General features: G+C 44.6%; 1 protein-coding gene across 4 annotated transcripts; it reads left to right on the top strand.

Annotated features, from left to right (window-relative positions):
- The first annotated feature begins 58,798 nt into the window (after nt 1-58,798).
- On the top strand, nt 58,799-117,259 carry LOC119972817 (sal-like protein 3). 4 transcript variants are annotated; one of them, XM_038810252.1, is made up of 5 exons: nt 59,073-59,197; nt 86,588-86,801; nt 99,853-102,786; nt 103,003-103,343; nt 116,486-117,259. In XM_038810252.1, exons 2-5 carry the CDS (start codon nt 86,711-86,713, stop codon nt 116,915-116,917), a joined length of 3,798 nt encoding a protein of 1,265 aa, XP_038666180.1. In that variant the 5' UTR covers nt 59,073-59,197; nt 86,588-86,710; the 3' UTR covers nt 116,918-117,259. The 4 variants fall into 4 exon arrangements, with proteins under 4 accessions (XP_038666181.1, XP_038666180.1, XP_038666182.1 ...); XM_038810254.1 differs by lacking the exon at nt 116,486-117,259 and adding an exon at nt 116,240-116,375; XM_038810253.1 differs by lacking the exon at nt 86,588-86,801 and having other exon boundaries at nt 58,799-59,197.
- Nucleotides 117,260-144,179: the final 26,920 nt, after the last annotated feature.

Here is a 144,179-nt window from a genome sequence, read left to right as displayed (position 1 = left end):
TACACTTGGTAGTGCATTAAAGATTAAGCAATCCGTTTAATCCATATTTATCACAGTGAATGTAAACAGGTTTATACAATTAAAGGAGCCTCTGTGATTCTTATTTCTTGATTTGTGTTCCTTTGGAGCAAGAATTCTCAAGTTTTATATTAGTACTGATTGCTATTAATGCACAGCTAACTAAATGTTCATATGAGTTATAAAACACAAGTGTCTGGAGGTCTGGAAATTCAAGTGTTTAGTGCATGTTCAAAGTCATATTAAATACGACTCAACTCACTTGTAAATGTTACAGAAATATCTGGACAGGCACTAGCCCAACTGAATAAAACTAGGCTGCGCTACGCTGTAATATTTCAGTCAATGTTTCAATGATACAGTGTTTCACCATAAAAGTTATTCTGCAATGTTTCGAAAGACCAATTTTTGTTCCTGGTTAGCCGCATCCTGCCAAAGCTGCAATGTCAGATGAACCTTCTGTTTTCCCTCAGATTGACGAACATTTACAGCATCTACTCAAGCATTGTATAGTATTAGTTGCCACTGGATGTGTCTCCTTATTTTCAGAACTACTGAACAAAGTATTTGCTTTTGCCTTGCATGTACCCTCTTCCTGGAAGCGGAGCACTACTCGAAAACAAGCACTGCAAATCTTACCAAAATTGCACTGTGCCTAATTGCAAAAAGGACAAAAATAGGCAGCGGTAATTTATAAATGTACTGAAACCAAACTCAAAGGATTGCAGACTTAAAGCATCCCTGTGCCAAACCTACAAAAATAGCATTTTTAATTATTCTGCCTCTTATTGAATTTATTTGAACCTAATTATCAATGGATTTCATAAAAATTATTCTTTCATTCTATTAATAATTATATTTTAGAGCAAATGCAAAACAAAAATGCACATACTTTGCAGAACGATTGAATTTTTCTGAGAATCATTTCTCAATTAGCACTATTTTAAAATATATTTAGAGTACCCAATTATTTTTTTCCAATTGAAAAACCCACGTAGACACAGGGAGACTGTGCGAACTCCACACAGACAGTGACCCAGGGCCGGGATCGAACCCAGGTCCACAGTGCCGTGAGGCAGCAGCGCTAACCATTGCGTCACCGTGCCCCCCACTCAATTAGCACTTTCATCCCATGAATGGTTTTCAACATTTACTCATTAACTATTGTGTTTTTGTTTCCCCTCATCGATAAATTATGACTTTGCAAACATAAATGTACTTATTACACATCAAACAGATAACTGAGTTGCATCATAGTTTTAAAATGTTAATTAAATGCTCTTTCCCAATGCATCAAAATAACCTCAGCCTGAACTAGCATTTCACTTTATTTGCCAAAAGTTCTCCCAAAACTATATTTCAAAAATTAATTGTTTCCTACTAAAACTAAATTTTGCTTGCATTGCGACTTGCTAGCAATCATTAGCTTCTCAAATCATTAAAAACTACTCAAGCAAATGTCTTACGTGAGATACTTAAAATATCCCAAAATATCTATTTAAAAAAATGTTATTAACATTTTTGTAGCACCTTCAAGTGTTTCACAGAGGCATAAAGTGTGTGTGTGTGTGCGTGTGTGTGGAGGGGGCGTTTAATGGTTGCCAATCAAGACAAAGAAAGAGATGTAGAGTTGACCAACAGCTTGGTCCAGGAGGTAGGTCTTAAGATGTTCATTGACCAGGCATTTATCGATGGAATTCCAGAGCAGAGGGCCAGAAGGCAAAGCTGCCAGTTGTGGAGGTAAAGAGGTTGAGGAAAGAGGTTGAGGAATGGACAGACAGAGTGGCATGGTGGCACAGTGGTTAGCACTGCTGCCTAACGGCGCTGAGGACCCAGGTTCGATTCCGGCCCCGGGTCACTGCCATGTGGAGTTTGCACATTCTCCCAGTGTCTGCATGGGCCTCATCCCCACACCCAAAAATATGTGCTGGTTAGGTGGATTGGCCAAAGCTAAATTGCCCCTTAATTGGGAAAAAAAAGAATTGGGTATTCTAAATTTTAAAAAAAGGGAATGGACAGACAGTCAGACTCAAGGGGAGTGAGAGCCTGAGAAGCGTTTTCGTTCTGCAGAAGGTTAGATATACAGGGAGACGTGAAACCACTTGGGAGCATAAGCACAAAGGTGAGAATTTTAGATTTTTACTTTGAAGGAGCAGGCAACAATCCAGCTTGGCGGGTGCTGGGGTGAGGTGTGGGATAGAATATGGGCGGCGGCGTTCTGTTTGAGCTGAAATTTACGGATGTTCAGACATTGGAGGCAGGTGGTGACAAGAGTGTGGGTGAGGGTTACTGCAGCTGGTAGGTTGAGGTAAGTGATGTTACGGATGTGGCAACAGGTCATTTATGATGGGGATGATAAGGAAGTTGGAGGTTCGACTCAGGATTATTAATAATAATAATAATAATAATAATCGGATATTGTCACAAGTAGGCCTCAATGAAGTTACTGTTAAAAGCCCCGGGTCGCTGCATTCCGGTGCCTGTTCGGGGAGGCCGGTACGGGATTGAATGGAGTGCTGGGTTTGCGGACAACCTGAAACAGTGGCCTGGGAAAAGGATGGAAATGGTAGCAAGGTTACGGAATATGTACGGAATCAGCAAAAGGAAATGAATTCAGTCTTCCCAGCGTTTAACTGGAGGATTAGTAGAGATGTTCTGGCTACAATCCGATAAAGATGGAACCCAGTGAGGCAATCCCATTCAGCTGGACCATGGAGGAGAACCATCACAGAATGGTGTGGTCAACCACATCAAACAACGCAGAATGGTCCTATTTGGAAACAGATTACTACAATATCCGTTACTTTGCCATCTTGATATTGACCTGCTTAGGGCAAAAATGGACGTTGTTTCAAGTCAGGGTTGCATATAAAAATGTTTCTGCTCATAAATAGAGTGCACACTCAGAGAATTATATATTTATATGCTGCTCTGCCTTAATTTTTACTCGGTTTTCTGAATTTGAAAGGAACGTATCCAGATATGGTTATATTTTGTAGCAAATATACAATCGCAATAATTTGTATTTATACAGAGCCTTTAAGGTAATGGAACATGCCAAAGGCACTTTGGATGTAGTTCATGTAATCTGAACAGTTTAATTATCTGCTCCTACTATATGTTGAACTGTCTAAATTCAGCATTCAAAAGAAAGGATTTTAATTTGCTTCTAGCTGTCTCTTTTTAGGCCTTGCACAATTTATTATATCACGCTTACCGTCCTGTTTTGTCTGGTAAGGAAGGAAAAAAGTATTTAATCCTTTCCTTCACTTCCTATTAAGGAATGTTCGCCCTTTTATATTCCTGAAGTTTTTGTCTGCGTGCTTTAAATTTGCAGAATATGTATAAAAATTACTTGTAACCTATAACGATTTAAATTAAATGAAAGCTTGGCATTGACTCCATTTACAAACAGTTTCAGTGACTATGGTCTACAAAATAGCGGCTTTGAATTCAATGCTGTAGAAACTCCTTGAATGCGGCGTTGCTCTAAAAGAAACATACTGCCAACATGGCTTGCTGCAAAAGCTAAGAGCTATGCGCTAGCTACGTCCAGTACTGTGAGCCAGAAAACCCACTGTGGTTTCATAGAAACTGACTTGGACCGTATTTAGAAACAACTTTGTCTTTCCACGAGATTAATTACATGCAATAGGCAGCAACGGAGTGGGCCATTCAGCCCAACATGTCGATGCTTGCTTTGATACTTTGCGTGGTTCTCCGCCCATTCCATCTACCCTGTCCCAGCCTTTCAGCACAGTTATGATGCATGTACAGCTCCGTGCCTCAATTGTTGACATCTTTTATGGGTCATTGGTTAACTATTTGAGTGATGCTGTTACGTTACATCCTCTGGAAAGCTTACGCACTTTTTGCTCCACTCTCCTGCAGCAGATGCACCAATACGCAATGGGTAAATGCCCCATCCCATGTTCCACTGCGCCATTAAGCCCAGGAAAGATTTGATCCTTGGGTCTGTGCCCAAAACCTGGGATACTACAACTGGCTTTGGTGAGGGAAGCCAACAGTCTAGATTTACCTTTGTGTCTCAAGCAAATGAAGATTAATCACCCGGCCACAGCTGAGAATTACATAGGGACAAATATCATTTTTAAAATTCACTTATTAGATGTGAACCTTTTTGACTTGGCCAGCATCTACTGCCCATCCCATCACATGTTGGCCAGACCAAGTGATGATGGCAGATTTCCTTTGCTAAAGGGGATTAGTGAACCAGGTGAACCTTTATGACAATCAACCATGGTTTCATGATCATTAAACCTTTAATTCTAAGGGCGTGATTCTCCGACCTCCCGCCGGGTCGGAGAATCCCCGGGGGGGGCGCCGCAAATCCTGCCCCGCCGCCCGGACGCCAGCTGCCGAATTCTCCGGCACCGTTTGTCAGGAGCCGTTGGCAGCGGTCCCCCCCGGTGATTCTCTGGGCCCTGATGGGCCGAGCGGACGTCCATTTTTGGCCAGTCCCGCCGGCGTGAATCACTCAACTCACGCACCGGCGGGACCTGCCAGGTGAGTATGCATGGGCGGTCCTCGGAGTGTCGCGGGGTGATCCGACACGGAAGGGGGGGGCCCTACGGTGGCCTGGCCTGCGATCGGGGCCCACCGATCTGTGGGTGGGCTTGTTCCGTGGGAACACTTCTTTCTTCCGTGCCGGCCCTGCAGGGCTCCGCCATGGCCACTACGGAGAAGAGAATCCCCCACACATGCGCCAAAATACTCCAGCCGTTCTGCGCATGCGCGAGATCACACCGCCTCTTTGGCACATGCGTGAACTCGTGCCGTCCCTTCGGCGCCGGCTGGAGCGCCGCCAACCCCTCCGGCGTCCACTTAGCCCCTGAAAATGCTGAGAATACCGCACTTTCTGGGGCTGTTGACGCAGGAGTGGTTGGTGCCAGTTTTCCCGCTGCCGTGGGGACTTAGTCCCCAGAAGGGAAAATCCTGGCCCAGATCTTTATTGAATTCAAATGTCACCATCTGCCGTGGTGGGATTTGAACCTGGGTCCCCACAGAATTGCCCTGGGTTGATGAATTACTAGCCCAGTGACAATACCACTACGTCTCCCCGGAACTTTTCTTTTCCATTTTCTTGCAACACCTTCTTTTCCTAGATCACAAATATTGGCAAAGGGAGACAAGGCAGTCAAATTAATCCTATAGGCTGTGACAGTGTTCCCTTTCCGTGTTCTTGAATGGGCCAATGGCGTGAACCATAGCTTGAGGAGGGAGGTCACATGATACAGCCTCCAGGAATATATCCACCCAAGTGTTGCCAACCCAAAGCATCAGGGAAGCAGCAGTGGAAGCCAGTCAGACAGTCATCACCACAATTAATTCCTCGGCCACTGTGGTGCATGGCAGAGTGAGAGGTTACTGGGGAACAGGCTGACGTCTTATAAAGAGGCCTTCAGTCATTACAAAGAATTAGTAATGCCTTCAACACTCATCTATCTGTTTCTACCTGCTAGATCTTTGAGGGTGGCAGGTGAATATTATTTAAAGCAATTACTGCGAGCCATGGGGCCTGATATTGAGCTGCAGAGACCAAGGAGATGCCAAGTCCAATCTGTCACCTGGCCAGATGATTCATTTTCCAGGTCAGGGACATACAGCAAACAGCCTCAGAGTGCTGAGGCGAAAGAATGCGGTTTTCACTGCCGGTGGAAAGCGGTCATCCGCGAATTCTGGGTGACAAAATGATCCACCGCATTTATAGAGCCTCCTGACCTGCTGACCTGGCCTCACAGACGAAGCACGGCCACTTGAGCAAGATAGGAGAGGACTGCCACATTTGCAAGAGCCAAGAGACACCAAGGTTGAACACTTCCCAGACAGCATGGGAGGAAATTTGGTTGAAAAGTAAACCGAAGTAAAAATCAAATAGAAATATATAAAACATTTCTGGGTCAATCTGTGGCTTGCACTATCAACCTGCGAGCACACGTGGTTTGTTATTAGATTTTTTTCCCGCCATTTTTTCATTTTATAAATTTAGATTGCCCAATTCACTTTTTCCAATCAAGGGGCAATTTAGCGTGGCCAATCCACCTACCCTGAACATCTTTGCATTGTGGGGATGAAACCCACGCACACACGGGGAGAATGTGCAAACCCCACACGAACAGTGACCCGGAGCCGGGATCGAACCTGGGACCTCAGCACCTTCAGACTGCAGTGCTAACCACTGCGCTGCCCGACCACCATTTTTGTTTCATTAGAAGATAAACTTTTACAAACCCCTTGAACTGTTTCATAACGTAAGGCAGTACAACCTGAGCTTGTAGGTTGATGGTCGGATTTTACATGAGTTAAATTTGTATTATACTCCACTTCAATGCAGTAATGGGAAAACAAGAGTGATTTATCTTTAAAACTCACCCGAAAATAGCTTAATTGTATCTGACTGGTTTGGCTTCGCTGGGTTATTAGTGACAAACAGGGACCTATTTGTTCAAAGTTTTCTCTCCCTCAGACCTGAAGTGTGCGTCTGACCCAAAATCTCATTAGATATATCACCACAGGTCCTCGCATTCTTTACGGGCGATTTAGAACTTGCGCGAGCCATCTGCGGGACTGTCGGCGAGGGCAGAAAATCCAGAGAGAATCGGGGAATGCGCTAATGATGCCGTTGGGGGGGGGGGGGGGGCAGGGAGCACCAGCGATATCTCTCTGGGGATGAGGGGGGTGCGGGTGCGGGGAGTTGATCTTCAGTTCTGCTGCTGGAGCTGTACCTCCTCTATCAGGCCCCAGCCCACCAGAGCCACAGCGCAAACCACCCCCCCCCCCCCCCCACCCGATTTTTTTTTTGACTGATTGTCAGAAGATCTGGTCCGAAAACCTGGCTCTTCTGGACAAAAATAGACCAGATTTCAGTCAGAATCTGACACTTTGCCATTTTGGGGGGAAAAGTCTGCCCCTGCAATCAAAACTGGTCGGTGCAGCTGGAGAGCGTCACGTCGATCTTCAGTCTGAGCTTGGCACTTTGAAGAAATATGGTTAAATTCTGACCTATTATAATTTTTTTCAAATGCAAGTTTGTATATCAGCTATCGGGCTCACGAGGTTTACCGGCCTCGTCACGCCCTGCGAGGTCAAACGAGATCTCGCTCGGCGTCGCCATCTGGATCCCACCCATTGAGGGCGTGATCCAGATTTGCATATTCAAGTGAGTAGTTAGTCACTAGTTAGGGGACAGTTTATCACTGGTTTCCACAAATGTGGATCAACATAGTGGCACTTGGGGATCTCCCTGACAACCTAGAGCCCCTGGGCGGTCGAGCTCTGGGCAGGGTGGCACCCTGGCACCCCGATGCCACCCGGGCACTGTGGCACTGCCAGCCTGCCACTGTAGCAGTGCCACCCTGCCAATTCCAGGGTACTGGGTGGCACTGGCAGGAGCACTGCCAGGCTGGCAGTACCCAGTTGCCATCTTTCCTGTGCTGGTGATTGGGTCACTGGTGCCCTGCCCTTACTGGTGCCCTGCCCTTATGAGGTGGGGTGCGGGAGGACTCGATGATCTCCTAGCTGGGGCGTTGGGGGTCCGGAGGCTGTGGTGGGGAGGGGGGGGGGGGGTCTAGGGATTGGGGCATCATTTAAAAATGGCGCCCCGATGCCTTCCTGTACTGGCAAGTGGAGCTCGCTAGTGCAGGAATTGAACCAGCGGAGCATTCCTCGCTGAGGGCCAGAAATGAAGCAGCATCCCGTTTCGCAGCGGGGCCATTCTCCCCGCTAAATGCGCCCAAAAAGCGACTTCGTTTTATTTTCAATTAAATCGCGCCCAAATTCTCACAACTTGCTGAATGCTAGAAGTTGTCAAAACCGTGATATTTTAAACAATAGCAATCGATATTCCACAAAAAAAAACAAAATAATAGCAACATTACTTACCGTCATTTGTAACATTTTGGTAATTTAGAACACCAATTGACGGTAAAAAGCATTTACAACTTTAGCAAAAACGAAGACCGGTATTCGACTGTGAAAATGTGAAAGATGAATTGTATATACCAGGTGATTTCAACCAGCTAATGATGTTATTTGTGTAACAGTTTTCCATGGTTAGGTAGAATTATTAAATTCAGTTGTTCTAAAAAATAAATTTAATATTCGGCTTCTTTATGAGCAAGATTCAATTTTGTTCACATCTGCCTGTTAGACAGTTGATTGCATTTGTTTTGCATTTCATGCTTTATGTTGGAATAGCATTTAGATAAAACTCATCTACCAGGTTTAGTGTTTTTTGTTTTATTTGTAAATTTAAGTATTAAGTGTAGCGGATTACCTTGAGTGAAATGCATTGTTACAAGCTTTAACAAATATACACCTAGAAACATTCTCACTATTTAAGCAGTTTAATCTAATCCACTGTGTCAGAACAGACCATTTGCAATACTTTGAATAATTAGCTTTTAAGCTGTTAAAGACTTTGGTCTAATTATATGGTTCAAAGTGAAAAACAGAAGCAAAATATAGCAAACAGCATATCTTACATTTTACTGAGAACCAACATTTCTCATTACAAATTAAGGTTCCAGTGACTTACAAAGATAATTTTCAGTTTTTGATTCTCACATCAGGTTCCCTTCTTTTCAACCCCCCCCCCCCCCCCCCCCCCCCCCCCAGCCCCGACTTTTTTTTTTCTACTTTCTTCCCTTGCCTATTTTTTTTTCAATCTTTCTCTTCCAGCATTTTCTATTGCTATTCACCCTATTTCCTGCTTGAAGTAATCCTGACATACTGGACATCATCTGAAACTACAAACGACAGGATGCAATAAGCTAGAGAATAGCAGTAATCTGAGGAAAGTTCTTCATTCACTCTTCCTACTAACTCTCTGTCTTCTTATCCTACATAGAAAATAAAAAAATCAATACTGCCTCACAAGCCTTGATAAAAGTGGTGGACAAGTAGAGAAGGCATGCTGGATATAGTAAATTAAAGTGATCAAAATTTTCCAGTTGACTCAGCCTACAGCCTACATAAACTAACAACCCTGTCTCCCGACTGCCTGTCATGCTACAAGCTTTTTATAAAAAAGAAATCTATGTCTGAATCCTTCATTCTGATTTCATGATGTCTAAGGATAAAACAATAAATGAATAGGCATCAGCAAACACACATTATTAACTGCATTCTTTTTGAAAAAAAAATTAGCCAGTACTTTTATTTAAATACATCAGAGTTGAGAAGACACCTTACTGACTTTTTTTTTGGTGGGGGTTGTGGGGTGCATGAAGGACAAAATACCCCCTGGAAAATATGGCCAAAAACAAATTTTCTGTTGGATTATTTTTCATAGGCCAGAACGGCGAACTTGCCTCGAGTTTATTGAGCTAATTATTTGATGGTCACTGACCATTTGATTGCCTGTCTTCAACCTAGGACTTTGTTGCTGACAAAGTGTAGTTTGCGATGGCCGAAGATGTGTGCCTTTTAACAAAGCTTTATTTTTATTAAAATATATATATATAGTGTTAGATATGCTAAGGAGTTAACAGGAATTTTATTATGTTCCCATTCTTTGAAAGAAAATATTTCAAACACATGTGTTTCTTAGTCTGTCATTCTCCAGACACCCACTTTTGAATGCCATTCACCTTTTAAAATGTAAATTGTTTTTGCGCGATATTTATATTCTTTTATATTTTTTCATTTTTAGCCAATAAAATTGAAAACAAACTCCGGATCCGCATAAATGGCTTTTTGGTTCTCTCTAATTATTGAATAATGACAAGTTGCCTTCAGATTTTCAGATGCTTATCAAATCTAAGTCGACGAGTTTTTATTTCAAAAGTTTGGACAGGACCAGTTCTCCAGCAGTTAAATTTTACATTATCCTTACTGGCGAAATGTCCCAAAAATCCAAGGATTCACATGCCATCTAACCGGAGTAAAATCTCAGGTACAGCCTTACCTTGGTAAAAAAAAATCTAGGGATGTTTTACTGAAGATCCTTGGCAAAAGTTCTGCTTGGCCACCTCTGGTTAGTTTTCTTTCTGTTGAGCGACAGACCAATGGTCCACGTGCATAAAATAATTAGTAAAATAAATATATTTTCGGAAACAAAAATTATTAAAAATGTCCCAAAAAAAAATACTGTGAAGAAAATAAGAACTGATATTCTTTGCCGAAGGTTATTTTAAGACAACGATTGGTTCGTACCCCATAAATTTTAGTTATCTCTTTATATATATATTTTTAACTCTCGAAAATCTCGGTGGAAGTTTATTTTAAACAAAGCCATCATCAGTGGCTGTGTTTTTAAATTCGAAGCCCATCAGCATTCTATGGAGACAGAACCAATAATAAAAAACAAGGAATTGCAGGTATCATAATTTATGTCAAGACTGACCTCTTGAGCTTTGGGCTGTGGCTCAAGAAAACCATGACACAAAAAAACCTTTATACTCCAGGTAGTGCAGAATTCTGCTGCTTCTTCGCAAAGACAGACTTTTCTTTCCTTTTCAGAAGACGTGTGAATATGTTTGATATGTATTTGTTTATGTTGCCCAGAGCATCTAACCTGACGGATTCTGTAATACGATTTACGAAGAGCCGGCAAAAGCTGCAGTATTTTGTTCCAAACCATTTGACCCCCTTCCTTGTTGTCCACTGCTATCTAACTGCAAACTCTTTCTGCTCCTCCGTTCCTAGTTTTACATCTTAATATTTTTCGATGAATCGCTTCATGACCAACATTTCTTCACTCTCTCATTTTTTATTTTGAAAGAAAGTCTTTTTCAGCCCGTGAAGCTGAAAATTTGCCATTTTTCTTGGGGCTGAGTTGATGTCAAACGCTCGAAACCAGATGGATTTAGGTGCGGAGAGTTTCCTGTGCAGGATTACTGGAGATGAATTCGCCCAGTCTCCTAGGCAGACTGTGTTGTCTGAGGCGCGCACCAGCTCAATCTGTTTATACTCTTTCCTGATATTTTCAAAGGGGTTTTTAATCAGAGTGGCGGCTTATTGATCAATGACAGATACGGACAACAACTTTTGTATGCTGCTGCTGCCGGATTTTTTATCTGAGATAATATTTCTCTCTTAAAAGGCATCTTGTCTGCTATGTATTAATTAAAATCTAAATACTAAATATTGATTGATGCGTTATCAGGCCATAGCAGTTGGACTCTGTCACATTGATTTCTGTCGTGATTTATTATCATATTTAAGAAAAATCATTTTCTGTGATTATACAGGGGAAATAGACTTTAGAGAGGGTGTAATTCTTTTGTATCACTTTTGTTGTGTGTAAGACGGGCCAATTTCTCAATTGCGACTGAGATCACTGATATCCCCCCACTATTTCTTCTCCTTTACTCAGAACAGCTAATGCTTTAAGCTTGCACGGCCAAAGGATCATGGGCTTGTCATTAGGAATAATGGGTTTTAGGATTACTTGTTTAATCAGGACATGGATTAGCAGATGGTATGACACCGACATCTTAAAAAAAGATTCTCTGTAGTTATTAGCAAAATATTGGTTTAAATAATGTCATAAAGCTGAAGGAATTGTGCAATTTCTTCCGGCTCCTTAGCTGTGAGTACCTTCCATTATGACTGCATCGTATACACGTTCAGACAGCTCAGGCCATACGTTGCAGCTTGGTTCAATGCGGTTTTCTTTTATTGTTATCGACACGGTGGCACAGTGGTTAGCACTGCTGCCTCACAGCGCCGGGTACCCGGGTTCAATTCCGGCTTTGGGTCACTGCTGTGCGGAGTTTGCACGTTCTCCCCGTGTCTGCGTGGGTTTCCTCCGGGTGCTCCGGTTTCCACCCACAGTCCAAAGATGTGCAGGTCAGGTGGATTGGCCGTGATAAATTGCCATTTAGTGTCCAAAAAAAAAAGATGTGTCGATTAGGTCAAGGGGTTATTGGAATAGGGCAGGGGACTAAGATTGGGTGGAATTCAGAAAGTCAGTGCAGACTTGATGGGCTGAATGGCCTCCTTCTGCACTGTAGGGATTCTATGATTCCATGAACAGTTTTATGAGTAACAAAATAAGAAAGAAAGAATTACAAAGATTTCAGTTTGGTTGGCATCTTAGCTCCTGCATTGAAGAGCTACCTTGGGAGAAATGAAGTGACACTGAGAGTATTTTTTTAAACTGCCCAAAATTGTTTGCTAAGGCTGCGATTGGTTTTCCAGGATGATTCAGTCAGTGATAGCTCACACAAGGCAGCAAAGTGTCAGGTTTGGAACCATGATTTGGACGGACGCGGAGTGAGGCCGTGCAGAGTGAGATGTTAAGCACAACCTTCCGTTCCCAGTCAATGTCTCACCTGCTGCTTGAAAAAGCTTCTGCCCATCAGGCAGTTAGGTGACAGCGCTGGTCATTCCTACAGGCTGAGGACCCCGGAAAGTGACTTCCAGCCCACCTCAAGCTGCCGGTCAATCAGAGCCCCTCGGCTCTTGCACTCGGCAGTGCCACGGAGGAGCCTGTGGCAGCTGGTGGAACTGCATCCCCCAGAGTCCCAGGATTGCAGGAAATATATCTTATATCTATGCCCTCAATCATGCACAGATTAATGCAGGTTGAGTGACAACCCCTTCCCTCTAGATTTACCAGTCACGCAGACCACATGTGGACCGACCTGACTGGAGCTGGGAAGGTTTCGGAAGAGGTGGGAAAAGGCCCTTAAGTGGTCGTTGATTGGCCACTTAAGGGGCTCAAGTCCAGGCAGGTGGGAAGGCCGACCATGATCTACCCGCCCAGAACTCACTTCCAGTGGAGGCGGGACAACACTCCAAAATCTCAGGTCTGCTCGCCTCCGTCCTCATCTCCTGAGGGAGAAGAAGATCCTAACATGGAGACCCTATACCTGGAATCCCTATATCTGGAGACAGAACCCTTGTGTTCCTGAGGGCAACTCCTTCCGCAGAGTGAACCTGTGAAACTATTTGGTGAGAGCAGCTGGGATTGGGCTGTTAAAAATCAACTTGTCTGCTGCTGCCCATCTTCACTTACTCTTCCAATCAACTGACAGCTTCAACCACCTGTGATTGGCAGGAATTTTTTCTTTATATTGGGATCTGTTGGCATAATTGGGTCCCAGCTGCAATTTTAACTGTGACCTAAGTGGGGAAGCCACCATCACTATGTCAGGTGAGGATTATAGAAGGGAGCATTTGAGATATGTTCGCACCATGAGAGGCAAAAGGAACCTGATGGGTCTTTTGGCCACACAGAAAAATGTGCATCTAGAACAGCCAACAATCATCACAATTCTTTTTTTACTCAATCATGGGTTTTGTGGATGCCACTGACGAGGTCCACGTTCATCGCTCTTTTCCTAAGGAGAAGGTGGTGGTGAGCCGCCTTCGTGAACCGCTGCAGTCTATGTGATGTAGGTACACCCACAGTGCTGTTAGGGAGGGAGCTCCAGATTTTTGACCCAGCGACAGAGAAGGAACGGCCAATATATTTCCGAGTCGGGATGGTGAGTGGCTCGGAGGGAAATTTGCAGTTGGTGGAGTTCCCGTGCACCTGCTGGCTTTGTCTTTCTAGGTGGGTAGAGGCGACGGGTTTGGCAAGGGCAGAGGAGCCGGTCCACCTGAGGGCAGCCAATTCCTATCCCCCCTTTCAACCGTTCTGGGCTGAGAACTTTCAAATGAGACCTGAAGGGATCACTCCATCGGCAAATAATCTTTCAAATATTCCCTGTCAATGGCCACAAATGAAGAAGGCCACTTGGCTCAGTGCGTGATGTCTGGAGGTACATGCCACAGGATGGATGTTGTTCAGGGAATGGTGATAAGTAAACAATAGAACAAGATTAACAGGAGGAGCACAGCACTGAGAACCCAGGTTCAATCCCAGCCTGTGGAGTTTGCACATTCTCCCCGTGTCTGCGTGGGTCTCACCCCCACTATGTGCAGGATAGGTGGATTGGCCATGCTAAATTGCCCCTTAATTGGAAAAAATTAATTGGATACTCTAAATTTTTTGTAGGAGGATGAAAAACCTGCAAATTATAAAAATATGGCACGTATAAGTGAGATAACAGATCATTTTCAAAGGGCAATGTTGACTAATTAAGAAAGTACATTATTGTCACTATGAAGCCTAAGTTGCTGAAACTGAAATAATTTTGCTTTGTGTGTCCTCTGTGTGCATTTCTGAGCAAAAAACACTTCTGCAGCCCAGCCTGGACCAAAGTATCAGCATCACATTGATAGTAAAGGTCCCCTGGCACCCACGTTCTGACAAACAATGTCACTCACAGTGGTTAGTATCTCTCCAAGGTCAGCTCAGACAAGGAATCCTAATGAGATTAAACCTCATTGCTGAGGTTTTAGTCTATTTTACTCATTGTCCTGGAGTGGAGAAATGGTATTATTAGTGTGACAAATCTTCCCAGCCCAATCTCTGAGTTTAATCTACAGCCAGCTGACATTTCCCCACTCAGTTCCTTTATATTTGTGTGTAAAATTTAAAATTTACCTGGCAAAAATGCATTCATTTCAGGCGAGTTTTTGTTCATTGCAAACAGAAAAACAGACTTTGTCTGTTGCGTTTATGCTGTATATTGCACGAATGTTGAAGTTATAGGAAATGCTGCTCTTGCGCACAAAGGTTTTATTTTTATTTCTCAGGATTGTAGGGAAGGTTCCTTTTCGGAAAGAAATATTACAGCCTGACCCTATTAATTTTTATTTTCCAGTTCATCCTTTGCCCTTCAGTGTTACCTCCTCACTGTCTAATTCAGCCAAGAGGCACCTGATATTTCCACAAATGCCAACAGCGTTACTCCTCAATCCATTTGAGAACAATGTATTTTTCACTCTTTTAGAGACTCACTGCTGTGTTCTGCCACAAGCATGGACAATCTTTTATTTTGATGGCTCCTCATTAAAGCCCTCTTCCTCCATCAGGTCCCTTGAGGCCAGACTTTGCGGATCCGTCACGGGGCCACACCGAGGCGGAACGCCAAAATAGAATGGCCGGTGGAATAAAGCAGCGGGCGCGAGTGCCGCCTCCAATTCCACTGGTGGCCAATCCACGGGGCTCGGGAAAGAACAAAGAACAAAGAAAATTACAAAACAGGAACAGACTCTTCGGCCCTCCCAGCCTGTGCCGATCCAGATCCTTTATCTAAACCTGTTGCCTATTTTCCAAGGTCTACTTCTCTCTGTTCCCCACCCGTTTATATATCTCTCCAGATGCATCTTAAATTATGCTATCGTACCCCCCTCTACCACCTCCGCTGGCAAAGCATTCCAGGCACCCACCACCCTCTGCGTAAAAAACTTTCCACGCACATCTCCCTTAAACTTTTCCCCTCTCACACCTTGAAATCGTGACCCCTTGTAATTGACACCCCCACTCTTGGAAAAAGCTTGTTGCTATCCACCCTGTCCATACATCTCATAATTTTGTAGACCTAAATCAGGTCTCCCCTCAACCTCCGTCTTTCCAATGAAAACAATCCTAATCTACTCAACCTTTCTTCATAGCTAGCACCCTCCATACCAGGCACTATCCTGGTGAACCTCCTCTGCACCCTCTCTAAAGCATCCACATCCTTCTGGTAATGTGGCGACCAGAACTGCACGCAGTATTCCAAATGTGGCCTAACCAAAGTCCGATACAACTGTAACATTTTTTTTTTAAATTTAGATTACCCAATTATTTTTTCCAATTAAGTGGCAATTTAGCATGGCCAATCCACCTACTCTGCACATTTTTGGGTTGTGGGGGCGAAACCCACGCAGACACGGGGAGAATGTGCAAACTCCACACGGACAGTGATCCAGAGCCGGGATTGAACCTGGGACCTCAGCACCGTGAGGCGGTTGTGCTAACCACTAGACCACCGTGCTGCCCTATACAACTGTAACATGACCTGCCAACTCTTGTACTCAATACCCCGTCCGATGAAGGCAAGCATGCTGTATGCCTTCTTGACCACTCTATCGACCTGCACAGCCACCTTCAGGGTACAATGGACCTGAACTCCCAAATCTCTCTGTACATCAATTTTCCCCAGGAGTCTTCCATTGACCATATAGTCTGCTCTTGAGTTAGATCTTCCAAAATGCATCACCTCGCATTTGCCTGGTTTGAACTCCATCTGCCATTTCTCTGCCCAACTCTCCAATCAATCTATATTTTGCTGTATTCTCTGACAGTCCGCCTCGCTATCTGCAACTCCACCAATCTTATTATCATCTGCAAATTTGCTCATCAGACCACTTATACCTTCGTCCAGATCATTTATGTATATCACAGAAAGGGTGCCGGATGACCGCCAAAAGGTCAGACCTCTTAGGATTTTCGCTGGGGCCGGCGGGCCTCGGAGGCCCACCCCAACCCCGCCAAGTAGGAGCCAGGAACTTCCATGGAGACAGCAGAGGTGAGTTAGAGGAATTCCGGGGTTTATGATTGGCACTGGAGGCAAGTTAATGTGAAGGGAGGTCAGTAAGGGTTGAGGCAGCGGACAATTCCATGCAAGGGCCAAATTACGAGCAGGCATTGATTTTGAATGGGCCCTCTTTCGACATCTACGAGGCTCATTTCTGGATTGCTTAGCACTGGCAACTGAAACTCAGGTCTGTTGCTGGCTGATTAGACCATCAATTCACGCGACACGTGGTTAGAAGTGAACAGTGGTTTTAATCATCTTACAACAGAGCCTGCCTGTGACAAGATGAACTCCAGATGAACTGGCAGGCAGGCTCTCAGCATCAACCTTTATACTTCCGGTTAGGGGGAGGAGCCGTGGGTGGAGCCAAGGGTGGAGCCCAGTACAAACTCCCGTACACTCCCAGTGCATCTCCCCCTAGTGGAGAGCAGCGCAACTGCCTGTGTGCTGAGCTTACAGAGACATAGTACAACATGTGTAATACAGTGTGAATTACGCTATTGTGATTCACCACACTGGCAACTATAAGGAATCAGCTCTGCTGGTGGGCCCGCCTCCTGGTTCCTGCCTCCGACATGAAGACCTGGCCCTTGGTCCCACTGTCTCCTCCCGTCTTACTACTCTTCTGTTGTTGCTAAAACTGCCGCCAAAATCGAGGCTTCCTCGTTCAAGCAGGAATCTTCTCCCCACCACCACAACCCTCAAGAACACATGGCTCAAGGGTAACTACAATGTGCGGCTTGCATTTAAGTAGTGCTCTTAATGTAGTAAAGCCTCCCAAAGCACTCCACGCAAGCATTTTGAAGCAAATTTGGCGGAATGTGGAGATCTTCAGAAACAGTCACAGGTCAGGAACGGGCAAGGCACAGAGTCATTACAGCACAGAACGAGTCCATGCCAGCTCCTTGTGGAGCAAGCCTGTCAGCCCTATTCTCCCATTCTATCCCCTTGGCCTGCAAGTTTATTTCCCATCCAATTTCCTTTTGAAACCATTCACCGTCTCTGCTACCACCAACTCCATAGGCAGCTGGTCATAACCACTTGTTGCAGAAGAAGGTTTTTCCTGGCATTGCATTCCCGACCCCCCAACCCCCCCCCCCCCCCCCCCCCCCCCAATAGCCCCGACGCAAAATCTTCAATCTGTGTCCTCTAGAACTGAGCGCCAACTTGTCAGAACAGCTGCTTCCGACTGTGACCAATCACTCAGATGTCACTGCCAGCCTTTCAAATTACCATTGGCCCAACACGTATCAGGATGAAGCGCCAGCAAGTCATGCTTCATGCAGATGTACAGCGCACTGCAGGACAGCTGAGGCAGGGCTGGGGGGGAAACCTTTACGCAGGTGACCCCCATCCACCTGGCCCCACATCCAGATGACCAGGGACGGTGGGGGTGAAGCACTGATCGCCGCTTTCGGTGGAAAATAGGACGTTTAAAAGGGGAGGGTCAAAAAACAAAATGCTGTCAACATTTTTCTGCTTCTGTTTCTCTATTTCTCGTTTTAATCTTTAGGCTTTAATTTTTCATATTTGCACACCCGACATTGAGTCCCAACTGTGAAGAGAATATATCAGGAATTTAGAGGGGGGAGTTTCAGGACCCCGCAGGATTATTCTCACATTCAAGTCTGTAAAATGTGGGGAGGCACTGGGGCGCAGTGGTTAGCACTGATGCCCCACGGCGCCGAGGACCAGGGTTCGATCCTGGCCCCGGGTCACTGTCCGTGTGGTGCTTGCACATTCTCCCCGTGTCTGCGTGGGTCTCACCCCCACAACCCAAAGATGCGCTGGGTAGGTGGATTGGCCGCGCCACATTTCTCCTTCATTGGGCAGAAAAAGAATTGGTACTTTAAATTTTAAACAAAAAATACTTTTTTTAAAGTCTGTACAATGTACCTTATTAGCGGAGAAGAAATGTAGCCATAATTTTCATCGCCCATGAAGAAAATGCAACAATTCTCCCAAAGGATTATTTTGTCCTAATTTTCATGGGTGGGAACACCACTGGCCACCATAAGTAAGGAACAGAAAGTGTTCAGCAGGCCTGGCTCACATCTGTGTAAAGAGAACCCACGTTCACCTTTAAAGTCAAATATGAATCTTCTCCAGAGCCACCTACTGTTATTGCCAGCTGGATAAGAATACAATGAAACGAGCTGATTATCCTTCTGTTCTCCACGATTGGGATTGAAAAATGTTTTATAGCTTTATTTCTATCAGGTTTATGGGGAGACGGTGACGTAATGGTAATGTCACTGAGCCAGTAACCCAGAGGCCCAGGCTCAGGCTCTGGGGACACAGGTTCAAATCCCAGCGCGGCAGCTGGGTGGAATTTAAATTCATGGAATAAATCAGGAATTGCAAGCTGATCTCAGTGACAGTGACTGTGACAATCAAGCCCCATTGGGCTCACTAAAGTCCTTTAGGGAAGGAAATCAGCCGTCCTTACCGGGTCTGGCCTACATGTTGTGGTGATATGCATCACTGTAAATACACAAGGGGTTAATGTAAATACACGTAGACTAGCTAGACACTAGAGGGAGCACCAGAGACATGACACACAGACATTCAACCAATAGGCCAGTAAGATAGGACATGACCAATGGGCATCCACGATACACACAGAGGTGACACTACCACAGGAGGGCATTACACCAATCAGCACACATGATCTTCCTCTTTCCAGTGGAGACACTTTGTGAGTACACAGGGTTGATTTGAAACACATCACACCCACCCCCTGGATTGTAGCAGACTGGTTAGATAGTCTGAGCCGCCATAGCAGGATTAACAGGAGAGTTGAATCCAAGTAGGAGAATCGTTAACAGTTTAATAAATGTGTTAAAGCTATCTCCAAGTTTGAACCTTCCTTTGTCAGAGTGCATATCAAGAAAGCAGTTTATGTTACATCAAGTGGAGCATAACAAAACACATGTGACTATAGCCCCCCAGCAATGTGGTTGACTCTTAACTGCCCCTCTTGAAATGGCCCAGCAAGCCAATCAGTTTGAGGGAATTAGGGATGACCAACAAATGCTGGCCAATCCAGTGACACCCAATCCAGTCATGATGTGGAGATGCCGGCGTTGGACTGGGGTGAGCACAGTAAGAAGTCTTACAACACCAGGTTAAAGTCCAACAGGTTTGTTTCAAACACGAGCTTTCGGAGCACGGCTCCTTCTTCAGGACCTGAAGAAGGAGCCGTGCTCCGAAAGCTCGTGTTTGAAACAAACCTGTTGGACTTTAACCTGGTGTTGTAAGACTTCTTACTGTACCCAATCCAGTGACATCCAATCCAGTGACACCCACATCCCATGAAAGAATATTTAAAAAGTCAGAAGACTAATGTTGTTCCAGAGTCCCAAGTGGCAAATGAAAGCATCAGTAACTTTGGGCCTTGCATTTCTCCATTGGCGCCGAGATTTCAGCACAGTCCTGCTGTCTATAACTTACTTCTTATTTTATTACTGACAACGATTATTGGATTAAACCATTCACATTTCGATTTTTAAGGATGTGGTAAAGAGAGGGGGGAAGCAGGGTCCTGGAAATCGGCAGAGGTACCAACATGTGCCCTTGACCCTGACAAGGTTTGCGGATTCACAGCGGGTACCATACGCAGCAGGGCCTTTAGCAGGCTGATGGTACAGCTGCAGCAGCTACCCAACCTGGTCCCTCAGCCCACCCCGCCCAGGATAAAGAACAGCCCCTACTAACTCACTAAGGGCAGCATGGTAGCATAGTGGTTAGCACAATTGCTTCACCATTCCAGGGTCCCAGGTTCGATTCCCGGCTTGGGTCACTGTCTGTGCGGAGTCTGCACGTTCACCCCGTGTCTGCGTGGGTTTCCTCCGGGTGCTCCGGTTTCCTCCCACAGTTGAAAGATGTGCGGGTTAGGTGGATTGGCCATGATTAAATTGCCTCTTAGTGTCCAAAATTGCCCTTAGTGTTGGGTTACAGGGTTATGGGGATAGGGTGGAGGTGTGGGCTTGGGTAGGGTGCTCTCTCCAAGAGGCGGTGCACACTCGATGGGCTGAATGGCCTCCTTCTGCACTGTGAATTCTATGATTCTATGATTCTATGATAACCCTTTATATAATGGGGACTGCTTGTGATGTAAAGGATGATGTTCCCCTCTGGTCCTTGGGAATCCAGGACCCAGTGCGAGCTTAGGAACCTATGTGGGCTCCACATTTGTTTGGAGAGAGACACAGGGGGCAGGGCGGAGATTTTGAGCCCCTATTAACCGTCAGCAAGAATGGCAATGCAGGCAGAAGATTCAGTGAGAATCGGGAAATACAATTCTCGCCGGTGAGGTCGCATTTTCCGATTTTCCAGGCCCCTCCCCAGTGACATGATGGGAAACACCGCGGAAGGTCGGGAACCGTGAGGGGCGGGATTCTCAGACCCTCCACCAGGCTGGAGAATTGCCGGGGGATTTGCAGTAAGAACTCAGGCAACACTGTGAAGGAAAGAGCTATATGGAAGCTCAAGGCCATTGGTTATGGAAGCCAGGCTGTCAGGGATTAGTATCTGGGTGGCTGGCTGTTCAAGGTGGAAGGCTCATTTAATCCACAGCCCTTCAGAGCCGGGGGAATGCGGATGCCCAGTAAGGATGAAGTTGACATGCTAATTGCAGTCTTGACATCATCAGCTGACCTCGTCTGACACAAGGGGAAGCCAGTTGCCTAATCAACTCTCTGACCCTTCCTTGACAAGTCAGTTCATCGTCAGTTGTGCCAATTTGGTCAGCATTGAAATGCATGAGTGCGCCACTGATTGGCACCCAATTTGTAACCCTTTGGAAGACTGTCTACCCCCCTACCACAGCTACATTTGCGGCCAAGTGCCTCAGGAAAGGGAGCAGGCGGTGTCCACTGGCACCCTCGAGACTTTCTTCTTTTTTTAGAAAATATATTATTGAGGCATTTATAATTTTAACATTTTTACATTCTAAACAACACAGAGGTCCAGCACACACAAAAACCCAACAGTAACATACCCAACTTCCCCCCGCCCTAACCCTCGAGACCTTCCATGCCTATTGGGCTCGGCTGGGGTGAGGTTTGATGTATTTCCCCATGAGGTTCCAATGCAGATTAATTGAATGCACTCAACTACCCTCACTCTCACCCATTGGAGGAATTACGCCAAACACTGAGACACTCAAGGATCGAAGTATTTCATTCAGCTGGATTTGAGATGGTCAACAGTGGGGAAGTGTGACAGGGAAGGGAATGAGGCTTAGTGGAAAGGCGCTCACCTGGAGGGTGCACGTGGGTGGATGTCCCGGATCCTGAGAGGTCTGAGGGTCAGGTCGTTGCCAGGGCTCCTCACCGCTCACTTTGATCTTCTCTTCCTTTCAGTTTTTGATTCGGGAGAATCAAGGAGCCAGTCGAGCTGGCAATTCCTTTGATTGCAATCGAGCAGCAGCAGCGACATCGACATGTCGCTGCACACAGCCAGGGCCAGCGCCCTGCAGCGGAGGAGGATGCAAGGCCCGTTGATCATCTGGGAGCAGGAGCACAGATGACGCAGCCTCGGAGGAGACACTACCAGCCACTGATGTTCCGCCGTAGAACTTCCTACCTCCGGATGGCAGAGGTCCAGTGCTAGAGGAGACTGTGTCTGAGCCGGAGGACTGTGGACCACCTGTGCCAGGTGATGCAAAAGTTGGCACCACATGGACTGGGTGGTCACCCATTGCCTGTGGCCCTGAAAATCACTGCAGCTTTGAAATTCTATGCCAGCATCTCGTTTCAGGGCTGCACAGGTGACATGTGCAGCATCTCCCAGTCACACATGCATAAGGGAGGTCACAGATGCCCTATTTGTGAAGGGCCACATGAATATTAACTTAGACCACGACCAGGCAAGCCAGGATGCTGGGCTCATTGGCTTCGCCCACACAGCAGGTGCAGAGTGTCATTGACTGCACCCACATAGCTCTGCATTTTCCAACCATAAGGGATTCCACTCCCTCAATGTCCAGTTGTTTGTGACCACGCGATGTGCATCATGCAGGTGTATGCCATTTCCCGGCGACCATCAATGACGATTACATCCTGGGGCACTCGCAGATCCCAGCCGTTTTTGAGGCAGAACAACGGCTGGAGGGATGGCCTCAGGGTCAAAGGGTACCCGCTCAGGAGGTGGCTGATGACACCAGTGTGGAGGTAACAGACATCCGCTGACACTCAACGTAATGAGGCTCATGCGTCAATGCGTCCGGTTGTTGAACAGGCGATTGGACGGCTCAAGATGCAGTTCAGGTGAGGAGGATGTTGAGGAGGGCAGCAAGTGGCAACCCGCGGAGGAGGAAGGACCTCGGGTGATGGCCAAGGCCCGCCTGGTGCACAGGGTTAGGGTCACCCTCGTTGACCCTTGATTTGGCAACTAGGTTGTGAAGACCTTTCCACCATAGAGTCTGACATTCAGTCACTACTGAGGTGCCTGCGGGAGATCATCGTGATGGTGGTGACGTGATGGCAGCACGGTAGCATGGTGGTTAGCATAAATGCTTCACAGCTCCAGGGTCCCAGGTTCGATTCCCGGCTGGGTCACTGTCTGTGCGGAGTCTGCACGTCCTCCCTGTGTGTGCGTGGGTTTCCTCCGGGTGCTCCGGTTTCCTCCCACAGTCCAAAGATGTGCAGGTTAGGTGGATTGGCCATGCTAAATTGCCCGTAGTGTCCTAAAAAGTAAGGTTAAGGGGGGGGGTTGTTGGGTTACGGGTATAGGGTGGATACGTGGGTTTGAGTAGGGTGATCATTGCTCGGCACAACATCGAGGGCCGAAGGGCCTGTTCTGTGCTGTACTGTTCTATGTTCTATGTTCTATGTTTGTGTGCAGGGAGCTAAAGCTCACTAGGCACATGTTGCAGGAGAATGATGATGACTTGCAATGAGGACAGAGCCATCCTCGTCTCATCCTTAGTGATATGTCTGACTCTTGTATGACACAGAGCTGAATGCCACCCGCTAATGAACAGGGTTATCATAGATCCCAGAGTCGCTGGATGAACCAAGGAGCGTGCACCCCAGGAGTGCACGTCCTGTGCCAAAGTGTGACAGAGGCTAAATATTCAGGGGGGTTTCCCACCGGGGGGTTATTCCCGGTTTTCTCACTGGAACCGACACTTTGAAAACAATCTGGTAAGATTCCGCCCTCAGTCTCACACTGATGATCCTCTCTCAACTGTTCTTCCTTTGTTTTATTTCCTTACTTTCCTATGTGTCAAATGTTGGAAATTATTCAATACAAATCTAGCTGCATGGGACATACACTGTGCTGGTATCCAAAAACCCGCACTACTTTAAAAACTGACAACAGTCACATACCTGGCCAAACCATATGTGGCTGATTCTTTAGAAACCCGCAGTAGACCAGGTTTAGAGCTGCGGAATTCTGCTCACCTGATGTCAGAAAATATGTCAACGTGACTGAGGCCAATGTGTCACCAACTCACTCTAAAGACCCTGGCACACTTACCTGGCATTCACCACAGAGTAGATCAGAAACTGCAGCATCTACTGCAAGGGTGCCTGCACCAACTATACAGAATATGCCCCGCATATGCATTGCACAGTGATGGGCAGCCGTTGCTCGAAACTTGGTTTCATTTCCTTGGGTACAAACTGCAACGCTGACCAATGGGGAAGGCGCAATGGAGAGTTTAAATGTTCATCATGTTTACACCTTCCTCTTGTAGCAACATCTCCCTTTGATTAAACAGGAAGCTAGGTGCTAGGCTGCTCCGCCACTTACCTGCACCTTGGCTTTTCTTCATCTTCCCTTTTGTTAGCCTTCTGCCCTTCATCCCTGATGCATTCTTTTCTCAGCATTTTTTTAATGTTTCCTAATTTTTTGTCGCCCAGTTGTGTACCAGCTTTGCTTCTGTGTGCCAGTCCTTGTGCCTTGGAATTAAAAGGTTTAATCACCAAGCTGAAAACTTGGGCATGTAATCTCAATGAAGTTCAGTGCCGTACCGCAGCAGTTCCACAACATTCGAGATGCCATCTTTCAGGTGAGACATTAAATGGAGGCCCTTTATACCTCACATGAATCCACAGAATCCCTACAAAGAATCCCAGAAAATAGGAGCAGGAGCAGGAGCAGGCCATTCGGCCCATCGAGCCTGCTCCACCATTCATTATGATCATGACTGATCATCCAACTCAATAGCCTAACCCCGCTTTCCCCCTATATCATTTGATCCTCTTCACCCTAAATGCTATATCTAACTGCTTCTTGAAAACATGCAATATTTTGCCTCAACTACTTCCTGTGGTAAGGAATTCCGCAGGCCTTCCACTCTCTGGGTGAAGACATTTCTCCTCATATTTGTCCTAAATGGTCTACCCCCATATCCTACAGTGCAGATGGAAGCCATTCAGCCCATCAAGTCTGCACTGACTCTCTGAAAGAGCACCTAACCTAGGCCCACTCCCCCACACTATCCCTGTAACCCTGTAACCCCATCTAACCTGTACATCTTTCGACATTAAGGGGCAATTTATCATGGCCAATCTACCTAATCTGCACATCTTTGGACTGTGGGAGGAAACCAGAGCACCGGGAGAAAACAAACGCAGTCACAGGGAGAACGCGCAAACTCCCACAGAGAGTCATTCAAGGCTGGAATCGAACCCAGGTCCCTGGCACTTGTGAGGCAGGAGTGTTAACCACTGTGCCATCATGCCACCCTCCTCATTGGGTAAAGTGATGTGGGCTTTTGGGCATCAGAATATGTCCCATGCAGTTTGAACCCATTGCGCTTGTCAAAGAAGTAGATGAGAGGTGACCTAGTTAACCTTCATCCCTCAGGCACCAACACCAAAACATTCACTTATTCCATTCCACACGTATGGCATTTTTCTGCAAGCAAATGGCTGCCAAATATATTAGCACATTTCAAAAATACTTTGGCAAATTTTCATTATGAAGAAAGGTCGACATAAATGTAAGAGACTTATACTTTCCTTCACCTCTTTAAAACCCTTGAAATTTCCTTACCACGCATTTTTCCACATCCCCTTCTAGTGTGCTTTCTCTCAACCCATTTAAGTATCCACCTGAAGTTAGGGGTTGACCTTGGAGAACTGATAGCAAACAGCACATTTGCGTTTGTCCAAAACCCTCGCATTGCTATGCAAGTCAAAACTGCAGCAGTAAGAAGACTATGGTGTGGGGCAAGTCTCCATCCTACCTGTACATTATAGCACAATCACTGTGGAAGTGGGAAATATTGGGGGAATTAGCATTTTATTGAAAACAATAGGATCCACCATGGAACAAAATATCAATTCCATTTCTCTTCCCACACCTCGTGTTGCAATATGGCAGACGTTCGTCTGTTTCCATAGCTAGTAATTCCGGAATAGGCTACTCTGTCGTCAGGGGCTTATAATGTTGGTGGTGCAATACACCCCATCAATATGGGGCAGGTGAGGAGGCATGTCCCAAGTCAACCTCAGAAAGAGCCAGCATTGAGCCTGTGCTGTTGGCATAATTCCGAACCACAAATTAGCCACCTAGCCAAACAAGCTGACTGCAGCTCACAAGCTCCCCCACCTTGCCCAGCACCCCCCCCCCCAACCATCCCTCCTAACCCACATACCCCCCACCACCCTATATAATACTTCTGCTAGGATGCAGTGTCACCAGTCTCCACTTTACCCCCAGCCCCCCCCCCCCCCGTGTAATACTTCTGCTGGGATGCAATATCCCTTCACCGCTTTCTTTAAAACCTTCCTTAAAGGGGCAGCACGGTGGTGCAGTGGTTAGCACTGCTGCCTCACAGCGCCGGGGTCCCAGGTTCAATCCCGGCTCTGGATCACTGCCCGTGTGGAGTTTGCACATTCTCCCCATGTTTCGCCCCCACAACCCAAAAGATGTGCAGGGTAGGTGGATTGAACACGCTAAATTGCCCCTGAATTGGAAAAAATGAATTGGGTACTCTAAATTTATTTTTAAAAACCTTCCTTAAAACCTACCTATTTTGTCCAAAGCTTTTGATCGTCCGTCCTAATATCTCCTTAATGTGGCTTGATGCCAAACTGTTGTTTTATATCACTCCTCAGGACATTTTAATTTACATTAAAGACGCGATACAAATGCAACCTCCTGCCGTTGGTGAACGTGTTGCAGGCCTCAATTACCTCTCAAGCAAAGCCCCTCAATTTACTGTGCTCCCAATTTTGGATTATTGCTTTTCCTATATTCCCTGAACCTCCTGGCTGGCGTGGCTGTGGCAGGGTATTTCCTGTGCCAAGTTATCTTTCTCTATTTTTTAACAAAATAAATGATTGGACTCCTCTTGGCGTGCGGATCTGCGGTGCCAACATGGATAAGCTGCCCATGTGACAGAGCAATCCCTCTGAATCACCAGCCTACCAATGCCATTGGGTGCTGGCTTGGTTAACTTGTCCTTCCTAATTTCATGCCACAATATTATTTCATAATTTACTGCTTCGCAAAAGTAAGTCCTGGAAAATGCATGAATTGTTGATCTTTGGTTTTATGCCACAATGCATCTATTATTTATGGCAGGTCATTGTGACAGCAGAATCTCTGGGTTTAAATTCACACTGTGAAATATCAGTGACAAAATGCCTCAATGGATTAGCATAACGTTTCTTGCTTGCTAGTTGAACAAAATCTGTTAATGTGCTTAAAGTAAACAGCCTCGATCCCTTTGGACATGTAACAATCTTTTATACAGTACTTGTGGGCCTATAGAATGGACTTTAATTCATCCCATAAGAACCAATGCAACGGCACGCAAATGTCAAACACGTTAAAATAATGTTGTCAATATTATTGCGGTCAAACCCCGAACGCGCCAAAATCATCATGATGACGGCTTCAAAGCATGCAGAATCCTGCATTCAAATTTAGCACGGTAGCATTGTGGTTAGCATAATTGCTTCACAGCTCCAGGGTCCTAGGTTCGATTCCGACTTGGGTCACTGTCTGTGCGGAGTCTGCACATCCTCCCCGTGTGTGTGTGGGTTTCCTCCGGGTGCTCTGGTTTCCTCCCACAGTCCAAAGATGTGCAGGTTAGGTGGATTGGCCATGATAAATTGCCCTTAGTGTCCAAAATTGCCCTTAGTGTTGGGTGGGGTTACTGGGTTATGGCGATAGGGTGGAGGTATTGACCTTGGGTAGGGTGCTCTTTCCAAGAGCTGGTGCAGACTCGATGGGCTGAATGGTCTCCTTCTGCACTGTAAATTTTATGAAATTCTATGAAATTGCACACACAACAGAAATTAATGGTTTCTGGACAGTAAAACTGATTATGCAGCTGACCTATCTTTCTCATTTCTTTGTGCCTTTTTCCACAAAAAACAGACTCTCCAAGTCTTTGCGTGGGAGAGGCGGTGGCGTAGTGGTATTGTCGGTTGACTAGTAATCCAGAAACCCAGGGTAATGCTCTGGGATCCAGGTTCGAATCCTGGTCGAATAGCCTTTGCTGAATAAAATATGGAATTAAAAAAGTCAAATGATGACCATGAAACCATTGTCGTAAAAGCCTATCTGGTTCAGTAATGTCCTTTAGGGGAGGAAATCTGCCGTCCTTACCCGGTCTGGCCTACATGTGCCTCCAGACCCACAGCAATGTGGTTGACTCTTAAAAGAAAATGCCACTCAATTTGAGGGTAATTAGGGATGGGCAATAAATGCTGGCCTTGCCTGCAACACCCACATCCCATAAAAGAATAAAGAAGAAAAAAAATGTTTCCGCACAGCTACATTGAAAAGTGCAAATGTTTCCATTGATTGAGTTTCAAGTTATTTTCATGCTCATTTAGTGACTAACTATTGACCTGTGTACACCTCTGTTGGGTCACTTGCAACACGCGATTCCATTCACATTGTGCGTGATGTGATTAGACCGCAGGCTTATAAAACATGATTTTGATAGATCAAAGAAAATGTTTCTTTCAGATATTCACTTGCTTCACAGGAGGATTGAACAATATGGAACCAGCCCATTACATTCCATTTCAAATATATAATGCACCAGAACTTTAAACAAACACTGTAGCTCAGCTCTTAGAGATAAAAGGATGAAGGGAAATGGGGGGGAAAACGGGATCAGCCATTTGATGATCAGCCATGATCATCATGAATGGCGGAACAGGCTCGAAGGGCCGAATGGCCTCCTACTGCTTCTATTTTCAATGTTTCCATGTTACATGTGTGTAGGAAACCCCTTGAATTTATATGGGGTCTTATCATGTTCTCAGGCCACCTCCCTCAAAACAAATCCAGACATTAAGCATAATCACTAGATACTTAACTGGCAGGGGTGAAACCATGATCAAGAAGGTGGTTCGCCAGGGCGGCACGGTGGCGCAGTGGGTTAGCACCGCGGCCTCATGGCGCTGAGGTCCCAGGTTCGGTCCCGGCTCTGGGTCACTGTCCGTGTGGAGTTTGCACGTTCTCCCCGTGTTTGCGTGGGTTTCGCCCCCACAACCCAAAGATGTGCAGGGTAGGTGGATTGAACATGCTAAGTTGCCCCTTAATTGGAAAAAATGAATTGGGTACTCTAAATTTATTTTTTAAAAAGCACAATCACTAGGGTTGCAAACTCTCCAGGATTATAGTGGGGTCTCCAGGAATTAAAGATTAACTTCATGAACACTGCTGTGAGCAACACAAGAGAATAGGGATATTCAACAAAAAAGAACAGCTCCCTCACTGCGTCTGAAGGATGGCACTTCCAGCAGTACTGGGATGGAAAGTCAGCTTAAATATGTACCCAAATCCTGGGGAGGGGACTGAATCCACAATCTTCGAACTCAGAGCCAGAGAAAGCTCCAAGTACAACAGTACAAAGGTGCCGAGGGTTTTGCTACCAGAGGTGGAGCGGATGAGGAGAATGCAAAGGAGAGCAGAATCAGAAAAGCTGCACACAAGCAGGTAGGTTTCAAGGAGAAAATAAACATAGAAAGATGTGCATTTATATAGCAGCTTCCAGGACCACAGGACATCCAGAAGTACTTTGCAGCCAACAAAGTTCTTTTGAAGTGTGATATTTGTTATAATGTTGCAAATGTGTGCACAGCAAGCTGTCACAAACAACAATGCAATAGCATTCAAATAATGTGATGTTGATTAACATAGGCCAGGACAGGAGAGGGATAACTCTGCTGCAAGTGCAGCTTTGAAATAGTGCCATGGCATCCTGTACATCCACCCAAAAGCATCTCAATTTAGTTTCTCATCCCAGGAAAGTGCTCCATCAGTATTGCACTGGAGTACAAGCATTGGTTGTTGAGCTTCAATCGCTGTGGTGGGACTTGAACCCACAATCTGCTGATTTAGAGGTAAGAGGGCTGCGACTGAGCCCTGCGAGCCCTGAACACTGCGACCGAAGTGTAATAGGCGAGAAGGTGGCAGAGATCTGTGGCGGCCGGGCAGAACTGTAGGCGAGGGTGAAGATTTGGCATTTGGTGCGTCATTGAATGCGAAGCCTATCATTCCAGGCCCCTCCTGCCAGGAGGGCCTTCCAATCCTGCCGAAGGCAACTCCCCGCGATGGGCCGGGCGAGCCAGGCCAAACGCCACAGACATCGGCGGGACCGGAAGACCCACTGGGTGCCAATGGCGAGATTCCTCTGCCTCCGGAAAGCACGCCACGGGGGGAGGGGAAAATCCCACCTACTCAAGGCAGACAAGGTCACATCTGGGAAGGAAACAGGTCTTCACGTGGGACAGAAAAATATGGATGACTTGAGTAAAATCTCAGCACTGGCAGCTGAAGTCATGGAGGGAAGGCAACAGAAGTGTGAGTAATTTAGTCCAGTTAATTTTGTAATATTAACTGTCCACAAAGGAATTGTACTAATATGAAAACCTCTCTGGCCGTGGTATTTTTACCAGTGTGTTACTGGTACTTTGCCAGTATTGCATGCATAACATGACATTATAGTCAGCATTTTATTTCTCTGCATGTCTCCCAAAGGGTGCCAGCATGATGGCTTAACATAATTGGTGTCTTCTCCTATGAATCTGTGTTATTGAATTCAAGAGATCTTAAGGTCTCTGGCTGCGTAAAGACTGCAGACGTATGACTGCCACCTGCAGTGAGTCTGTTGTAGTAATTCCAGGTACTTATGTAAACAGTGCAGATGGGGAGTATAAAAGATTCAGTCTTAGTGCCAAATGAAACAGACCCAAGGATCAGGGACCGATACGCAGAGTAAGCAATATATTTACACTAGAGGTACCAGTGTAAACAAGATATTAATTTGCACTGCAGAAATTACACTGGTGAAATATCTATGGTATCTTTGGACATGCTAATACACTGTTGAGTATTTCCGGACATTTTTGCACTGTCGAAGTTCCTTGGATTAATTCCAGGCCTTGGTACGATTCTCACCCATGCTAAATATTTCTTAGTTAGAAGTACTCCCCCCGCCCACCCACTTGGCCAGAATTGTGGGTTCATGGTCCCATTCCAGAAACCGAGCGCATAATCCACATCGGCACTACGGTGCAGTACTGGGGGAATGCTAAGCACTCAGTGCCGCCCCATCCCCTCTCTCACTCTTCTGTTACCAGCTCGCACTCCCAGCAGCTTGGCATGCGCTAAATATTTTAAACTTTAAAGGCGCAAATGTGCAAGCACAAGTGTAACTGGTCCAAAATTGTGCGGGTTAGGTGGATTGGCCATGCTAAATTGCCCGTAGTGTCCTAATAAAAGTAAGGTTAAGGGAGGGGTTGTTGGGTTACGGGTATAGGGTGGATACGTGGGTTTGAGTAGGGTGATCATGGCTCGGCACAACATTGAGGGCTGAAGGGCCTGTTCTGTGCTGTACTGTTCTATGTTCTATGTTCTATGGTGGCAGGTGTTGGTTGCCCTGTCAAATTCTGACCCTATGACTTTGGCCGAGAAGCCATCACATGGTCGTCTCTTCTCAATCAAGTAATGGCATGGCTTCACAGGAAGGTAAAATCCTGCACTGATTCATTATGGTGGGAAAGAAATAATATATATGTAAATGTCACATTTCCACACTGATGCTACACGAACGGGTCACAATAATCTCTGCCAACAGCTCTGTTTTATCATTTAGCTACAAATAGGAGGCTACTTGGATCATATTGATCCTACTCAATCAATTGATGTGAATTGCTAGTTTGTGTACAGAGTATGATGGTAATGCACCCTTCCTCAATGATATTACTGATATACGAAGGCAATGCAGTAGCGGCTTGTGCTAAGAGGCCAAATGTCTTTTGTGGAACATGAGAGGTACCTTTTTTCTGGCAAGTACAGTGCACACTAATACAGACTTCCACAGAGTATTGTTTGTGTTTCGTTCTACAGTGAACTTCAGACAACCAAAATAACAGAAGCGAGTGCCACATTTCACGGGGAAAGGAGCACATGGGCACTCGCCAACAGCCAGCAAAATAAAGAAGAGGGCAGTCTCAGAACCTCAAACATCTGAGTGTTGAAAAAACTGGGTCCAAGCTCGTCCGCAAAATAAACGAAACCCCGCCATATTATCGAAGATGTTGATGAATGAAAGGGACAAGCTGAATAATCTCAAAGGATTGACTGTTTAAAAATGATCCACAGAATGCTGCAAATGGACGATCAGAAAGGTGGAGGCCTGACACCCAGACAGAAATAATTGCAATTAATTGCAGAACAGAGATCTCAACTAATTTTTAATGTTTTGAGGGAACCTTGAGATTAAAACTGCTGAATCCTTTAGATTAGTTCATAGCACTTGGTGTATGTAAATTATATCTCTTCATAAAGTACACAAACTCAATGTGAATCATATTATATAGTAGAGTTCACACATAATATTCATCACCCTTTTGTTCGGGAATCCTTGAAAGGTTTATTTTTAAATCATAAGGTTTAAAGTTTTTTGCAGTAGCCTTTCCAAAGTAAAACTCCACAGACTGCCCATTTCATAATTACTGCATTCAACTCAACGGCTGAATTTGTAAACCAATCGATGGCTGAATCTTCAGTGAAAGAAGTTCTGCAGGTAAATGTATGTCTTCAATTTATAGAATCCATAGAATCCCTACAGTGGTCTTGGCTTTCTCCTCCTTGGTAGCCCGGAGACGGCTCTTGTTAATGTGGAGGGACGCGAAACCTCCGCGTGTGGAGACTTGGGTGAGTGACATGGCTGGGTTTCTAAGTTTGGAGAGGATAAAGTTTGCCTTGCTGGAGTTCTCCAGGCAGCAAACCAGAGGGGGGGGGGGGGGGGGCTGGTACGGGTTGCGGATAGATTTCACTTGTAATGAAAAATGAAATGAAAATCGCTTATTGTCATGAGTAGGCTTCAATGAAGTTACTGTGAAAAGCCCCTAGTCGCCACATTCCGGCGCCTGTCCGGGAATCGAACCGTGCTGCTGGCCTGCTTGGTCTGCTTTAAAGGCCAGCGATTTAGCCCAGTGAGCTAAACCAGCAAAGGGTAGATACCCCACCTTGGTTTGTTAAGTTGTTAATTCGCTTTTTTTTTCATTATTACGTTTTTTGTTGTCTTCTTTTTGTAGTGGTTTTGTAAAAATATTGTTAAATTTTGAATAAAAACAAATTTTTATAAAAAACGAGGGCAGCACGGTGGCGCAAGTTGCGAATGTTCCGGGAGGGCAGCACAGTGGTGCAGTGGTTAGCATTGCTGCCTCACGGCGCCGAGATCCCAGGTTCGATCCCGGCTCTGGGTCACTGTCTGTGTGGAATTTGCACATTCTCCCTGTGTTTGCGTGGGTTTCGCCCCCACAACCCAAAGATGTGCAGGGTAGGTGGATTGAACATGCTAAATTGCCCCTTAATTGAAAAAAAATGAATTGGGTACTCTAAATTTAAAAAAGAAAAATCCCTACAGTGCAGAAGGAGGCCATTCAGCCCATCGAATCTGCACCGACCCTCTGAAAGAGCACCCTACCTCGGCCCACTCCCCCGCCCTGTTCCTGTAACCCCTTAACCTAACCGGCACATGTTTGGACTGCAGCAATGGGCAGCAATGTGACAGAGCACCATGACCACACCTCAGAGACTCTGTTCGGGAGGCACAGGCTCGATAACGGGTGGATCATTTGCTCTGCAGGTTGAAGGTTTTGGCTCCTCGTCGGGATACAGATGAAGTGCGTATACGCGCTTGATTGTGTATGTGTGTCCTTGTGTGTGTGCGTGTGTATGTTTGTGTGTTTGTGCATACGTGTGTGTGTCCTTTGCATATGTGTGTGCGTGTGTCTGTCCTTGTGCATATTTGTGTGTTTGTATGTTCTTGTGCATATGCGTGTGTGTGTGTCCTTGTGTGTGTGTATGTGGCCTCTCGGACAGTGTCAGGCATAGTCTAATCCTGTCCCTTATACACAGATGCACACCTCCAGTGGTGGCACTGGACAGTGATCATGAGCAGGAAATCTGGGTGGGTTTTTCCCCTCTGTACCTCAATGGTGCTTGCACCAATACGAGTGCCTCAGCTGCCACAAGTGTTTGTAATTCTATTGTAACCCCAGGATTCAGTCTTGATTATCCCATGAGTTCCAGATGATGATTGGGTATGTTGCCTAACTATAAGATGGCATCTCAGTTTCCATCCCTTTTACAGAGGCTCAGGAAATTCCAGATTAAAACTCTGCATTTGAGACAACACGGGAACTTTCACGATTTTTCCAATGTCAGGGTGGTTGGGGGGGAGGGATGGAGTGGTGCGGAAGGAGGAACAGGCATCGCAGTCTATTTGGTCCAGCTCCAGGACACTGTGGGACAATCGTAGAATCACTACAGTGCAGAAGGAGGCAATTCGCCCCATCGAGTCTGCACCGAGCCACTGAAAGAGCAGCCTACCTGGAACCCACTCCGCCATCCTATCCCCATAACCCCGTAACCCCACCTAACCTGCACATCTTTTGGACACAGGTATAAGATTTTGCCAGGATTTATCTTGATTTCAGCGTGCGACCGAAGGACTATTTCAAATATCTTCCTATCCGTTAGAGTGTGGCTGATGCTCACGATTCCCAGTAATGTTTATTCCCACAGAGGCTGAACTTCAATTGAGAGCTAAAAACATCTTATTTTAATTTACTCCCTTGTTTTTTTCCTCCGTTAAAAACTGCCTCCAAGATTTTGCGCTGAGTCAGTGATATTCTGCAGGATTTTCAACGTTGACATTTTTACTCAAGCTTCGAACACGCAAGATTCACCTTCAGCAAGCCGAGTGCTGACAAAAAGTGAACATACAGCATAGGTACTGACCGTTTGGCCCAACTGGTCCATTCTGCCGTTTATGCAGTAGGTAAACCTTCTCCCACCAATATTCCCTGTAACTTGTTTCCGAGTGTGGGCGTGATTTCTTAAAATGTGCTGTCCCTTTCAATTTTAGGCGAGGCCATGCAAACATAGCAATTTAAATAGACCTGCATGAGGGCTTCCGGGTTGCTGGGCAGCCAAATGATTATTGTCTATACCTCACCTCAGCAACTCTTATCATCACTTACCTTCTAATCCCATCAATATCGTGGCTTGGAATGTCTACTTAAATAACATGTTATATTATTTTGATTCAGTCGAGTTCACTTTTCAAACAAAATTAGACTGAAGTGAAGGTCATACTTTCTTTAATTCATTCTTGGGATGTGTGTTCAGCTAGTTAGGCCAGCCTTTATTGCCCCTCCCTAATTGCCCTTGAGAAGGTGGTGGTGAGCCACCTTCTTGAACCGCTGAAGTCCATGTGGTGTAGTTACACCCACAGTGCTGTTGGGGAAGGAGTTCCAGGATATTGGCCCAGTGACAATGAAGGAACGGTGATATAGTTCCATGTCAGGATTGTGTGTGGCTTGGAGGGGACGCTGCATTTGGTGGTCTTCCTGTGCATCTGCTGCCCTTGTCCTTCACAGTGTTGCAGGTTATGCGTTTGGAAGGTGCTGTCAAAGACGCTTTGGTGACTTGCTGCAGTGCATCTTGTATATGGTATGCATTACTGCCACTCTGCACTAGTGGTGGAGGGTGTTAAACCTTGAATTCACGCATGGAATGCTGATTAAACAGTTGGTTTGTCCTGAATTGTGTAGTGTTGTTGGAGCTGCACTCATCCAGGCAAGTGGTTAGCGTTCCATCATCCTCCCAACCTGTGCCTTGTGCATGGTGGAAAGCTCCAGGGAATCAGGCAGTGAGTTAGACAGCTCAGAATTCCCAACCTCTGACCTTCTCTTGTGGCAAGAGTATTTATATATGACTGGACCAATTAAGTTCTCGGTCAATGGTGACACTACTCCCAGGATGTTGATGGTCTGGCATTCAGCGATGACAATGCTGTTGAATGTCAGGGAGAGGTGGTTAATGCTGGAGATGGTCATTGTCGTGAATGTTCCTTGCCACCTATCAGCCCAGGCCTAAATGTTGTCCAGGTCTTGCGCATGCAACCACAGACTCTTGCTTTTATAAGGAGTTATAAATGGTGTTGAACACAGTGCAATCACAAGCAAACATCCCCACCACTGACCTTCGGAAGGAGAGGAGGTATAGATGAAGCAGCTGAAGCGGGTTGGATCCTGGATACTTCGCTGAGGAACTCCTTTCACAATGTTCTGGAGTTCAGACGTTTGGCTTTCCCATTTCAGGAGCGTTTGGCAGGGTGTCTTTCGGAACCAGCAGCGCCAGGAGTCATCCTACTATTCAACGGTACATTGATTCTTTTTGGGCTTGGTGGGGAATGCCCTTCTGAGCACTTACATCATCTCCTGCACTCACAAACTCAACTCACCAATGCAAGAAGACCACACATGGATCGGGGCGCCATTTTTAAAGGTCGTCCCGATCCTCGACCCTCCTCAGGGATCTATCTCATTGCAGCCTCCGGACTGCCCCACTGCATCCAACGTACCTCTTCTGGGGTCCTCAGGCCCCACCTCACCCACTTCTTATGGGCAAGGTGCCCTGGGCCAACCCTTCAACCCCAACTGGGCAACCTGGCACCAAGGCACCTTGCCACTTTCAGCCTGGCACCGTGGCAGTGCCCCTGCCAACTGGGAAGTGCCAACCAGGCACCCCAGGATGGCACGACAAAGGTGACAGTGTCAATGTGCCAGGTGGCAGTGCCAAGGTGCCAGGGTGACAGCAGGAGTGGCGGAGTGCCACCATGCCCAGAGCCCGACCATCCAGGAGTCTCTCATGGCCTGGGAGACCCCCCCAGGTGCTGTTGCACCAGGTCCATGTTTATGTTCACCAACGCCACACGGCGGCCTGCTGAGTTCTCCCAGGCACGGCCATTAGGTGCCCTGCATCGAGAGAATCCAGCACAAAGATATTTAAATGAGCCAAATGACTCAGTTAAATACGCTAATCTGTATCATGCCCAGTGAGGGCAAGATAGCCAGGAGGGAACTGAAGAAAGGGATTAGGAGAGCTAAGAGAGGGCATGAAAAATCTTTGGCAGGTAGGATCAAGGAAAACCCCAAGGCCTTTTACACATATGTGAGAAATATGAGAATGGTTAGAGCGAGGGTGGGTCCGATCAAGGACAGTAGCGGGAGATTGTGTATTGAGTCTGAAGAGGTAGGAGAGGTCTTGAACAAGTATTTTTCTTCAGTATTTACAAACGAGAGGGGCCATATTGTTGGAGAGGACAGTGTGAAACAGACTGATAAGCTCGAGGAGATACTTGTCAGGAAGGAAGATGTGTTGCGCGTTTTGAAAAACTTGAGGATTGACAAGTCCCCCGGGCCTGACGGGATATATCCAAGGATTCTATGAAAAGCAAGAAATGAAATTACAGAGCCGTTGGCAATGATCTTTTCGTCCTCGCTGTCAACAGGGGTGGTACCAGAGGATTGGAGAGTGGCGAATGTCGTGCCCCTGTTCAAAAAAGGGAATAGGGATAACCCTGGGAATTACAGGCCAGTTAGTCTTACCTCGGTGGTAGGCAAAGTAATGGAAAGGGTACTGAGGGATAGGATTTCTGAGCATCTGGAAAGGCACTGCTTGATTAGGGATAGTCAGCACGGATTTGTGAGGGGTAGGTCTTGCCTTACAAGTCTTATTGACTTATTTGAGGAGGTGACCAAGCATGTGGATGAAGGTAAAGCAGTGGATGTAGTGTACATGGATTTTAGTAAGGCATTTGATAAGGTTCCCCATTGTAGGCTTGTGCAGAAAGTAAGGAGGCATGGGATAGTGGGAAATTTGGCCAGTTGGATAACAAACTGGCTAACCGATAGAAGACAGAGAGTGGTGGTGGATGACAAATATTCAGCCTGGAGCCTAGTTATCAGTGGCGTACCGCAGGGATCAGTTCTGGGTCCTCTGCTGTTTGTGATTTTCATTAATGACTTGGATGAGGGAGTTGAAGGGTGGGTCAGTAAATTTACAGACGATACGAAGATTGGTGGAGTTGTGGATAGTGAGGAGGGCTATTGTCGGCTTCAAAGAGACATAGATAGAATGCAGAGCTGGGCTGAGAAGTGGCAGATGGAGTTTAACCCTGACAAGTGTGAGGTTGTTAATTTTGGAAGGACAAATATGAATACGGAATACAGGGTTAACGGTAGGGTTCTTGGCAATGTGGAGGAGCAGAGAGATCTTGGGGTCTATGTTCATAGATCTTTGAAAGTTGCCACTCAAGTGGATAGAGCTGTGAAGAAGGCCTATGTTGTGCTAGCGTTCATTAGCCGAGGGATTGAATTTAAGAGCTGTGAGGTGATGATGCAGCTGTACAAAACCTTGGTCAGGCCACATTTGGAGTACTGTGTGCAGTTCTGGTCGCCTCATTTTAGGAAGGATGTGGAAGCTTTGGAAAAGGCGCAAAGGAGATTTACCAGGATGTTGCCTGGAATGGAGAGTAGGTCATACGAGGAAAGGTTGAGGGTGCTAGGCCTTTTCTCATTAGAACGGAGAAGGATGAGGGGCGACTGGATAGAGGTTTATAAGATGATTAGGGGAATAGATAGAGTAGACAGTCAGATACTTTTTCCCCGGGTGGAACACACCATTACAAGGGGACATAAATTTAAGATAAATGGTGGAAGATATAGAGGGATGTCAAAGGTAGGTTCTTTACCCAGAGAGTAGTGAGGGCATGGAATGCACTGTCTGTGGAAGTAGTTGAGTCAGAAACGTTAGGGACCTTCATGCGGCTATTGGATAGGTACATGGATTAGGGTAGAATAATGGAGTGTAGGTTAACTTCTTAAGGGCAGCACGGTAGCATTGTGGATAGCACAATTGCTTCACAGCTCCAGGGTCCCAAGTTCGATTTTGACTTGGGTCACTGTCTGTGTGGAGTCTGCACATCCTCCCCGTGACTGCGTGGGTTTCCTCCGGGTACTCCGGTTTCCTCCCACAGTCCAAAGATGTGCAGGTTGGGTGGACGGGCCATGAAAAATTGTCCAAAATTCTATGATTAACCTAGGACAAAAGTTTGGTGCAACATCGTGGGCCGAAGGGCCTGTTCTGTGCTGTATTTCTCTATCTATCTATCATGACGCCTCGCGAGATTTTGTTGATCCTCGCGAGACGGTTCGAGCATCGCAAATCTCGCGAGAGGCCTCTCATGGGATTCAAAAGCCTCGTCGCATCACCAAGTTAGGCGCAATGAAGCCACTAAATTGCATCCAAGATAAAGCAGAGGGCAGAATTCTTGTCCCAGAACTCTTTTGGTGCGGACAGAGAAATCCATCTCCTCGTTGCCTGTTTTAGCAGTAATAGCAAGAGAATTGCTGGGCACAGTGCAATCTAACAGAAATTAGTGTCAGTTGAACCCATCTACTTCAGAAAATATTGATATTTCATTCATGAACTAGAGATTTTAAACATACGCAAGTTTTGAGAGCCATGGTAGAGAATTCCTCGAGTCAGCAGCGCAAACAAGACACAGGAGAGAGAAAACGAGCAACAGGCAGGACACAGGGGGCACAGATGTTCAACACAAACACAGCAAACATGTGCCTTGTGCCACAACCTCATCTCCCTTAAAGCATTGGTGGAGAATATCATCAGCAGTTATCCAAGGTTAAGTGAACTGGTCGTATTCCTAGTATTCCTTCACTGCCATTGGCATTAGGGCAGCGCGGTAGCACAAGTGATTAGCACTGTGGCTTCACAGCGCCAGGGTCCCAGGTTCGATTCCCCGCTGGTTCACTGTCTGTGCTGAGTCTGCACGTTCTCCCCGTGTCTGCATGGGTTTCCTCCGGGTGCTCCGGTTTCCTCCCACAGTCCAAAGACGTGCGGGTTAGGTGAATTGGCCATGATAAATTGCCCTTAGTAACCAAAAAAAAAGGTTAAGAGGGGTTATTGGGTTACGTGGATAGGGTGGAAGTGAGGGCTTAAGTGGGTCGGGGCAGACTCAATGGGCCGAATGGCCTCCCTCTGCATTGTATGTCTATTGCATGTTCTATGTCTATTGCGTCAAATTCCGGGACCTCCTTGCCTACCAGCAATACACCACATGGACTGCAGCAACTCAGCGAGGCGACTCACCATAACCTTCCCAAGAGCAATTAGGGATTGGCAATAAATGTTGGCCTTGCCTGCTATTATCAACACCCCAAGATTAAATAAAGAAGAACAGCCATGAGCCTTTCCCCGTTTACTCTGTACCATCTATTCATGGAGCCGCAGTGGAGGGGAAAGATGGAAATGAGGAATTGGGTTGCATTTGAATTTGGATGTGATTCCAACACAACACCAATGAAAACAGCTGGCTACAGGCCACATTTCTCTGCCAACCTCATTAGGATAATACCAACAAACTAAAGAGTATCCCATTGTTTTCCGACACAACCTTGAAATGTTCTCCATAATATGGAGGCAGATGCCGAAATTGGTAACTCACTCGCCATGTGTAAATAAATAATTCAGGGTCAATTGAGCTTGTTTACGAGCTAATTGACCCCAATATTATGCTGCCGTAACATGGTGAGCATGGGCAGGCAGGCACGAGTGGGCAGCCCATTCTTTCAAAAAAGATTGTAAAAGGACGGGAAGGAATGGGAGGGCAGGGCATCTCCCCCGACCCCCGGAGATAGTATCCTCCCTTCTTCCTCCCCATCTGAACTGCAGAATCCACACCCTATCTCATCTCCACCCCACCTTGCCTGCCCCACACTGCCACTCCAAGATGCCTGGTTCTTCCTCACCCACCTCTTATGGGCAAGGCGCCCTGGGCCTACCCCTGACTTACCTTAGTCCGAGATTCAGCCACCTTCATCCTGGGCCCACTTGCAGTCCCAGCAGCGCTCACCGCTGAGTTCTGATGCTTCAAAAACTGCCAGCCAATCAGATTGGCTGGCAACTCCTGGGGGTGGGACTTCCACCCAGGGGTGGGACCTCTACCCAGTGAGGGGCAAAGTCCCACACTTTCCCATTTCCAGCCACCCACTGTTTGTTATTGCTACAGGACGAACTTTTCTTTCATTGGTCAGTTTCCAGCTGACCTTTCAGCTGCTGGATGACAGGATGTATGTACATCCCTACCCCACCCCCCTCCCCAACCCTGTAAAATGCAGCTCAGTGAGTGACAACCTCTATGGACCACTGGTTTACCTGTTATGTGTCTGGGAACACTGACTGCTGTGATAGTGACATGTGCGCCACACAAGTGCCAGGCAATGACCATCTCCAACGAGAGAGAATCTAACCACCTTCCCTTCCCATTCAACTGCATCATTATTGAGGGATCTCCCAGCATCAATATCCTGGGGTTACCATTGACCAGAAGGTGAACTGTGCCGAGCATATGAGCACTAGGACTACAAGTGCAGGTCAGAGGCTGGACATTCTGCAGTGAGTAACTCACATCCTGACTCCCCAAAGCCTGCCCCCATTGACAACGTTCAAGTCGGGAGTGTGATGGAATGCACTCCACTGGCTTAGATGAGTGCAAGTCCAACAGTACCCAGGAAGCTCAGCACAACGCGGGGCAAGCAGTCCGCTTAATTGGCACCCCATCCACCACCTTCAACATTCACTTCCTCCACCACCAATGTACAGTGGCAGTAGTGTGTACCATCTACAAGATGCACTGCAGGAACTCACCAAGGACCCTTCAACAGAATCTTCCAAACAACCTCAACCACCTGGAAGGACAAGGGCAACAGGTGCATGGGAACATCACCACCTGCAAGTTCCCCTTAAGCCACTCACCACCCTGAGATCACCGTTTCACCCCCGTCAATGTGTCAAAATCCTGGAACTACCTCCCTAACAGCACTGTGGATGCACGTACACAATATGAACTTCAGCAGTTCAAGAAGGCAGCTCACTACTACCTTAGCAAGGGCAATTAGGGGTGGGCAATAAATGATGGCCTTGCCAGCGACGCCCACATCCATGAACGAAAATGAAGGACACATACTGTAGGCAGTCAGGAGGAAGTGTTACGAAGGAGTATGATACTGGCATCATCATTAGGCCCAATGCCAATGTCAAGTGGGTGCCCTCAATGATTGCAGTTTCCCTTGACCAATATGGCAGGTAGTACTGTCCCAGTGTGGAATCAGCACACCTGTGGCACAGGCCATATTGGGTCTTACTGCACCCGTTCTTTACTCGAAAACAAGTGCTACACAATTGAATTTCTGGGCCATTAACTCTGACATGCCACAAATCTATGGCTGTCAGAGAAACAGGATTGCCTGTCATACTTTAACTAATTAAAGGGCCCTTTGCACAGAATCAGATTAAGTGAGTAAGTTAGTATTGTTAGTAGCAGGATTGGCGACTCTGCCATCAGTATGCATAATGTAGGAAGGATGGTCACTTTAAACATCAACATGTTTCACTTCAATTTCAAAGCTATGCATGGAGGATGTGTGGATGCCTTTTGATTAATTGCAATGCAATACATCAATCTAAGCTGCAGTAATGTAATAAACCTGGACAACTCCAGTACATAGGCTTGTTAACTGAGTTCTGAAGTTAGATTAGCTTGAAATTTGACACATAAATTTTTGGAAAGGTAGGTGATAATTTTCTTTGGCAATTTGTTTCTTACAGTTGTGTCCACGATGTCAGCTGTCACAAGCCCTGACAGAATATCAATTTAATAATGTAGCATCGAAAGGAATATTGAATTTGAAAAGTAGATCCTGAAGGTATATTGAATTTCTTATCAAACGCAAGCAATATCACCAACTCGTTTTTCTGCTGAATCACAGGAATATTCAAAGCCAGATCACACGTACTATGTCTCAATGGTGAGTATATACAGCCTCGAAGAATTTCCAAAGCCCTGGGCTGGATTCTCCTGCGAGGCCGTCCCATTACCGCTGCTAGCAAGCACGTAAAATTTGGAGCGCCATTCAATGGAGGCGGGATTTTCTACTCCCACAGCTTGGCAATGGGATTTCCCATTGAAACCATCCCACGCTTCCGGGAAACCCACAAGGGGGGTGATGGGGCTTCACTGCCAGCGGGACCAGAGAATTTTTAAAAATAAATTTACAATACCCAATTAATTTTTTTCCAATTAAGGGGCAATTTAGCGTGACCTATCGAGCTACCCAGCACATCTTTTGGGCTGTGGGGGCAAAACCTACACAAACACGGGGAGAATGTGCAAGCTCCACACGGACAGTGACCCAGAGCCAGGATTGAACCTGGGACCTCGGGGCCATGAGGCAGCAGTGCTAACCCACTGCGCCACTGTGCTGCCCACAGCGGGACCAGAGATTCTCGCCACCAGCGGATGAACGTCCAGAGAATCCCGGCCCTGTTTCAATTTCGCACTGGGGCGGCACGCTGGCACAGTGGTTAGCACTGCTGCCCTGCAGCGCCAAGGACCCGGGTTCGACCCCAGCCCCGGGTCACTGTCCGTGTGGAGTTTGCACATTCTCCCCGTGTCTGCGTGGGTCTCGCCCCACAACCCAAAGATGTGCAGGGTAGGTGGATTGGCCACGCTAAATTGCCACTTAATTGGAAATAGAAAGCGTTCTACTTGTCTTGCTTCCTGCCGCTCCTAAACATTTAATTAATCCAATATCACCAGCATGCACCTAACATTGAATAAATGGCAGAAAATGTCAAGCAATACCTCAGTGACTTAGCTCTTGCAGTGTTAATGTAAGCCGACTTGTGACAATAATAAATACTATTACTATTATTGTGCAGACCTTGTGAATTTATAATATTTTGAGTAAATAACATGCACCTTTCTGAACCGGCCAAATCCAACATGGAACGTAATGCTCCAAACAGAAACATGTTACACACATGCATTTTCATGTTGAATAATGGGGCTAGCATTCAATTCCATCTTGCCTTCCATGTGACCTGTCTAAAACTTGGGCTCTCAAAAATAGTAAAGAAAACAGTGCTGTATATTGTTTTAATAGAAATGCAAGGAAATGTGCAGGACAAGAAATGATCTTTAAGATCAGGGCAGCACGGTAGCACAGTGGTTAGCACAGTTGCTTCACAGCTCTAGGGTCCCAGGTTCTATTCCCGGCTTGGGTCACTGTCTGTGTGGAGTCTGCACGCTCTCCCCGTGTCTGCGTGGGTTTCCTCCGGGTGCTCCGGTTGCCTCCCACAGTCCAAAGATGTGCGGGTTAGATGGGTTGGCCATACTAAATTGCCCTTAGTGTCCAAAAAGGTTAAGTGGGGTTACGAGGATAGGGTGGAGGTGTGGGCTTGAGTAGGGTGCTCTTTCCAAGGGCCGGTGCAGACTCGATGGGCCGAATGGCCTCCTCCTGCATTGTAGATTCAATGAATATCTGGTCAAGCGCTAACAATAACAGCAGCCCACATTTATATTGCTCCTTTAGCATGGTGAGACATCCCATGGTAGTTTCACATGACATTCATCAAACTAGACCTGACACCTAGGCACAAAAGAAGGTGAAATTAGTACAGCTGATCAAATGCTCGGTCAAAGAGTAAAGTTTTTAGGATGAGAGAGTGATGGAGAGGTTTAGATAGCGAATTGTAGAATGGAGGGCAGATAGGCAGCTGAAGGCCCGGCCGCCAATTGGAAGGTCACCATTGGAAGAGCACATAGATCTCTCAATGTTGTAAGAGTGGCGGAAGCTGCAGAAAGAGGGAGGGGAGAGGCCAAGGAGGGCTAGCATACTTTATTCATGCACGGTGATGTTTGCAGGTGGGATTCAAATCACGTGAGTCCCATTGACCTCATCTGCAAAATGGTCAGGATAATAGGCAGCGGACTGGCAGCGCCCATTGGCTTTTTTACATCACCGTTACTATCTTGTCTCTCACCTTTCCATGGCGATATCGGTGCCTCGTCACCAGAGGGAGAGAAAGGTTCTGAAAGCTTAACCATTTTCAGTGTGACTTCTACTGCAGACTGAAAACTGCCAAGTTAGTGGACTTTTCATGGCCTACCTGTAAAAACTCCAGTTTGCCCACTCCACAATCAGTGATTTGGAAAGTTAGATTGAGAAAGGGGGTGCTTCATTGAGTGATAGCGACATTTTAAAAGGGCAACAAATTTAACTTTGCTGAACTCTCCACCACCTACATGAGCATGCAACCACTGATTGTTGGCAGGCTATTTGGCAGCAGGGAGGGGTTGGGGTGGAGGAGGGGCGGCTCCTGCTTAATCCCAGTTGTGCCTTCATCCGACAGTCCCAAGTATAAGCGAGGTAGGAGTCTCAGAATTGGGCAGAATTCTGGGCCAATTTCCACTTGCTAATCCAAAGGTATTGAAGCCATATGAACCACCTCGGCTGGTAATCCTGGCAGAGATCAGCTTACTCGCATCTACCAGAGTTGGCTGATGGGACCTCCTTTTATGGTTCGCTGAGGAGGTATATTGAGCCAGTTCTCAGCAAAGTGTGCCAAATCACTGCTTAAACAAAAGGCATTCACAAAACCCACCATAACAGCTTGAACAACACAAAAACAAAAGCAAAAACAAAAACAAAGAATCATAATTCCCTACAACCGATGGAATTTGAAATAATCATAACAAGGGTCCTGAATTTCCATTGGGGTAGCCCTAATTTCCCACCCTTACATCCATTTCTACCAGATGTCCGGGGGTTTGTCAAACTCCTGTCAACGTTACTTTGGCAAGGGCAGCACGGTGGCGCAGTGGGTTAGCCCTGTTGCCTCACGGCGCCGAGGTCCCAGGTTCGATCCCGGCTCTGGGTCACTGTCCGTGTGGAGTTTGCACATTCTCCCCGTGTTTGCGTGGGCTTGGCCCCCACAACCCAAAGATGTGCAAGTAGGTGGATTGGCCACGCTAAATTGTCCCTTAATTGGAAAAAATGAATTGGGCACTCTAAATTTATTTTTTAAAACGTTACTTTGGCAGATTGAGACTACTGTTACGGGCCAGGGTTTAGAGAACCCCAAAGTGTATCATGGAGTTCACCTGACCCACAACTTTCACTAGATTGTGGAATGGGGAGCACACGGCCCACTCTACAGGTGTGGTAGAGCAGAAATAGAACATAGAACATAGAACAGTACAGCACAGAACAGGCCCTTCGGCCCTCGATGTTGTGCCGAGCCATGATCACCCTACTCAAACCCACGTATCCACCCTATACCCATAACCCAACAACCCCCCCCCCTCTTAACCTTACTTTTATTAGGACACTACGGGCAATTTAGCATGGCCAATCCACCTAACCCGCACATCTTTGGACTGTGGGAGGAAACCGGAGCACCCGGAGGAAACCCACGCACACAGGGGGAGGACATGCAGACTCCACACAGACAGTGACCCAGCCGGGAATCGAACCTGGGACCCTGGAGCTGTGAAGCATTTATGCTAACCACCATGCTACCCTGCTGCCCAATGGAAACGTATTTTTTAAAACAAAACAATGTTTATTCTATGAACTCAAGTTAACCTTTTTCAAACATACAGTGAACATCTTAGCAACCATCAATTCAAATACAACCCCCAAAGAAAACAACACTAACAATGCTTACGCTGTTCTTTTAACATCCAGAAGACTTACAAAAAACATAGGGCGCGATTCTCCGCAAATGCGGAGAGTCGTGAAGGCTGCCGTGAAACCGGCCGTGTTTCACGGCAGCCTCCACGCCCCCTCCCGGGACCCGATTCTGCTCCCCGGTCGGGGCTAGCAGCGGGGCCCCGTGAACCTCGGCATCGCAGGCTTAGCGAACTTCGCTATGCCCGCGCGCCAAAGTTAACGGCGGCAGACGCGGACGATGACGTCAGCCGCGCATGCGCAGATTGGACAGCTCCAACCCGCGCATGCGCGGATGATGTCATCGCGCATATGCGTGAAACCCGCGCATGCGCAGGCCGGTATGCCCCTCAGCCGCCCTGCGGACTGATCCAGCAGGGTGACGGAGGAACAAAGGGTGCGTGGGGTTCAGACCCGCTGCCCGCGATCGGTGCCCACTGATCGCGGGCCCATGGCACCCTTGGCACGGCCGTGGTGCGGCCGTGCCAATCGGTGCCATGGTTCCCCAGAACGGCACTTTGCGGCCGTTTTCACGAACGGTGAGAGCAGGTGTGTTGCCGTTCGTGAAAACGGCCGTAAAGGCCTGGGAAATTGGCCCATCGGCTAGGGGAGAATCGCTGCTCGCTGTAAAAAAACGGCGAGCAGCGATTCGTGTCGGGGGGCGGGCATGGGGGGTAGAATAGCGGGAGGTCAGGAAAAATATCGGGAAGGCCCTCCCGCTATTCTCCGACCCGTCGTGGGTGGCGGAGAATCGCGCCCATAACCTTTAACAGAAGCACATCAGGTTAAAGCCACTACTGAAAACATTTATAATTCTAAATTCACCAAATGATCAAGAGATAGTCTTTTCATGGCAGAGAGATCAACAGTACACCTGCTCTGTCTGACTCCAGCTCCAACACTGAAAACGAAACTAAAACACACCCTGCAGCAAACAGCCTAAAACGAAAGTAAAAAGCTGACATACAGCCCAGCTCCACCCACACTCTGACATCACTGATAAGCACCCATTTCTTAAATGTACAGCTCTTAAACACCCATTTCTTAAAGGTACTCTGACATGACACTATCTTTGTGCAGATTCAGGGCTCTTGGTTTTAAGCATTGTTATTTTTAATTAGGTAGTAAATTAGACTATGAAAATTATGTTTAAAGACAGATTCTTGATACCATATTTAGTTCAATGTTTGCACTAAAGATGCATGTAAAAACTTTCTTTCAAAAATCCCAGGACTAAGAAAGTGACTTTACACGAGATTGCAAACAGTTACACTACAGATATTGCAATGTTGCAGAGTGATTTTGATATCATACTTTCAGGTCAATAAGAGACCCCAAAACAGAACGATAATTTTACACTCCTGCAGCTGTGTACTGGACGCAATATGAGTGCATTTATACTGTAACTTCGGTGTCAATTTCTGTTTGGCATTGATGTAAGTCCAGTGGTTGAACACAATCGGACTACAGAGCCAACTGTGGTGGGATGCAACGGAAATTGGTTTCCAGTTTAATTCTCCTTCAGTCTCAGGGGTAACCACTTTACTCAGGGAGTGGTGAGAATGTGGAAGTCACTCCCACATGGAGTAGATGAGGTAAATAGCATAGGCACAAAGGAAAAACTGAATAAAAACTTAAAGGAAAAGGCAATGAGAGGTTTTGCTGATGAAGATGGGTGTGAGGAACCTTGTGTGGAGCATTAACACTGACATGGATCAGTTGGGCTGAATGGTGTGTTCCGGTGCTGTAATTTCTCTGTAGCTCTATATAAAACTCCTGGGCACTGCATAGACTATAAACCCATACGAGTACCAAATCTAATTTGCAAAGTGTTTAAAAGGTATGGTGGACCTCCAGGACACTTTTTAAAAACGTTTCCTGGCATTAATTTAAATGTTTGAGGCATTCGCTGGTGAGATAGAAATCTGTAGAATCTGTCTTTAAGTGTGCAAAGCTTTCCAAAGGGAAAACAGTTGGAACTTCAGCCAACCAGAAGCCACCTATGCAGATGAAATACTGCCAGGCTGAAATCTGATTGCAAATACTCGTCTCAAGCTGTAAATACATTGTAAATGTACCTTATAATCACAACTACTGGAAAACAAATTTATAGTTTTTTTCATTCTAATTTTAAACGTTTTTACTGGATCTGCTGCACACACTTAATTGAAGTAAAATGCCCACTTTCTTGCCATCGTGATGCTAATTATTAAGAACAACTACTTGCATTTATATGCTGCCTTTAACAAAGTACAGTATCCCAAAGTGCTTCACGGAAGTGATTATCAGACAAATGCACAAGAAGAAAGAATTGGAGGAACGCAGACATCTGGGAGGGTTGAAGGGAGATTATGGAGATAAGGAGAAAGAAGGGCAAGGATGGAATTTTTAAATCCAGGGGTTTTCCCAAATGAGAGACAATGTGGCTCAGTGAGCACAGGGGTGAAGGGTGAATGGGAGTCGGTCTGAGCTAGGATTCATGCAGTGGTATTTTGGATGAATTGACAGAGGGCAATAGGTGGGAGGCAAACAAGGAAAATGTTAGAATAGTCCAAACGAAAGTTAACGAAGGTAAAGATCGGGGCATCAGCAGGAGATGGGCTGAGACAGGAGTAAATCTGGACAATGTTAAGGAGGTGGATGTCAACATTAAAACATACACATTAAAACATAAACCAAATCTAGTATAACTGCTCACAATTTATTGAAATATGTCTAGGAGGAATAAAAATGCATTGTATATTTATTTTCTCAGCTTCAAGCTACTGTACTCTCTCTTTTTCTCCTGAAGATATTGATCCAAGTTAGGGAAGAGTTCAAATGGTCACCCTCCAGCATCTCACCGTAAAGGTCATTACTTATACATAAAGCTAAATAGTGAGTAAAAAGAGGCAGTTCCACCATGGGGGCATCGCACCAGTGGTCATGCTCTGCCCTAATCTGATGAACGCACCATGCACCTTCCCAGTGGAGGTAAGTCAATAGAAATTGGCATCCTCGATGTTTATTTCTTCCTTTGTAGCCCAGGGTGCTGAAAGATGCTTCTTAACAGTAGCAGCCCTACTGTCATCCCAATGAAGTCAGTCAACTCAGCACTGCCTGAAACTTCCCGCACTCTCTGAGTGCGAGTCTTCCCTTTGCTTTTTCCAAGTTTAAAAAAAATAAATTTAGAGTATCCAATTCATTTTACCAATTAAGGGGTAATTTAGCGTGGCCAATCCACCTAGCCTGCACATCTTTGGGTTGTGGGGGCGAAACCCACGCAAACACGGGGAGAATGTGCAAACTCCACACGGACAGTGACCCAGGGCCAGGATTGAACCTGGGACCTCAACGCCATGAGGCAGCAGTGCTAGCCACTGTGCCACTGCACCACTGTGCTGCCCTTGCTTTTTCCAAGTTAACCAGTCGCATCTCTACTCTATTCCAGTGCGACATTTTACAGTTTACCCACTCATCCACAATTTGTTGTTTCTTATAATCTAAAATAAATGTCTTTAAGAAATGGCTTTTGTATGCATCACAGATTTTAAAAATCTCTGTGAAACTGCCATTACGCCAGACAGCTTTAACTCTCGACTGACTCCGTGGACTATTATCCTTAAAAATAGCAACAATTCTGGAGCCACACTGGAATAGGATGGTGTGGGTAATGTGCCTGTAAGGTTTTGTTCAACCCACCACTACATATTGATAAAAAGATTTTCGAGTATCAGACCAGAAGTTTTTTTTTGTAAGTGGGAAGTGATGTTAAAAGCATCTTTCACATGTCTCTCTACATTTATTTAATCTAAAATGATGGTGAATGTTGAGCATGAGAAAGGAATCTGGCTCAAATAAACATCGAAAAACCCTGTTAAAATATTGAAACAGTCAAGAGACATGTGGAACCCAGTTTATCAATGCTGCGGTCTCCTGAATTTAAGGCTTAGTTTTAAAGGCGATTACAGTAATAATTTCAAATGATCACAACACAAGTGAAAGAACAACTGAACTGCTATGAATGATCGTATTCATCATGAGGGAGGATTTCAAACTCAAGGGCAGAACAGTGCAGAGTCAGTCGCAAAGAACTGTCTTTGTCTATTAAAATGTTATTCCAGAGATGGAATGTGATCCTCACCACACTCTTTTAAGAAAAGGGGGGACTTGTAATCGGACTTTATCAAGATTACTAAGGACATAACAACGAGGAGTAAACTGCGTTTCAGTTTAACATGGCTACAGGAGAAGCATAACACATTAGAAAACGCTGGCTAATTATTACAGCAAAAGTAATGATGGTGTTCACCTCATGGTTTTGAGCAAAATCATGCTCAGCCTTTGGAAAAATCTGACACAAAGTCGCACACACACCCAACTTATTTACTGAAATAAAAATCTGCTCTGTTAGGTCAACAAAATATGCTTTTGCTTCCCGCATTAATTGTCTATCATATCAAGTTTGAATTTGCTGGCATGCAAGTAATTGAGTATCAGGATATTTTGTTTAAGTATAAATGGTGAGTTTTCATTATGATGATCGTTTTGTTTTTGAATTTCTAAACACTAATTTTCAACTGAATTTTTGGAAGCCAAAACTGAGTTTAAAAGGTGGTGAATTTAAATCAGATAAGAAGTGATGATAAGAAAGATCTTCCACCTTACTGCATGCAACCGTTTATTTAATGTAAATTGCGGGAGAATGGTAGAAGCTAGAAAGGGTTATTCCTAAAAGAAACACCATAAGACACTGCATTTAATTGGTTTAGAGACATGCAGAACCCACTTTGTCAACGCTTTGGTCACTTGACCTTAAAACAAAGTCTTAAAGGGCATGATGGTAATAATTTCAAAGGGAGGAAGGTGGTTTACGTTTAACCATATTGTTAAGTGTAGTCAAGACCCTGGCCTTGTTACTGTCTTAATGTGCACTAAGTCAGGGCACCCGGTCGAAATGGTCATTCTTAATCTTTGCCAAAAACACGAGCACTATTTGATAATATTTCTGTGACAAACATGTGGTGAGTCACATGACAACACACCTCTGCTGTTGAGGTTTTTTATTGTTATTACTCCAATAGTGACATTTGACCTTTTTTAACTGCCTGTGTGTAGTGGAGTGTTCAGAGCTCACACCTGGTGTATGTAATAAAGCACAGCATGCATGAATAATGAAGGAATGTTTGTGAAACTTCACTGAGTGGCAACTGCCTGTGACAAGCTCTCTGCCACAACCAGCCAGCCCTCTCAATACACGCACAGGCAGATATACAAAAGAGCGAAGGAACTTGTTAAATTGTTTAAATAATTAATCAAAAGCAAGGAAAATATATCTTTTCTTTTCAACTAAAATGGTAGCTTTGCAAACCACAGCAATTCTATCGACTGACAACAAATGAATTTCAGCAACAGTTGCCCAAAGCAAAATCAAGTAACAAAATAAAATAGTTGCATAGGCACTTTCTATTTGTGGACCACGTTCACAATCAGTTTTACACAATTCATCCCCTCTTCAAACTGCAATTGTCTTTATTCACAAAGGTAACCGTCGCCTTCAATCGGGTTGAATTAGCACTCAATTATTATATGTAAAGCCGCATTAATACAAAATTGACAAAGATGTTTGATATGCTGTAACATAATGCAGTGCATAGAGAAAGGAAGACGCCAATCATGAACGTGATTTAACTATTAGTTAAGGCTAATCACTTTTAGCCACTTGTGTTTGCCAGTTATGAAGTTCAAATATGTTTTTTTTCCCTTTCATATTATCCATGTGAGTAAAGCAGGATACAGTCAGTAGAATGTTGCTTATTCTTGCATTTTTAGGCTAAATTAATTGATTTTCTTTCCCGCGTTTAAACTTTGAGCGATTTTTAAAAAACTGTATTTTAATCCAGCATTACTTTCTTCGACAAAGTTTCAGTCAAATAAGCTCAGATTTTTTGGGAGGGAGAGGGAGGATAGCTGCGAACTGCAAGAGCAGAGGGTCAAAGAGATTGAGGCTGCAGACAGTTTTTTTTTGAGAATAAGTTTCTTGTGAATTTTCAAGCTCACCCCATGCAAATGCAAAAAAAAGCACAGTTAACTGAGTCCCAATTTCATCACTCTTAATTGCCTGCAATTCAATGTAATTTGCAACTCTAAACCTAACAAATATCTCATTTCATTATCTGCATTGAATCTAAAGCACCTCACTGTTTACAGATGATTGAAAAGTTACCTGTCATCAAATAACTCAAACATTTTATGTCTAAGTTAAAATACTAATTAACCTGAGCATGTTGATATGTTTTACTGGATAAATGAGGAATAGATTTTTACATTGCTGATGGGCCATGAAAGGGGAAGAAAAGCCTCTATCTACACATTGTCTGATTTAAATGCTATGAAAATAGTTTGCAACTCATAAGTAGTTCCCCAATGAAAATGGAGTTTTATCTTATACAGGAATTTTAATATATTTTCTTAAATAATAATTTCAAAATGCAAGCAACCTGTTCATACAGTTCACATGTGTGTGTGTGTGTTTTTACCTTCGTGCCAGAACAATTGCAACCAAAGAAAGTTTATATCTTGCTCGGAAGAACAATCTATTATGTTTGCAGTGCATCTATCCAGAATCAGAGTGGTAGGTGTTTGCGGTGCCTGCTGAATAGATTGTAAGAGATTGATGTGTGCTCCAAATGTGACCTTTCTTGATAAAGAGTATCATCGCATCCCTTTTGCCTTTAACTTAGCAGTAGCTACCCCACCTTCCTATCTGGACTCGCACACAGTAGAAGCTGCGTGCACAACCTACAGTCGCCTTTACTCTCCTACAGACACATTAGATCAGACTACCAAGTGTTATACGAACCCTGTTTGATGCCTGCTTCACTTGGAATACTTCTGAGCATTGACAGCGTTCTTCCTGCCATAGCAGTTCAGGAGTACCTTGCAGGAAGCAGACAGATTGCGTCCACCGTGCCCCAGCTGTAGTCCAACTAACGAACATCAAGAAAACAAACGTAATTAGGGTGGCCTCAGTAATTCACAACTCTTGGGCTTCTAAAAAAAAAAGCAAAAACAGGAGGCGGTAGAGAAAACCACGTCGAAATTTCCTGAAATAAAGACAATTCTTCGTGAATATGACATGCTCCTTTATAATAAATGTCTGGCACGCACAACTGTGTAATATTTAACATAACCCGGTTGGAGAATGATTAGCAGCAAAACGTGTAAAGGAAAATGCTCTGAATCTGTCCATTGGTCTATAATCTTTAGACTGTTTGTTTAGGGATTACAGAACACTTCCAGAGACTCCGTTTCTGAAATTATTTCGTGCAACCTATGAGGGGGGGGGGGGGGGGGGGGGGGTTCAAAAGCGGTTTACAAAGTACAGTAGCACAAAATATAGACTTTTACTTTCACTAAAGTTGAACGGCGGTTGTTTTGGGGGGATTGAGGCGGGACATTAATTCTTAGCAAAAGTCATTGCGTCTCTGAGTTGAAAGTGCGAATAAAAATCTCGGTGGCACTATTAAGAGGAGGAAGGGTTATTGTTCTGGCGGAAACTTCAAACTCAGGTGCAATATTTTGAAAAGTTGTGGCGGTAGCGGCTTTCTTGGGAGGGCTTTTCCAGTGCGATTTTCCTTGTGGTTTCAAGACTCTGCGGGGGTGGGAGAGAGATTTCAGCCGGTGTTATTATTTTGCCGATTGTGCCTCTATAAGGTGCGCTGGCGGTAACAAAAAAGGTACATGGTCATCTTAACTGAGTGTAAAGTCAATTTCATTGAAATTGAACTTTCCTCTGCCATCGTTGCCCTGAATGGGGTTGTTAAATAATTGTGTGTGTCCCCCCTCCCCATTTTCTATTTCACACAATGCAGCAAACGCTAATCGACCCCCAATACTCCGTGCCTTTAAAATAACGCCAATCCTGCCAACACAGGGCGGGATTTCGATATAGACATATTTTGCACGCATCGAGAAATGGTGCGTTTGATTTTTTTTTTGTCGCTTGCTTCCCAGAAACACAATGCCCTTTTCCCAAACCGAGATTTCAATAAACTAAAACTCGTTCGGTGGAGGAGCAAACATTTCAGTTGAAAGCCAGAGAGGGGAGGGCAAGGGGGTGGGGGGGGGGGGGGGGGGGTGGATAGAAACAATAATTCCGGTCAGGAAATAGGAAGCACCTCGAACGTTCCCTTGTTGTCCTCCTTTTTTTACTCAATGGTTGGAGGAACTGATCAATAACTTTGCTAACTGCTTCGTTTGCGGGTCCGAGTGGGGCTTGGCAGCAAAAAGAAAAGTTGAAATGACAGTTTTGTTTCCCCCTGTGTGTGTCTCTCTCTGCGCCCCCCCCCCCCCATCCCCTCCCTCTCCTCAAAACCCATCATCGGCCCAATAAAGATGACTTAGTCAGATAATAAAGCAGCGCTGTAATCGGGAGTGGATCTTTATTCGGGGCGCTTTTTGTAATGATATTGATAATGTTGGGATAGTGGAGGTTTTTTTGGGAGGGTGGGGGAGGGGGGGTGCAGAAGCAACGGAGGAGTATGTCTGATAAAGCACTATAGCCACACCAGCTATTCATCATAAGTCTGTACGAGGCAGATAGGTCTAAAGAAATTATATTCTACTAAATAGTGTGTCTTCTTATCTCTCCCATACCAGGGGAATAAGGCACACGCCGATCGATACAATAGCTGCTGTATAGTTCTTGCAATTATCAATAGCTGATTTTTTTTCTCTCTCTCTCTCTCTGTGGCTCTGACCGAGTTGGATTCTATAAGCTGGGCTAATAATAACCTTCTGGATGGGACTGCGAGCATCAGTCAAAGAAGAGGTCTCCTCGTACGGGGATTGAAAGAGAAGCTATGAAAAGAGTCTCAATAAGCAACCACCAAAAAAAATAGAGAGAAAATAATGAATACAATTGCTGTTTGACAGGGGCCGTTTGATTTTGGCCGTGTTGCAGCGGCATTTAGATTTTCCCATTTGATGGAAACATGTATCATTGTGATTGTTGAAGAATGACAGGCCACGCTATCAATTATGTGCCGGTGTAATAACAATATGTAATGTGGGTAAATGTTAATACCTGCCCCGTGAACAGGACAGATGTGTAATTAATTGCCGCTCACTTGGCTAATATTTCACACAAAAGCACACTCGCTTTGTGACTTTTCCCTCCATTCCTCGGAGAATGTGACCTGTAGTCAAAAAATAAAGCACCCCTTGGAATTTCTCTACCCCACCCTACAGCCCTCGCCAACACCCCCCCCCCCCCCCCCCAACCTTGGTCTAACCATCCGAATATTTGGAAACAGGCTAACATTTGTATTTTGAGAGTGGATTCGGGGGGCGGGGGGGGGGGGGGTGAAAGTTATGATGCAGGCGTAGCGATGTGCAAAAGCGAAGAGAAATCTTCGGAACAAGCTGAATGCGTTGCGAGTTGCTGACCAAACGATTCTCCCTGACCCACCTTTAGAAATTGATCCTTTGTTTTCATATAAATCAGTTTGGAGGGAAAAAAAACACTCAGCGTATGATTTAGCTCATGTAAGCATTAACTGACCCAAGCACTATTAGTTTTGCGGTCTTGTAAAGGTACAAAGTACAGTGGTTTGATAGTTTAACCTGTCTAATACTTCCCCAACCTTATATCGCTGCCGAGTGGTGAAGTCGAGAGATTGGAGTTCGAAGATTATAAAGCATTGCGCCCCCTCCCCCCTTAAACTTTAAAGATCTGTCACTTCATACACTATCTATTTTCAAACTTGCCCCCAAACATTCAATGGTATCAATATCAATAAATTTCATTGCGATTTCTGTATATTTTAATTAAAATGTTGGGTGCGGACTCTGCGGATGAAGCGATGGTACTGAAGATTCATCAAGTTACAAGTGAAGAAACTCCGCTCATATTTGATAAATTCTCAGACTCGAATTCACCCCACCCCCCACACCAGCCCCGATACCCCCCAAGGGAGCGAAACCTTTTCGTAATTCGAAAATTGAAATGATCACCGCGATGCTTTCGAGCTTAGTGTTCACATCTGAGCGAGGAGCATCGATGAAGATCCAATATATATGACTTGAAAGGTTCTCAGAAAGCACAGGAGCCTTTAGGAAGCAGACAATAAACACATCTATGCTGTGAATTCGTTTTGGTTTTAGGTTTTGCCGGCTAAGGCGCCGCTGTGACAATCTCAACATTTCGATGGATTCCACCGTCTCACAAATCAGTGTCTTTTAAGAGTTAATTAAATCTCTGTAAAATAAGATGCGTTTCATATCAAGCAGTGAATCTTGAGTGAGTTCCCACTGAGGTTTCAGAGACCAGAGGAGAGAGAGGAGGGGGGGGGGGGGGGGGGTGACATTGGTCCTAGCTTCAGGTTAACGAATGACTCCAATTTATTTAACATATATTCAAATGATTTCGCCCTAATTCGCGGAGGGCCATCTGGTTAAACAGTTGGGTTTGCAATGTTGCCACACTTTTCAAATCACCGCACTGTCCTACGATCGCAGCGCTGTACACATCTCTTAGATTGAATGATCTATTAAATGCAAGAAATGATGCAAAAAAAAAAAAATTTTTTTAAAGAAAGGTGCGCGACTGCAACCATGCACCAAGAGTGATTAGAAATTCATCGGCTCTTCTGCGGTCATTTCAGAATTCTGTAATTCGGATCCAGCGAAGCATTTTAAGGCATAACCTGTTACAGAGCGCGTTCCTTAAATGCATATTGAATGCAATAAAATGACCAAGCTGAGAGCCCCTCTCCTTAAATGTCATTCACTTTGGTGCACGAGGGTTGAACGCGGTGCAAACCCTTGGTTTCCAGTCTGTCTGGGTCAAAGTTCCACTGCCTGGTGAATGCAGCAGGAATATTGCAAAGTGACCGCGCGCCGCAGTGGCAGAGCCGGTGTCAGTATAAAGTTCAACAAGTGTTTATTGTTGTAATCGCATTTTAATTGCACTTCATGCCTAAAAGCAGAAGGGGGGTAATATCAGGACAAATGTTTCTTGATGAAACAGTGCTAACTCAATTTAGGAGGACCTACCAACACATCCAAACAACCCCCCCCCCCCCCCCCCCTCCCATTCATCCATCCAAGCAGTGCAACACACACAGAGGTTCAAGTATTGTTTATGCTCTCTCTCTGTCATTGCAGGTCTGTGTTAACGATGAAAAGGGAAGAAATGAGAGAAAACGAGGGGGGGGGGGACACCCAAGATAATGCTTTTTAAAATGTGCCCACTTTATGGAAGTCAAAAAATAAAGGGGAAATGAGAAAGTGATGCGTGTGAAGAGAGGGGGGTGGAGGGTGGAGAGAGAGAGAAGCGAGGAGCGGTGCTGATGTTTCTGGAGAGTTGCAGATAGTAACTACAGTATCTGGTACATCCTAGCGGCGGCACGTCGTAATGTTTGTTGTGCTGGTGCTGCCTTGTGTAGAAAAGCTGCAACTTGTTGGCTCGGCTACAGTGCCAAACGCACTCACATAGAGACACGCAAGGACATTCATTACATATAACACCAGCACCTCTTACCGTCAAATGCCCTCCATATTCTACGGAGGGGGGGGGGGGTGGTGTATGTGTGGGGGTGGGTGGGGATATAACCGTAAGTGCCTCCTGCAAACCCGCGGACAACTTTCCCAAGGACTAAGATACCATAGCAATCGTTATTTTCGCCGACGTGATACATTAGCTAACAGTGTGGTGGTTCTTTATTTTTTTGGTCGCTGTTGCTGGGTGGATTTTGTCGCTTTTTTGGGCTGGGGTGGGGTGGGGGGGGGGGGGGGGAGGTTTTTGTTCCGTTCCACTCGGTAGCGAGGGGTGGGGGAAAGGAATACGCCGGCTCGGCCCCGTCCAGCTCTGGCATTCCGAAGCGGCCGGTTTACCGTGTAGCGAAGAGGAACGGTCTGGAGGAGAAAGCGGCGGCCCCGGCGAGACGGGACTCGGTGGCTTCATCGCTGGCCGTCTGGGTCCTCTTACCTCTCCCTGTGCACCCCCCCCCCCCCCCTCCCACCCCGTGCCACCCACCCACCTCTTCTCTGAACACACACACACACAAATCTCATAAACACCCAACACAGAGGGAGAGACAGAGGGAACAAAACTTTGTTGTTGTGTTCCTGCTGTTGCATTTGGAAGAAAGGAGGAGGGGGGGGGGGGGAATCAACCGTCAACAAAAATCTGAAATTGACCGTCCAGCTAGTCCTCTGGCACCCCAACCCCTCCTCCACCTCCACCACCCCACCCCTTTTGCCTTCGATCAAGAGAGAGAGAGAGAGACTGCAAAAAATATATATTGTCTCAAGCATGACATGAATGGGAAGAAAGAAGGGACGAGGAGAGACTTTGCAACAAAGAAGAGAAGAGGAGAGTGCCATTCTGGAGAGAGCTTTGCTGGAATAAGAAAGTGTGGCCAAGGCTTATTTTGTTTTTGGAGAAGGAAGAGGGGGGGGGGGGTTTGATGGTGGTGCTGGAGGAGTGTGTGTGTGGGGGGGGGGGGTACCTTGATGTCTGGTCAGTTACACACATGGAGTGGAGTTGTGAAGCAGGGGAGGAGGCTGCAATGGGAGAGAGTGGACGGTAATTGATCAGACTCTCTCTGTCTCTCTCTGTGTCTTGTTTCTAATTTGAATAATCTCAAAGTGTCTCCCCCCTCTGGACAGGAGCCAATGGGCTGTCAGATGTGGCGATGATTAATCGCAATGCATTATTGATAATCATAATTATATACTGACATGCGCACTCGCGCCGCTCCTGCCCGGCTAATTTCCGTAATTTTGCAACTCGGGTATTTGCGAAAAAAAACATTATTTTTTTATTTGTTGCTGATGTATCTGCCACCACCACCATGTCGCGCCGCAAGCAAGCCAAGCCCCAGCATCTCAAGTCGGACGAGGAAGCAGTGGCAATAGTTTCGCAAAATTGTAAGTCTTGCCTTTTTTAAAAATTCTCTCTCTCTCTCTCTCTACGACCACCCTCAAATCCCCCCCTCTCATCCTTTATTGTGATTTCTCCCGCCCCCCCTCCTTTTCTTTCCCTTTTGCCCCCTCCTCTCTCCCCTCTTCAATGCAAAAAAAAAGCCACATTCTCTGGCTTTTATTACATGCCCCCCTCTCTCCTTCTCTCACCCCCTCCTCTCTTCCCTTCCTCCTGTCCCCCTTTCTCTCTCCCTCCCACATTTCAGAGGATAAGGAAGGTGTCTGCGGAGGTGATGGTGATGTTGGGGCGAAAAGAGGGGGCGATTTTGCATCTCCAAACAAAACTGTTATCTGCAGAAAGCTCACGTTAGATTGGAGTAGTGACTTGCAAACTCTGTGTAATGTTGGCACAGGTTACCCCCCCCCCCCCCCCCCACACACACACACACACACACACAGACATACACACACACCTCTCTCACTCTCTCTTCCATCCCCTCCCCACTTAATGTGGACTTCAGACCGAAATTGCAATGTTGGGGAAAGGCAGCATTTTGCCACACATTTTTGAAGGCTGCCTTGTCGAGCGAGCGGCGCAATCTGACAGTAGTTTCGCGTGTGTTGGGCTAGTTTTACAAAGTGATGCGTGCGTGATATTTGACTTGCAACGCATCATTTTCTCCCTTATTTTTGGTTTGGTTTTAAAAGTTGAGACGCTGGTTGTTTTTGCAGACGTGTGTTTTGTGTGTGTGTGTTTGTTTGTTGAAGGGGCTTCCAGATCATGGTCCCTATTTCTTCCTGCCCAATGCGAGAGTTGTGAACCCCGGGCTGGGAAGGGAGTTGGCCTTGGGGGGGGGGGGGGGGGGGGGGTTGGCGGTCCCCGGAAATCAACCCCTTACACACACACACACATCCTAACAACCCTCCACAGCCAACTCACAGCTTCTCCCCCTCCCCACCCCCCTCACACACAAACACCACCTCTCTCATTCCCAGCTGCGTGCTTCTAAGAAACCTTCCAGTTGGAGTGTTTTAAGTAACAGATGTGAGCACACACACACACACACCACTGGTTGGTAAATCCTTTTCTTTCTGCCAGGATTATTGATTCGCAGAATACCGGATCTAGTAACTTTGAAGTGTTTGATAGACAAGAGAGAGAGAGAGTGTTAAATAGAAAGAGTGTGTGTGCGTGTGTGATCAGCAAAGGACATCCTGGTGTGACTTTGGCACAAGTTTATAGAGGAGGTTGGTTGGTGTTGGAGGAGGATGACTGGCGGAGGGGGGGGGGGGGCGGTGTAGAGAGTTGGGGGGGGGGAGAGTTTGGTTTTCTTGTTGTTAAACAGGAAAACGCAACTATTTGTTTAATTCGAGGGGTTTAGTTTAGGGTTAAGGAGGGCCAGTGGCGGAGGGGAAAGAGTTGGGTGAAGGGTCAGTGAGGGGCTGATGTGTGTTTGTTGCTGAATTTAGAAGAAAACAAGCAGATCGCCGAGCTCTCAGATTGACCTGCCAGCCATCTTTGAATTCTCACTTCATTCCTGCACTCCTGCCACAACATTTGTTTAATGAAAAGCATCGAATTTTAATTCTACCCAGTTCAAGCGAACTAAACACACACACATAATGTATTTGACAGGGGGAGACCCTTAAATCCAACCAACATCACATTTCATTGCCTGCCATGGTCTAAGAACGCCCCCCCCCCCCCCCAAAAAAAAACCGAATAATTCCAAGCTTTTTTTTTAATTCTAAAATATCAAAAGAGCAGTGTTCATTTTTTTTATTACGGAGAATGTTCAGGTCGAAGGGAACTGCAGTTTTCATGACTGGCTTGTTTATTCGACTTTACTGCACCATTTTCCTCTTTGCCAGCGACATTCTGCTTTTGAAACATGCGAGGGAGAGAAGTCGTCCCCTCCCCTTAAAAAAGAAAGGGGGTCAGAATTAAACTGTGGAGGGGGCTTCGAATGTCCAGCGGAGGGAGGGTGGGAGAGAGCCGCATTGTGGTCAAGAGTTCAGCCTCTCCGCACACTGGCCACCGTGTGTGGGCACTTAACAACAACAATAATACCTACATTTTTTTTGTTGTCATCAAAGATGTATAAATACCGGCATCTGCAGCCTGTCCCCTTGGTAGGTACGGAAATAATTCTGGCAGAGGGTGAGGTTTAAAAAAAAACCAATTGGATGCCGTGTCAAAGTGGTTTGTTTTTCAGCAACTTGGGCTTGTCCATTTGAACCTTTTCTCTCTCTCTGTAAAACATTTGGTGTCTCAGAAATCCCCAGCAGAGGAGAAATCCACTGCAACCTCGCACAGTAAGCATTTTCCATCATGTTAAAACTTCCAGTGACTACAGATTTCTCTACATATGTACATTAGTAAATGTGGAGCTGCTTTATTTTATATATATAATATATATATATTTGGCGGCCCGCTCTCATGTCCAGATTCCTCCCAGGCCAGTTTTCGACGTGGCAACATTTTTGTTATTTTTTGGGGGGTGGTGGTGGGTGTGTGTGTGTGTGTGTGTGGGGGGGGGGGGGGGGGTAGTTAAAAGAAAAGCTTGCATATGGTAAGGTAGATTAAGTGCAAAGTATCTTTTTGTCATGGAAATGTTTTTTGTTTACTCCCATCACGTAGAATTTCTCACACTTGGCTTGTTTTGTATCGTCCTCAATGACTACATGGCCGGGTGAATGGATTTATTTCTGCAAGGCGGGGGGAGGAAAAAAAAAGACAGACTCACAATCAAAAGGACTACACTGCGCCCCAGTGTGGATTTTTTCTTTTTGCCGTTATTATGGTGGTTTGTTGAATAGCTGTAAACCGGCTCTCTCGCAAGCCACCCCCTTTGCAACATGTAACGATTTGAGGGCTCTAAAGATTTACCACTAAATAGGAGAGGGGCCTTCAGAAACAATTCATATTTTTTTGCTGCATTCTTGTGCAAAATAGCGAGATTTCGTAATGGTGGTTAAATATTTACCCACAAACTTCCATGCACCAATGACATAAGTAAAAACATGGTCCAGTTGTGGAATCCTGACTCGTGTCCCTGCTGCAGCATTGGGAAAGGGGTAACTTTTCTCCTGCCCTCCTCCCCCCCTCCACATTTTTTACACGACTTTTTAAGCAGACGTTGTAATTGGTTGCTGGGCAAGTTTTAGGTTAGTTTTCGCACATTCACATTGGGATTTGGGTATAATGCGGTGGTTTAATCAGATTTTAACCATCTTCAGGCTGGAAGTCAACAGAGGAACTGATTGGAGTTCAGAGGTAGAGGTATGAATGGCAGCATTTTTTTCCTTTCCCCCCCCCCCCCCCCCCCCCCACCACCACACTCCCCTGAATAGCGTTATCAGTCAAATTTCCATTTTGTTATTTAATTGGGTTTTATTTCTCTCCCCCTCCTCCCCCCCCCCACGCCCCGTGGTAATTCAATGTAGAAGTAATGGGTCATTTAATTCTTTTTCCATGGTTTGGGCTGTTAAATACTTTGGAATGAATGCTGTGATAATTCTTATTATGACACAATTTAGAGATGCGACAAACAAAAAGAAAGCAATGAAGTTCACAATGGAATTTCCTTTGCCTAGTCCACTCAGGGAATTACTTTCCAGTAAAAATGTACTTTTCGCAGAATTAAAGATGAGAAATTGAAATGCACTAATTTATGCAACTGTGGGGCTTGACCTACTAAATGTGTGTTCTTTCGAATGCTTAAGAAAGCTGTTTGTTGAAAAGCTCTTAGTTTAAGGATTGATGACACAGTGGGGAACTTAAATACTTGGACAGAAACAGGAGTTCAATGTAAATAAGAGTTTCTCATGCCACCGAGACACTAATATTTTCCAGCCAGACACACTGCACGGCTCAGCTTCTTCAATGATTTATGCTTCAAAAACCATCTTTAATAAAGACAAACACTCCTCTCAGGGTGCAGTTTTGTGTTAATATTTGCAGAATTGAATGATAATACTGTAGAAAAATAGCTCTGTGGGAAGTATTATGACCTGTCATTTGTAATGATAGTAATCTATTTAGTACAATAGCTGATAGGCTTGGTAAAAGGCATCAATGGACAGTACTGGATTTCTGTTTCTGTCACTTGCTGCTCTGGTAAATTAAAACCGTTCGCTGAGAGCAAGTAGAGTTTGCAGCAGCTTTAACTGAATTTGTACACACAGCTAGAACTGCCCTGTGCATTTCTTTTCCTGCTGCATTAGCAATTGATTAATGAAAATACAACAGGGATTTCAAATTGTCATTACAGAAGAAGCAAAAGATAATTTAATTTTAAATTGTGACAGATGGTGGTATGGTTAGTATAGTAATTTGTTTGAGCAAAGGGGTAACCCTTGATTTGGATTATGCAATGCACTGTGGTAGATTTGTACAAGAGCGCTGTGCCGGCCATGTAAAGCAATGATGTTTGTACTTCACTCATTTTGTTAGCGCCTAAAGAAATGCATTTTTATTCCAAAAGGAAAATAACAGAGAAAACCATTTTTTTTAATGAGCCTACCTTTTTAAATTACACCTTTAGATACAGAAAAACTTCAGTTCTACTATTATGAACGTCAGTCACTTAGGGTGGCATGACAATGAATATTAGCTGTTGGGTCTTTAGCCTCCTGTAAAGAAATAATAATCTTTAGCACTAAGATGCCAGTCAGCTCTGTCAGAATTACTGTATTTGTTTCTGCACATCGCACTCTTGTAAATGAATGCATGCACGTTATCCTGCAAGGCAGTGTAATTTTCCGACAACTAAGGATAAGATGCTGAAATGCTGCACTGATCATTTGATTGCTCTCCTTTCTCGATCAGAAATTTCAAATGAAATATTTCACAAAATAATTTTGCCCTTTGGTGAAACTATTGCATCGGTGGGTTTTTAGGACACTTTGCAGAATTTATAGGGGTTGAAAGTGTAGAATGTACAGGCCAAGAAAATTAAATATTGCACTTACAATATTGTTTGTCCAAGGTAAGGGCATCTTGTGCAGTTATTTTGCGGATCAGAATTTATTTAACACCGTTCCAAATATTGTTTTAGATCAGCCATAGATGTTAGTAGAACTCAGTTTTTGAGAGGACCTAACTTGATAGCGAAAGCTTGTGTAAATAATGGCTGTTGTTGTCTCAAGCTACTGATCACAAAATGGTCTTGATACAGATAGCTTAAAAGGAAGCTTATGTTTTCCAGCTGTTAAGCCAGCAAATATATGATACAGGGGAGTTGCATATTACTGATTTTATTTCAGAACATTTGAATCAAAAAGTTCCAATCTCTTTGAATTTTTTTCTAAAAACCTTTCTTATTGTTATGGGTATTCAATTTTTTCCGACCACTTTTGGATAGATGGAAAAGATTTAAGTAGGACTTAGACCCAGCAGTAAGAGATTGGCATACGTAACCATTTATCGTACAATTTAGTCATTTCGCATTCTTTTCTGATGCTGTTGGGAGAAATTAATTTTGATTAATTTTTTTGACTGCTTTTTTGCATTTTTGGTCTGTTCAGGCATTGAGCAGAAATGGCCTGCTTTGGTCACATTATAAGTTGACCGGCTTTGATAATGTGGCATTGCCGAGCCACTTCTGAGCTGGACGTTTTATGTGGATGACAGCACTGTCAAAATATTAACAAAGGCGGGGTTCAGTTGCAAGGGCAGGTTATAGCATCCATTTCTTTTTAAAAAATAGAGGTAATGAAATTTTTTGTGGGCATCGTTGTTTAGTTTGGTATTTATTTGAATCGACCATATTGAAGAGCAGCTGAGCTTTTTTGCCTGCAGAGAATGGTGTGCAGTTCCAGGATTGGAAGGGGAACGGTTTGGTCTGACTATAGTTGGAATTTGTTACCGCTTTTCTTCATGGCTTAGAGGAGAAAAAAAACTGGGGTTGTTTTGACCTTTTGTGCTTCCTTTCTTTATTAGCTCGGCATTGTTGTCCAGTGTAACACATTAGTTTCCTTTGTTTGGCTTCACTGAAAAGGTGGGATTGCATGGTGTGCCAACAAGCATCTGATGGGTTATCCCTGAGGGTGGGTAGTTAGAAGCGCTTTGACAGAGCTTGCTGATTTAACCTTTGCCTGCTTTGCCCTGCCAGAGGTGGCCACTAGATGTCAAACTCATAATACAATTAGTACATCTGTGCCGTTGACCTTGGCGGCACAGCTTACCACTGTTCTGTTAAGTGTTAACACTGAATTTCAGTGTTAAACAGAGATCCCAGTGAGTTTCTTACATGCCACAGCTTATCACATGCCCATCTAGATGAAGAGAAGTGTTTACAGACCTTAAGTAGGGAAAATTTTGCTCGGCTGGGTTTTTTTAACCCTCCAAGTGCAGAATCTTGTTTTTATTGTTGTAAGCTTGGAGCAAAACAATTGGCGTCAGTGTTTATGGGGGGGGGGGGGGGGGGGTACATTATGTGATGCATCACTGTTATTTCTACTTTGCGTTTGATGTTCATGTTCTGCAAGTGGATGTGTTGAGTTCAGGGGATTTTTAACTCTGTACTTGATGGGGTCCCTTTGCTTATTTCCAGAATCAAGATGAAAACAATTGTTACCTTGTTTTATTTACTCATTTTCCTGCTACTGGTATCAGGGCACAAAACTAGATCACCTGGGAGTGACGTCATGGACGAAGGTGTCTCATGCTTGCTGGCAAGTGTTGAGTTTCTTGACATGCCAGTGAAGAGGGGAGAATTATGGCTGGGTGTGGAAACTGCAAACAAAAAAAAACAACACAACCTGGGACCGGGGATTTGATTGAGATTATTAAGGAAAGTGAAGGTGTATGTAGCTGGCTCTGAATGTATCAGTTCCCTGGCCATGACATCACTGAGGTGGGACCTTCAAAACAGCAGGATCGCTGCCATACTGTTGATTTGCATTGAATGTGCTGCCTTTTAGTGGAGAGCAGTACAGAAACCATCTCAAAATCAGGCAGGTACAGATCCAATTTTGCATTTACCACATTTTGATATTATGGTGTAACATTTAGTTATTCCTCTTCAGGTAAGGGCACATGCTGTGCAGTGTAGGAGTATTGAGTGGTAGTTGATGATTGGCGATCATTTCTTTTTGAAGGGGGTGGGGTGGTGGGGGTGCAGGAGGTAACGGTCTAGGATATATGGTTGAATGTCGAAGAATGCCTTTTGTGATGGTCGCAGTCCGGAGCCATCTTCACCAACTGGCCAGCGAGCTGTTTTGTGCAGAGGCAGAACCATTTGTTGGCACATTACTGCTGAACCACTGTTTGCAATGGGATGCTGAAAGTTTTTAATTTGTTGTGGGTTGGCTTCAGCTTTCAATTTTACAGTGTTTCCTATTAAGTCCAGCATTCTGTTAATGACTGGTGGACAATGACACAGTGAGAAAGGCTCAGTGTTTTCTTCATTTAATCTCCCGTTGTTCTCTAGCTTCTTAATCAACCATTTGGGAGACCTTAAGACCACCCACTAGAAGTCTAAGTAATGCTTGTTACCAGTTTATATCCATTGCATTCAGTATGTTTTTATATATATATATACATATATATATATATATATATGCAAACACCCTGATTCGCACATGAATTCGAGAAAGAGCAACAAGTTATTTTAAACTTTCATTGTTGGAAGAAAAATTGTTAGGAAGGTACTTCAGGACTAAGAAAATCTCAGTAGTGCACATATTACTCTTTGAACGTGCATAGAGTAGTACATTATATCAGGAATGTTTTAGCCCTCTCCACATCTGCGTTTTGTGTACAAAGAGGCTAATTGTTTTGTCCAAGTAAAGCAGTGCTGTAATACTTAGAAAATGCAACTGTTCCAATAGAATACTATTGCAGACTGTACCACAGGTGGTTCCATGTTACAGATCCTCAATCTTGGGTCACTGAATGGACCATAATGAATGTGCCAGGTCAGTGACAGGGTTTAGCATAGCGAGACTGCCCTCCTCTGTTCAGCGTCTTGCTGGCAGCCTTTTGAGCTGCCTCAAGACCCGCGGTGGGAGAATCTGACAGTCAATCTGGAATTTTTCCCGCGCTGTTAAAAAAAACTCTGTGGGAAATCCCTATTTATCTCCTCCTGTGTCCCAGCGTGAGTTCTGTCTGGGTGATTCATCCTTTTCCACACAGCATTCACGGCAGCGCAAAGAGTTAAAAAAGAACATTCATTTATTCAACAGAGGAGAGGGTGCTTCATCACAATTTTTCAGTCAGGCTGTACTTACAAGGACACATTTTGGTACACTTCGGCTTCAAGTAACACAGACATTAGTTTCCTTCTTATTCAATTTAAGCTGAGCAGTTACTTAGAACTGGCTCCAGTCTTCTGGAAAAAGTTGTGTGGTTTTATATATATATATATATATTTAAAAAGCTTGAAATATGCAATTTTTAACCAAAAAAACTTACATGCTGTCAATAGGAAATCTACCGTCTTTGGTACTCTCCGGGTAGTAATTACTTGAAACACCCTTTGAAAATCATTTAATTTGCCTGGCATACATACTGTGACATGTGTTCACAGTATTTCCACTTAAACCGGTTTGCATTTAAATGGATTTAAGCAAATTGCGGATAAAGTTCTGAAATAAGCAAAGCTCTTTAGTTTGTTCCTAACATGACCATTCAGCCCCGGGATAGCTGTTTGGGTAAGTAAAGTGTTTTTTGCGGGGTCAGTCTGTTTCTTGCTCACACGAGTAGGGTCCATCTCCACCCTCAATAGCAGCAGCATTGGGTAAGGAGTTTGCAAAGCTAACGCCTTGCAAATGAGATTGCGCACTGTAGAGCCAGCAGCTTTGGCATTTTACTTATTTAATGACTGTTTGTAAATAAGACGGAACAAACTAATTTTTATTTTGCCGCCAAGAGGTTTTGGCAGAAGCGACCGTAGATGGAAGAACAAGAAATGTACAACAATGCAGGCAGTGTCAGAAAAACCATAATATATATATATATTTTGAAATGCCATTAAAATAATTTCAGCCGGATTGTTTGCTACACTGCATATTTTTTTTCCTGGAGGGTTGTGTTTCCGACCGAAGACCGCCAGAGTTTGTTGTGATTTATTGACCCTAACATTAACTCATTCCCCCCCAGATTGATAGATTAGTAAATTTCAATCGCTATGTTCGTATTTAGCGATATATGTCGTGCAAACGAGATTCAAGCCCATGTACAAACAATATAAGCTTGCGATATTGGATTACAGTTGCTGCGAAAGATGGCTTGACTATTTGTGTCATTTCACGATTGAACATTTTGGGGCAGTAGAAAATTGTGACATTGGCGAAGGAAAGTGTGTCAATTTCTGGCAGCTGGCTGTGAACATGTACGAATTTCAGATCATCGTTTAGGGGAAAAGGAAATCGAGGAGGAAAACACCCCCATGTTTTCGATAGCATTCGGAACGGTGAATATTAAATGCCAGACTGGAAGCTAAGTGGCTGTAATTTAACTTGGTGGTTCTGACGACATAAATCACGCGAGAGAAGTTCGAATAGTTAATGACTGTCTGCAGAATGCAGAAAGGTGAATTACAGCCCTTAATTCCCCCTGTGCGATTACTTTCCCAAACATTTAGTTACACAATAGAGAGAAATACCTAAAGCATGACTCTGATTTACCAATAGTGTGGAACGTCCTGCGTTTCTGTTGCTGGCACGTTTGCATTTACAGTGTCCCCAGCCCCGTCCTCTCGGTGGAACAGTAACTGAAAAGTGGCACTGATTAAATGTGATCAAAAAAAAAGGCATAATTGATTCTCGCAAAATGAAATAGCTAGGATTGGTCGGCGGGCTTTATAAATTAGCGGGTACTCCCGGTGAGGCAAAAGCGTTAGACCCAGTCAGTCCCCAGAAGATGCTTTCAAGGGGAAGACTTTTTCCGGAACGCGTGTGATCAGCTTCAATGCACATCATTTTTATAACCGTGCTCCAGGTACTTCTCCCTGTGTTCAGAGCAAGAACCAGCACTGCTCGCCAGCACAGAGGGGATTCTAACGTGTAGGAGGGAGTTTCACAAAAGATACTGTCAATGCGGAGGTTAAGCATCCTTAAAAATGCCGTCATAATATTGTGCGACTTAATATATCTAAAAGGTGGATAAGGGCTATTCCACGCCAGGAAGTTCGGGGACATGCAAATCAATTTGAAGAGCCGGTAAATCCCATACCTTCAACAGATTTGCAAAGCCCTCAATCTTCTCGCACAGTACAGACCGAGTTATTGTTTGATCAGATATTCAGCAGCGATTTGAAGCCATGTATTGGCTACCTGCAGTATTCAAGAATCAGTGACCCCCCCCCCCCCCCCCCCCATGAGATTTATTACTGTACCACCTTTTAACACACTCTGGAAATCTTACTGTAGCATTCGTAATGAGTTAAGTCATTTCCCTATCACTTTCCTCCAATTAGCTGTGTTGTATTTGAAATGCAGACCTGAGTGTATGTTTCAGGTCTCTTGCATTTCAGAAGCACTTCATATTTAATATTTTTTTATTTTCCATCAGCCATTTGCACGCAATGTTGGGCCTCCACCAGCCGTTAGTCAAATCAGAACTGCCTGTGCCACATTAGCTTTCTCCCCTTTTTGCGAGGATGCACAGTTTACAGGTTTCTTCTATGGAGTTTCTAATTTCATATATGCAGTTATGCCAAAATAAAGTAGTCCAACATTTTGAAAAGACAAAAAAAATGCAATACTGCCAAAATTAAGTGCTTTCTGGGGCATAAAAACAATGTACAGGAATTTGTTTTGAGAAATTCAAACTAAAACACAAGAAACACCTAATATTAGCCATAGAAATTAAATATTACAGCCATATTTTTTTAAAATCTCTTTCTCGTATGTTAATACATAGAAATAATATCTAAACCTGTTTTAAAGGTCTTTTTTTAAAAAGTGGCCAGGCAAAATTTGTATTAGTGCGTCTCACGTTATCGTCCTTGCATTGAATTGGATTACAATTTACTATCTTTGTTTTTGCACATGTAAGATATTTTTCAATGTTCTTCAAAATGAGCAGGTTATTAAAATAAAAATAATGTAGCACATTTGCATTGCTGATTGAGTTCTATAGAGATCTATTGATCAAAGCTAAATTCAATCCTGGTACTCTATTTGCGTGGCACCATTGCAGGAGGTACTCCAGACTGTATCACATTCATGTCAATGCATACTCTTGTGTTGTACAAGGGGGCAGAAGCCAGCAAGGGATTTGAATCAGGCTGTTTACATGGTCTCTATTTGAATCACGCTAATTCAGTGCTGTTTTAAAATCAGCACTGTGGCATAGATGTACTTTTATAAAAATTCTGCAGGATTAGGAGCAGGGGGAAAAATGTACAAAACTCGTTGTACAAAATTTGCATGATGTACTTTAAATGTTATAAATTTAGTACAAAAGGTGAGCCAGGACTTAGCATGTAAACAGAGATACAGTTGGGAACGCAAGTCTATAACTAGTTGAATAGTTGATGCAGGCGTTGGTAGTAAATATTCCAGTTCCAGAGGCCTGATTTTTCTTTTTAAAGAAAATTCTCTTATTTGCAAAGCGTCTCAAAGGCCAGTGCTTTGAGAATTCTTACCATTTAGCTTTTGTGATATTAAACTGTAATGCTGAGGTAACAGATTAAAAAAAAACAACAAATCTGTTTGACCTGAAGGTTTTAATTCCCATCAGTCGTAACACTGTGCAAATGATTTTGATCCACAGACTGAGAATTTTTTAAAGGGATGTTTTGCAGAAAGGCTTACTAACATGTCATTAGTCCTTGACTCAATGAGAGAGTGCCAAGTACTGTATATGCCAAACCGTTCATGCATCGGCAGTACTGTAATCATGCATACTTGAAAATACATCTCATTGAAACACAAAAGTATTTTTTTACCGAATATAAATTGTATTTATCTTTTAGTGATATGTGACGTGACCTTTTAAATTATCCTTTCCTCTCTGAGTTTTTAATGACATGTCCCCCTGTCCCATCGTTGTTTAGCATGTTCCTGAATGTTTGGTGCTGTGATGAGTGAACTCTTTGAATTGGCTATGTTATCTGGCTCTCTTGATGCACCATAGTTGTACCACATACATCATTTCAAGTGCTCAATTTCGCTTGATTTGCATTCATTGACGCAGTTCCTCTCCTGTAGTAAGGAAGGTTGTAGAGCTGTTTATATTCATTCATTTGGTTCAGCCTGTAAATAATGGTAATCAGTCATTTTACATATTTAAGATAAAAATCAGCAGACTTTGTGAAATGGGTTTATTCACAGCTGCAGCTTAAATGTTTTCCAGAAAGGTGGATATGAATAGTTCAGCTATGGTTTTTATGTTTGTGTCTGCTTCAGAAGTATTTCCATTAATATAAATATTTGGAGTAACAAGCTTAAATTAGTAATGTCCGATAGGTTTTGTAATTTTTAAGAATTCAGGCATTTTTGGTTTGGCAGGGATTATTTCAGTTGAATTCAATTTTCTTTTCTTTTAATTCATTCAATGATTTTGCTCAATATTTTTAGATAAGTATTAAGATTTTTAAATTCATTCTCATTATTCAATTTTTGACCTGGCTTTACACTCACCCTCAGCTTTCACAGGTGCCCAGCCAGAGCTCTCCACTAATGCCCTTGATTTGACAAGTTTCTATATTGTCAAGCTCCTTTTCCAACATGAGGTTGCACATGAGCCAACCTTTGTTTTGGAATTCAGCAGAGTGATAAGATTAAAGCCCTCTATTTTGGTCTCTGCTAAAAACTCTTGGGCCCTAGTCCTCAAGTTCCATCACCCTCCCTCAATGGGCACTCAAGCACAGTCCGATGGTGAATAACCTTCGATTAAGTATCCTACTTAATCGAAAATTGAGCTTCAATCCCTACATCGCATCCATCAGCAATAACACTTACTTCCACCTCTGGGCCATGACATGCTATCCACCGCTGCTGAAACTTCTATCCACATCTTTCTTTTTCGACTCATTCAGTTTTTCCACTGGCTTTCCAAACCTTACCCACACAAAATCGTAACTTAACTGGACCTGCCCTATAAATACTGTGGCTACATGAACAGGACAGGGGCTGGGAATCCTCCACCATCTGCATCCCGGGAGTTACGATTGACCAGAAACTGACTGGACCAGCCAGGTAAATACTGTGTTCACAACAAGAGGTCTGCGGCAAGTAATTCTTGGCTCCCCAAAGCTTGTCCACCATCTACAAGATACAGGTCAGGAGTATGATGGAATACTCTCCATTTGCCTGGATGGGTGCGGCGCCAACAACAATCACAAAGCTTGACATCCAGAACAAAGCAGCCCACTTGACTTCCACCTCATCCACCAACTTAAACATTCACTCCCTCCACTGCCAGTGTGCTGTGGGAAGAGTGTGCATCATCCACATGATGCACTGCAGCAACTTACCAAGACTTCTTCAACAGCACCTTCCAAACACGCAACCACCCGGAAGGACAAGGGCAGCAGAACATTGTAACACCGTCACTGGCAAGCTTCCCTTAAAGCCACACACCAAGCTGACTTGGGTCTGTATTGCCGTTCCTTCACTGTCGCTGGATTAAAATCCTGGAACTCACGCCCTATCAGGAACACAGTGAGTGCGCCTACACCATAAACAACAGTGGTTCAAGAAGACAGTTCACCATCACCTTCTCAAGGGAAATTAGGGATCGGCAACAAATACCGGCCTAGCCAGTGATGCGCACATCTCATAATAATTTAAGATAGTCCCAACTCATTCAAAACTTTATCATCTTCATTCTATTCCACACAGAATTTCCATTTGCTTATCGTACAAACCGCAGTCGAATCTCTGACGATTCCCCATCACCTAATGCATTGAATTCAACATTCTTGTCATTGTCCCATCACCACCTTTGAAACTGGACCCTTGCTCATGTCCATACTATTTCAAAACAAACCCCTTATGTACTTTCCTCCCTTGTTTTATACTCATTAGAAGAGTCTTCGACCATCTTGCTGTCACACAGAGGAACACCCCAAGCTATTCCATCCCTGCCCACCTTCAAAATTTTGTTTAAACCTACTTCGTCAACAGCAGCTTTGGCTATTTCCCTGAACCCCCTTAGGGGTTCCTGCTCGGATGTGATTCTCAATTACAAAACAATTGACATGCCTTGTTAATTTAAAGGTGCAACACGAATGCATGTGTTATTTTTGCACACGCAGACCTCCATAATGCACCCTGCTATGGCCAAGGAAGTTGACTCAGGAGTTCTGCCCATATCTTGAGTGGACAGACTTAATCGTAATTTTGAGTGGGTTTGAGTCAGTGGCAATTATCTCTCCACCCGAGGTAAAACATACCTATTAGACGGTGATCCATTTAATGTTTCAGCTGATGAAAATCAGCCTGGCCTGGGGAAGCATTATTAGTTGCTAAGTAACCCCAAAATTCAACTTTCCAGAATGGGGTCAAAACAAACTGCAGATTAAGCTCTGGGGCTACCGGAATGCAATTATACTCATCACTTAACATTTCCTTCCTCTAAAATTTGAACGACCTCCCAAAAAAACCTTTTATAACATTTCAGCCAAACCTCCTGAATGAATTCTGACACCATGTAAAGACCCAAAGTATCATAAATGTTCTGTTCACGTCACAGATACTGGCTGACCTACGATGCGTTTGTAGCATTTTCTGCCTTGGTGTCGGGAATTAATCACTACCCTCGGTTTATTTTGGAGAGGGGTCGGGGTCCTCACTTTCTGCTTCAGGGTTAACGGTTGATTGTAAATTGTTGGGGACCCTGGATGGCATCGTGATAATGCACTTTCCCCTGCACTACCAGATCGCCTTCCTCTTGCACTCCTTCCTACAAATTGGGTCCAAGACTTTCCAAGTGAATAATTGAAGTCAACCAAAGAGGGCTCCTTGATAACTGTCAAATGATCATGTGTATGATCTATTGAGATTATAGGAAAAGGTATATTTCTATGTATCCGTGTGAAGGAGCTTTTGGGAAAAGGGACACAGGCTCATTGGTGTTGCAGTATGGACTGAGTCCTATTTTGATTCTAATGCATGGTATAGCCGACATAGGGTTACTTGTAAAGCATCCTAATAGTGTCACTTAATCTTAAACAAGTCCAAATCCACCCTGTGATATCCATCATTTTGTTGCCTCACTTACAATGATAAAATTACTGAATTAATGTTTCATTGTTTTTAACCCTTTATCGCCAGATTTACAGGCTATTACACATTGTAGGAATATAAATCTCTACTCAGGATCTGGATTATTGTTCAATGTGACATATGTTTACAATAGTAAATTGAAAGAGAGCACAACAGCCCAGGATGGTCCAGGAGTCAAAATATTGCAGACAGTGATGGGTAAAATCAGAAAATGGGACTTTACTCAAGGATGCTGGAATTGTTTTGGTAACAATCCTGGGTAACCTCCTGTCACAGATGTAATTAGGATGCACCCCGTCAAGGGCCTAGTATTAGCAAAGGAAGAGGTAAAAGAGGGCTGGCCTCCTCTGTCCCAACGCAGTGGTCACCAGACAATAGTAGTTGCTGGAGCAGCAATGGTGCGGCCCACAGGGCATTCTGAGCTGGAGTCACTGGAATGCAGCAGCATCCTGATTAGCCCAGTTGAAATAAGAATCAATTTCCATGCTTACTTCAATTGCAAGCTGGATCCCCTTACACTATTCCAAGCACAACACAATTCCTGATTCACGGCATTGTTAATGTTCAATACCATGACCTAAACAGATGTTCTCGCAAAACCGTGAAGTAATGGGAAGGCAGACAGGAGAGCCTTTTGGGGGTTGGAGGTCCAAGGCCTCAATGAATTGAAAGTCACCATAGTCCTCGGGGACCATAGGTTGCTCTCCCCCCATTTTGAGGGGGGGCTGACTGGTGGTGATTTAACTTGAGGGTCACCACACCTCAGGCAAGGGGTAGGGTTGAGAAGGCTCAGCCGGTGCGGGAATTGAACCCAGCGCTGTCGGCGTCGCTCCGCATCACGATCCAGCCAACCGAGCTAACCGATCCCCGGAAGCCTCAATAGCGGCAGTTTGGGCAATCAGGTCGAAATGATCTCAATCTCTAGGCCTCTGCTAGAAATCCTCTGGTAATCGTAGCGGCTAGCTCTTTCAAAAGAGCCAGTACAAGCAGCATGAACCGGATGGCGTCCAGCACTACACTGTTCGATGAATGTGGGAGTTAACTGTGGAGTTCCCACATCCTCTGTAGCAGCCAGCAGTGCCAAGAAAACCTTACTGCATGACTGCGCATATACTATAATTACACTAACAATGATAGATGGGTAAAAACCCTCAGTTCCATCCTATCTGTGTCATACTTTGTGTACCTCAATATACACACAGAGTACCCTATCTAAAAACGTGCGGTCTTCTGGGAGAAGTGGGAAACCAGGGACAATCCAGGGGAAAGAATATCCAAGAAATCCTTCTCAGACCCAGTTGGCAATCAAAACTCACCCTGGAGATCAATCTGGAGCTGGATCCTTTTGTGTGAGGTGATGTCTGGCCTGCTGAAAACAGGCCCTGCTCACACCGCTTGCTCCAGGAATTCAAGAACCACCTCTTGATGTCTAACCTAGTCCTGACCTTATGCTACTTAGAATGGTCACCCTGATCACCCACCCCGAACTAATCTATTCCATTGGAACAAGTGAAACATTGATTTATATATCTCTATCAGATCATCCAAAATCTTTGCTGCTCGAAAATGCAGAGTCTCAACCATTTTAGTGTATGGGAATTTGCCTCATGGCACTTTCCTGCACCCATTCCAGAGCCTCAGTATCACCCACCATGTGGGGAGCCCAAAACTGGGCACAGTGTTCCAAGTGAGGCTCAACCAAGGTCTTGGTACAAAGGACGACAGTTGTTGATACATTTTGCATTGTGCCACAGGCAGCCTCAAAACTACTCGGTACGATGATCCGGTTCCAACCGCAACGTTCCAGCACAGAACACCACAAGGGATGATTCCCTGTGCTCTTCAATTGAAGAAGGATGTGTGCTGAACCTCTAGCTAGCAGTCTCATGCGCCTCCACTCTCTCCTCACTTGCGCCTCCTCAGTCATGGTATGTGACTGGCTCCTCCTTCGCAGGGCCAAAATCTCCCTGATCCATCTGCTCTGACACCTCTCAGAGTGAAGAGCGGGGAGCTCCATAGAATTCTGTTCCAAGTCACGTTCTGTTCGTTTGTGTGCATCAATGGTTTAGATGTGGGACCAGAGAAGAGGGTGTCCAAATAATAATAATATAATAATCATTAGTGCCACAAGTAGGCTTACATTAACACTCCCTTCTGTGAAAAGTCCCAATGCAGATAGCATTAAAGTAAGAGGCATATTAAATAACTCTAAGATCCAATGGAATCTGTAAGAAGATATTGATTAAACGATAAAATGGACAAGAATGTGACAAATGGAGTTTAATGCCAGTAAACCTGGTTGGGTATATATTGCTTATAAAAAAAGTGGTTATTCTTTGGTGAAAATCCGAATAGATAATGTTAAAGAGAAGTAGCATGGAGTGGAGTTTGGTGTTAAAAGCAGCATCTCTCACAGACAGGGACATTAAACACAACTCCTTATGTGCTTATGTTATTTCAAGATAGGTTTGCTGAAAAGAGACCTTCAATCAATTGTATCTAATCCTTCTGCATTCCCGATCCTAATGTCTTCTTGTTCCAGTTTTAACATCAACCAGAACAAGCAGGCAGGACTTCAGACTCACATCTCTTTTAAAGGAGAATGCCTCTGAGAAAGTAGCAGTGTCAGTACTGCGTTTAAATGTCAATTATACGCTCAGATTCTGGTTTGGGTCTCAAACCCCATGGGCAGGATTCTCCCATTTTGAGACTAAGTGCTATGGCGGGGGCGGGAACATGGTGTGTTCCCTGCTGCACGGGACACATTAATGATGCATCCGGGTGTTTGACGCCATATCCCGTGACTGGGGCAGACCTGGATGGCACCATCCTTTCCAGGCACCATTTTGAAAAAGTGTCCAACATCACGGACCCACTATTGAAGAAAGAAGGTGGCCCTCCTGAGAATGAAGGTGGAACTCCAGGAACATTTTGAGGCTGGAAGATGGAGCCCCTCCAGGATGCCCACTCTGGAAGGTCGGCCTGCAGACACTCCTCCCGACCCACTGCTTTGCTGTTCCGGGAATCTGGGCGACCTCCAGCCCGCACTGCGGACGGAGGAAGCCCCAGACACTGTTCAGATCAGTCCTGACATCTGCACGCCACGTTGTTCCAAATGTGTTTCACGCTGGTGTTTTTTCCAGCCGGCATCGCAGAAAATCTGGCATGGGGGGAATCAGGCTTTCACCTGCATCCCATGAGCAGGATGCAAATGAGTTTCACGTCAGCCTCTGGTGGGTTTTCCGACCCACCATTGCAGGCAACAGCGCTAGATCATATGTACATTCACACTGGCATTAAACCGATTTCTGGGCCTCCCACCGTGTTCTCCCTCCACGTCCGCCATGTGCACATTGGCGAGGGCTGGGGTGAATTCCACCCCCTAATCTTCTGGGACAAGAGCGACTGATAGTTTGAGTCAAGTTAATATGAAAACAGAAAATGCTGGAAATACTCAGCGAGTGTGGCAACATCTGGGGAGAGTGGAACAGAGTTAAGGCTTGTGAACTTCCATCAAGCTTTTGCATCTGCAGCGTTCTGCTTTGAGTCAAGGTGAAACTATCTGGCGAGATCGTCCGGCTGTTCACACTGGCGGGACCTTCCGGTCACACCGATGGCCACCCACACCGGGGGTTTTCCAGCGGCATGGGGTGGATTCAATGGGAAATCCCATTGATAGCGGCAGAACCAGAAGATTGGCGATCCATCTCCCACAGCCGAGAAACATGCCACAGAAAGGCCAGAGAATCTTGTCCAATGTTTATTTTGCATCTCTGCCGCCTAAAGTAGCTTCTTTGAATCAGTGGTTTTTAATCATTTCCCTCTCTTCACCATGCTAAATTAATTTGTTTACCCTTGTCCTAACCTCAATAGCTCCCCAGAACATTCTCTCTTTTTTACAAATGTAGAGTACCCAATTCATTTTTACCAATTAAGGGGCCAGTTACCCTGGCCAATTTACCAACCCGCACTCTTTGGGTTGTGGGGGTGAAACACACGCAAACACGGGGAGAATGTGCAAACTCCACACGGACAGTGACCCAGAGCCGGGATCGAACCTGGGACCTCAGTGCTGTGAGGCAGCAATGCTAACCACTGGGCCACTGTGCTGTCCTCACAGAACATTCTCAACCTGTTGTCAAGTAAAATGTCATCCTGTCCTCTCCAGCTTCCCCTCCCCTACAATCATTGATGACTTTGGTGTTTGTTATCAGCGGCAGTTCCGCTAGTTCCGAGTTGTTTGTTCTTCTGAGTGACCTTGAATAACTGACCCAACCTACCCAAAAAGGACCAGCTCAGAAAATCTGTTCTCACCTTCAGATGGTGCCAGACAGCCAGAGGAACTGCTTCTTGGATCAGGCAGCCTGAGGCTCCCATTTACCTCTCAGCTGGGTGCAAAATACCCCATGGCACTAATCAAAAGAAGAGCAGGGAGGATTCACCCAGCGTACCGGTCAATATTTATTCCTCAACCAACATCACGAAAAAGAACAGTTTATCTAATGTGTATTTCATTGCTGTTTAGGAGACCTTGCTATATGCAAGTTGAGTATTGCGTTTTCCTACATTTCAACAATGATTACAAAGTACTTCATCGGTTGTGCATTCTGAAGTGAGGGGAACACAATATGAATGCAACGACTTCCCTTTCTTTTTCCTTTTGTCTAGCTCTAACTCTGAGAATATAACTACCTCATGAGACCATACTTATATCTCCCTCTTTCAGAACACCTGGCATCAAATCGGCCAGTTCCTTGCCGTTTGGCAGCATGAATGAACCAACTTTGACAGTCCTTGAGAACTATTTTACCTGGTCCCAATTGCAGTGTTTACACTTGCCGTTTTGCCAGCACCGGAAAAGTAATTGATGCTATTGCAGCTGACTTGGAAAGATTCATGCCTCACTCTTCTCCGACTGTGTTGCATCTTGCTTCCGCCATGCCTGACATACCACCAATAAATATGACTTCACTGAGAAGATATCTCAACTTGTGTCTTCCTGGACCGTAGCAGGTATTACTCCTCATTTCTTGCCACTTTCTCAGCATCTTTCTTCCCACCTCGTCTTGATGTAATTGCTTGCTCTACTAAAGGAAAAGCTGGCTCTTTTATAGAGTCACGGTGGAATCGTCTGCTCTTCCTCTTTTATAGAGTCGCGGTGGAATCGTCTGCTCTTGCTGGTGGCGCTTGGAGATGGGAAGGACTTGTAATTGCGCAGGATAGTGGCATACCAGAAGACGGCAACCTTCCTGCTTCCGCCAGAATTAAGTTCTGGGCGGGAAGGCCATGGTCAATGTTCCTGGCTCACTGTCTATCGAGGCCCTCAAGTGACCAATTGATGACCACTGTAGGCTGGACGTACACCCCTGAGTCTTGGTTCCGGGGGAACGCCTGCTAATTGCCCTACCACTGCCTGTTTGGCTTGTAGTTCGGCAGGCCTTCCCAGAAAGGGACTATGCGGGCTTCCCACCAGCTCTCCAGCCGCCAGGCGAGATCCCCGATGCCACAACAAGGTTCCGCCCATAGAATGAGTTCCAGCATAGAAGGAGGTCGTTTGGCCCATCTAGCCCATGCTGGCTCTCTGTGGAGCAATCCAGTCAGTCCCACTCCCCTGCCACCTGTAGCCACCCCCCTCCACCTTTCTGAAATAATTGATTGTTTCTGCCTCATCACCCTCCACCCTCGTGTGCACTTTTTTGGTTCACATTTTTCTTCAAATTCTATTCCTCTTGAGTGCTTTAAAGATCATTCCTACATTTCCTGACCTGTTCAACTATTGTGACAGAGTTTTGACCACCTCTAGTCTGTCGGTTCTTCTGCTCTCTGAATTCCCATATGACCCTTCCTATCAAGATGTCTTCCATCTCATTCTCTAAATCTTTCTAACATTCACACAATTTTCCTTCCATTTAGGAATATGCTCAGAATTACGTTGTCCTATAAAAGATGTTCATTCTTTCCTGTTTTGATCCTTGGTGCTCTCCAAAGGAAGAGGAGTCTGCTGTTAACTCTCGAACAGTGCTTCAACTTAAAAGTTGTGATCAAATTCATGAGTGACTATGTAGATTTCTTCTTCTGGTTAGTCCACTGCTGACATCGTTGCTATGTGCTGAGGCAGCACGGTGGAATTGGGTACTCTGAATTTATATTTTAAAAAATCTTTGCTATGTGCTGCACATCTGGAACTCGCCTTGGTCACTTCAGTGCATCACCTATTGTTGCTTTGAGCAACTCCAAGATCTTTGACAGGGTCTAGTACCATGCAGTTCCAAAAAGGTTATCATCTGACCTGCTTCCAAAGCTGTGTTCCTGACGATACAGTTGCCTCTCAAGCTATTTTATCCGTTCTGTAGCATAATAATAATAATAATCACTTATTGTCACAAGTAGGCCTCAATGAAGTTACTGTGAAAAGTCCCTAGTCACCACATTCCAGCACCTGTTCAGGAAGGCTGGAACAGGAATTGAACCCACATTGCTGGTCTTGTTCTGCATTACAAACAAGCTGTCTTAGCCCATTGTGCTAAACCAGCCCCAAACATCTGGCTCATCCCCGTGGTTTAGCTCCCAGGGTCTGTGCTCTAATCCATTTATTTCTGTTTTATATACTGACCTCCTCCACATATTCTCCAATTTATCTAGACATTTGTTGATAATTCTACTCTATAGTCATCAGTGATCTTCAGATCATAAATCTTCAGCATACAATTATTCCATGCCTTTGCACTGTAATGGCTAAATCAGTTCAATTCTCCCATCTTCAATGGAGAAATTAAAATTTAGTCTCAGTTCTTCCACATACTTTGCTTTTGTTTCTTGCAAGCCTAACAGCTTTGTCCCATTAACTTTAATGGCCTCACCTTTAGTCCTTTCTCATCTGTCAACATTCTTGTCCTCATTATCTGCTCTGACCTCGAATAAACCTCTCACATTTCCTCCATTACTAAAGCTACCCAAACGCTTGGTTTCCTCTTTCATGCCAAACACATCTTTTCTCCTTAATCATTCCGAACATCTAAAGAGCTGAAATCAGAAAACCTTATCTAGGGTTGTGTCTTTTAACACCTCGCGCAGCCCGAAATAGCATAGAGGAAGAATCCAGTCAGCTGATAGGCAACCCATCTCTCACCATTGGCCTCCAACATGTCTTTCTCTGTCACAAGCTGTCTTGTCCCTCTCACTCTCTTTCATTGGCAGTTCCTTCATACACGCTCCTCTGCATTTTTCTGCCTTGCTCCTTTCAGCTGCAAGATACCATCCTCCATACAGTTCTCTCCTCCACCCCCCCCCCCCCCCCCCCCTCTCCTCCACACTGCTTAAAGCTGACTGCGCAGTCTTTTGCTCTATAACTTGCGGGTTACAAATTTTCAGGCCCTTGTAAAACCCAAGCTGGGCAACACCTTCTCTCAGATTTACCGAATCCTTTCTTCAGCTCCTTTCAGCTGTGGCATTGGATGTTTGCCCTTCACCAACAGAAGGAAATTCACATTTGGAAATACGAACAGGGGATTCACCAAAGCGCAAACACTGGTACTTTGAAGAGGCATTGACCATCCTCACAGTGGGAAAGTCTGGAAGCTCAAGGTGTGAGCATATCAGTTCATACCATAATCAGAGTTTCTTGAATTTAATGATTCTGATTTAAGAGATCATGGGCTGGATTCTCTGTTTTTGGGACTATGTCCCCACGCCGTCGAAAAAACTGGACTTTCTCGCCAGAAAACTGGCATCAAAGGGCCACATATTCCTAGCCCTGCAGGGGGCTAGCAGAGAACTTTCGTAAAACTACCAGCTTTTGCTGCAGATACGGGCCCAAGCACTTCTGGGTCAGAAGCCGTGCATGCGCACGGCGGTGGTCTCCAGCAGCCGCGCCGTGCTCCATGGCGGACTCAGACCGCAGAGTTAGACCTTCAACATAGTGCCCCCAATCGGCCGCGTGCCCAACCCGGACCACCCGGCCAAAAATTGCCCGGTTCCGTATTAGTCCACCCGTGCCCTCCGATCGGGCCGCCCCCAACCAGGGCGGCCGCGGACTGAGTCCGCAGCCACCACACTAGTATCCCGACCGGCAGGACCATGTTAGATCCACGCCGTCGGGACGTCAGCCGGTCGGGGGCTGAGAATGGCGGGGCCTGCAGCAATGGCCACAGGTCGGTGATATGCGGCGCGGCGTACTTGGAGAATCAGGGTACCGGCATCAGTCACACTTCCATGCAGGGAAGTGGGTTCTCCGTTCCGGAGCCGGCCGTGATTTTGGCGTCGGGGTGAGGAGAATCCAGCCCCATAGCTTCTGATCCAAGCCACTGGGTGGTGCACTACACGACAGTAGATACTGCAACCCATGAGAGACGGTGCGAAGGGTAGAAAATCTATTTGGTATCCCTCCAATCCCAATCCCACTGAAGCATAACTCAACTACTGTGCAGCTTACTCTGTGACAGTTGAAGACTGTGTAGCAGTCATCTGGCTGAAGGCATTGAAGCATGGTGGCAGGTTTCAGTGTGGACCTAACAGTAAAAAATTGGGGAAGAGTTTAAAAAACAACTACTATAACACGCAGAGCAATCTGACTATTGTCATTTATGGAGCTTTCCATACAGTGGCAGTTTAGCTGACAACGTTAATGCTACATAGGTATATATTAGGCAATAGATACTTTGTATTAAGAGGTCTTACAGAAACATTTAATAAAGAGGGCTTTCTTGTAAGGGAACGAATTATATTGGTGTCTGCCAGGGAAGTAAATACTGTACTCATTAAGAAAACCTGAGAGTAAAAAGATTTCTATCTCAAAAATTCAGATTCCTGTAAAGTGCAGTATAGAGATGGTGGGTGTTGTAAGGTTGCATGAAGAGGTTTTTAGGTAAGCTATTTTGTCTCTTATCCAAAACAGGCAGTGTCCAAAAAAACGTGTTTTTTCCTTACGATCTTGCTTAAACATCGGCAGATTTTAAATCTCAGACCGAGTTATTGAATTAACAGGGTTGGGGCTTTTATTTCTTTTTGGGGTAATGGTGCAATTTGTTTTCGCACTTAATACTCTGTAGTATGCTGCTAGTCTCTTTTCTTAAGCCTTAATTTGTTTCTGATGCAACTTTGGTACTGAGCAACGTTTTTGCTTAATTTTCTTCTCATCTGGGTCCTCAAAGATTTAGGGTTTTTATGAATACTGATATCCCCGTGGAAAGCGACCAGTTGTCAGGAATGACCATGCAGAGGCGATTTCAGGCAATATTCACAACCCAATCTGATTTGCTCTGCACTGGACGTACACACACTCACACGCGTGAACGTTTCAGGAGTTGTAACTATGTAGAGATCAGAAGCGCAAAAACATGGATTCCCTAGCTCGAAACTACCCAGACGGGTCAGAGTACTTTCACCACTGCCCGACTGACGTGAGCTTCGGGATCAATGGCCATGCTCCAATTTAAACGAGCTGGTGCTTGCGTTCCTCCAGAGGTGCCACGAATAAAGTAACGATTTTCCTTGATGCCCCAGGAGCCAGTAGTGCTGCTTACCGCAAATATAAATGCTGCTACTCATTGCACAGGCCACTATTGTTTCTGGCTGTGAGTGGGCTAAATATTCAGCTTGACCGTACAGGCTAGTGATGCATTTTTCCCGTTTCTGGCAAGGATCTCTTCCCCCACAACAGCCTCCCCTCACCACCACCTCCCTCCCCTTCCCCCCCACCACAGCCTCCCCTCACCACCACCTCCCTCCCCTCCCCCCCCCCCCCCCCCCCCACCACAACCCCACAATACACCATTGGACAAGGAATGGCAAGTAGAAATTAAATTGGACGTTGAGAGTTTCAAACAATTGTGCATACAACCAAGAGCTGTGGAGCGCTTTTGTATGTTTAACCCTTACTAATAAGCAGTAAAACATATTTATAACTATTCAAAATAATGGACCATGATTTGTTGCAACAGGGCATACTAATGGTGCCTGCTCTAAGTTATAGTTGCACTTGCACAATTAATTGGGTTTTTACATTTTTGGGTGGTAAGCTGTGACTACCCTGGGCTACACTGGGCTAAATCGCTGGCTTTTAAAGCAGGCCAGCAGCACGGTTCAATTCCCGTACCAGCCCCCCCCGAACAGGCACCGGAATGTTGCGACTCGGGGCTTTTCACAGTAACTTTATTGAAGCCTACTCGTGACAATAAGTGACTTTCATTTCATTTCAAAGTACAAGCTGGTAATATCGCAGCGGGTGGAGAGTCGGCAGGGAGTGGGCGGGAGGGGTGGGTAGGGAGGGGAGGGGGTGCGGAACAGGGCAAATTGTGCCTGAAAGAAAAGGGCAAGAAACTGTAGCTCCTTTACTAACCAGATTGAAGGACCATGAAATTAACAGTACCAGCATTGAGAATAGATTGTAAAGTCAAGTGGGTGAATTCAATGTTGAATCATTTACAGAAAACAAAACAAAGAGGGGACCAGGAAGATAGGATTAAGTGAGGGAGTGATAAGTGTGACAGAACGGAAAAGGATTGAGAGAGAAATGTGACAGAATGGAAAAGAGTGTTATTTACTTTTTAAATTTTACTTCAAAAGAAATCTCCATCAACAATTAAAAGCTGAAGGGATGCGACTCCACACTTGTAATAGTTAATTTTCAAAGCCAGAGAGATTGACTGGCAGTAATTAACACTTGCCATGTCATTAAAAGGCTACTTGGATTTTAAACGAGCAAGACTTAATTTTCTGTGGCGGCCTCAGTTTGTATCTGCCGCAAAAACACGGCAACTTCACATTGTTCAATACATGTCAGTGTTGGGGCAGGCAGCGAGATGCCTTTTTGGGGAGGTGCATCTTAGACAGCAGCTTTTAAATTTCCATGTTTACACCAAAAACGGTGGCCTCCATTAGCCTCACTGTTATTCCTCCAGTGAATTATTAGTCATAATTTCAATAATTTACATTTCAATAATGCTATTCAAACGGAGGGGTCAGGGGGAGCCATTCGATTGGAAGCAGTGAACATGCAATAACAGCAGTGTCACAGGCCAGCAACAGGAGACATTTGGCAAGAGTACATTACCGGGATAGGGTGGAGTGAAGCCTTGGAGTGATTCCAAAGTAAGGACAAGGATTGTGAAATCGTTCTGGTTAGAAGAGGATTTTCTTTTAAATGTACAAAATGGAGAACCTTTTTGGCACAAATTCTATTTCAAGTCCAATCTTGACTAATGTGGTCAGGGTTCCTGCCAGCAGTAAATGAAATGAATTTGATCAGTCTAAACCAACGTTAAAATCCCTCTGCTCGCCAAATTTAGTGTAAAAAATTGAATATATATGTGGAATTTGGAGAGAAAACATAGACGACTATTTGTCGACTCCTCCAAAAATGAATGAACAAACTTCAGCAAAACAATTGGAGAGCAAATAGTGATTGCTTATTAAGACCTTTGTCAAGCCAATCAATGGACTCTTCATCCTATGTACTTTGAAAAGTGAATGTTCAGTGCTTGGGTGGAATCGGAATTAGTCATTCGAAGATTTAGACTTATTAACATAGCAATAACATAGCAATAACTAAACAGTGTTTAGTCCAGGGGAAGCTTCAATTCCAGAACATTCGCCAAATTTGTTTTTATGAAGCAAGGACGGGGGGAAGAGGATGTGTCTGGTCACACATTTTACATGCTTTATGTTGTTTGTGAGTGAATTTTTCCCCATGTGCCGTGTGATTGAGAACAACAGAGTAGTGGCAATGTCCCTGAATTAATAATCCAGAGACTAGATTTGTGCCGCAGAAACATGAATTCAAATCCCACTGCAGCAGCTGGTGGAATTTAAATTCAATTAATAAGTCTAGAATTAAAAAAAAAACTAATCTTAGTAATGGTGACTGTAAAGCTGCTGTTCTGTCATTAAGAAAACCCATCTGGTTTTACTAACGCCCTTTAGGGAAGGAAATCCCCCATCCTTACCCAGCCTGGCCTGCATGTGACTCCAGACACCCAACAGTGCGGTTGACTCTTAACTGCCCCCTGAAATGTCTGAGCCAACCGTTCGGTTCCCTCCACAACAGCACTGTGAGTGTACCAACAGCACATGGTCCACAGCAGTTCAGGATAGCAACCCATCACTACCGTCTCAAGGATAATTTGGGACGTGAAATAAATGCTGGCTTTGCCAGCGAGGCTCATATCCCAAGAACAAATATATATTTATATATTTAAAAACTTCTGCATTTTTCAGCTCACGATGGCCACTGTTATATGCTGTCTTGGCTGAGATTATGGAACTGGTGGCAAACTACGTTCAACTGACAAGCTGCATGCAGTACAGAAAATCCAACAACCCCATCTACAACACACCCAGATGAAGTTGCTTCTTGCCAGGAACATTTTTTTCTGGAGACGCCATGGGCTGTTTGCTTACAAAGGCGCTGCCTATCAGTGTGCGGCAACAGGTAATAAAACAGAACTTCGGTTGACATGACCAACCAACCCGTTGGTCCATTCTTGTCAATAGCAGAAGGCATATTCTCACTGTGCCGAAACGCAGGATGCTGGGCCTTTATGGAATTCCTGTGTCCCAATCTTATGATTGCCTGTAACTGTTCCCCATGCTTGGATTTTTCTTTTATATAGAATTAACATCAGAGAAACAGGCCATTTGGCCCAACAGGTATATATCTCCTACCCCATTTTATCTAGTCCAGAGTTTGTACCTGGTCCAGGATAAGTAGATTTTTCCGGAGGTATGCTGCCTAAATGGAACGCATCACACCAGAGGAGGTCAGACCAAGTTTCTGAACAAGGAAGTCATAACTTTCGAAATTTTGATTTGCAGTTTTTGTCTTTTCGGGTAAAGGTTTTTAGCCATTTTTTTTAACCTGTGCAATGGCTTTTGGTAATTTACAAAGGACAGCAGAATCCCGTTGCTCTCATAGTTAAGAAACTATTCTGATTTGTCTTTCTTAGAGCCAATTTGGATGGCTTCCCCAAATTGAACATTATCTGTCACAGCTTTGCCCATCTTTCCATCTACACAACTCACTGTGCGACCCAACTTTGTGTCAAATTTGCACCTCAAAGACTCCATAGCGACAGCGGCATTCTTGAGAGTTTCCTCCACTGTCCTGATGGGTTCGTACAGCTGCCATTCCCACTCTAAATACAAATCGATAGTGCCACTTTTTCAATGGTAAACAGCCAGTACTGGCATCTGGTCCTCCAATATATCACCCGTGAGTTTCCACGCTATGTCTGTTTTTTGGCACCCACACATGTGCAAATATTACTCAATTCATAACCAGATGCCCTCTGGATTGAAGTGAGTAATCAGTATAGTCCAGCGACTGTATCAGCCTCATTTACAAAACAAATCCACTATTGCCTTTCGACCTAAAGGGTGGCATCAATGCCCCTTTTTCAACCAGCCCCACTGAAGCCCTTTTCAATTATAACTGTGTTCAGTGCTCCATTCTCCAGTAGTTGCACAGTCATATCACTATCTACTTCCAACAAAGTGCCTTTAGCATGTCTATGCTGGGCCTTAACATAATCATTGTTTTTTTTCCCCCCTTTATGTCAGAAAAGCACAATATAAAGTGAACACTCTGCAATCTTCTTAGTTGCATTCAAAGAGTTTCAGAGTTGATTATCCAAGGACCCCCAGAATGTGACAGTGGGGTCATGGTAATGTCACTGGACTAGTAATCCAGAGGCCCAGGCTAATGCTCTGGTGACATGGGTTCAAACCCCACCATGACAGCTGGAGGAATTTAAATTCAACTCATGAAATTGGAATTGAAATGAAAATGATAATCACTTATTGTCACAAGTAGGCTTCAAATGAAGTTACTGTGAAAAGCCCCTAGTCGCCACATTCCGGCACCTGTTCCGAGAGGCTGGTATGGGAATTGAACCATGCTGCTTGCCTGCCTGGGTCTGTTTTAAAAGCCAGCGATTTAGCCCTGTGCTAAACCAGAATTGACAGTTTGTTTCAATAATGGTGTCCATGAAACCATGGCCAATTGTCATTAAAACCCATCTGGTTCACTAATGTCCTCTAGGGAAGGAAATCTGCCATCCTTATCCAGTCTGGTCAACATGTGACTCCAGATCCACAGCAATGTGGTTGACCTTTACTAGTCCAGATGTGCAAGCCACTCAGTTCAAGGTTAATCATGGATGGGCAACAAATGCTACCCTTGCCAGTGACGCCCACGTCCTATGAAAGAATAAAGATAAAAATAGACGCGCTAAAGGAGTTTAGTAGAGCATGGCCGAGCTTGGATTCAAGGGACTTTAGAGGTTATTTGGAGCCAAGTGGAAAGGATACCATTGAATTGTAGATCCAGGTACCAGCTGTGGCTCAGGAGTAGCAATCCTGCCTCTCGGTTAGAGGAACTCATTCAAGCATTACTCTCGATACTTCCGTAACCTGGGCTGACACTTTAGTGCTGCTCTGCTGGAGATGCGATCCTTTATACGAGATGTGGGTTTCCTCCGGGTGCTCTGGTTTCCTCCCAAAGTCCAAAGATGTGCGGGTTAGGTGGATTGGCCATGATAAATTGCCCCTTAGTGTCCAAAAAGATTAGGTGGGGTTACTGGGTTACAGGGATAGGGCCGGTGCAGACTTGATGGGCCGAATGACCTCCTTCTGCACTGTAGATACTATGATTCTATGTCTTCCCTCTCAGGTGGACGTATAGGATCCCTCAGCACTGTTTGGAAAAGAACGGGCGTTTTCTCCCCATGTCCTGGTCAATATTTACCTCTTGAGCAACCTCAATAAAACCAAATGACCTGGATATGAATCTCATTGCTACTTGTGAGGCCTTGCTGTGCATAAGTTGGCTTCGATGTCTTGCTAAGTTACAAAATGCATCATGGGCTGTAAAGTGCTTGGACTGTTCTGAGATCATTGAAGGTGATATGTAAACGCATCGTCTTTCTTTCTCTCTTTCTCTTTCTCGTTCTCTCCCTCTCCTTCCTTCCCAGCCGGGTTCTAATAGAGCCAGGCTAATGGCCAATTGCCAAAAGTGCCCTGAAGAACTTCAGACTTGTCTGGTCCAGGTATCGGATTTCCACCGCAGCCACACAAAACATAACGGGACTCTAAACTTTCAGCACCAGACATAACAAACTGGAACTAGTCCTCACCTCAATGATAGCCTTCTTACCTGCCCTCCCGTGAGGATAGATCAAGTGTGTGATGGTCGTTGTTCTGGTGAATTTGCCCCTTAGTTTCTAATAGAGGATAAGTGTGTTTTCCTTGCTCAGAAGTTAACAGATGGTACATAATGAGTGTATAAGCACATTTATCCTATGGGTATTGCATTCTCATTAAATGCTTTATTATGCTCTTGCGCACAATCATTGGTTGTGGAGTCATTAAGGTAACATTAGTGTAAATTGTTGAATATCGCAACAATGTAGTACTCAGAGTAACTTCTTTGCTTTCCTCCTCTTTTCAAAAAGGTCTCTGTCTCATTATACAATGTCAGAAATTTCTCACTCTTTTCATCAGAACAGATAACTCACTTTTTACAAGGCATTCTCTCTTCCATCTTGTCATCGTGTCATTTACGTAATCCTGTCTTTCGTTCCCATGCTTATTGTTGACATCCCTTTCTCAAAAAGGACCTTCTTGTGTTTACTATCATCCATGTTATCATCTAGTGCTGGCACCTTTCAGTCATATCAAAGCCTTGTCTTTGCCAATCTTCCTGCACTAGTGTAATTTCTCATTTCCTGGGAGGTCCTTTTACCCCTCCAGAGGGAATTTGCCCGTTTTTGTGGCGCACTCCCTCACATATGCCTCTTCTGCATGTATGGAACCCTTTCTCACCCCACAGAAATATTATCCTGCCATGATTGGAAATGTTTATGGTGCGTAGCCGTTAAAATATACTTTTCTTATTTTCCCTGGAGCAGTTACCTAATACAGTTGCACCGACCTCTGTGTAGCCTTCCCCCTTAGCTGTATTACTTAAGATTTATGGAGGGAAAATAGCAACTTCAGGAACTTTAAAGGATCGTTACTGTAAGTGCATCCTGATGTGCTAATATTTAACTTATTTTTTGTTGGCATCACGGTTCCGTGTGTCGCCACACGTCCCATAGAGGTTCGGGATCAGCAACCAGAAAGGATTTCTTAGTCTCAGAGGAACTTTAGCCCTCATTTTCAAATGGCTGTCAGTTCATATCAAAACTGGATGTAATTTCATGTTTGCTGGTAATCTCACACAAGCGATCACAAGGATACCTTGTGTAGGGAATGGATGAAAATAAGCACTGGTGTGGTGAGACTGTTTTTTCTGGCAATGGGTTTAAGGCATCTTGTTGTTCTGAACAGAGAGAGCTGTAATCTGCATTTATGATCCTTTTTTTTCCACCTGGGAACGCTCGGTGATAAATTAGGTTCTGTTCTCCAGCACTGAGATCCTTCATCTTGACATAACAAACACAATCAGAAATAATAACTGTACCAAATACAACATAACCATTATAATTCATCACCGTGCTGCTCAGATATTGATCTTCTGTTTTGTGGGCTTTTTGGAGAACCAATGCAGTGTGTTAGCCTGGGCTCAGTGCTGGTACACTCACCTCTGAGTCAGGAGGTTATAGATTGAAGCCAGGGCGAACAATGCAGCACCGAGGCCTGTCAGAGGCGTTTCTTTCTGAGGAGACATTAAATTAAGGCCCTGTCTGCCATCTCAGGTAGTCGATGGAGAAGTTGCCATGGCATTAATTAGAGAAGTAGATGACCTGGCCAACTTCCATCCCTGATTCAACGCCATAAAAATATGTTACCTGGTCCTTTATTTCTTCGCCTTTCTGTGACAGCTAGCTGTGCGCAGACAGGCTGCAACAGTTCCCTAGTATAACAGTGGCCAATGTTCAGCAGCACTTCATTCGGCGTGAAGCACTTTGAGACTTCCAGAGGCCACGAAAGGCGCTAAATAACTGTGCGTTTTTTTTCCTCACTGTGTAAATTTGCACTGGTGGAAAGTAATCAGACGTGACGTGAGGAAAAGCTCTTCTGCACAGCGAGTGGTTAGGATCTGGAATGCACTGTCTAAGAGCGTGGTGGAGACAGATTCAGCCGCGGCCCTTAAAGGGGGATTCGATAATTATCTGAAGAAAAAAGGTTTGTCGAGTCACGGGGAAAAGGCTGGGTGGGAGGGGGTAGCTGAAGTTTTCCTTCAGAGAACCAGCATGGACATAACGGGCCAAATGGCCTTCTCCTGTGCGGCAACCATTTTATGACTTACCGATCAAATGATCTATTCATTTTAGAAAGTAATTCTTGGTGTTTTATTTTGTCCCTTAAATCGATCGACTATCAATAAATAAAAATCTTACCATTACCTAACCTTTCAGTAGTTTTGCCCAAAAGGTTTTAGTTAAGGTGATTAATGTGGAATATCACAGTTTACAGTTAGTAATTGCAATAATTCCCTAAAGGATGATTGTAAGAACATAGGAATGTACAGGCCTGGAATGGGCTAGCTAGCCTCAGTGTCTAGGAAATATCATATCCCACAATATTTCTCATGAAGCTAGATCAATTTGTTTTCTACCAGGTACTTAAACTAGCTCTCTCTTGGATTAGCTGATACAATCAGCCTGTGTACATTTGCCAGCCATTGAATAAAGTAGTTTAATCCCAACTGCCCTTTCCTCCTCATTTCTCGAAGTTTAAGGCTATTTGTTTTGCCGTAGAATGTGATATTGTTTTGGGTCTGAAATTCAGAACGTCTTTTTGACACTAAAGTACTGTAGCCCCATTGAAAAGGGGCGGAGGAAGTTGGAGAGTAAAACGGACATCTCAGAGGTACCACCATTCTAAAATGTACAGAAATTCCATTGGAATTGGCAACTAATAGTGTAAGCATCTTGCGCACTGCGTTGTTTTGGCTCTGTATTTGGCGATACAAATGGCATCTCGGTGTGCCAGTCCCGATCCACAAGTTTTTTTATGGAGTATAGTCTGTTCCCTGATGTTTGTGGTGCCTCCCAGTTTGGTATTATTTGCAAACTTGGAGAGTTTTGTTTCTGTGCCCAACTCCAAGTTATTTATGTAGGCCGCAGGCAGCAACAACCCTGGCATTGATTTATTAACTTTAATATTTAGGAGGGCCACAGCTTTTCTGTTACGTCTTTGTGTGCGCATATTCCATAAATACATGTTTGCAACAGTAATACTAATCAATTTTGACAGCGTATACTTGGCATAATAGACTGTTGAAATTCCACCGCCTGCATTATTAAGATTTACACAAAGGTCTCGACCCCGAGTTTGCACTGTGGAATTCTATGATTTGAACATTTCACACCTTCAGCTGAGATTTCCCTCTGTTATTTCAGCAGAGGCATTAACTCACTCAAAGTGAATGATGGAGCAAGGAACTTGAAACACACAAAGGCCCGCATCTTCCTCACTGACAGGATAGTGTAGTGGGTTCTGCCTGCAGTTTTGAACCCACCCAAACCCCAATCCATTCTCCGAGGTGGAGGTAGACTTGGCTATGTAGGGTAGTCTCCCAGCAAGGACCTCTCAACATCAAGAGGGGGCCTGTCATCACATGGGCAGCACGGTAGCACAGTGGTTAGCATTGTTACTTCACAGCTCCAGGGTCCCAGGTTCGATTCCCGCCTTGGATCACTGTCCGGTTTCCTCCTACAGTCCAGAAATGTGAAGGTTAGGTTGATTGGCCACGCTAAATTGTCCTTAGTGTCCAAAAAGTTTAGGTTGAGTTACGGGCATAGGTTGGAAGTGTGGGCTTAAATGGCGTGCTCTTTCCAAGGGTCGGTGCAGACTCGATGGGTCAAATGGCCTCCTTCTGCACTGAAAATTCTATGTCCGGAAAACTCTGGGGTTACTGCAGCGATATTGTAGCCGTAACAGCTAAGCTGATGGGACGTATTTGAAAGTAGTGGGAAAGCTCCGAAGAGAAGGGCTGGAATTTTTTAATACCCTCAGTTCACTGCCTCATAACTACGTACGTAAGCTGTTGATTAAATCTAATGTACAGCGAACTCTTCGGCAAAACCCAGCATCCAAATTACGAAGGCTTTGATAGACTAGATGGGGAGGAACCCTGGACGGGATTCTCCGACCCCCCGCCAGGTCGGAGAATCGCCGGGGGCTGGCGTCAATCCCGCCCCCGCCATGTCCCGAAGTCTCCGGCACCGGAGATTCGGTGGAGGCGGGAATCGCGGCGCACCGGTCGCCCCCCCCCCCCCGCCCCCCCCGGTGATTCTCCAGCCCGCGATGGGCCGAAGTCCCGCCGTTGTCACGCCTTTCCCGCCGGTGTGGGTCAAACCACCTACCTTACTGGCGGGAACTCCGGGGGGTGGGGGGGGCGATTTGGCCCCGGGGGGTGTCCCCACGGTGGCCTGGCCCGCGATCGGGGCCCACCGATCGGCAGGCGGGCCTGTGCCATGGGGACACTCTTTTCCTTCCACCTTCGCCATAGTCGTCACCATGACGGAGGCGGAAGTGATGACCTCAGCAGCCGCTGACGCTCCGGCGCATGCGCGGACTTCCGCTGGCCGGCGAAGTCCTTCTGCCCTGGCTGGCATAGCGCCAAAGGCCTTCCACGCCAGCCGGCGGAGCACCAACCACTCCGGCGCGGGCCTAGCCCCTCAATGTTAGGGCTTGGCGCCTAAAGGTGCGGAGACGCCGGAGTGGTTTACGCCACTCCATCTCGCCGGGACCCCCCGCCCCGCCGGGTAGGGGAGAATCCCAGCCCATGTCTTATTGAAAGGAGGGTCAGTAACCAGAGGGTGCAGATTTAACCCTGAAAGAACCAGAGGGGAGCTGAGGAGAATCTTTCTTACGTGGAGTTGTGGTGATCTAAACGCACTACTTGAAAGGGAAGTGGAAACATCTTCGTACAGGACAGATTTTGACTCACTCAAAATCATTTGCATACACAGAGTTAAAATCATGCCCAGTACCTTTCAATGGGAAATTGAATATACAATTGAAAAGAAAATCATTCATGTGGACGTGAAAAGAGCAGGGATATGAGACTAATTAAATAGCTCTTTCAAAGAATTAGGACAAGAATAATGGGCAGAATGGTCTCCTTCCATTCATTACAATTTTATGATTCTACATTACAGGTAAAAATAGTAGTTACAAGATTGTAACTACTTTATATCTTTCACAACATGATGCATTTCCTCTGTTCTTGTGGAATCAAAAATGTATAATCTTCCTTCTTGATACAATTCTGTGATTGATGTTCATCTTGCTTCATGGATGTAGTATCGCCAGATGGGAGGCATTAAGCAGTATATATATATTTTATTTTTTATAAATTTTGAGTACCCAATTCTTTTTTTCCAATTAAGGGGCAATTTATTGTGGCCAATCCACCTACCCCGCACATCTTTGGGTTGTGGGGGTGAGGCCCACGCGGACACGGGGAGAATGTGCGAACTCCACACGGACAGCGACCCAGGGCCGGGATCGAACCCGAGTCCTCTGCACCGTGAGGCAGCAATGGTAACCACTGTGCTGCCGTGCTGCCCCTTAAACGGAAGCTTCAAGCAATGTTTTGTTAATAATTATTTTTTATCAACTGTTGCAAATTCTCTATCCAGTGTACCAAAGGCAGATTTACAATCTGTAATGCAATTTCACGAATCCAAAAAGGATTTCAAAACCATTTGACCTCACCTGGATCTCTAGACAGGGTTACAGTCTGGCAACTCTCTCCCTATTGCCTATTATTTTACATGTCACTATTCAATAGAAAGATCGAGCACATTCTTGATAAATTAGATAAAGCAGTCGTGAACCTTTATCAGTATTGGATAAAAGTGAATTTGAAATCATTCAGTGTAGAGATTTTTTTACTGAAACCTTGTTAAAGGAAACTGATCCATCCTCTATTCACAAGAGTGCTATAATGCTTCCTGGTGAAGTAAATATTACATTCATTATTGCTACACTTTCAGTCCCACAATTTCTCAAGCCATTTAAATTTTTAACCTTTTTTCTAAAGGTTTTCCCAGAAGGAACGGTTGAATTTCTGCAGCATCCTGCACAACCTCAGGATGCCACATAGTGATCGAATGCAACAACGTTGCTTTTGATGTGTAGTCACTCTGAAAGCGCGTCACCCAATTTGTGCACAGCAACCTCCCACAAACAGGCATGAGATTATGGCCAGGTCGTCTCTGCTTTTTAGGTGCGGCTCGAGAGCTATTTCACATCAAAAAAGAGCTGTGCATCATTCCAAATTCAGCGAACTAATTGTATGTTGTTCACAGCACGCATTCCATACCACCCTTAAAACAACAGAGCGAGAATCGCAGAATATGAGTGTTTGCCGTTAACTGAAATTCAGATTATCTTATCCATAGAGATGCAGCCTGTCCCCATTTGTGTCCACTTAAAGGCCATTAAATGCCAAAGTCACCACTTTATGAGAAAATTGTGGCCCCACATATCGTGGTTAATACACGACAAATGTACAGTTTTTTGATAACATGTTTGCAATACCGCATGCCGTGTGCCTTCTTCCTGACTGAAATATGCCATCAAAATTTCTTATATCGGGTATCCAGAGCCTTAAAGATATTTATTTCTGTGTAAAAATGGTGAAGGAGAGAGCTGCGGAGGACAAGTTTGTATTCAGTAAAAAGAAATGGTACACATTTCTATTGCACCTTTCACAACTTCAGGATGTTCCAATAGATTATTAGGCCAATTACATTACTACTACACCATCATCTCGGGTATTTACATATGCAAATAAGCAAATATCGTGCCAAATCTGAAGCTGTAAATATTTTAAACCATTTACATATACGGTACATACACGGGGCAGAATGGCGGCACAGTGGTTAGCACTGCTGCTTATCAGTGCCAGGGACCCTGGTTCGATTCTAGCCTTGGGTGACTGTGGGGAGTTTGCACTTTCTCCCTGTGTCTGCGTGGGTTTCTTCCAGGTGCTCCGGTTTCCTCCCACAGTCCAAAGGTATGCAGGTTTGGTGGATTGGTCATGCAAAATTGCTCCTTCGTGTCCAAAGATTTGCAGGTTAGGTGGGGTTACGGGGTTGGGTGGGGGAATGGGCCTGGGTGGGGTGCCCTCTGGCGTGATGGGCCGAATGGCCTCTTTCTGCACTGTCGGGATTCTATGGATCAACACGCAGAAAGAGAAATGCTAACCGTGTTAGTTCTCCACAGTGTCATCTCTGTATTGTGCAACAGCTAATACCGCTGTTAGTTAATAGCTTTACAACAGTTCTTTCATTTTTGTATATATTGATCGGCAGTTCACACCCCATGAAGGACATGCCGCCTCAGTTTTCTCTCCATTATATCCAAGGTCCCAGTGGATCTCATGGGTATTCTGCCAAGAGGATAGCCTCACAGCCTGTTTCCAGACCTCTGCTATTGCCCTATTTTGCTGGCTGCTGGGAAGTAGAGTCATGACAACGTAACAACAATATCACTAATCTGAAATCTAATCTAATCCCTTCCCTACAGGGAGACACTGAAGCTATGATTCACCACTGCCAAGATCAGAACGACATGTAAAGGGTCATTATTTGTCCAAAATGCAGAATCACCATCCCCGCACGCACACTCGCACATCACACACTCATCACACACACATCACGCACACACACTCGCACATCACACATTCATCACACACACATCACGCACACACACTCTCACACACACATCACACACACACACTCGCACACACACACACACTCGCACATCACACACTCATCACACACACATCACGCACACACACTCACAACCACACATCACACACACACACTCGCACATCACACACTCATCACACACACATCACGCACACACACTCACACACATTACACACACACACTCGCACATCACACACTCATCACACACACATCACGCACACACACTCACACACACATCACACACACATATCATGCACACACACACACTCATCACGCGCACACACACACATACACTCATACACACATCACACACACACACATCACGCGCACACACTCACACACATCACGCATACATATCACGCACACACATCACGCACACACACGTCACACACACACAATCACGCTCACACACACACATCACGCACACACATCACACACATCACGCACACACACATATCAACACATCACACACACACACATCACACACAATCACGCACACACATCATGCACACACACACACATCACGCACACATATCACGCACACACATCACGCACACACACATCACACACACACAATCACGCACACACACACACACATCACGCACACACACATCACGCACACACACACATCACACACATCACGCACACACACATATCAACACATCACACACACACACATATCACACACAATCACGCACACACTCACACACACATCACACGCATGCATCACACAGACACGCACATCACACACAAACACACAACCTAACAATGCTGGCTGGATGACCAGGGTCAGGAACCTTCATCAATTTCTACTTTCCCCTTTTTCTAACTGAGTGTCATTGAGACCAGTTGCTGCACGCCTCACGTCACCCCGGCCAGCTGCAAACACCTATCAAGCCGCCAGCTGTTGAAGCAGAATGAAAAATAAATGGACACTGCATCGCTGAAACACCCAGGGCAATACCTGCGATGGCTCAGCTAGACTCGAGGCTAACCCGTGAGAATATTGGAGCGCATTATCTCAAAACAATATCTGGCAAAACACAAATGTTCTTCACAACTGCTTGTGGTATTCACATGTTGAATAAGCATGGGCAGTTTATATTGTGGAGCGGCTGTATGCCCAATAATATGAATAATGACAAATGACAGCAATGAAACAATCAACGTTTTCTGCCACAGTTCTAGCACGTAATTCACTGCGACCTTTCTTTTTTTTTGTATAAATTTAGAGTACCCAATTCATTTTTTTCCAATTAAGGGGCAATTTAGTGTGGCCAATCCACCTACCCTGCACATCTTTTGGCTTGTGGGGGCGAAACCCACGCAAACACGGAGAGAATGTGCAAACTCCACAGGGACAGTGACCCAGAGCCAGGATCAAACCTGGGACCTCGGCACCATGAGGCAGCAATGCTAACACACTGCGCCACCGTGGTGCCCCACTGCGACCTTTCTTGAGGCCTCTGTAAAAGTAGGAGTCCGAGAGTGTTCTTGTCTAAAAGATTACCGGTGTCAAACTTACTTGTTTTGTTGAATATCTAAACTTTTCAAGACATTTTCTAGCACTGCATGTATGCCTTGCTAAATACAACTGCAAACAAGGTATAAATAAGTTAAGGCTTCGTTGACCATCGTGAAAATATCCTGTTGCAAAAAACATTTACATTTAATAATAATAATCTTTAGTGTTAATCTTACATTAACACCGCAATGAAGTTACTGTGAAAATCCCCCAGTTGCCACATTCCGGCGCCTGTTCGGGTACACAGAGGGAGAATTCAGAATGTCCAATTCACCTAACAAGCACGTCTTTTGGGACTTGTGGGAGGAAACCGAAGCACCCGGAGGAAACCCACGCAGACACAGGGAGAATGTGCAGACTCCGCACAGACAGTGACCTAGGCCGGGAATCGAACCCTGGACCCTGACGCTGTGAAGCAACAGTGCTAACCACTGTGCTACTGTACCGCCCATTTAGCTTGTTTTTTTACAAGTTCTTGCAACAGTTTATTTGCCAAAACTTAATCTTGCAAAATGTGTCCCTCTGTTAATCAAAGTTTCAATGAATGGACTCTCTCGCAATAACTTGCAATAATTATGACATAGTCTTTGTGTTTCTCTAGTAACACAGGAAATAATTCATTTAATTTAATCATGTTGAGTTCTGAAAGGAACTGTACCCTAGTTAATGCTTAAGGGTACATTGCACTTCAGATTTCTAAAGTGCCTAAAGATATGGTCATTGATTTGAGACATTATATAGACTAGCATTAAATCCATACTGTCTTGATGCTGTATAAAGATAATAAATCTGGTCAGTCCAAGACCACACTTGAGTAACAGAGGGCCAGTTTGTCCTGTCAGGTACTGATTTGAGCCTGAAAGGTTACAGATTAGTTTAGTGATGTCAAGTGAACTGGCAAAGGCTTCTCTAATTTTGTTGGAAATGAGGAAGCCTGATGGTAAAGGGGAATCCTAATGAGTCCATCAAAGGCTTGATTTGTACCCAACAGACAAGGCAGCTGTGAATTGTATGAAAATATTGGAAATCAATAGCTTCTATGGAATTTCATTAAGCAGCAGTATCCACAATTGATAGGGCCTCATAATTTGATGGATTGTGCAAAGAAAATGATTAGCTTGGTAGAAAGAGTGATAGAATACACACAGAGGGACCTGAGATGTGTTGAAGTGAGGTAATTTGTACAAAATAAAAAAATATTGATTTTAGTTGTGCGCAAAAAAACTTGAAATTGGAGGGAGGGAGTCTTGCAAGTCATTGCTTGATGTGTCCTTTTGATTTCCCAGCAGCCCCAGGGGAAGGACCAGATGATGCTGATAGTGGGAACGAAAGCAGAAGTGGAAGTGAGGAAACCCACATCTGCGAGAAATGCTGTGCAGAATTCTTCAAATGGTCTGACTTCATGGAGCACCAGAAGAATTGCACTAAGAATCCACTCGTCTTAATCGTGAACGACGAGGAGGCAGCACGCTCAGAAGCCTTCCCTGAGCCTTCTCCTGCCAGTAGCCCAGGTGACCAAGGGGAGAGTGAAGCCGCCGAGGAGAACACTCAGGCGGAGGGAAATGACAGCTCCGAGGTAAAGAGTGCAGAACAAGACGAGCCAATGGAGGTGGATGCTTCTGCTGACAAAGCTTACCAGAATCAAGGGACCTCCAGTACTGCTACTTCGCTACCTCAGATTCCCGAACCATCTTCCATGACCAATTATAACATGCCAAACACTAATGTGACTTTAGAGACTTTGCAGAGTACGAAAGTGGCGGTAGCACAGTTTTCGCAGGACACACGATCTAACAGTCCGAGTTCAAATAGTGGAGTATCCACCATTGCCATCCCTATGATTCTAGAGCAGTTGATGGCTTTGCAGCAACAGCAACTCCACCAGCTTCAACTAATTGAACAAATCCGAAACCAAGTGGCGATGATGACTCCGCAAATATTGCACCCTTTAAACCCATCAGCATCTTCCCAAGGTACATCCATGTCTGCTGTGAACCAGCATGCTGCATTCAGTGAGCATTCTGCAAACCAGTTGTCTGCCGTTATTTCAGCCTCGGGAACAGGACAGGCATCCAATATCCACCCTTCTGCCTTTGATAGTTCACAGCAAATAACACAGCCTGCCTCTGGGGCCAGCACTCCTGTTTTGCCCAGCAGTGTGTCTCCCAGATCAGAATCCGCCTTGCCTCCATCCACTAGTGGGGTTTCATCTTCTCTGACTCCAAGCTCCAGTTCAAATACGAGCAACACTTCCCCGCAGTTACAGTATTCAACTTCATCACTTGGACATGGTAATCTTCTCAGCCCATCTTCCACCATGTCTAATCCACTGCTACCTCAGAACACATCAAGTAGTGTGATCTTCCAAAACCCACTGGTCAGCATTGCTGCAACTACTAACGCTCTCGATCCACTGGCTGCCCTTATGAAACATCGCAAAGGAAAACCACCCAATGTTTCTGTCTTTGACCCCAAAACGAGCTCAGAAGATCCATTTTTCAAACATAAGTGTAGGTTTTGTGCTAAGGTCTTTGGAAGTGACAGTGCATTACAGATTCATCTCCGTTCCCATACTGGAGAGAGACCATTTAAGTGTAATATTTGTGGAAATCGCTTTTCCACCAAAGGCAATCTTAAAGTTCACTTTCAGAGGCATAAAGAAAAATACCCTCACATCCAGATGAACCCATATCCAGTCCCCGAATACCTTGATAATGTACCTACAAGCACAGGTATTCCGTATGGAATGTCTTTGCCACCCGAAAAACCAGTGACAACATGGTTGGACACCAAGCCTGTATTGTCAACCTTACCAACTTCAGTTGGATTACAGTTGCCTCCAACTCTGTCAAGCATTACTAGTCTGGCTGAGTCCCCGACTGTGACCCCTTTAAACAGGTCACCCCAAAGACCATCTCCTCCATCGAGTGAATGTGCTTCTTTGTCACCAAACATGAGCAAGAACGAATCCAGCATTCCAATAACTGCAGAATCTCCACAGTCAATTAATGGCGGTAATGTGGTCCCCATTGTCCAAGGTTTAAATGTACCCACTTCAAGTTTCAAACCGACAGAAAGCTGCGCAACTGGACAACCAGCTCTCTCTGCTCCATGCTCGACCACATCTTCAACTTCTGCGGACAATGGCGCGAACAGCATTCCTACAACCCTCCCCAGCCCTCTGCTCCCCATAATATCCAGTCAGTTTAAGGCTAAGTTCCCGTTTGGTGGCCTGTTAGACTCTATGCAAACATCTGAGACCTCAAAACTGCAACAGTTGGTGGAGAACATTGATAAAAAGATGACCGACCCCAACCAGTGCATCATCTGTCACCGCGTACTTAGTTGCCAGAGCGCCCTCAAAATGCATTACCGCACACACACAGGCGAGAGGCCATTTAAGTGCAAAATCTGTGGGCGCGCTTTTACCACCAAGGGCAACTTAAAGACACATTTTGGAGTTCACCGATCAAAGCCGCCTCTTCGGGTACAACATTCTTGCCCCATTTGCCAGAAGAAATTTACAAATGCTGTGGTTTTACAACAGCACATCCGTATGCACATGGGCGGACAAATTTCAAATACACCTTTACCAGAGGGCTTCTCAGATAGAATGGACACAGACCTAACTTGTGACGAAATGAATGCTGAACTAATGAGCGATTATCCTGATGATGAGCTGATGGATGAAAATTCAATGGATGAGGAGGCAGAATTAAACATTACCACAACTGAGTCTTCAACGCAATTGTTATGTTACTCCGGTTCATTACCAAATTCTCCTCCCTCGGTGATTTCTAGCATTGCCGCGTTGGAGAATCAGATGAAGATAATAGACTGTGCTTTGAGCACGCAGCAGCGATCCAGCATGAAATCTGTTGAAAACGGATCCATGGAAAGTGATCGCTTAACTAATGACTCCTCTTCCGCTGTGGGTGACTTGGAAAGTCAGAGTGCAGGTTCCCCAGCAATGTCCGAGTGTTCTTCTTCAATGCAGGCATTGTCACCTGTGCATAGTAACGCCGAGAGTCAAAGATCAAAGTCACCAGGCTTTGGCAACCAAGAAGAACCATATGAAACATCAGTGAAATCAGAAAAAGCAGACAGTCCATCAACTCATCGGGAGAATGGAGGTGCACTAGATCTGACAGCCAACAACCTGGGTCGGCCGATCATCAAAGAAGAGGCTTTTAGTATGCTGTTCCCCAACCAAGAATGTGGTAAGTTGAAAAGTACTGTTTGTAGTATCTGTGGCAAACCTTTTGCTTGTAAAAGTGCATTGGAAATTCACTACCGCAGCCATACTAAAGAGCGGCCATTTCTTTGCACAATCTGCAATCGTGGTTGCTCCACTATGGGTAATTTAAAACAGCACTTACTGACGCACAAGATGAAAGAACTTCCTTCTCAGTTATTTGAACCCAACTCCACTCTAGGTCCCACCCAAAGTACTCCTAGCCTGGTCACCAGCACCGCACCAACCGTGGTCAAAATGGAAGTCAATGGTCACAGCAAGCCGATCTCCCTAGGTGATGGTACGCAGGTTCCAGTTGGTATACAGGCTCCATCTGCACCACAGACAGCCATGAGTCCAGGTATGACACCCATTCTGGCACCGCCACCTCGTCGGACACCCAAGCAGCATAACTGTCCATCCTGTGGGAAGACCTTTTCTTCTGCAAGTGCTCTTCAGATCCATGAGCGCACACACACTGGTGAAAAGCCATTTGGCTGCACAATCTGTGGCAGAGCTTTTACAACAAAAGGGAATCTTAAGGTAAGATCATTTTGATGTATAAATTAGTGATAAGAACTTATAGGCTGCTATTCTTTAAATCATGAACCTGCTAAAGTAAATCTGATCCAGAATGTTAGCAACAGCAAATGCAATGCTTTAATGGTTAAAAAGGTGGCCCAGTCACAATTGTTTACGTCTGCATTGAATTTAGACAGAGTGCTAAATAGGTCAACACACAAGCACACACACTTACACATTTACATGCATACACAGACACACATGTGCATGCACACGCACACACACTGCATTCTCCGAGCAAGAGGACTGGCAGTCAAATAGTTTCCTGGGTCACCGTCACCTAGTGTTCAAAATCTGAGAAATAATGCATTTGTGATCAACTGGAGTAAAATACAAGCCCCCCCCTAAAAAATTAACATAATGGAGGAATATTTGAACTGATAAAAATGATAAAAGAAATGACCAATCTAATTTAATCATGCATTGCATATATGGATAAATATTATTTAAGACGTGAAAATAAAGAAGTTTGACCTTGACCACTGAAAGGCCTTTTCATCTTACGAAATTCATTTTTCTTACCCCACACATAGTACAACATGCCCCCGTGTGGTTCATTCAAGCCTATCTGCTTTTGTCATTTAATTTGTCACTGGAATGTATCTGACCAGCATATACCGATAGAAAATATCTCGCTACAAAACCAGCAGGCTGGATGGACTTATACCTTTAAACAAGTCAGCTTAGATAAATATTAAATTTCAGGATGCATCATAATCACTGCAAGAGCCTCCTTGCCAGGGAGTAGTTGCTTAAGCTAAACATTCTTGATTGCACCAGCAAAGCTACAAATTTCTGGGACTTATGTTTTTCCTGTCATGAAGCAAATTACAACTCTTTATTTTCTGCAATTCTAAGAAAGGTTCCATATGTACAATATACCATAAATGAGGAATTCAAGCTACATGCATGTACTGTTCAAGCATTTGAATGCTCTATAATGTAGCTATAATAGTAATCTTTATTATTGTCACAAGTAGGCTTACAATAACACTGTAATGAAATTACTGGGGAAATCCCCGAATCGCCACATTCCGCCACCTGTTTGGGTACACGGAGGGAGAATTCAGAATGTCCAAATTGCCTAACAAGCACGTCTTTTGGGACTTGTGGGAGGAAACCGGAGCACCCGGAGGGAACCCAGGCAGACACGGGGAGAAGGTGCAGACTCCGCACAGACAGTGATCCAAGTCGGGAACCGAACCCAGGACCTTGGCGCTGTGAAGCAACAGTGCTAACCACTGTGCTACCGTGCCGCCCATAGTTGCGTGCATGTTTAACTGTCTAAATCCAAAGGGATGCAAGAGTTGATTATTATAGCAAATGGAGCCTCAGCTGAAACCTGATTAAACATACAACATACAATCTGAGCCATGCAGTTAATAAGATTGAATACAAACTTACTTTCATTCTGCACTTTAAACAGCCTTTGCTCATATTTTATGCAGTTACTGTAAATACAATGATGGTCATTGGCACTCCGCAGATCTGTCAATTGTAAAAGTGCCACAACAATAAAATGGGCAGAGTTGATATTTCTGATTCAACAAAACATTTACTTTTTAAAATTTGTTTTGTTCTAGTGAATTAATGCTAAACCTGTGAAATTGAAACTGAATGTCTGCATGCTGTGTAAGATTGCATTTAACATTCCTTTTCTTCTCTGATGCTATTGCCAAAATTCAGCATTCTGCCTCTTGTCACTGCTTCATCTTAAACCATTCTCTATAGGAAGGATGGTGGATATAAATTTACAAGAGCTAAACCTTGAAAATTTATGTTAGCTTATTAAAGCTGTCGCTTTCAGCATTTCACAAATTCACATTATTGCTCATGCACATATTACAAAGCTTGTTTTTAAACTTGACAGCAATGGTACATTATTCAATGTGCACTGCATACTTTTACTCTGTTGCCGTGGGCTGCGTTTGACCGTACCCCACCAGCGGAGTTGAAGGTGGGTTGGGGTGGCACGTAAAACGCAGCGTGTGGCCTTCCTGCCACGCGCCCACCCAGCCCCGATCTGCATGAAATTCTTATGGCATTGGGGGGGAATGGAAGTAAGCATCGAGCAGCCTGCCCATCCTGCCAATTGATGGCCACTTAATTGCCCCATCCTGTCCCTGCCACTATTTTACTCACAACAGGGGGATGCCCATGACACGTGGAAGTTGCTTAGGCTGGGTCTGACAAGTGGGTAGCTACCTCCTTTGCAAGGTCCCCTGTGTTCAATTGAGACACCTCACTCTTCTCTTCCCCTCCCCCCCCCCCCCCCTCCAATCCACCGCTACCCTCTCATTGGCCCTAGTGGCTCACCTCCTCACCAGGGCCTGCACGCCTGACCCACGTGAAACCCTTCTGTTTGGCTTGGTGACTGGCTCTGGCGACAATCTCTATTGGGGGCTGCCTGTAGTTCCAGCAGTGGTCACCTCTCCCTCCTGGTACTGCTGGGAGTACAGCGCTGCCAGCTATCCCATTGGCCAGAAGCTCTCTGAGGCGGCCCTTCCTGTCTCTGAAGGACTGAAATCCCATCTCCAACCTAGTAATGGCAGATTGAATGACAGCGGGCAGCCATTCGTCCCGAGGTGGAATCCCCACTGACACTTTAGTTTGACTTTCCTTGCCAAACCCAGTTAGATTCATGATGATGAGGTACCCTGATGAGTTCTTTTGCAGTTGGAATTTCAATATGAGTTGCAAAATGCACCAGCACAATTCTGCCTGAGGCAAATTTCAATCCCCACAACCCCTACCCCCACCACACCTTTAGCCCAACTGAAACGAAAGAGCCCGGGAGCAAATTGGGCTTCCAAATATGTAGAATACTTAAGGCACTTGCGTGCAGACTTCTGAAACTGGATGTTCTGGATTAACAAAAGAGTGGGAGCAATTTCAAACTGAGCCACCAGGTGGAAAACCCATGGGATCAGGCAGAATGTTCATTTTTCACCCCAGCCAATCCACATGTTGACTTTAGTGGGCATTAAAATTGGGCAGGTATGAAACCAACTTTGCACCCAGTCAGTCAGTCTTCCGACAGGTGGGGTCGACTTTAAACGCCCCATTGGATCGGGTGGAAATTTGTGTACTGCCTGTTTCCGTCAGTTCCCACCTGATGCGTTAGTACAATTGGACGGGCTGAGTTAGGGTAAAAATTCCCCAGTGGTCACAATACTTACAAAATATATAGCTTGCTTATTTTCACCTGGGTGCTGACATGCCTGTTCGAAACACAGAGCCGGATAGGAGAGGGAAATTAGCAACATCATCCAACATCATATTAACATACTGTTACATTAAATTCACCCTGCTGCACCCAACTATGCAAAAACTCTCTTTTAGTTTTCATACTTAATGTTTATGAACAAATTAACACATTGTGGAACTTTTTCCCTCCAGAAATAAATTTGTGTTGGTTCTCCTAAGTAGTTGAGTTTGGATCTCGATTTTCTAATTAGTACCCGGTCCAGAATCGCAATATGTAATGGTAACTGACATTGTTTGGTAGAGCACAATAACATATTTTGGGGTACGCAGGAAAAAGATCAAATACTTGCCAAGCACCTGACTGGAGGGGTTCATAGATATAATTATATATTTTGAAAGATACAGTGTTTCATGTGCGCAGTTCTTTTAACAAATTATAAACCTATTTGGAGGTTCCCAGTCGTGAATATGAGGACTGATGTGCAAAACAGGACTAAATGCATCAGAGATTACATTATCATAGGTTGATTTCATGGGGTATTTTTACTGATTTATGCCTGATTGTATTGGATTGCCTGGGGAGTATTGCCCTTCTGTTAGGGAGCACGCCCGATATGTAACCAGAAGAGAAGCAGTCAACTTCCATTACCAGCTTGTGAGTTCCTTTAAATACGACACACCCTGATGGTCCTTATACACAATCTGACCAGCCAAAAAGTAAGTTAGTGAAAATTGCTCCCAGTGGGAATAACCTGCAACTTTTGTTCTTAATCGGAAGTGTTAAACTAACAAATGGTGTTTGTTTTACTTGTACTTTGGCTGAGCCTGGAGTGTCACTCATCTATTTAACCACAATATACGAACCATCACAGTCCAATCTGTCCTCTCCGCATTTGACATCCACGTGTTGCTGTATCCAACAGGGATCACTGAATGAGTCAGGGATCCCCACCGCTGTTATATTTCCCTCCCTGGACCATCAACCCTGAGATCATTTATTAGATGCTTAGCTGAAGTCAATTGTCATTTTGAAGAATGCTCCCTCCCTGTCCTAAATAAAATGCTTCCCTCCTCCACAAAATGGCTCACTGTGGGCCAAAGCAATTTTCTTTTCTTTGTTGTGTCATTTTCCTTTAAAATAATAGCAAGCAGTTCCATAATTTGCTCTTGTTGCTGGTTGAGTTATAGAATGAATGAAAAGTGAAAATGAAAATCGCTTATTGTCACAAGTAGGCTTCAAATGAAGTTATTGTGAAAAGCCCCTAGTCGCCACATTCCGACGTCTGTTCGGGGAGGCTGGTACAAGAATTGAACCCGCGCTGCTGGCCTTGTTCTGCTTTACAAGCCAGCTGTTTAGCCCACTGTGCTAAATCAGCCGCTAATCAGATTTGTCAGGCATTTGTTGCAGGAAAGGGTTTAAGTTAAGATTGTTGCTTCACACTTTATCTGGGATCACACAGTATTGTTGGACAGGTAGGACTTTGATCTACTATATGTACACAGATCAGTTCAAAGGATTGGGGCTTTGATAATTAACTGGAGGATGTGCGTTCATCTCTGCATTCTCACGTATATCTTGTTAAATCTTAAAAGTTACAGACGCCAATTCTAGCTTTAGTAATCAGGTCAAAGCTGATCAGGTCAAATCTGACCAGTCAATGATCATTATTTATTGCCAGTGGAGTCACTGCGGAGCATCGAGGGGATTGACAGCTTCCAGGGTCATACATTCCAGGAGGTGAGAGGTCAAGATAGAAGATGGTTGGCCATCCAGAAGAGTAGGAAGAGACGGGTAATGCATAAGTCTTCAGGATGCATGCAACTCTCAAACAGATACTAGATTTAGAGATAGTTGGGAGTATCAATACCTCGAAGTTGGCAGCCCAGACAATGGCATCAATGGGCAAGGGACTGTACAGGAGGGAACAGGAAAGCGTAGAAATGCAGTTGATATTGGAGAGTCCATACTTAGGGAGATAGGCATTTCTGTAACCGTCATTGTTAGTCTCACATGGTGTGTAGCTCCCTGGTGCCATGGTAAAGGGAGGGGCCAGAATATTCAGCAGGGAGAAAGGATTGAACCAGAAGCCAGGTTAGGGAGATTGGCCATGCTAGATTGCCCCTTGTAGCCCGGGTTCTGCAGGCTGTGTGAGGTTATGGTGGTCGAGCAGGTTAGTAGACCTAGGTAGGGTGCTCTTTCAGAGGGTCGGTACAGACTTGATGGACCGAATGGCCTCCGTCTGCACTGTAGGGGTTCTATGGTTCTAAGTCGTGGTGCTTGTTGGCGCCAACGCCATAGAGAGGGAAGGTATTGAGGTCCTACGGTCGGATTTTCAAGGGCTAGGGAGGAAGATAAAAGGTAGGACCTTGAGGGTAGTAATCTCTGGATTACTCCCAGTGCCAAACGTTGGGAAAAATAGAAAAAGGAATGCACGGCTTGAAGCGCAGTGCAGGAGGGAGGACTTCAGATTCACGGGGCATTGGGACTATTTCTGGGACAAAAGGCACGTGTTCAAAAGGGATGCGTTGCACCTCAACAGGCCTGGGAACAATGTCCCTGAGGAGGGGTTCACTAGTGTGGTTGGGGAGGATTTAAACTAAATTCGCAGGGGGATAGGAACCAGAATATGTATAAGGAAAAGAATACTGTGTAGAAAGTGAGAGTGTGAGACAGCACCAGAGAAGGGAGTAGTACCATAATAGATAGGAGCAAACTATGAAGGAATACTGGAATGCAAAGATAGCTTTGCAATGCATGTACATAACACACAAAGTGGTGAAGAAGCACCAATGGCAGTGGAGGAATATGATGTTGTGGCAATAATGGAAACCTGGCTTAAAAATAATGAGGACTGAGCACTAAGCATGCAGGTATAAAGCATTCAGAAAAGATAGAAAATAAAGAAGGAGAGGTGGGGTGGCGTTAATGACATTGTAATATTAGAAAGAGAAGATATCCGTGAGGGCCAAGGACAGAGTCAATTTGGTTAGAGTTGAGAAGCAAAAAAAGGTAGGATCATGCTATTTGGGGTTTAAATAGGCCTGCAAATAGTCAGAGACGCAGGAGAATCCCAAAGATGTGCACAAACTATTGAGTGGTGATAAGAGGTGAAATGGTTCCTATAAGGGACAAAGAGGCTGATATATACCTCGAGGTGCACAGCAAGGTTAGAATATTTAATGAGTGCTTTGTATCTGTGTTGACTAAGGATCTGGCAAACTATCGATAGTGGATGCAATAATGGTGTGAAAATTGAAAGGGAAAGGCTGGCTGTGCAGAGTAGATAAATCACTTGGTGTGGGGGACTTGCATCCCAGGTTGCCAAAGGAAGTAGGGGTAGAGGTAGCAGAAAAGGCTTGCCTTAAATTTTCAGGCTTCCCTCGATATGGGTACGGTGCCAGAAGACTGGAGAGTGGCAAATGTGGCAGCTTTATTCACTAAAGGGTACAGGGACAATACCAGCAATAAGGCCCATTAATTGAACATGGGGGGAAGGGCGGAGAAGGTTTTGGAATCCGTAATCAGGAGGGAAAAATCGACAGGAACTTGGAAAGGCTTGAGTTAATTAGAGTGAGCCCACATGGATTAGTAAAAGGCTGATCATGCTTGACTCATCTAATTGACTTTTTGATGAAGTAACAGAGAGAGGGTTGGTGAAGCGAATGCGGTGGATGTTGTTTATGTGGATTTTAAGGAAGCACTTGACAAGGTACCGCATAAAATGCTGGTTAACAGAATTGAGGCTTCAGGGAGGCCAGTGCGCAAATGAATAAAAAATTGGCTTAAGGACAAACAGCAGCGAGTGATGGCTAATGGTTGTTTTTCAGACTGGCAGGGTACAGTGGTGTCCACCAAGGGTGAGTGAGAGGACCACTCCAATTTCTGCTGCATATAAATGACTTGGATCATGAAACGTGCAGCTAAATTTCAAGATTTTCCGATGGTAACAAATTTGGTGGAAATGAAATGAAAAATGAAAATCACTTATTGTCGCGTGTAGGCTTCAATGAAGGTACTGTGAAAAGCCCCAAGTCGCCACATTCCGGCGCCTGTTCGGGGAGGCTGGTACGGGAGTGGCAGACAGTGAGGATGATACAAATTGCCTGCAACAGGACATTGATAGACCAGTAGAATAGGCAGATGGAATTTATTTCCTTTTTTATTATAAATTTAGTGTATCCAATTCTTTTTTTTCCAATTAAGGGACAGTTTAGCTTGGCCAATCCACCTACCCTGCACATCTTTGGGTTGTGGGGGTGAGACCCACACACACACGGGGAGAATGTGCAAACTCCACACGGACAGTGACCCGGGGCCGGGATCGAACCCGTCTCCTTGGCGCCGTGAGGCAGAGGGCTAACCACTACACTACCAGTCCGCCTCAGATGAAATTTATTACAGAAAAGTTTGAGTTGGCATTTTGGCAGAAGGGATATGGAGAGGCAATGTGGACTTCATGGCAGAATCCTGAAAAAGGTGCAAGAACAGAGAGAGCTCGCGGCACATGTTCTTCAATCTTTGAAGTTGGCAGGACATCTTGAGAGAACAGTTAGCAAAGCAAACAGGATCCTGTGCTTCATAAATAGAGACATTGTTTTCTGACCCTTCCCTCCACTTCCAGACCCGCTAACGGTTACTCCCTGTGGCAGATACCCTGGTGGCGCAGTCAGTAAACAATGCAAAACACCGCAGGACAATGGCAAGGGATTGGTGGTGGTGGTGGGGGGGGGGGGGGGGGGGGGGAATCGCACGCATTGAATTCAAAAGCAGGGAAGCTATGCTAAACCTATCTAAAGCTCTGGTTAGGCCAGCATCTATAACATCCAAATCTGTTTGCCACACTTTAGAAAAGCTGTGAATGCCGTTGAGAGGGGGGGGGGGGGGGGGGGGGGGGTGAATGCCGTTGAGAGGGGGGGGGGTTTAGTTACAAGATTAGGTTCTAATGGCTGCAGTTCTTCACCTTGGAGCAAAGGAGATAATGGGACGATTTGGTAGAGGTGTGCCAGGTTATAACAGGCCTGTATCAGGTTAACAAGGAAAAACTCTTCCATTAGCTGGTAGGCAACACAAACATGATTTATTGCAAGAGATGCAAGGGAATGTAAAGAGGAACTATTTTACACAGTGGGTGGTAATGACTTCGAACTTGCGACCCATGGGAGCGGTGGATGCAGAAACAACCAAAGATTTCAAAAGGGAATTGAATGGGCACTTGAAGGAAATAAACTCACAGGGAACACAGCAGGGTAGTGGGACTGACTGGGTTGCTCCACAGTGAGTCAGCATGGATTCAATGGGCCTGATGGCCACCTTCTGTTCAGTAAATGACTCTACATTTTGTAGTTTGAGAGACAAGGCCATGTCAGGAAGCTCTGTACATGTGGATGTTAAAAACCTTATAGCCCCATTTGACGAAGTGCACATTGTTCTTCCAGTGTCCTGGGCAACTCACTTCTCAATCAACTCTATCAGAAACAGATTAGCTGATCATTCATCTCAATGATGGTTGTAGTAATTTGCAGACGACCAAATGGCCCTACATTTGCCCAGCAAACAACAGCCACGACCCTTCAAAGTAATGGATTGCCGCGTGTTTCTTGAAGGCTTCTGTCGCCATAATTTTAGCAGACCTTCATTGGAAATCCTTTTGGACAGGAAAACAGGATTTTCTCCAAAGTTACAAAGCCCTGAGGAAATCTTTTGCATAGTCTGTCCTACTTTGCAACACTTCTGAGCAAATGGCCATGGCATAATATAAGGGAAAATCATTTTTTAATGTACCTCATCTTTTTTAGATATATTTTGCAATTTGTTCACCCCAAAAAGGCTTCATAAATTAAGGGTGTTCCCATTATGTTCACGTCGCCATTGCCAAGATTGCTCTCAGTTTAACTTTACTGGATGTTTGCACAAGTCGCACTTTAAGACATTCCCTTTTTCAACCCAATTGAGACTACCAAAACTCCTCTTAAAAAAAAATGCTCCCAAATGCATTCTTATAGCAGTCCCAAAAACTGCCTCGTTTCCAATGCCATTTAGCTTTCAGCAAACTGAGAAGACTATGCCCGTTGAAATCTGAAGACGGGGCCGTACGGTGGTTAACACTTCAGCTTAAGGCGCTGAGGAACCGGGTTCGATCCCGGCCGCAGGTCACTGTCCGTGTGGAGTTTGCACATTCTTCGCGTGGCTTTCGCCCCCACAACCCAAAGATGTGCAGGGTAGGTGGATTGGCCACGCTAAATTGCCCCTTAATTGGAAAATAAATAATTGGATACTCAAAAAATTTAAAAATAAAAAAAAACAATTCCAAAGACCACAGTCAGAATGTATTTTTCTTATAGATGTTTTTTAAAATGAATTTAGAGTACTCAATTCAATTTTGTTCCAATTAATGGACAATTTAGCGTGGCCAAACCCCCTCCCATGCACATATTTGGATTTTGGGGGTGAAACCCACGCAGACACGGGGAGAATGTGCAACCTCCACACAGACAGTGACCCATGGCCGGGATCGAACCTGGGTCCTTGGCGCCGTTAGGCAGCATTGCTAACCACTGCATCACCGTGCGGCCCATTTTCTCAGAAACGCTGCAACGATAAATGCAACAAAGTTTTATGGCCGTTCGCACTCCTTCAGGCCCCGTCAAAATCAATGGAATTTTTGAACCACTCACCATATTTTCCAACCCCAGCCCCAGCAGGACAGTGCCCTCAGATTGCACCCGAATTTTATTTCAGAAACATTAGTGATAGGATTTTAAGGATGTCGAGCTTTCCCTTTCCCCCGCCATCCCAAGAGACGGTGCTTAACATGCAGCTGCCATCTCTCCAACTGCCACTGCCATTTAAGGCTCAGTTGAGTGTTAAATGGCAGTGGCCGGGATTTCCATCTGCCTTTGGAAGGAAGTCACGCCCCTGACAGCTGCCGACCAATCAGATTTGCCGTCAGCATTTCAACCCGGCCAGGCGCAGCACTGCAGTGACCAGAAGCGGTACTGCAGCCTTCTGCCTAGGACTAAGTCCCAAGATCTTCGAATAGGTAAGTCCCAGGATTCCGGGAGCAGGCTGGTGTGGGACGCCTGAAGGGTTTGGGAGGGAGGTAATCATGCCGTCGGGGGGTGGGGGGGGGGGGGGGGGGGGGTGTAGGCCGGAGGTTGGGGGAAATCCTTCCGGGAGCTCCAACGTCCCGGAGGGGAGAGCACCACCAGTCCAAGTGGTCCTTCAGAGTGAGGCGCCTCATCCCCTTCCCACCCAAGATGAGGGAAAGTATACCTGTCACATTCTCACCCTCCCTGCACCCGCTACTACCAAGCCTAAAATTTGAGGCTCAGAGGGATATGGCCAATAAGTGGCCATTTAATAAACTTAATAAGGATTCATGCCCAAGGCCCTGCCCACCTAAGCGTAAAATTGTATCTGGACAGAGATGGTGAAGGGCATGGTCATGGAAGGGTTTGAAAACAAGGATGAGAATTTGAAAATCTTTGTGCCAACTTTTCCAATCTGTGCTGGGTGGCTATTGACCCTGGCCATGCAGACAACAGGGCAGAATAATCTGGATAACCATGCATCATATCATGGGGGATTTGGTTATACAAAATTGAATGTAATCTGCTCCTCATAATTCAAAGTTTTTTGCACTGAGCAATTTGTAGGGCTGCCATCACTTGTTTTTTACTCTTACCTCCCTGGTTGTCCTCCAACCCATGTACTGTTATTTTCCTCCTCCTTGACTCCTCACCTGTTCCTCCTCCACATGCTGAGGTAGATTTTTTTAAATATATAAATTTAGAGTACCCAATTCATTTTTTCCAATCTCGGGGCAATTTTGCATGGCCAATCCACCTACCCTGCACATCTTTGGGTTGTGGGGGCCCACACAAACACGGGGAGAATGTGCAAACTCCACACGGACAGTGACCCAGAGCCGGGATCGAACCTGGGACCTCGGCGCCGTGTGGCAGCAGTGCTACTCACTGTGCCACCGTGCTGCCTGAAGTAGATTTTTAATTTGCCACCCAACCAGTTTTTTTTTTTTGACGTTTTTTTTTTCAATACCTGGGCCTGGATTCTCCCCTACCCGGCGGGGCGGGGGGTCCCGGCGTGTTGGAGTGACGTGAACCACTCCGGCGTCGGGTCGCCCCAAAGATGCGGACGTCTCTGCACCTTTAGGGGCCAAGCCCTCACATTGAAGGGCTAGGCCCGCGCCGGAGTTGTTCCCACTCTGCCGGCTGGCGTGAACGGCCTTTGGCGCCACACCAGCCAGGGCCGAAAGGACTTCGCCAGCCGGTGTAAGTCCGCGTATGCGCCGGAGTGTCAGCGGCTGCTGACATCATACCGGCGCATGCGCAGGAGGGGGGTCTCTTCTGCCTCCGCCATGGTGAAGACCATGGCGAAAGTGGAAGAAAAAGAGTGCCCCCACGACATAGGCCCGCCCGCCAATCGGTGGGCCCCGATCGTGGGCGAGGCCACCATGGGGGCACCGCCCGGGGTCAGATTGCCCTGCGCCCCCCCCGCCCGCCCCCCAGGACCCCGGCGCCCGCCCGCGCCACCTGCTCCCGTCGGTAAGGTAGGTGGTTTCATCCACGCCGGCAGGAGAGGCTTGTCAGCGGCAGGACTTCGGCCCATCGCGGGCCGGAGAATCGCCGCGGGGGGCCCGCCAACCGGCGCGGCGCAATTCCCGCCCCCGCCGAATCTCGGGTAGCGGAGAATTTGGGACACGGCGGGGGCAGGACTGACGCCGGCCCTGGGCGATTCTCCGACCCGGCGAGGGGTCGGAGAATCCCGCCCCGATTCCCATTTTCGTTTGGAGATTCAAATCGGGCAGCTCCTGCAATGGTTAACCAATCCACAACACCAGATTCACGCCTGGGTGCCAAGCTGAAAATTTCCCATGTTGCCTCTATCCAAGATTTCCTGCAGACGTGAGGTCAGCTTCCGTTCATGGTGACACTTGGCACCACCTCTCCACTACCTCTCTACCCCTCCGCCCTCACTGTGCTGTCTCATTACTTGTGCGCTGTTCATTCTTAGCTGAAGCTCCATTGCATCAAGGTAACCATTAGAGGCACTGAAGTAATTGTTTCCTCCCCCCCCCCCCCCCCTCCCCCCCCACACACACACACACACACACACCCGGTCACAAAATCACTACCTTTCACCAAACGTTTGGTCGTCTCTCCTGACATTTCCTTCTTTGGCTTGGCACATTTTCTTTCTCATTACCTACTGTGAAGCACTTTGGAAAGTCTTTCTACATCACAGGCACAATATGGCTTAAGTTCTCATTGCTGATTCATCCAATAAAGCAAACGAAGCCACATAAATGGCAAAGGAAAGTAGAAATTCGGTGCTAAAAGATTTGCATTATCAGATCTTTTGAATTATAAACTTTCAATTAAGAGGTAAACTGCAATCATACTTTTAAGTATTCAGTTTTGTAAAAAGTGACTACGAATGAATATTCTGAGTGATTGCAACCAAAGCAAAATTGCATTTGTGGATCGGTGTACATAAACTGGAAATCAGAAGTAAAAAGCAGAAAATGCTGGAAATGCCTATCAGATTGTTAAGCCTCTGAAAGGGAAAAGATTGATTAATGTTCGGTCATGGGTCACATCCAAAATGTAAACCTATCTTTCTCTTTCAGATGCTGATTGGCCTTGCTATACATTTCCAGCATTTTATGCTTCTATTTCAGAATTCCATTTGGCACACTTCACTGTTTCAAGATTTCCCTGCGGAATGAAACTCTTAAAGCGAGTCTGTGCAGATGTTTGTAATAGTTGGGGTAATTGAAATAAAAAAATTGCATATCAAAAATGTATTGCGTGTGAAAATATATTCTTTTTAACAATGCAATTTTTTTTTTGTTACTGTTTGTGTTTCCCGTTAGGTTCACATGGGAACGCATATGTGGAATAATGCTCCAGCAAGGCGAGGGCGTCGTCTGTCAGTGGAGAACCCATTGGCTTTACTAGGTGGTGATGCTATGAAGTTCTCAGAGATCTTTCAAAAGGATTTGGCAGCTCGGGCAATGAATGTTGACGCAACATTCTGGAACCAATACGCTGCTGCTATTACGAATGGTCTAGCCTTGAAAAATAATGAGATTTCTGTTATACAGAATGGAGGCATTCCTCAGCTCCCTGTTAGCCTGCGGGGCAATGGTATCCCAGCTTTAACTAATATGACCAGCGGAATGGACAGGGTTCGCACAGGCTGCAGTCCACCTATCCCTGGGCTGGAGAAACCAAGCACAGAAGGAGGAGCAAATCGGCCATTCGCTAGATTTATTGAAGATAACAAAGAAATTGGCATTAACTAAAACATGGCACCCTTAAACACAAGTAACACATGGACAGTTTTGAATCTTGTACCATATGATGTACAGTTTTTGGAGCATACCTTTAATAGTTGTTAAGATATGACTTTAACTCCAAATACTCAGTTGTTAGTGTTTTCTTGCTCCTTTACTCATACTCAGAATCACAGAAGTTCCACATTCTGGTTATGGTTTGAGTTGTCTTGCAAGAATTGCATGGTACTACTTGTTTCAATAGTAAATTTTGCAGAAAAGTACTTCAAAACTAAAAAGAAAATTGTACGTTCATAAAATTAATAGACCCTTGGTTACCGTGAACAGATGAACTGTTTGGTGGATTGGAAACCGGGTTGGGGGGGGGGGGGGGGGGGGGGGGGGTCACTGCTCTAATTTAGTTCCTTGACAACGATACTGTGAGTGGAACCGCTAAGGGCCTGGAAACCATAAGCTGACTGGAGTATGGCTGGACAAATGTGCTAATTGTCTTCACATGAAGTAGAAACTTGAAATTATAATTTTGTTTTCCTTTTTAAGATATCCTGCTCTTTAAAAAGAAAAAAAAGGTGATTTTGTGTCCCCAGAGATGTAAACTATAAAAAAAAATTGTGCTTGTCTGTACTATTTATACTGTCAAGATTATGCGGGTCAGAAAAAGTATTCAGCCCCTCCCTCAATTTTGGTATTGGCAGAATTATATGCAAGGTGTATGCATATATATATCTACATGTTTTTAAATTGTAGCCAGATACATGATGATGTCTGGAAGATCTCTCACCTATGGAAAGAACAAAAACTTGTAAGAGTTGTCAATTTTTTCTTTCTTTTTCCCAAATCCAACTGAATGCCATTGTGACCTTTTATTTGTTGAAAAATTTAAACTGTTTTAAAGAAGCTGCTATTTAGCCCTTATAGGTGAGATGTGTATTTCCAATAAGAGAGGGTAGGATTATGTTTGAACACGTGAAATCCTCCATTAAATGAACTTTTAAAAATTTAGACTGGGACTGAATCTAACTGTATTCACTTCCAACATCAGTTGCACAGAGAGAACACACCCTATTTGTTACTTAAACTGTCAGAAATCATATGTATACTGCAGCACTCTTAATTTAATCTTGCAATATAGTATTTCAGCCCTCCCAGCAAATTTTAGCCTGATTTATTTGAACATTCCTGGGTTAAAATGTTATTTTCACAGACCCATTACTAAAGACGTGACGATTCCCTCCTTAACAATGGTGCCTGCTACACTCTTTTAATTATTTATATATTTAACTGATCAACTGGTACATATTTATTACTGGCCCAACCCAGTATTAGTATGTTACTAAATGGCATGTATTTGCGGGGGGGGGGGGTCAAGAGTCCATTTAGCATATGCTTGATACCATGGATCTGCGTACAATTTTAAAATTTACTTGTATCACATAACATGTGCTTTTTTTAAAAAAAATTCAAAGCACCTACAGATGTACTACAACTATCTTTAGCACAGTTAACACCTTCCTAAAATAAATCCTTTCTCTTCTATTTCAACGTTGATGTAACTTAATTATTTCAAACTGCTTAGCATCTACATTGAAATGGCGCAGACAGGAATTTATGCAAGCGTGTTAATGGGTGCGTTAAAACTGCACAAAAGGAATTGAATCCACCAGAGTCCTATATTTTTTAATTGGTTAGAAATTGTTAACAGAACATTTTATTTGTCCCTTAAAGTAGGTGGCAACATGAAATCTTTTATTGTTATTTTCTCCAATGAAAATCCACTTTTAAGTGTTAGAATCATGGTAATGTTACTCTGGCATTCCGTACTTTTATCATCCTGCTTCCATTGTCTTTGGTGCAGGAGAATCTCAATATATGAGGCACAGAGAAATATTCCTTTTTTTAACCCACATGCCAGCAGGCATGCTCCATTTTTCAGTGACCATAGACTGGGGCAATTGTACACTGGAGCACATGTTTTTCTGCCCCCCTGCTCTGCAGAGTCGCTAATATTTTGCACACGTCATGGAGCCTTCACCTTCTGTGTTAACCACATCTTTTGGATAAGCAGTAAGCAAAGCAGCCTTTAGATTAGGAAACTGTACCTCCCCATTTGCATGCCACTATTAACCGCAAGTTGGAGAAGTGAGTTTTGCTTCAAATTCATTAAGCTTGCTGATTTAGGGTTTACGTCGGCTGGGCCCGTCATCCTTATTCGGTCTCGTCAAATGTAAAAGCACATCTGGAACAGATGCTGTGAAATCTCATTTGATTGAAGTGACGTGCGTGACTTCACTTGCATCCGTTCGCCTTCAAATGTTGGCAGTAACTCTGAAGTACTGCTCAGTTACCAGCGGTAACCATTGCTGTTATAGCTGCGCCCATCCTTCATAAAGTCAGCAGTGGCCATGGGCAGAGAAGTGTGAGAGCAAAACTATTCTGATGAGACAAAACGAGGATGCAGAGATGACGCAAAACAAAGTCGTACAAGTTTTGTTTTGTATCTGAAGGGTCTTCTGACACTATTGAACCCCCTTCTAAGTCTGACCTTTGTGCCAGTTGATCATTAAGAGGGTGAAACTCTACCTGTGAACAATTTAACTGAATATAGCAGCAGAAACACAGAATGGGAAATCCCATTTTGCCCTCGCAGTGATCTTTCCCATTAAAATTATTGACTGGAGGAATTTCACATCAAACCGATTTGTGTAATTTAAATTCTGTAATGAAGCTGGGATGTAAAATACCTTGCACCTTATTATATGACTGAGATGAGTAAAAGAGATTTGTGCAAATCTTTTTTGACCTTTTTAAACACAGCAAATTGAGAACTGAACAACAAATTTCCATAGTCTGAAGACAAGTATTAAATGTAAGATAAGGAGACATGTGTTATGAATTTGATGAAAGTGTTGTAAACTTTCTTTATTTTTTCAAGTGCTGGAAAATCCATTCGGACTGGTTAATAGTCTTCTCGGCATGATTTGGGTATCAAGCACAACTGTCCTTAATGGTAAAAGAATGACACATTTGGTGATCATTTATCAATGGTGCACCATAGTAAGAAGTCTGGCAATGTTTTTAATCTACATTATTAAGCTAGTAAATCGGGATGGGTGGAGCTTAATCAAAACTTGAACTAACAGTAACCGTTTCGTGTACAGTACTACCTCATTTTTTTTGCATTGAAAGCACGGTGGACGGTGGTGTGAAAACTTCCATTTGTATGAAACTGTTTTTGAAGAGATATTGCAATATGGATTGGGCAAAAGACACGGTAATCACATGGTGGAGTTGCATGGCGGGTATTTTGAACGGACTGAAATTGGGACAATCTGCTTATTGAAAAAAAGAATTTAGGGTTCGCTTAAGGAACACTTTTAAAAAATCACTTTCGGTGGTTGTTTCTGCCACCTTGTCATAATCAACCAACATGGAGAGACTCGACTGATCCTAGAAGAGCTGGTTTTGCCCCCATTAAAGCTATTGTATTTGCCGCAAGGGGAGTTGTTCCTACAGTGAGAACAATGCATCAATCCTGTGTTACTTCCACCTTTTAAGCACTAAGTGTGGGCGATTTGGGAACCTTTCAAGAGCATAAATAAAATGAAACAAAACAAGTTGTAAGGTGGCTTAACGTTGCTGTATTTTCAGCAGTTGAATGTTTTATTTATCTGTGTCATTTTTTGGTGTGAATTTTTGTTAGCCAAATGTTAGCATTTGGTACCATGTAGTGTTCTGTCCATAAGGATCTGTAACTTAAGACTTCTAAAGCAATGTAAATAGGGCAGTAGGTAGACGGAACCCTTTTGTATTCAGGTACTGGTTGTTCCTCTCTACATGGTGAAGAGAGACACTATTTTTATACTGCGATACCATGTAGGGCTGGGAAACCAACCTGAACCAGTTGGGAATTGTTACCTATATCCAATATTTTTATTAAACCTTGTTGGCTTGACACATCTACTGATTGAAATGGATGTCTTAGTCTAGGTTACTATTTTGTCATATGGAATAAATAAAAAAAAATGCAGGATATGATTTGCAAGGTAAAAGTGTTTTTTTCTTTCCTGACCTGTCAATTTTCAAAACCAGAATACTGGCATAGAAGTTTGTGGTTAATGATGATGTCCTTCTAAAGAACCTGTCAATGAGAGTATTTAATCCTGCGGTATCCTTTTTTTGAACGGAACTTGATGTAAGTGTTATCTAATTTAAAATAAACTATTAAATGTGAATTATTAAATGACCTGCTGGGGGTTAAAGTGGGAGAATCTTTCATTGGTTAATTTGTGAACTAGAGCATTATTTTGAAAGTAGAAATGCTGTACCTTATTTAATTTGTGTTTATTAAGCAATAACTCTTTAAAGACAATTTCCAGGGAGCTACCTATGTCAGTGGTATAATAATAATAATCTTTATTAGTGTCAGAAGTAGGTTTACATAGGGCAGCACGGTGGCGCAGTGGGTTAGCCCTGCTGCCACACGGCGCCAAGGTCCTAGGTTCGATCCCGGCTCTGGGTCACTGTCCATGTGGAGTTTACACATTCTCCCTGTGTTTGCGTGGGTTTTGCCCCCACAACCCAAAAGATGTGCAGGCTAGGTGGATTGGCCATGCTAAATTACCCCTTAATTGGAAAAATGAATTGGGTACTCTAAATTTATTTTTTAGAAAAAGAAGTAGGTTTACATTAGCACTGCAATTACGTTACTGTGAAAATCCCCTAGTCGCCACACTCCGGCACCTGTTTGGGTACACTGAGGGAGAATTTAGAATGTGCAATTCACCAAACAAGCAGTGAAGGTTTGAATCATAAGATCCCTTGCCTGCAAAGTTCACTTTGATTCCCCTGCCAATATTAAATGCCTGGACCATTGCACTGCCACAGATTTCATAGATTGAATTTCACTATTTCTTTTATGGGGAGGTGGTGGCACAGTGCTATTGGACTAATAATCCAGAGACCCAAGGTAATGCTCTGGGGATCCGGGTTCAAATCCCACAACGACAGATGGTAAAATTTGAATTCAGTAAAATCTGGAATTAAAAGTCTAACAATAACCATTGTCGTTAAAAACCCAGCTAGTTCACTAATGTGGGAAAGAAATTTGTCATTAGGCCTGCCCTACCTGTGACTCCAGACCCACAGCAATGTGGTGAACTCTTAAAAATTCCCTCTGAAATGGCCTAACGGGTCACTGGCTGGGCCAGATCCCATGACTGAAATTTAAAAACAATTATCTTGATATACAATGTAGCCTAAATCCCCCATTTCTATAAAAGCTGCATGGTTTCACACAAAACAATATTGTCTATCTTTAAAATTGCTGTGTAGGTTGCAGTAAAGTAGCATAAGATCATTGTTCCTGCAGGGGGGGAAAAAAATCATGTCTTTCATCCTGATTTATTGATAACAACTTTGAACATTAGAACTATAAATATTAGCAATGCTTTGAGTACTTTGTACTGCATTTAGCATTTGTGTCGTGTGCCAATTGATAGTGGGCTCTGAAAGGTAAAACAAAGTGTGCTTTTAATTCTGAGAGAATGATGGCACTGTGGGTAGCACTCTTGCCTCACAGCACCAGGGACCTGGGTTCGATTCCAGCTTTGGGTGACTGTGTGGAGTTTGCGTGTTCTCCCCATGTCTGTGTGGGTTTCCTCCGGGTGCTCTGATTTCCTCCCACAGTCCAAAGATGCGCAGGTTAGGTGGATTGGCCATGCTAAGTTGCCCCATAATGTGCAAAGATGTATCAATTAGGTGGGGCTATGGGGTTAGGGCAGGGTATTGGGTCTAGGTGGTGTGCTCTTTCGGAGGGTTGGTGCAGACACGATGGACCGACTGGCCTCCTTCTGCACTGTAGGGATTCTACAGAAAACAAGATCCTCACTGATAATAAATGCTTCTTGGATATGGACGAGATACAAAATATATAAAATATCGGAGCATCGTTTTCACTTTCTTCCATTTTTTAGGCCAGTGAGATCAGGGCAGAGGGAAGTATAAAGAACTTGTGTTACGACCAGAGGCAAAATGGCCTGTTGTATTTTCAACACCGGAGGTGGATTGAATAACTCGCAACTGAAGTTGAAAACACTTTGTAGTCAGCATCAGTAGTGAAAATAATAATTACATCTCAGTGCTTCTGTGGGATATGCTAAGTATATCCCAGATTTAAAATACAGAATCTCCTTTGGAGAAACCACACGGGAGGTTGTGCATGAACTCGTCCATTCATACAATCTCTTAGAAGTAACTAAAGATGTAGATAACCTAAGTAAACTTTAGATGACAAAATGAAGGGTTGAAATGATAAACATCTAAAAAGCATATAGATATGTTAATAAATGCATCGGTTTTGGGGTAGCATGCAAGGGAACTCTGTGAATACTTAAAACTGTACTATCTGGACGAAGTGTTCCAATTTGACTTCAGTCAGAGTACCTAAATACATAAACAAAGAACAATAGCAAGTCCCCATCATACAGGTATCTGTGTGTAGTGATGCACAGCTAGCAGTGCTGAATTGTGGAGCCTGATTTTAATTCTCTGCTAGTGGAAAGGCTTCAAATGAGCTAAACCTCACCCATAGTGTCAAATGCAGTCCTCTGCTAATGCTTCATACACGAACATACAAATTTATTTTTTAGTGTGAGCAAAAAACCAACAGGACATTTATTTGTTAACACTGAAAAACAATCACCTCCTCAAGGTCACCTCATTAGGACAATGACCATGGTGCCTGCCAAAATTCGATGCACCATTTATTTGCCAACTTTGTCGCTCAAGTTATGCTGGTCCTTTTCTATTGGGATGATGTATAAACTACATCACACCAAAAATCCACAATACATCATTTTCATACAAAACTGAATCAATCATGTCACAGATCTGGAATGATTTCTTGTGTTTACATGATAACATCATCTAGTTCTTAGGGGGACACATGGAATCCATTTAAATACCAATAGTTGAACTGGTTGAGAAATACGTGCAACATTATTCAAATTCTCAGCGAAGACAAAGGCTCATTCGAACAAGATCAAAATGCACAACCAAACAGGTTTAATTTATGCATGTGAAATTTATTTTTCAAAATTAGGCTAGTAAATAAAAATTAAATTCTTTTAAGTTTTAAATCTAGCTCTCCAGCCAAAATAAGGTAAAGCATCACCACTAATTTAATATCCAATGTCAGAAAATGTGCAAATTACCCTTAAACATGTAGATGAATTAATGAAATTTAAATAATTCCATATTGCCATAGAGTGCTGCAATTGAGTTCAATGGTCTTAATTCCAGTATAAAATTCAAATGCATCTTTCTATCACTTGTGAAACTAATTTGGTTTTTTTTGTGGGGATGGAGGGGAGAAGCAATGCCCTTGTCACAGTCAGCTGCACTTTCACATCAAAGGAAATAGCCAAACTGTATAAGACTGGTGGAAACCTGTAAGTCGAACACATTGACATGAAATTACCCACAAAAGTTAAAACGATTAAACGACAACCCAGGAAACATATATTCCCAAATTCCCCATGGCGAAATCAAAAGCTATGACTGAATATTCAACATAGTAGTAAACAAAGAGTGGTGGGTCCTAATTGGAGAAAGAAATCGTTTAGGGAAGATTTTACTAAGAGTAAAAATATTAAGCTGGATTAATCAAGGGAAAAGACAGTCTTGCATTTATAGGAGTTTTTCATCCCAAAGCACTTTATAAAGCCACTGAGGTACTTTCCACTGTTGTAATGTCGGGAACACCGCAGCCAATTTATGCACAGCAACCTCCCACAAGCAGCAAGGCAATAATGGCCAACTAATCTGATCCAGCAACTTTGGTTGAGAAATAGATATTCCCTCGGGCACCAGGGTTAACTCTTCTGCTCTTCTGCCGAATAGTTCCACGGGATAAAACCTGCAGTCACCATTTGCAAATGGTACCCATGCCACAATGCAAAGCAGTCAATATAAGTGGCTGTGTCAGGGCAGCATGGTGGCACAGTGGTTAGCATCGCTGCCTACGGCGTTGAGGACCCGGGTTTGAATCCCGGCTCTGGGTCACTGTCCGTGAGGAGTTTGCACATTCTCCCCGTGTCTGCGTGGGTTTCACCCCCACAACCCAAATGATATGCAGGATAGGTGGATTGACCACGCTAAATTGCCCCTTAATTGGAAAAAATAATTGGGTACTCTAAATTTATTTTAAAAAAATAAGTGGCTGTGTCCAGATGGAAATGCCGATGCAAAAGAACAGACAAAAAATATAAAATTAAAGCGAGAAGGGTAAACCAAGAACACATGAAGAAATTACCCCAGTTGGCGGCGATGAGCTGAATGATATTTGCCTGCCCTGCTGTCGGCTGTCAAAGATGCAGAGGAGAAACAACTCCGTTGTGAATAATCAGGGACAGTCTCCCCGCCAAATGGCCATTAGCAGATTAGGACAATGACCACGGACCACTCAAGGCAGACTCCCCTCCTCTTCTCCCACTGGGGTGCGTGTGCATCCAAAAACGTTTGATCCAATCTCGTGAAAATAAAACGAGATTGAAAAATGTGTCTTAAACTCTTCAGGCTCAAGCTGAGGACAAGACAAGAGTGAGGTGGGGGGCGCACAGAGAAAAGTGGGAGAACTGGACCGGGATATTTGGCTGCACACAGCCATATTCTGCATACATGCAAATCTGATGTTATGGTTTCTCATTGAATTGAACTTTTCACCAAACCCTTTTCTGTGCAAGAGCTTGCTCAGCCAATCCAATTGGCCTGATCCTCCAATGTTTTATGTAACAGGGGTTAATACTCATCTTCAACATGCACGGTTTAAACAGCTCTATTACACCGCACTGCCTTTAAATGATTGGTCGTGAACTGGTCGGTTGTGTTTTTGTTAGCTCGTTTCCCGGATATAATTCCTTCCCCACAGCAGGCTGACATCCGTGTTGAAAAAAAACGGCCAATTGAGATTGAGAAGATCTTACTGAGGTGATGGCAGACACTTGACAATAGCCCAGATCGACTTTCCAAGTCATGTTCGTATGTTAACCACCCGGTTACAGAGTTGAATAGTTGAGATGATATCTTGCAGTGTGGGGGTGATCTTGTGCATTGCAGGTCCTGTGTTACCCTGAATCGTTTCCACACGTTTACAAGCACACAGGGTGTGGGGGTCACTTCACCAGACTGTGGCAAGTATTGAAACCTACTTCTCACTTACAACACTCCCTCTGCAAATCTTGCGTTGAACGCAAATGTTTCACTCTGGCCGACAAGTGTCAGTCATCCCAATCGCTTTAGTGATGTGAACCGTCAACATTTCAATGATATCCCCGCCCCCCACTGTGGAATAAAGTGGCGTCTCCGTTGAGGGCATACCTTCCTTCATCTGCTTCCTTGTTGCAAGTTTGAAATTCGACCTGAATCCCAAAGTCTCACAGCGGCCTCCACGTGTAAATGTACAATTTAGATTAGGGGCACATCACAACCACCGACACAGAGGCAGCAAAAAACAACGAGTGTCAATCTTTGGGACGCTGAAACTGATGTCAGCGCTTTAAACTTTGGAAGGATTCCCTCAAAATTAATGATCTTCAGCAATAAACTGGCAACTGTGGAAAGGGAATTTGAGGAGGCAACTAACCAATCCCAATTTCACCGCCTTTAAAATGGAAAGGAGTCTCATTTCCACCCCCCCCCCCCCAACCCCTGAACTATTTTTGAGTGAACAGTAATTTCTACACAACGAGGTAGATTAATTGGAGAACACGGTTTCACCAGCTGGAGGGTTTTTTTCTCAGTCAAATGTTTCGATTCCAGTTTTTTGCACGTTTCTCTCGCCTCTGCCTCGGCCATCCCTCTCCCCGCTGAGAGCGACGTGAACCTTGCCTGGCATGGCAACAGAATGGGAACCGCGCTGTTAACCTGTCAGTTTCTGGTGTTGAGCTGTGAGTGTTAAACATACACACGCGGATACTTTTCAATTAACTCCCGGCTGGCTGCGCCCCGCTCCAACAAGAATTGGTTTCGGATCGATGTTCCGAAGCGGAGGTATGCCTAAATATGACATGGTGCCCCGTTTTGTTGCTCACTTGCGAACTGACGAGGGAGGGCTCACGTTAACATTTGGGGGGAGGTCCCACTTGGCCAATATTTCTTCCCTCGCTGAGTGCCTTTGCAGTATGGTGAACATTTAATCTGTCATTTCCTTTTTGTCTCCAGCGCCATCCAGAATGTGTGCCCCCCCCCCCCCCCCCCCGTACAATTTCGGACACATTCAGTAATAAGGACTGGGTTTCGATGGCACATTTCCAGCCCTCGGAGGTGGGACATGCCCGGTGGCAGATTCATTACTGATTTGGTGACCATCCCAGTTGGCTCGAAGACTATTTTCAGATAAGATCGCTGTTTATGTTAAAGATTTCTTCTTTAAACAAGACCTTTCTGGAGTGGGGGCGGAGGGAGAAAAATAATGAACTGCTTGGGGAACAGACATTTACATTAATTCAAGGCTCATTGACAAGATATTAAAATCTCATTTAGCCCCAAAATGTGGAATATTTTCAAAATCCACGTTTTCCTTTTTTTCGGGGGGGGGGGGGGGGGTCTGTTCATTATGTTTTCCAGAGGGTCCCCACCTCCCTCTCATGTTACCCATGAGATCTTATACTGAATAAACATTGGGTGTCAGGTTATTTCTGGGTAAGTCACTTGATTTGGTGCTCGTGATTATAACCAGTGAAGACATTTCCTCTCTTCTGTTAAACCCCCAGTTGCTTTGTGTTTTGTTTGTTTGTTTGACCTGCTGGTTGTGCCAGCGGCGGGACCGGAACATGTGCCAGCGGCGGGACCGGAATTATGGAGTTGGCGTTACACGCACACAGCACTCCTGGCAGGCAAAGCAGACTGGAGTTGGGGAACCCTCTCGAGACCCAACCCCACGCAGCATCCCCCCTCCTCCTGTCCACCACCCTCAGCTCATGATTCACCCCGCACTGCAAACTAATAAACTGGAACTGCAAACTGTTTCGAAAGTCCCAATATTTCCCGCTGGTTATTTTGTGGCTGTGCATTCAATATTCGGTGCCTTCTGCCGCGGGTGAACTATTCCCTCGTTCATTACAGGGTCTTGGGAACATTGGACAGAGCACATTCAGAGAATTTAAAACGTTTCCAATCAACGCGAGGAGGGTCATTATTATCTCGTAGCTGCAATAAATGAGGGCCAGCACTTTTTAAAAAATATTCATTAACTTCAGGTATTTCTCCCTGTGGCAATGTTAACATGAGAATGGCTGGCCGTAAGCTTCCTGTGTTTATATATAGATATATATATTGTCCGTTTCCATTGTTATGACAGTGGCGATTTCTGCTCAGTAATTCGCAACTTGCCAGGATTAATTTTTAAACAAATCAATTCCATCGCTTAGCCTGGCACATTTGGAAGGCAATCTGACAGGGAAAACCCACAGGTCCTGGGGGGAGCAACTTGTTGAAGTGCAAACAAGGTGAGATTGTGAATGTAAACTTCGACGGTTCGGTTTCAGCGGGGAGCAATACATGCACTTTCAAAAGGTCAGTGGATGTTATCTGTGAAATCCGATCTGCTTCTTCGATCCCTTGAGCCCTGGGACAAAACTCGGGATGTGGGGTGGGGGGTGGGGGAGCTGGATTTCCCCTCTGTATGACTTGATCAGGCGAGAAACATTCTCATCTCGAAAATTAAACAAGGTATTTTCAGCCAACTCTTCCCTGGGCGTTTCTAAGAAGGCAGAGAATATTTTGCAAAGATCAGCAGAGTTTGCTCAGGGGGGGGGGGGGGGGGGGGAGATCTGGACCAGGCCCCCACCCACAACCTCCGAATTCAAACATACATTTTTCATTTCACATTTTTGAGAGTGATAATGTTCCTTTGTTGACTTTCTTTGTTGTTGCAAAGATTTTGATTTTTCGATTCCCTCCCACTGCCAGTTACTGGAACCAGAAGGTCTTTTATTCGTCCAGATAAATCACTACTCTCCTGTTAAATCTCGAAGCTGCCGGTTGCAGGCGGCCGGCCGGCTGCTTTATTCCGAGGAACGAAGGGGTTTATTGAGAGAGGGCGGAATGACTGCGGATTCTGGAGATGCGAAATAAAAACAGGAAAATCTGGTCAAAGAGCTCAGCGGGTCTGGCAGCATCTGTGGAGAGAGACAGGAACAGAATTAACGTTTCGAGTCTAAATATGTCTCCCTCAGAAGTGCAAGGGAGCTAATCTCTGTTTCTCTCTCTCATAGATCTCGCCCAGACTTTCAAATAAAGGGCTCTTCTCGTCTTTTCACATCCCCGGGGCAGAAGTGACCCACGTTCTATTTCTCAAGCATCTGCCATGTTTCCCCAGATTGTTAACCATCAACCGGAGAACGGGGCTGGCTTAAAATAGGAAGCAGTTTATTGCACAAGTGCATGGTTACGGGAATGTGCTGCACGCCCTCCCAAAGCAGCAATGTGTTTGAGGTTCTTGCAAATCTTGGCAGAGGGGAGGCAACATCGAACGTGGCAATTCTGCCACCCCCCCCCCCCCCCCCCCCCCCCCAAAGAAGCTGAATAGCCCGTGCAGCGCTTTGGAAGTGTTGTAGGTTACCCACAGTCACTAACCAGGCAATGCAGGCCCGCACATTAAAACTAAAAGCAGTGGTCAATCCCCCCAGTGACAACAGCGAATAGACAAACCGTACAGTAGGCGGCAGAAGCAGGATTTTTTTTAAAATTCAAGGCAAATGGAGAATTCGACAAAAGACTTGAATGCACAATAAGCAAATATGCTTTTTTAAGGATCTATCAGCAGTTCAATTTACTATTTTTCAAGCAAAATTGCAGGAAATTACTTTTGCTACCTGCTGAGAGATTTATAGACGTTTCATTACCTGGGTAAATGAGTTACCATTTTATTATGGTTATGATTTAATGAGTGCATTTTAAACGCGGGGTTGAGGCTATATGTGTTCTCGATATTTCCAGCTGCAACGACAATATCAAATTATTGAGACTGTATTTTGTTAAAGACATCAATTATAATTTAAATCTTAATGTGTCTCTTCCCAGGTGCGAACGGTGATTCTTTCCTGCAAATCAGACGAGGAGGCGATATTTAATGAAATAGACACGATATATTTTTGAGCCGGTTCTGAACGTTTTTGAGGTCTGGGCGATTTGACATTAACTGAATCAAGTGCTCCAGTGAAATTACCTCCCGGGGCGAATATTGCGATTGGTCAGCAGGGTGAAGGCGCTAAAGCACATTCATTAAACTCGTCAACATCGTTAAGTCTCGCTGATGTTTGTTTGCTCTTACATCAGTCCGCAGAATCACAGAATTGTTCAGGCGCACAAGGAGACCATTTGGCCCGTCGAGTATGCACCAGCTCCCCAAACGAGTATCATGGATAGTGTCATTCTCCTGCACGTTGCTTCAATTCAATTAATGATCAAAATGACTCAATTGAACCCGCCTCCAGTCCGTGCATTCCAGACCCCAGCCACTCGTGTGAAAAAAAATTCTCACATCGCATTTGCTTCTTTTGTAAATCACCTTAAATCTGTGCCCTCTCATTCAACATACACACACGGGCACTAAGATGCTTTCAGAAGAGCTGAAAAGGCTGTCGCTGTAACGACAGCGAGAAATCCTCAGGCCCTTTCATGACTTGTGGACTGGTCAGAACTATTGACGATTGTGAGATTCAAGCAGATTGTTGACTGCGCTAAATCATAGTGCATTTTACAATACGACGAAAGGGATAATCGGGTTCTGAAAGGGCTGGAGACATTGCAAGTGTGTCAGAATAAATGCAACTAGTGTTAGCTAATTGTTACTATTATTGATCTGCCTTGTAACTCCTCATTTTAACAGGAAAACATTAGCTCTGAAGAATAGTGCGGACTGGAATCTAACTCTGTTTCTCTCTCTGTAGATGCTGCCAGACATTGTGAGTTTATCCAGCGTTTTTCTATTGTTAAATGATGTCAGGACAAGAGGAGGCGGCGAGGACCAAATCATTCTTGTGTATCTGGCAACGAGGGGCGCCCTTCAGTGAAACAGTTTTAAAATATTCTAACTTCTTCCAAATCAATCCCGGGCTGTTGGACAAGGCGAGAGTGGTGCCAGGCGAGCTGTTTATCATTGGTTTAACTCACGGTGCACTGAAAGGGTCCCAAAATGACTTGTCTTCCAAGGCCAGAACTTCACACCTGGCTGGGACGGTCCTCAAGAGGGCTATGGCGAGGGAAGAAACGACAGAGGGTTCAACTGACTTGTAACGTCTCAGATACATACTGAGGAGGGGGGGGGGGGGGGTGAGACATGTTGTACACACTTGCCTTCGTTGTATTCCATTGTGGAACTAAATATACTGAAGCCCAGTTGAATTCAAAGCGAAAATGCATCATGCCCATAAACAAGCCTGATTTCCCCTGATAATTTTTATTGCTGTTATTCAAATGTGAAATGGAGTTGAATAAACCCTCTGTTTGCAGGATTCCTGGGCGTTTTTTAAAAATGGTAACATTTGGAGCGGAGAGTGAAACACAATGTAGGGTTTTGATGGCGTAAATAAGGGGAAGCTGTTTCTACTGGCAGGGAGTGGGGGTGGGGGTAACCAGAGGATACCAGGGGTGGGGTACGTAATTGGCACACAAAAAAAACAGAACCAGGGAGGAGATGAGAAGAAATGTTTTTTTTTGCCTCGAGGAGCTGTTAGGCTCTGGAATGTACGGCCCGACAGGATTCAATAATCCCACTCAAAAAAGGTAATTCGATATTTGGGATGGAAAACTAATGCAGAGATATATGTGGGAAAGGGGGCAGGAATAATTGCATAGCTGCTCTACAGTGGCGGGCACAGGCTAGATGGGCCAAACGGCCCTCCTTCTGCATTGTGTGATTCTCAGTGTTGATCTGCAGAATTGGTGAAGGCGGTTGCAGCAGGAGCAACATGCTGTTTGCTGCCAGCGCATCGGTTTCTGTTGGTGGGAAATTTGCCGAGGAGCCACTGAGGGTTGGTTGTGCACACTTCAACTGCCTGTCGCCTTTGGGTAATCATTGTTCTTGGATGGACGCTGCCCACCGCCTTGCTCCGGACTAAATTCACGGCAAGAGCAATCATTTCCTCCTCCTCCAGCACTGACCTGGCTGAGGGAGGTTTGGGCAACAGTTGGGAATCGCTGCCGAATGTATCAGGGCTGGTTAAACAAAACAAGTATAGACTTCGCGAGATCAGGGTTGAGCAAAGCTGACCCCGTTTCCAAAGCTTCAGTGTTAACATCCAGGATTCAAGCCATTGACAAGACTCCCGCAAAATCCCAACCCGCTTGCAGCTGCCGATTCCCGAAGGGAAACGTCAAAGGACTGCCTTTTTACTCATCTTTGTAGACGAGGAGCAACAGGGCTCCCCCCCCCCCCATGTCTGTGACACCCCTTGACCTTTCTACCCCCCCCCCCCTAACCCATTGACACATCCCTTGACCCCGTAACTCTTCCGTGACCCTTTGATTCCCCCTTGATCCTTTGACATACATGTTTTTTAAAATTTAGAGTACCCAATTTATTTATTTCAATTAAGGGGCAATTTAGCCTGGCCTATCGACCTACCCTGAACATCGTTTTGGGTTGTGGGGACAAAACCCACGAAAACACGGGGAGAATGTGCAAACTCCACACGGACAGTGACCCAGAGCCGGGATGGAACCTGGGACCTCGGCGCCGTGAGGCAGCAGAGCTAACCCACTGCACCACCGTGCTGCCCCCTTTGACACACCCTTGACTCTTTGAATCACCCGACCCTTGACTCCTCCTTGAACCTTTGTCTCCTTCTTGACCCTTTGATTCCCCCTTGACATTTGACTCACCCATCCCTTTGATTCCCCCTTGACCCTTTGACTCCCCCTTGACCCTTTGACTCACCCTTGACCTTTTGACACCCTTCACCCTTTGACTGTCCCCTTTGACTCCCCATCTTGTCCCTTTGGCTCTGCCCCTTGAGCCTTTGATCCCCGCCCTTTCTATTTTGTCTTCTCTCCCCATTTGTATCCCAGAAGTGATACTCTCTTCCCATTGCCAATTGTCCCCACTGAGCACCCTTTCCCCCACTCTTTCTGGCCTCAATCCCTGTGACTGATCTGACATCTATAGACCGACGGACAGCTACTTGCCAATGAACGTCTGCGTTCTGAGAGTGAGCAAGGAGGCAGTTACAGAACTGCACCATCTAGTTCAGGAAGCCTTTTAGGGAAAGCTCAAATAGGAAGGGCATTGTTTGCAGCCATCAAGGTAACAACAGCCTTCAATAATCCTCCACTTTCCTGCCTCCTATCAGGCTACCGTGTGAGAGATCAAAGGTTTATTTTCTGATCCCTTTGTGGAACAGGAACTGGAAGGTCACAAAATCTGTTTTGGATCCATATAATCCGATCTGTTGCATTTGAACACAGCACAATCTCCTGGTATGCCTTTCAAACATGCCCAAAGTGGGCTTGCTACATATGGGCCAAAGGTTTCTTTAGATATTGCAATCCATTTAAATGAAATTGGCAGCAGTTTCCTGTCTGCTTACAGGAGAATTGAACCACGCCCTTTGTCCACATGGTGTGGGCCGATGGATCATGTAACTCTTAATCCCAGGTTATTTAACCATCGTTTCTATGCCCAGTTTTACAAAATGTTAGTGTCGCTTGTTGGCATTTTAATGAAAAAAAGTTATATTTTTCAAAAATATAGACTTGTGGGATGTGGAATCGAGACGTTTGAGTTGACTGTAAACCCACCAGAAAGCTGCCATTATTGGAACATTTCCAAGACTTCAGCAGAACAGGAAGAGCTGAAATAAGGGTCTCTTTACCATTCAGACTTGCACAGGAGCTTGGGGCTGTCAAGATACCTAGATGCAAAGCCCCATAGCGGTTGACAAACAAAATAAACATGACGATGGTAGTTGATTTTGAAGTGCTAATATTTTGCAGCAGTGAATGCATGCCAGGAAAGTCAACATGCAATCAAACCAAATTTTCCCAACCATCATAGATTTAACCATACCTACAAATCCTTGTGCACTGACCCACCAGTCACTCTGCAAAACTGATTACAGGTCCCAGGCCAGGGTAGAGCCAGTTGTCCTCAACTGCAAGGATACCTGGGACCAGTCTGCAATGTGAGGCACTGACTGTAAGAATCAATGTCAGCGCCTCTCTCGGATATTTGTGCTTCATCTCCTCCAGGCCCAATAAACATAATCTGCAATATCATCCCATGTGCTCCTCACACGTATTGATGCATAAGTTGATGTGGTCAGAACATTTAATAATAATCTTTATTAGTGTCACAATTAGAATAATAGAATCTACAGTGCAGAAGGAGGCCATTCGGCCCATCGAGTCTGCACTGGCCCTTTTAAAGAGCACCCTACCTCAGCTCACACCTCCACCTTATCCCCATAACCCAGTAACCCCACCTAACTTTTTGGACACTAAAGGCAATTTATCATGGCCAATCCACCTAACCCGCACATCTTTGGACTGTGGGAGGAAACCAGAGCGCCCGGAGGAAACCCACGCACACATGGGGAGAATGAGCAGACTCCGCACAAACAGTGACCCAAGCCAGGAATTGAACCTGGGTCCCTGACTCTGTGAAGCAACAGTGCTAACCACTATGCTACCATGGCTTCCCATAAAATGGTGTCCTGATCTCTTCCTCGTCAGTGCTGGAAGCGAGTTGTCTGCTTTCGCAGTGAACAGTAAAATCAATATGACGTGGCTGACCAATGTTGCCACACTGTTGTATTTGCCAATCAGCTGGAGCTATTGTCTTTAGGCATGTGGCCATTCTGTAGACCATCTTGTATGTCCATGTGTTAGGATAGATAGGTTGTCAGCATAATTTGATGCCTGAAAGTCTTTTAAAGATTTCAAGGGGACCAAGGTGGTCAGTTATAAAGTTTCAGTTTTAATATGTGCCCGACTGAACTATTGGCATTGCATGATACAGTGATCAGTACTGCTGCCTCACAGTGCCAGGGACCCGGGTTCAATTTCGATCTCAGGCGTCTGTGTGGTGTTTGCATATTCTCCCCGTCTCTGCGTGGGTTTCCTCCGGGTACTCCAGTTTCCTCCCACAGTCCAAAGATGTGCAGGTTGGGTGGATTGGTCATGCTAAATTGTCCCTTAGTGTCCAAAGGTTGGGTGGAGTTGCGGGGATAGGGCGGGGAGTGAACCTGGGAGAAGTGCTTTTCTGTAGAATCAGTGTAGACCTTTCTACACTATAGCAATTAAAGAGCTTTGGAGTATAAAACACTGTAGAACTCCATTCCCCTGCCTCAGCTCATACAGTAATGTCTCTACTCACGGAGCGAATGCTGTGTCACCCTCTCAGTTGAATAGACTCCATTTGCACGTTAGTTTTCCTTTGGGTTTTGCCAACCATAAGAAAACAAGGAATAGGAGCCAATGTAGGTGGCAAGGCCCTTCAAGCCTGCTCCGCCCTTCAATACGATCATGGCTAATCTTTGGCTTCAACTTCATTTTCTCCATTATCCAGGCAGCACGGCGGCACAGTGGTTCGCACTGCTGCCTTACAGCACCAGGGACCCGGGTTCAATTCCAGCCTCGGGTGACTGTCTGTGGGGAGTCTGCACGTTCTCCCTGTGTCTGCGTGGGTTTCCTCCGGGTGCTCCGGTTTCCTCCCATGTGGAGGTTAAGTGGATTGGCCATGCTAAATTGCGCCTTAGTGTTCGAAGATGTGTAAATTAGGTGGGGTATGGGGATAGGAAGTGGGTCGAGGTAGGGTGCTCTTTCAGGGGCTTGGTGCCAACCCGATGGGCCGAATGGCCACCTTCTGCACTGTAGGGGGTCTGTGGTTCTATGGTTCTAACCTAGGAAAAGTTGAAAAATTCCTTTAAAATATTTACTATAATTGGAATAAATATTTCTCACTTAACCAATCACTTGCTTTTTAATTTCAGCAGGAACTCTTGAAAGGCCTCTCTTTATACAGTGAATGTACCCTACCTTTGATGAACTCCAGCACCAGGCCCAGTATGACACAACAAGTTGCCCAGGATAATAATGCTACTTTCTCAGCACTCATATTGAGCCAATCACATGTATCAGGCTCATTCAAAGACTAAGTTAACCTGGAAGGATAACTTTCAGAAGACCAAAGATGTCCTCTTCAGCTTTAGTTGTTGTTATCCTTGCGGTGGTCATGAACAGAAGTTAAATATTATTACGATGATCCCACGTAACCACTGGCATCTTGAAGCAATGTTTCAAATGTCTGCACAGAGATGATTTAGGTTGCCAAGGTAATTGTAAGCTGCACTGCTGAATCAGGGGGGGCAGACCTTGAGGATGTTGCTGGTGAAATCCCGACTCAGTGAACATGAATTGTTGGGCTGGTGTCCGTGTAAGAGACATCTAGGCAAATTTTGTGAATTGCCATTTTTAAAATCCCCGTTGTCCAAACATATAGATAAAACATTTCCAGCAACACTATCACCTGTACTTACTCCAATATCACCATTGCCCACCTTTTCTATGCTATTTCATTAGTATGTTTATTCATTAAAGGATTTAATTACATAATAATAATCTTTCTTATTGTCACAAGTAGGCTTACATTAACACTGCAATGAAGTTACTGTGAAATACCCCTAGTCGCCACATTCCGGCGTCTGTTTGGGTACACTGAGGGAGAATTCAGAAAGTCCAAATAATTATTATTATTTTGTGTGCTATTTCATTAGAATGTTTATTCATTGAAGGATTTAAAAAAAGAATAAATTTAGAGTATCCAATTCCTTTTTTCCAATTAAAGGGCAATTTAGCATGTCCAATCCACCTAGTCTGCACATCTTTGTGTTGTGGGGGCGAAACGCACGCAAACACGGGGAGAGTGTGCAAACTCCACACGGACAGTGTCCCAGAGCCGGGATCAAACCTAGGACCTCGGCGCCGTGAGGCAGCAGTGCTAACCATTGCACCACCGTGCTGCCCTTCCATTAAAGGATTTAACAACATCAAGTGCTCTGTTCCTACTCCTATTTATGTGTGTATTGTGAGTGTTATTGAATTATAATCATACTGATTCCCATATGGAAGGAGTAAGTGTTGCAGAGTTTTAGTGATAGTTGGTTGTGGTTCTGATAGGCTTATATCTCCTTGTGTAGTGTTTGTGATCGCTCTGCTCAAAGGGCAAGTGACAGCAGATTTATGTGTGCCTACTGGAAGCATGCTATTGTTGCAAAGCGTTGCACAGCAATGAACTCTTGGAATGGCTCCCTTGATATATTCCAAATCCACATTCAACCACCAGATTGGACAAGATCTAGATTTAGATTTGAGGTTTTTAAAGAAACTATCTGAGCATTCATTAGAGGTACGTCCACATGCTTATGACTGGTGTCAATGAGTGTTGTGCTCCACATGCTTCAGGAATTGCCACACGCCCTCTGGTAGACTGCAGTGCTTGACAACCATTCATCCATGACTATAACAATACACTTAATGGACTCCTCTATATTCCTCATCAGATCTTGCCGGATATTTCGCACAGAGACTAATGACTCATGCACACGATCCTCAGACCACTTGCTGCCCCATAATTTTACAGTAGCATTGCTATTGACACTTCATTGCTAGCGTATACATCACTGAACCAATGAGAGAGCCCCAACTTTGTTCTAATTATATTCTGAAATTTAAGCACATCTTTTCGCAGCTCCAAGGATCAATTCAATCCGGAATGAATGTAAATTATGAGGTAGCTGCAAGAAAATTTCCTTTGATACAAAGACATTCAAAACTATCCCAAGAACCTCAAAAACATATTTGCAGATACATAATGTAAGAATCAAGATAACACAATGCAACGAATGTCAGTGCAGCCGAGAGTGAAAGCCGTACAATAATCCAGTTTAAAAGAAAAAGGAAGGTAAAGTCAAAGAAATAATAACCATTCTACTGAACCTAATGCAAGCCCCTACCAGGGAAGCAAAGGGCAGAAGTGAAAGTATTCCACATTTGTGTGACTGACGACAGCAATCAGTGTCAGGAAAAGTATGGAAATGAGGGTTGTGGTCAAAGAAAAAAGACCGCATGTGTCAACAAGCACAAAAGAATCAAGAGTCAAAGGCGATTTTTTTTTTTACCTGTGAAGGAGTAACATAATACAAACTTCTAGAAAGTCCAATTGAATCCTGCAGTGACTCGCTCGTTGAGGTGGGTCACACCACGAGTTTAAACTCACCACAGACCCAGATTCTGCAGGACATTGTAATATCACTTCAGAGCAAATAATATATGTGACCTGTACGCAAATTGGTTGTAATAATACCTTTGCCAACAATACAACTTAAATCACAATGAACCTGAAACACTGTGTACCAGTTTTATTTCCATTCAAAGGTTCTTTATATTAAAATTTGTTGTTTGAAGGTTAATTAAATTGAGGCACATAAATTGGACAATGAGCAGTTCCTCACAGATTTAATTTAAAATGTAATCTCTGTGTATAAACATTCAATAATATGGTTATTGTGGGAATACTGATTGCATTATTAATTGCAGCCTTTATAAAGTATACTCTGTGTCAACATTTTTAAGATTTGTATTGGATTAGTAAAATCACTGAATCAATAACAACAACTTGCATTTGTACAATGCCTTTGAGGCAATAAAACAGCCCAAAGCTCTTCAAAGGTGAACATTTTCGAGATCGATAGATTCTTGTAAGGGAAGGGTATCAAGGCGGAAAGAGTAAAGGTGATTAAATGGAGTTGGGCTACAATTCAGCCACAATCTAACTGAATGGGCCAACAGACTTAAGGGGCTGAATGGATGCTTCTCTTCTTATCGTAGTATGTCACAGGGTGGGCTGATTGTAGGGGAACATAAGTGAATGGGAGGAAGGATGGTAATGTTTTCATGTTATGAATTCCTAACATGCTGGGGTGGGGGAGACAATGGAGAGGGTGGAGAAAAACTGAAAATGATTTATTTTCCTATCTTTTAAGGAACGTTATTGGTACTTTTTTGAGTGTTAATAAAATACAATAGACAGCTTTGTGATTTGGAAAAAAAATGGTTTGCATTAAATATAGCACCATCAACAATCACCAGATGTGCCAAAGTGACATACTGCCGATGAAGAACTTTTGAAGTGTTAAACCGCTTAATGTAGGCAACATATATCAGATAACTTACAAACAGCAAGCTCCCGTGAAGAGCAATGTGATAATGACCAGATCATTATAGAATTTACAGTGCAGAAAGAGGCCATTCGGCCCATCGAGCCTGCACCGGCTCTTTGAAAGAGCACCCAAGCCCACACCTCCACCCTATCCCCACAACCCAGTAACCCCACCCAACACTATGGGTAATTTTGAACACTAAGGGCAATTTAGCATGGCCAATCCACCTAACCGGCACATCTTTGGACTGTGGGAGGAAACCGGAGCACCCGGAGGAGACCCACACACACACGGGGAGAATGTGCAGACACCGCATAGACAGTGAACCAAGCCGGGATTCGAACCTGGGACCCTGGAGCTGTGAAGCAATTGTGCTAACCACCATGCTACCGTGCTTTTTTATGATGTTGATTGAAGAATAAATATTGGCCCAGGCCAGGGTCAACTCCCCTGATCTTATTTGGAATAGTGCCAGGGATCTTATCCGTCAGCCTGACTGGGACCATGTTCAACATCTTCTCTGAAAGGAGGCACCTCTGAAAATGCACCACTACAGGGCTTCACAGCTCCAGGGCCCTGGCAATTCTGGCTTGCATCACTGTCTGTGCAGAGTCTGCACATTCTCCCTGTGTCTGCGTGGGTTTCCCCCGGGTGCTCCAGATTCATCCCACAAGTCCTGAAAGTCGTGCTTGTTAGATGATTTTGACATTCTGAATTCTCCCTCTGTGTACCCGTACAGGCGCCGGAATGCGGCGACTAGGGGCTTTTCACAGTAACTTCATTGCAGTGTTAATTTAAGCCTGCTTGTGACAATAAAGATCATTATAAAAAAAAGAATGTCAGCTTGGAACAGAACGCGAACTCACAACCTTCTAACTCACAGACAAGAGGGCTACCCACTGGGCCATGGCTCATACTTTTCACTCATTGCTTGATTTTTAATGAGTGTGAAATCAGTCGCCAAGCTTTGCATCAAACCCATGGGTCTGATTTGTTCCCTACTGTGGAACAGTTTATACCTGTGGAACTAGTTTTGACAAAGAGGATTAAAATTAACATTAAAAGATATTGAATAAAATACATACTAACTCTTTTATTACCCTTCTGTAGTATGTTTTGATATACTACTGAATGTAATAAATGTTACTCAATTCTATTGCAGATGAGGTTTTCTGTTCTTGATGAAAAAGACGCGAAGTAGTCCGGTAGTAACAAAAGGTTTATTGAGTAACTATAACAATAATTGCGTGAGTTCTTTACTTTAATATTAATACTAGTAGAAAGGTTAACTCGATCTAAATACAGCAACTATGTTTAACTACACTAATCACTCTGAGCTAATCTATATTCCTGCCCTGGTCACAGTACACCCAAAAGAGAGGGAGAGAGGCACATTGCGGTTGCTTGTATACCCCTGTTGGTCCGGCCCTCTAGTGATCATCTGGTGCTACTGATTACACATTAACCCCTTATGTGCACATACAGTGATCACTACACCAACATCCTCAACTGCTGTGTGGAAATAAAAATGAAACGCTGGTAACATACAAGTGTCACGTCCAGTAAATAAATATGCCATATTAGGAACTTTCAGCCAATACTTAAAAAAATTAGACAAAAACAAACTGTTAAGATGGCGGCTTCAAATCATATCACTTGCATTTGTACTACAGACAGTATCAAGTCTCCAATAAATACCTCATTAAATTTGGGCATTGGTGAGATTCCCCGATAGTCATTTGTGGAACTTCCCAATGTTTCATACTGGACAAAATAGAACATGAAAATTCAATAGCAACTATCAACTTCCCATTGTACCATGATGGCCTTCCCATCCAAACTAGATTGGGTGGTCCCCCTTTTTTTATAAATAAATTTGAAGTGCCCAATTCTTTTTATCCAATTAAGGGGCAATTTAACATGGCCAATCCACCTACCCTGCACATCTTTGGATTGTGAGGGTGAGACCCACGCACACATGGGGAGAATGGGTCCCAGGAGTGTTAACCCAGTGATCATGTGATCAAAGCTGGTTTCAGCGACTGCACCTTTATTACACCAGCATTTAGCAGATCCATCAGAACCATCAGTCTGCAGCTGATCAGAGAACAAGACTATGAAACTAGCTAGAAGTTATCAAGCAGTCAAAGTACTTAACCTTTTGTTTTAAAATTTAGAGTACCCAATTATTATATATTTTTTTTCAATTAAGGGGCAATTTTTTTTATTTTTTTTTATTTTTTTAAATAAATTTTAGATTAGCCAATTATTTTTTCCAATTAAGGGGCAATTTAGCGTGGCCAATCCACCTACTCTGCACATTTTTGGGTTGTGGGGGCGAAACCCACGCAGACACGGGGAGAACGTGCAAACTCCACACGGACAGTGACCCAGAGCCGGGATCGAACCTGGGACCTCAGCGCCGTGAGGCGGTTGTGCTAACCACTAGGCCACCGTGCTGCCCTGATTAAGGGGCAATTTAACGTGGCCATCCACCTAGCCTGCAGTCAAAATACTTAACCTGGTCCGGTTTCAAAGTTCAACTGAGAACCATCTCCCAGATGTTCTACTACAAGAAACACTTCATTTTACAAAACCCTGACTTCAACTTTAAATCTGAATTGATTCAATAAACCACAAGCTGGTCACAAAGGGGATAATAAATTGTGAATCAGGGTCTGAAGTAACTGCGATTTGTAATGGTGCCCTATCTTTAAATGTAATAAATCTTTGGGTGTATGTGCGTTTTCATGAGGCTGAGTGTGTGCGGTTAATTTGGAGTAAGTGTTTGAGATTATGTAACCTTTAGTTTAAACTCATGAAAGATCGCTGCTGAATTATTTAATTGGAATACGCATTCCACACCTCTTTCCAGACATACTGAATACAGACAGTAAAAGAGCAGATACATTCTGTCCATGACATAAGAGAATGGTTGGAATAGAGTCTGCAATATGATTATTGCAACACTCTAAAATGAAGGACTGGAAAGATCAGCTGGTTCATCGAGCCCGCCCCAGACAAACACAATTACTGGAGCATCAGATTTAGGCATTCATACCCACCACCACATACAGCCATCTACCCACTAACATACATGCAATCTCCTGTGAGAGGCAAAACACACAAGGTTAATTGGGGTGGGGCGATGGTGTGGACAATCTTGGAACTTCCTCTCCAACCCTTTCCAACTAATAATAATAATCATTTATTGTCACAAGTTGGCTTCAATGAAGTTACTGTGAAAAGCCCCTAGCCGCCACATTCCGGCGTCTGTTGGGGGAGGCCGGTACGGGAATTGAACCCGCGCTGCTGCCTTGTTCTGCATTACAAGCCAGCTGTTTAGCCCACTGTGTTGCACGGTGGCACAGTGGTTAGCACTGCTGCCTCATGGGTTCAATTACAGCCGCGGGTGACTCTGTGGAGTTTGCACTTTCTCCCTGTGTCTGCATTGGTTTCCTTTGGGTACTCCAGTTTCTTGCCATGGTCCAAAGGTGTGTAGGCTCGGTGGGGTTACGGGGATGGGGTGGGGGAGTCGGCCTAGGTAGGGTGCTCTTTCAGAGGGTTGGTGCAGATTCAATGGGCTGAATGGGCTCCTTCTGTATTGGAGGGATTCTGTGATTCTTTTTTTATATTTAGAGTACCCAGTTACTTTTTTTTTACCAATTAAGGGGCAATTTAGCGTGGCCAATCCACCTACCTGCACATCTTCGGGTTGTGGGGATGAGACCCATGCAGACATGGGCGGCATGTGCAAACTCCACATGGACAGTGATCCGGGGCCGGGATCGAACCCGAGTCTTTGACACCGTGAGTACCCGCGCCACTCTGGGATTCTATGAATCTAACCATCTCAGGAGTTTCGACATATTCTAGGCAGTCTCTTATCTGTAAGATAATTGGATAGTAATTGTTCTTCTCTTCCATGACCAATTGTGCCAAAGGCAACCCAGTCTAGATGGCGGCTGGTGGTGGGGAGTAGGGGAGGCATGGGATTTAAGCCATTCCACTTGTAAGTGGCTATGTCACATCCTCTTATCTGGGTGCTGAAGTGCCAGGACCAGAAATGTGTTCTTAGTTTCAGTTAAGTAACTGTTGAGAGGAATTTATGACTTTTCCAAAGCTGAATAAGTAGCCAATGGAACCTGTATTCTCCTGATGCCCAAAGCACATATTTTGTCCTCAAATGATTGCGTGTATATTTTATTTAAATCTCATGTCACCGAAATCTAAATGTTTTACACCCTGGGTTTAAGCTGCCAACCAACTCCATCGCATTTAGTTTGGCCATTGAAGAAGGTGCGAGGTGTTATGCTGAGTATGAAAGGCACAAATTGTGAACCTGATTATGGTTGTTACGGCTCACCAAACAAGTGTGTATGAAAGCGAATAGCTGCATATGCTGGAATCTGAAGCAAAACAGAAAATGCTGGACAATCTCCGCAGGAGTGACAGCATCTGTGCAGAGAGAAGGGAGCTGACGTTTCACGTCTGGATGACGCTTTGTCAATGTGTACATCCTTGATGGAGCTCCATGCCATCTTGAAAAGTGAATATTTCCATCACTTTTATGATAATGGTCCATTTTGTGATGTATTTTTGTGACATTGTATTTCATTTTGGAATAATATTGCATGGGGGTAATCTTTTTGTGAAATGATGCAATGGTAACATTCCTTTCAATCCTTTTGCAGTAACTTAATTGCATGAGCACCCCACCCCCGTAACCCCACCTAACCTGCACACCTTAATTGCAGTGTTAATGTAAGCTTACTTGTGATACTAATAAAGATTATTCATGAAGATTATTATTGTAAGCAATTCTGAGATTAAAGTGAATATGTGTTTGAACACTGTGGGGTGGTTTTACAATTCAGAAAAGATCACCTGAGAGATCATTTAGTTTGCTATCCACGAGGGGATGACTTGTTATTAAATGAGAGGACCGTGGGGCCAATTCTAACCTAACTCATCATCAGATGATCCAACATTGTTCTCTATATCCTCCTCCAACCCCACCCGGTGTCTATAATAGCCCAGGATTTGCAGCTCCT

Source organism: Scyliorhinus canicula, chromosome 10 (genome assembly GCF_902713615.1).
Source record: "Scyliorhinus canicula chromosome 10, sScyCan1.1, whole genome shotgun sequence".
Classification (NCBI taxonomy): domain Eukaryota; kingdom Metazoa; phylum Chordata; class Chondrichthyes; order Carcharhiniformes; family Scyliorhinidae; genus Scyliorhinus; species Scyliorhinus canicula.
Note: the sequence above shows the minus strand (reverse complement) of the source record. Positions and strands in the feature narration are given on the sequence as shown.

What these genes read in the sequence shown, in the direction of transcription:
- LOC119972817 (XM_038810252.1), top strand. Translation starts at nt 86,711, where the DNA reads ATGAAGTTGCTTCTTGCCAGGAACATTTTTTTCTGGAGACGCCATGGG. An exon ending in CTATCAGTGTGCGGCAACAG is followed by an intron (nt 86,802 to 99,852) that starts GTAATAAAACAG and finishes TTGATTTCCCAG; the next exon opens with CAGCCCCAGGGGAAGGACCA. An exon ending in GTTCCCCAACCAAGAATGTG is followed by an intron (nt 102,787 to 103,002) that starts GTAAGTTGAAAA and finishes ACTCCACTCTAG; the next exon opens with GTCCCACCCAAAGTACTCCT.